Raw genomic sequence first — 134,366 nt, 5'->3', positions numbered from 1 at the left:
GGCAAATCAAATGCAGCAATTTTTTGTTTTCTTTTTGAGACGGAGTCTCGCTCTGACGCCCAGGCTGGAGTGCAGTGGCATGATCTCAGCTCACTACAAGCTCGGTTTCCCAGGTTCATGCCATTCTCTTGCCTCAGCCTCCCGAGTAGCTGGGAGTACAGGAGCCCACCACCACACCCAGCCAATTTTTTTTTATTTTTAGTAGAGACAGGGTTTCACCATGTTAGCCACGATGGTCTCCATCTCCTGACCTTGTGATCAGCCCGCCTTCGTCTCCCAAAGTGCTGGGATTACAGGTGTGAGCCACTGCACCCAGCCTGCAGCAATATTTTTTAAAGGTAATCCTAGTGACCAGGGTATCTGCTAATATTAGAACATTGATTGAGAAGAAATTGAACCCTGAAGATTGAAATGGGGAAACACAGGCAAGGCCCCAGTGAAAAAGTGGCCCTCAAACTAAATTTACCAAGTTCTCCCCTCTCCACCCCCTAGTCAAAGCAGCCCTTCAGCACTCAGCTGAGGAGGCTACCTCCCTTTGCCTGAAGAACGTGTAATGCCCCCCTGTGAGGTAGTTAACTTGAAAGACACTGCTGAGTCTCACAAGAACCTATTTTAATAACATTATCCCAATTTATATAGACATTAAGTGGGATCAAGGCAGAAGCAATATAAAGTTAGATCAGGCTGTGATATAAGTTAAATATAAAGTTAGATCGCTGCTGTGAGAACAGCACCAAACCATCTATGACCCAACACCTGCCACTAGGCCCCACCTCCCAACACCTCACCTTGAAGATCAAATTTCAACATGTATTTTGGTGGCGGCAAACAAACCATATCCAAACCACAGCAGCCAGTCTACTAAATTCTCATTAGCCTGTGCAGTCAGAAAGATCTAGGTCCAGTGAACAGAAGTCTGACTTAAATCATCAAAAGAGAGTTACGGCTCCACAATCAATTCACAAACTAGAATCAGTTTATAGAATTCTTTCCTTTGAATTAAGAGGAAAGGTTCCCTTGAGGAAGGAATACAATACAATGTCAGAAACTTGTAATGCTGATTTTCCTCCCAGCCATCCCCAAAGGCACCCACAGCCCTTTGTCACAAGGAGTGCCTTGAGGAAAGGGAAGTAATAAGACTTTTAAGGGATTGCTGGCTCTAAACTGACACTAATTCCTGAAGATGAATACTACCCGTGGCCCATCAGTCAGAATAGGTCTTTATGCAGGTCAGGTGATTGATGGACTTTTAGCTCAGACCTGTCTCATAGTTGACGGACTGTCTCCGTGAACCCAACCTGCACTCATTTCCTTAATTCTGGAATTCATAATTGGAAGAGACAGTCTCAGCAACTGGCAGAATCCCCAAATCCACAGGTTTCCAACCCGTGGAGTAAGGGCTATTATGGTAGGCAAGGTCAAGGAGAAGCCCCTAGAAGTGCTGCTCTTTCTACAAAAATAATTAGCCACAAGCAATACTGCATTCTGGAAGGACTGCAGAAATCAGTGCTACGATCAGGATACAGGGGTGATGATTGCACCACATTCCTGTTCAATGCACCAATTTGGTCCATGGAGAAGACAGACCGATATTGGAGAATGATAGTGGATTATCATAAATTATTCAGATGGTGACTCCAGTTGCAGCTGCTCTTTTCCAGATGTGGTTTTGTTGCTTTAGCCAATCAACCATCCCCTGGTACTTGATTTGCAGCTACTGATCTGAAGAACGCCTTTTTTATTTTCTTTATACCTATTAGTGAAGACCACTAGAGGCACTTTGATTTCAGCTGGCTAAGCTAGAAATACATTTTTGCTATCCAACCACAGGTGTTTATCAACACTCCAGCCTATACTTGATCACCTTTCCTTTCCACAGCACCTCACACCGTTTTATTACTTTTTTTTTTTTTTTTTTTTTTGCAACAGAGCCTCGCTCTGTTGCCCAGGCTGGAGTGCAGTGGTGAGATCTCTACTCACTGCAAGCTCCGCCTCCCGGGTTCATGCCATTTCTTGCCTCAGCCTCCCTAGTTGTTGGGACTACAGGGCCAGCCACTACGCCCAGCTAATTTTTTTGTATTTTTGTTTTTTTTAGTACAGACGAGATTTCACCGTGTTAGCCAGGATGGTCTCAATCTCCTGACCTCGTGATCCGCATGTCTCACTCCGTCCTCACGTGGCCTTGTCTCTCAGCACTGCATCCCTGGTGCCTCTCTCTTCTCATAAAGACACCTGTCCTATTGGATGAGGGCCCCACCTACATGAGCTCATTTACCTTTAGGAGCACCCTAAAGTCCCCGTTTCCAACTACAGTCACATTGGGGGTTAGGACTTTAACATATGAATTTTAGGGGGACACATTCAGCCTGTAGCAGACATTTCAATTGTTTCTCGTGTCTTAATCTAATTCAAACTTAGCAGTGAGAGCTTCAGTAATCTCAGCCTCTGCCATCTCTCATAGCTGGGTAACTAGCCTTTCACAGGGTGTCACCTTGCTTGCTGAGGGTAAGGGTTAAATCACCGTTGTGACTGGCAGCTTTAAGCAAATGCCTCATGAGGTAATAATCTACATTGGTCACATTGATTTTTTATTTCCTTTTTTATTTTTAAATTGAGGCAGAGTCTCACTCTGCCACCCAGGCTGGAGTGCAGTGGTGCGATCTGGGCTGACTGCAACCTCCACTTTCCAAGTTCAAGGGATTCTCCCGCCTCTGCCTCCTGAGTAGCTGGGATTACAGGTGCCTGCCACCATGCCCAGCTAATTTTTTTTTTTTTTTTTTTTGCATTATTAGTAGAGATGAGGGTGTCACCATGTTGACCAGGCTGGTCTCGAACTCCTGCACTCAGGTGATCCGCTGCCTCAGCCTCCCAAACTTCTGGGATTACAGGTATGAGCCACCATGCCGACCTTATTTCTTTATTGAAAAATAAATAGAAAAAAAATTTTAAGATGTAAAATGATATGAAATGAAATTTTAAAAAAATTTTTTTCCCAATGCATTAAATTGTATTTTGGGGACATTTTTCTCACTTCGGCATGATCTCAGATCATAGATGATCAAACTAACATTAAAATATTTACAGTTAACTTGTCGCTCTAAAAATAAAACTTCTTAACTGTTTGCCTTAATTTATTTTTAAAATTCACTTACGTACATGGAATGTGCTTTTACTCTTCTTAAAAAAGCAGCTTCGTATCACACCCTTGTTTACAGAAAAGCTACATGTGCTGCATGCTGGCTTTGACACTTAAGTAGCTTCTTGGATCAAAATGGCTTCTAGATACTAAATGCCACTTAATTCAGCACTATTCTTTGTTGGTCTGTATAGGTAACACTTTAAAACTTGCAGCTCTGGAAAGAGAGAGAACTTTACTAACAAAGTAGAAAGTGATTTCAAATTATCTTCCACAAAAGATTGTACTGGTAGGCGGTTGAAAACATTCTATTCGATCCACTTTCAAATTTCTAGAGAAAATCATTTTGGAATACTACTGTACTGATTCTTGGCCTTCGTTGTCTCTAAAAGTGCTGATTTTAACATTATCTTAAAACTGTCCAGTTTGAATTGAGCTTGTTTTCATCAATATACATATTGAAAATTCCTGGTGTAGAAAACTCAACATGTGCTGAATACGGGGTGTACTTCCCTTCAACTACCTAAAAGGCTGAACTTTTGTTAAATCTTAAAGAAATGGTCCCAACAGCTTAACTTCATTTTTTTAATGATAGTTGAATGTGTTTTCCTTAAAAATTTCTTTTAAAACGAGGCAACTGATTAAAACAACAACATGGCCATCACCATTATACAAGTAATGTTATTGAGTTTACAACTGAAGTTCCGTAAAATTGTTTCTAGATCGATACCCCGAGGAGCAACCCTGCATTATTATATCAACCTTTTCCCCTCCCCTAAACCGTCTCAAAAAAACCTCTGGATTAGCACACTGAGCTAAGCCTCTGTCTCAAAAAAAAAAAAAAAAAAAAAAAAGAAGGGGGCGGTGAAGTAAGAAGATACCAGCAAGATGCAGGAACAATATGCCTGGTGTACTAATACTTGTGTGAAAATATATTTTTAAATACTATTTAAACCTAGATGCTGAGTGTGCAGACACTCTCAGAAAAGATACACAAGAATGCAGTCACACTGGTTGTCTCTTGGGAGGGGAGCTGGGGCTGGGAGGAGGAAGGGGTAAGACAGAGATTTACTCTTCACTCTAGGTCCTTTGCATCTTTGAATGTTGTACTCTGTGCATGTACTATCTATTCAGAAACAAACACAGATAGTCCCCAGCTTACGATGGTTTGACTTAATATTTTTTGACTTCACAATGGTGCAAAAGTGATACCCATTCAGTAGGAACTGTACTTCAAGTACCCGTACAACCATACTGATTTCTACTTTCAGTATTCTGTAAGTTACGTGAAATATTCAACACTTGATTATAAAAGAAGCTTTGTGTTGGATGATTTTGCCCAGCTGTAGGCTAATCTAAGTGTTCTGAGATGTTTAAGGTAGGTTAGGCTAAGCTATGATGTTCAGTAGGTTGGGTGTATTAAATGCATTTGCAACACGATATTTTCCATCTACGGTGGGTTTATTGAGATGTAACTCCATCATAAATCGAGAGCATCTGTACAATACACACAATGGGACGTGATTCTGCCTTAAGAGGAATAAAATTCTGATACAGCCGACAACATGGATGAACCTTGAAAACATTATGCTAAGTGGAATAAGGCAGACACAGAAAGACAAAACTGTATGATACCGCTTTCACGAGGTACCTAGAATAAGCAAATTCACAGAGACAAAAGGCGGAATAATGGTTACTAGGGGCGGGGGAGTCACTGTTTAATGGGTACAGAGTTTGTCTGGGATGATGGAAAAGTTCTGGAAATGGATAATGGTGATGGTTGTACAGCATTGTGAATGCACTTTAGTGGCACTGAACTGTACACTTAAAAGTGATTAAATGGTATGTTTTATGTTACAAACATTTTACCACAACAAAAAAACAAGTATAGGCTGGGCACAGTGGCTCACGCCTGTAATCCCAGCACTTTGGGAAGCCAAGGTGGGCGGACCACTTGGGGCCAGGAGTTTGAGACCAGCCTGGGCAATATGGTGAAACCCCATCTCTACTAAAAACACAAAAATAAGCCGGGCGCCAGTTAAAAAAAAAGAAAAGAAAAAAAGAAATATATGCATTATATTTTAAATTGTCATTAAATGTGAATATCTGTAATATTGACTTACCTATCGCCTGTTTCCTTTTCTGTTAACAGTATCTTGTGTTCTTTCTTTCTTTCCTTCTTTCTTTCTCTCTCTCTCTTTCTTTTTTCTTTCTTTCTTTTCTTTTCTTTTTCTTTTTTTTTCCAGAAAACACATTATCCATCCCAGTCCACACGATAAAATTAGTCACATAACTCAGGCCTGGTAAATCACTGTGCTTCATCCCATGTAAGAGATAAATGGTAAAAGACAGTAAAGTGCTGGGCACACTGGCTTACGCCTGTAACCCAGCACTTTGGGAGGCTGAGGTGGGTGGATCGCTTGAGCTCAGTTTGAGACGAGCCTGGGCAACATGGAAAATCTCATCTCTACAAAAATAATGAAAATTAGCCAGGCGTGGTGGTGCATGCCTGTAGTTCCAGCTATTTGGGAGGCTAAGGTGGGGGGATTGCTTGAGCCCAGGAGACTGAGGCTGCAGTGAGCCAAGATTGTGTCACTGTACTCCAGCCTGGGTGACAGAGCAAGACCTTGTCTCAAAAAAAAAAAGAAAAAAGAAAAGAGAAAAGAAAAAAAATTGAAACCCAATCCAGACAAACCTGAAAATGTTCATTTTTCAGGGGTCATTCATCTTCACTTTTTTACAAGCCAGTTTGAATTGCTTTCAGTAATTCATAAAAGAAACAGCCCTTATTTATGAAAATAATGGAAATTATGAAAATTAACAGATATGTGATAGATAGTGGGATAGGAAGGGAAGACAAGATGCTTTTCATTTAATATCATTTTACATCTTAAAATTTTTATTGTTATCTATTTATTTTTCAATAAAGAAATAAGGTCAGCATGGTGGCTCATGCCTGTAATCCCAGAAGTTTGGGAGGCCAAGGCGGGTGGATCACTTGAGGTCAGGAGTTCGAGACCAGCCTGGCCAACATGAGGAAACCCTGTCTCTACTAATAATACAAAAAAAAAAAAAAATTAGCTGGGCATGGTGGCAGGCACCTGTAATCTCAGCTACTCAGGAGGCAGAGGTGGGAGAATCCCTTGAACTTGGGAAGTGGAGGTTGCAGTGAGCCCAGATCGCACCACTGCACTCCAGCCTGGGTGTCAGAGTGAGACTCTGTCTCAATTTAAAAAAAAAAAAGGAAATAAAAAATCAATGTGACCAATGTAGGTTATTACCTCATGAGGCATTTGCTTAAAGCTGCCAGTCACAAGGGTGATTTAACACTTACCCTCAGCAAGCAAGGTGAGACACTGTAAAAGGCTAGTTACCCAGCTATGAGAGATGGCAGAGGCTGAGATTACTGCAGTTCTCACTGCTAAGTTTGAATTATTAAGACACAAGAAACAATTGAAATGTCTGCTACAGGCTGAATGTGTCCCCCTAAAATTCATATGTTAAAGTCCTAACCCCCAGTGTGACTGTAGTTGGAAACAGGGACTTTAGGGGGCTCCTAAAGGTAAATGAGCTCATGTAGGTGGGGCCCTCATCCAATAGGACAGATGTCCTTATGAGAAGAGAGAGAGGCACCAGGGATGCAGTGCCCAGAGACAAGGCCACGTGAGGACATAGTGAGGTGGCGTCCACAAGCCAAGCGGGGAGGCCTCAGGAGAAACCGAACCTGCTCACCCTTTGATCTTGGACATCCAGCCTCATGAACTGTGAGAAATACATTTATGCTGTTTAAGCCACCCAGTCTGTGGTATTACCTTATGACAGTCCTAGCAGACTCATACAATGTCCATCTCTGTGAAATTACATAATTATACTTCATTGTGAATAATTCCCAAGAGGATTTATAGATTCAGTGAAATCCCATCAAAATTCTCATGGGGAACTCCTTCGCATGCTGACCCTAACAATGTAAGATGTGAGTAAAGGACAAGCAGAGGCAAAAGCATCTGAAGGGGAAGCTCGAGGGCCTATCCCAGCAGACGGGAAGGACGGCTTACCATCTCATAGGAAGATCTGACCATCTAACTGGAAACCCGGATCCATACAAATCAGAAAAATTCCATTTATCAAAAGTCATATCTTCTCTCTTTTTTTTTTTACAAGCCAGTTTGAAATATTTTCAGTAATTCACTATAATCTACTATAAAAGTGTGATTAAGACATACTAGTGTTGATTCAAGGATAAATAAATGAAGCATTGGAGTGGAATGAAGAGCCATATAACAGAGCTAAACATTGAGGACGATTTTTACATATGATGAAGTTATCACAGCAGAAGGCTAAGGAGGAAGGACAGCAGAGGTGCTGGGACAGTTGGTTATCCACATGAGAACTATGGCTAGATGTGGTGGCTCATGCCTATAATCCCAACACTTCGAGAGGCTGAGGCAGGAGGATTGCTTGAGTCCAAGAGTTCTAGAGCAGTCTGGGAAACAGCGAGACTCCATCTCTACAAAAAATGAAAAATTAGCCAGGCATGGTGGCACGTGCCTGTAGTCCCATCTACTCAGGAGGCTGAGGTGGGAGGATTGCTTGAACTCAGGAGGTCGATGCTGTGGTGATACAAGATCGCACCACTGCACTCAGCCTGGGTAACAGTGAGACTCTATTTCAAAAAAAAAGAAAAAATAGTCTCTTACTTCATATTATTTATTATCTACAAAATACTTCAGAAGGGTTAAGGTCATAATAGCAAAGACATACCCTAAATTTGTTATAAAAAATAAAGAAGACTTTGTGATAAAGATTTCTTAAAATTGTTATAAAACACGAATCAAAAAGTAGAAATAATGATAAATACTCTATGAACGTTTTCAAAATCAAAATGGAGTCATTAATGTTAAAAAAAAAAAAAAAAAAAAGAAAGCTTGACAAATAGAGCCAGAGAAGGCCAAGAAAAGAGATTTCTAATTCTTGTATGCCTGATAACAAAAAGTATCATAAAAGACTGCAAAAAACACAACTTCGCACAAAGGTCATTGTAACCTTGTACAAAAAATGCTTCTGTGACATCTGCCTAGCAACTGCCTGTCCAACCTTGGACTGGAATCACCTTTATTGAGAACTATAATGTAATCCTCTTCATTATTACCTTTAAAAACCATTGTCTTCCATTTCCTCCCTGAATGTGCTCATAGTTTACCATGGCACACATATTCTCATCACAATCCTTTGTTCTTAAATATCTTTTATTTTAGAGAATCCTTCAGTGTATTATTTAGGTTGACAACTGCTAAAATAATAATAAGAACTTCAGTTATAAAAAAGAAAATAGGCCGGGCGCAGTGGCTCATGCCTGTAATCCCAGCACTTTGGGAGGCCGAGGTGGGTGGATCACCTGAGGTCGGGAGTTTGAGACCAGCCTGACCAACATGTAGAAACCCATCTTTACTAAAAATACAAAATTAGCCGGGTGTGGTGGCGCATGCCTGTAATCCCAGCTACTCGGGAGGGCTGAGGCAGGAGAATCGCTTGAACCTGGGAGGCAGAGGTTGTGGTGAGCCGAGATTGTGCCATTGCACTTCTGCCTGGGCAACAAGAGTGAAACTCTGTCTCAAAAAAAAACCGAAAAGAAAATAAAGAAATTTAAAACACAAGCAATTATCTGTATTTTTTTTTTTTTTTTGCTTTCTTTTGGTTTTGGTTTATTTTCTGGTAACATATAAGAAAGAATGAATATCTAAAGAATATAAAAATGTTCTATAAAATAATGAGGAAAAGACAACTCAATACAAAAAATGGGGTGGCAACAGACTCAAACATACAATTCACAGAAGAGTAAGCACAAATGGCCAACATGCCATTTAATAACCAATTAAATGAAAAGCAGGAATACAGCAAGGTATTTTATTACATCCATGTAAATTGGCAAAAATTACTTTATTGGAAAAATCTCATTGCTGATGGTAATACAAATGTAGCAGCCTGGACCTGTTACAGAGCCTTCTCTTGTCCCTCGTTGTGGGCTATACTCAAAACTATCAGCTTTTCAGGTCATAGTTAATGAGTTGGCATAGCACACCCAAATGAGATACATGTTGCCTACAAAGAGACCGAATAGGGATTATACATCTTTTGTGGTCATAGGAGGGCCAGATGTAACAAATTTTCCTTCACTTTAGGAGGGATTCTCCTACCATGGGACCCCTAGAAACTTCAGTGAGACAGAAGATTCGTGAATATTTATGAGATATATTTCCTGAGACACTTACATTGCAGAGTAATTGCTACTTTCTGCTCACCAAGTTCAAGCAATATAATATCACAAAAGTAATAGACCAGTGTGAGGTGCTGTGGAAAGGAAAGGTGATCAAGTATAGGCTGGAGTGTTGATAAACACCTGTGGTTGGATAGCAAAAATGTATTTCTAGCTTAGCCAGCTGAAATCAAAGTGCCTCTAGTGGTCTTCACTAATAGGTATAAAGAAAATAAAAAAGGCGTTCTTCAGATCAGTAGCTGCAAATCAAGTACCAGGGGATGGTTGATTGGCTAAAGCAACAAAACCACATCTGGAAAAGAGCAGCTGCAACTGGAGTCACCATCTGAATAATTTATGATAATCCACTATCATTCTCCAATATCGGTCTGTCTTCTCCATGGACCAAATTGGTGCATTGAACAGGAATGTGGTGCAATCATCACCCCTGTATCCTGATCGTAGCACTGATTTCTGCAATCCTTCCAGAATGCAGTATTGCTTGTGGCTAATTATTTTTGTAGAAAGAGCAGCACTTCTAGGGGCTTCTCCTTGACCTTGCCTACCATAATAGCCCTTACTCCACGGGTTGGAAACCTGTGGATTTGGGGATTCTGCCAGTTGCTGAGACTGTCTCTTCCAATTATGAATTCCAGAATTAAGGAAATGAGTGCAGGTTGGGTTCAGGGAGACAGTCGGTCAACTATGAGACAGGTCTGAGCTAAAAGTCCATCAATCACCTGACCTGCATAAAGACCTATTCTGACTGATGGGCCACGGGTAGTATTCATCTTCAGGAATTAGTGTCAGTTTAGAGCCAGCAATCCCTTAAAAGTCTTATTACTTCCCTTTCCTCAAGGCACTCCTTGTGACAAAGGGCTGTGGGTGCCTTTGGGGATGGCTGGGAGGAAAATCAGCATTACAAGTTTCTGACATTGTATTGTATTCCTTCCTCAAGGGAACCTTTCCTCTTAATTCAAAGGAAAGAATTCTATAAACTGATTCTAGTTTGTGAATTGATTGTGGAGCCGTAACTCTCTTTTGATGATTTAAGTCAGACTTCTGTTCACTGGACCTAGATCTTTCTGACTGCACAGGCTAATGAGAATTTAGTAGACTGGCTGCTGTGGTTTGGATATGGTTTGTTTGCCGCCACCAAAATACATGTTGAAATTTGATCTTCAAGGTGAGGTGTTGGGAGGTGGGGCCTAGTGGCAGGTGTTGGGTCATAGATGGTTTGATGCTGTTCTCACAGCAGTGAGTGAGTCCTTGCTCTGGTGAGGTGGGATTAATTCTTTCAGGAATGCATTAGTTCCTTCAAGAGTAGGTTGTTATGAAACCAGGATGCCCCTTGGTTTTTCTCTCTTCCCTTTTGACCTTCTCTTCCATGTTCTAACATAGCATGTGGCCCCCACCAGAAGATGAACAGATGCCATTGCCCTGTCCCACTTCCCAACCTGCAGAACAACTAGCTAAATAAACTTCTTTTCTTTACAAATGATCCAGTCTCAGGTATTCTATCATAACTACACAAAAAAGGTACTAAAACTCCGGCCATCTATTTCTTTCCTAGAACCATCCTGATAACCAGTCAACTCCAGAGATCTCTCTGAGTCAGTCTATTCTGATCACTTCTTTCGTTCCACTGTCCATTGTGGTGACCACACCCACCTTGTCTTTGACAATCAAGTGTTGCCACTTGGCACCTCATTGCATTTAGGGATCTTAAGTTTGGTGGTTGCTGTTCCCACTGTCATTTCTGACCTACAGAGAAGAATGACCACAGAGATCTTAAGGATGCTAGGGTTCCCCTCACAAATCCATTTCTAACAGCTGTGGTGAAACGTGTGTCCTCTGGATTCCCTGATCATGGGTGAGCAGGCCTTACATGATAAATCCACTCTGTCTTCCCATACCTCTAAGTCTTTAACAATCTTTCTCCATAGTACACCAAGACAGTCTGGCATTTCAACTTCACTCAGTATAGGCTACCTTTGGGCTCACATTTTAGCCAACCAAACAAACAAAGCCCTTCCTAACTCCTGGAGCTAGGAATGCTGCATCCAGGATCTCTGCTTAGTTGACCTATGTCAATACATTTAGCCTGATCCAAATTTATATTGCTTCTGCCTTGATCCCACTTAATGTCTACATAAATTGGGATAATGGTTTTTTGTTTGTTTTTTTTTTGTGTGTTTTTTTTGAGATGGAGTCTCGCTTTGTCGCCCAGGCTGGAGTGCAGTGGCGCGATCTCGGCTCACGGCAAGCTCTGCCTCGCGGGTTCATGCCACTCTCCCGCCTCAGCCTCCCAAGTAGGTGGAACTACAGGTGCCCGCCACCACGCTCGGCTAATTTTTTGTATTTTTTAGTAGAGACGGGGGTTTCACCATGTTAGCCAGGATGGTCTCGATCTCCTGACCTCGTGATCCACCCGCGTCGGCCTCCCAAAGTGCTGGGATTACAGGCGTGAGCCACCGCCCCTGGCCGGGATAATGTTATTAAAATAGGTTCTGGTGAGACTCAGCAGTGTCTTTCAAGTTAACTACCTCACAGCGGGGCATTACATGTTCTTCAGGCAAAGGGAGGTACCCTCCTCAGCTGAGTGCTGAAGGGCTGCTTTGACCAGGGGGTGGAGAGGAGAGAACTCGGTAAATTTAGTTTGAGGTCCACTCTTTCACTGGGGGCTTGCCTGTGTTTCCCCATTTCAATCTTCAGGGTTCAATTTCTTCTCAATCAATGTTCTAATATTTGCAGATACCCTGGTCACTAGGATTACCTTTAAAAAATATTGCTGCAGGCCGTGCGCCGTGGCTCACGCCTGTAATCTCAGCACTTTGTGGGAGGCCGAGGCGGGCTGATCACGAGGTCAGGAAGGGGAGACCATCGTGGCTAACATGGTGAAACCCCGTCTCTACCAAAAATACAAAAAATTAGCTGGGCGTGGTGGCGGGCGCCTGCAGTCCCAGCTACTCAGGAGGCTGAGGCAGGAGAATGGCATGAAACCGGGAAACGGAGCTTGCAGTGAGCTGAGATCGTGCCACTGCACTCCAGCTCGGGCGTCAGAGCGAGACTCCGTCTCAAAAAAAAAAAAAATCTGTTAAGAAATTTAGCATCTATGTTCGTAGGGATATTGTTTGTTTCTGGAGTTATGCTGGTCACTTAAAATACGTTAGGAATTGTCCCCTCCTTTGTTGGAATTGTAATAGTAGCTTCCCTTTCATTCTAGATATTAGTAACTTACTAAAGTGTTACCGATTTTATAGCTCGTTACCAAAAAAAACCCTTTTGTTTTCATCGTTTCTCTCTATTGCTCATTAGCTTTCATTTTCATCAATTCCTTCTGTCACCTATGTTTTTTTCTACCTACTTATTGTCATCTAAATTTGCTCTTTTTGCTTTGCTTAGCTTCCTAAGATTTAAATGTAGCATTGATATAGAGCTTTTGCTTTATTTCCTAACATATACATAAATCTATACATCTGCACTGTTTTCCATACCTCTCAGAAATATCGATACGCTGTGTTTTAATTTTCATCCATTTCGAAATATTTTCTGTTTTTAGTTGTGATGTGTTCTTTGAGCAATCTGTTGTTTAAAAGTGAGTTGTTTAGCTTCCAGATATTGGGGAATATCTAGATGTTTTATTTCTGTTAATTTGTAATTTAGTATAATTTTGGTCAGAGAACATATTCTGTAAAATTTAAAATTTTAAAGCTTATTGAGCCTTGTTTTATGACCCAGTATGTGCAAAATCTTGGTAAATATATTGCATTTGGACCTGAAAGGATATTTATTCTCAACTTTTAGGATTTTTATAAATACATTTTACTTTGATTAAAGTAGTTGATGGCTTTCATCAGATCATTTATTTTGAAATGGTTTTTTTTTTGTCACCTCTTCTATTAATTGCTGGAAGATTAGTGTTAAAATCTCCATCTACGATTTTGGAGTTTCTTTTCTCCCATTAGTTGTTAAATATTTTATATTCTACTTCTGTTTTTGGGCACATGTATAACGATAATTTTTATGTATTACTGATAAATTGACACTTTTAACATTATTAACTGTCCTTCTTTGTCCCTTTTGTCTTGATGTTTGATATTTACATATAATTTTTTGCTTATAATGTGCATGGTATTTCATTTCCCATTTGGTCAATTTCGTCTATCTGTGTCATCATATCTAAATGTTGTACCTAATAGACAAGAATTCAGTTGTTTCTTGCTTTTATATTCTGTCTGGTCTTCTGTGCTTTTTGGTTGTGGTGATATACCTATTTACATTTAATGCACTATTAATATGGTTCTATTGAGGCCTGCATTTCACTCTTGTTTTTCTATTCCCTATCTCATTTACGTCTCCTTTCATATTTATTATATTTTTCTTGTGTTTTTTGTTTGTTTCGTATTACTTTTTTATTGTATTACTTTTCTAAATTTTCCATCTGTGAAATTAAATCATATATTGAATTCTTTCATTTCTAATAAATGTGCTTGACATGGTTTGGCTGTGTCCCCATTCAAATCTCAACTTGAATTGTATCTACCAGAATTCCCAGGTGGTGTTGGAGCCGCCTAAGGGGAGGTAATTGAATCATAGGGGCCGATCTTTCCTGTGCTCGTCTCCGTCTCCGGATAGTGAGTAAGTCTCACGAGATCTGACGGGTTTATCAGGGGTTTCCGCTTTTGCTTCCTCCTCATTTTTTCTTGCCCTCACCATGTAAGAAGTGTCTTTCACCTCCCGCCATGATTCTGAGACCTCCCCAGCCACATGGAAATATAAGTCCACCTAAACCTCTTTTTCTTCCCAGTCTCGGGTATGTCTTTATCAGCAATGTGAAAATGGTCTAATACAGTGCTCGATGCTAAGAATTTTCCTCTGATTTCTACATTAAATGGACCCGTAGATGCTAATCTGTAATCATTTAATTATCATTGTTTTAGAATTTTTCCATCTCCCCTTTTACTCCATAGTTAACAATTTTTAATAATTTCCATGGGAAAGTCTTTGTGTTTATGACTTTGCTAATAATTTCTAGTGTCATTGCATTGTAACTAGCAAGTGTTGTTTATAATATTTGTACTTACGGAACTTGCAGATATGTCTTTGTGATCTATTATATGATAATTTCTTGTGACTATTCTATGTATTCTTGACAAAGTATATACTCTAGGCTGGGCGTGGTGGCTCATGCCTGTAATCCCAGTACTTTGGGAGGCCAATGTGGGCAGATCACGAGGTCAGGAGTTCATGACCAGCCTGGCCAACGTGGTGAAACCCCATCTCTACTAAATCTACAAAAATTAGCCGGGCGCAGTGGCACACGACTGTTGTCCCAGCTACTTTGGAGGCTGAGGCAGGAGAGCTGCTTGAACCAGGGGGTTGGAGGTTGCAGTGAGCTGAGATCGTTCCACTGCACTCCAGCCTGAGCAACAGAGTGAGACTGTGTCTCCAAAAAAAGTATATTCTCCAAGGGTGTAATGTTTGTATTTATTCTTAAGATTTTCCTTATTGATTGTATGATGTTTAGGTCTTCTATATCCATAGTTTTTTTGTCCACTTGATGTGTGTTGTATTGAGAGTAGTGTTTTAAATTTCCCAGTGATGAGAGCCTTCCTAACTACTCATTACTGCCTCTCTGGTTTCTATTTACGCAGAATGTGATTTTTGTGCACAGACATTCATAAGTATTGTATCTTCATCGTGAATTGGATTTTAGCATTAAAAGTTTGCTTTCTTTGTCATGCTTAATGTTTTGTGGCCTGAATACTACTTACATAAGGATTGCTATACCTTGTTTTTTTAATGTTTTCATCTGCCTAGTATGCCTTTGTGCATAATTTTTTTTTTTTTTTGAGACAGAGTCTTGCACTTGTCACACAGGCTGGAGTGCAATGGCATGATCTCAGGTCACTGAAACCTCTGCCTTGTTCAAGCGATTCTCCTGCCTTAGCCTCCTGAGTAGCTGGAATTACAGGCACCTGCCACCACGCCTAGCTAATTTTTATATTTTTAAGTAGAAACGGGGTTTCACCATGTTGGCCAGGCTGGTCTTGAACTGCTGACCTCAGGTGATTTGCCCACCTCACCCTCCCAAAGTGCTAGGATTACAGGCATGAGCCACTGCGCCCGGCCTTGTGTGTAAATTTTTATCCTTTCTTAATCACTTTGGTTTTGGTGTGTCTCTTATATTCTGCAAATATTTGGGTTGTGTTTTGTGATTCAAAGTGATGTCTTGTTTTGGTAGTTAAGCCATTCATATGGATAACTATGACTTTTGATAGATTTGGCCTCAACTGTGTCACAATGTTTTATAACTATTTTTATTATAATTGCTGTGTTTCCTTTTCTACAAGTCCTGTATTAATTGCTTCTGTATTTTAAAAAATTTAACTTATTCTACTTTCTTCTTTCCCTCTCTCTTCTCCTCCCATTTTTAGTTTCATTATTTTTAACTTACACAATATATAAGATTTCCATATTAGTAACTCACCCTTGTCCTATTTTCATTTTAGCCTTAGAGCTACAATATGTGTAAATACTCACACCCATCATTTTAATGAGGATTTCCCAGTAATATTTGTTTGGATGAAACTCATCCTGTAGTTTCTTCAAGAAAGGCTTGTAGGTAAATGATTTTATATGTTCTTATGTCTTTAACACTTTCTTGTGTAGTCCTGGTACACAAGGTTAGTTGGCTGGATATAAAGCCCTCTGTATATTATAGAGTATTTTGAATTTGCTACCCACCTTATGATTGTTTTGCTTTGTATGTTGTTTTTGAAAGGTCTGATAGGCCAGGCGTGGTGGCTGACGCCTGTAATCCCAGCACTTTGGGAGGCCAAGGCGGGTAGATCACCTGAGGTCAGGAGTATTCATAAATTATTTAAATCAGTCTAAGAGTATTCATAAATTATTTAAGTCAGTCTAAGAAATTTTCAAGTTCATGTAGCTTACGTAAATCATTAATAAATAAATAGAAACTCAGATCCAATATACTTTGAATAATTCAAATCTCCCCAAATAAAATAACTATGACTCAGAATAAAATTCTAAGCCAACACTTCAAATACAATAAAATTTATTCAAATAAGCATTTGTGGATATGAAAAGCCCCTGGAGTCACATATCTAAAAACTACAAACAAAAATGGGCAAAAACATAAGGAAATGAAAATATAGTTAATTAAAACCGTAAGATAAATGAAAGAAAGAAAGACAAATTTATTTCCTAAAGAAAAAGGGAAACACAAGGTCACAAAAGAGAATAGACTCAAATGAAAATGTAATGACTAGCATTGAAGAAAGGTAGAAAAACACCTGGAGAATGAAAATGAAATAAGGAAAAAAGAGGTCACAGAAAAGTGGTAGAAATCAAAGTTAAGCAAAGGCACTATTCACAAAGTTGGAGTCCCAGCAAAAAAAGGTAATAAAACAATTGAATAAACTAATAAGAGATAATATTTAAAAGTATGTTGCAAGAAATTTTTGCTGAAATAAACTTGAGTCAACTGAGTATTTGGGAAAATTCTCCTGAAACAGTAGACTTTAAGTCATAAGCTAGAAAAATTATTAGCCTTTGTAGATTTTGAAGCAAACAATATTGTCAAGAATGCGCATCAAAACTTGTTATGGCTAAAAACAAATATATCAATGTAACTATGCATGTATTCGGATAAAAAACGTGAAGAATAATTTACAATTGTGAAGGGCACATGAAGTAAAATGGGACATTTAAAGATGAACGCTTCCTGGTCTTCAAGAGAAAAGATCACACAAAACACCTTCTTTTTTGTTTTTTGAGATGGAGTCTTGCTCTGTTGCCTATGCTGTAGTAGTGCAGTGGCACGGTCTCGGCTCACTGAAACCTCCACCTCCTGGATCAAGTGATTCTCCTGCCTCAGCCTCCCAAGAAGCTGGGACCACAGGCGCGTGCCACCACACGCATCTAATTTTTATATTTTTAGGAGAGACAGGGTTTCACCATGTTGGCCAGGCTGGTCTCGAACTCCAGAAATCAATAACAACTAGATAACTAGAAAATCATATGTACTTGGAGATTTAAAAACATTTCACGGCTGGGCGTGGTGGCTCACGCCTGTAACCCCAGCACTTTGGGAGGCCAAGGTGGGTGGATCACAAAGTCAGGAGATCAAGACCATCCTGGCAAACACGGTGAAACCCCGTCTCTACTAAAAATACAAAAAATTAGCTGGGCGTGGTGGCAGGTTCCTGTAGTCCCTGCCATACCTGCGCCAGGGCCTGTGTTCTCCAAAACTTTGAATAACAACCCTACGCCATGAATCAGTCAGTGGCCAAATACCATGAATTAGATCCCTGTAATTGTTCTTCATCCTCACTGACACTAACTTAGTAGCACATTAATTCCCTTTTGGCCGGGGCTATCAAAGTAACTTCCTAAGCCGTTACTGTGCCTTGAATCTGTTCCCTGACATCCCCCTTCGCATGGCTGTCAGATTTTGCTTACAAACCAGATATCAGATCAGGGCCCTACCACCCTCCTTTCCCCACTTCCTCCTGCCCCCGCGATTTCCTACAGATTTAGATCGTGGCTGTGCCTGCCTTGTTTATTTCCCAGTTTTTCTCATGCCTTCTGTAGCCCAGTCAACCCGAACTGCCATTATTGTGCCTTCATGCATGCCTTTTTCTTGTAATGCTTTTCTTATCTCCATCTATAGAAAATATGTTGCTTTCTATATGTGAAGCTTTCTCTGATTGCATGCGCACTCTTCACCTCAGGATTAATTGATCCCTCTTTATAGCAATGACCATGGATAAGCCCCATAGGCTGCTAGCTCAATCCACTGTTGATGCCCAGTGAACACGACCGTTTTAGATCAAGTTTCCTAATTCATATGGTCATTAACCAACCCTGTAAAGCTCTGAGATGTGCTAGATATAGGCCCCCAGAAAGTAGTATCTTATGCCATATGTTTTTCCTTCCTTGCCAGAAAAGGACAGCATACATGTATGCTTCAATGTAATTGTCTCCCTACTTCCAGTTATTTATGTATTCTTTTGAAAGGTTGAATACATTCTTGTTTCTTTCATGACCTAAAATATTTCCTTTCTTTCTCCTAGAATATATCAGAGTCTTGATTACATAGAAGATAATGCTACAGGTTTTCATGCCTACTATCTCTCTGCAGTAGCTAATGCCGAAATAAAAAACTCGGTGGCTTTGGGTCATTTCATTCTTCCTCCTGCGTGCCTGCAAAAAGGTTAGCAAAGATCATTCAGCCAATCCCTGTCAGACAGCCAAATCTGGCTAATCTCTGTTAAACAGCCAAATTCAACTGTACTTATTTTACTCTCAGTCACATATTTTTGAATTTTGTATCTATTTAACATAAGTGGAAAAAGCATGGACTTTGGATCAGATTGCCTTGGGTGTATATCCTGACTTTGTTTATGTATTGTTTATTCATACATTCATTGAGCTCTTCCTGTGTGCCAGGTTTCAACCTGGGTAGGTGCTGGGGATTCAGTGGAGAATAAGACAGATGCAGATCTTAACTTCACAGGCTATGATCTGATGCTTACTAGTTTTGTGATCTTGTAGCAAGTTACTTCTCTGAAGTTGTTTTGAGGATAAAATGAGATAATAGGCTGGGCGCAGTAGGGCGTGCCTGTAATCCCAGCACTTTGGGAAACTGAGGTGAGCGGATCACTTGAGCCCAGGAATTCAAGACTAGCCTGGGCAACAGGGTAACATGGTGAGACCCTGTCTGTATTTATTTTAATAATTTCAAATTATTTTTTAAAATAAGATAATGTATTAAGGTATCTGATGTGGTGAGCATTTAATAAATGTATTCTTTGCTAGTTTTGAATCCCTTCATTATTTTTCTAATTTTTTCTTCTGATATTTAAAGATTGGTTATGATAATAAATCCATTTATTCGCATTTTTAAAATGTGAATTTTAAAATTCCTTGAGCCCAGGAATTTGAAGCTGCAGTGCACCATGATCTCCCCTGTGAATAGCCACTGCATTCCAGCCTGGGCAACATGCTGAGACCCCCTTCTCTAAAAAAATTAATTGAATAATTAAGTGAGTAGAATTAATTTTAGGAATATATTTTATTTAACCTAATATATCTAAAATATTATCATGTCAATATATAATCTATAAAAACTGAGATACCCTACATTTTTTTGATACTAAGTCTTCAAAATCCTGTATTTATTTTATACTTACAGCACCTCTCACTTTGGATTAACCACATATTTCCAGTGCTCAGTACCTACATGTAGCTAGTGGCTGCCATACTGGACAGCAAAAGTCTAGAGTAATATTACCTTTTTTGTCCTTTTGACTACTGTGAAAACTTTTGAGATCATTGAGTTTGGATGACGACATTGTTGTTTGACATACTGACCATTGTAGAATTCCTGTACTACCATGTTTACTAGACATATTGTTAACGCATCCTTCATTTATATCTATATCTATATATGTGTATCTGTATCAATATCTACAGCTATATAGACATTAGATATACATCTAATATATATCTAATGCATTATATAGATACATATGCATTATTATATAGAGATATATCTATATATGTAGATGTATAGCTACATATGTGTATACATATACATCTAATGTATATCTAATGATACAGATATAGATATTGATGTATATCTAATGTATATGTAGATACAAATATAGATATAAAAGAATAGTGGATGAACATATCTCAATTATATATATACATCTAATGTATATAGAGATACAAATATAGATATAGATATATTCTAGCAGGAAACGTCTACAACAATGATTAGCAAAGTGTATTAGAATTATCTGGAGAGTTTGTTAGAAATGCAAATTCCAGAGCTCCTCCTCAATGATCTGATTCAATAGGAATCTGCATTTTAACAAGTGTGTTATGTGATTTTGTTGCAAATAGAATAACACTGGCCTAGAAATTTCAGACTTTAAGCAAAATTCAGAAGATTCCAAAAAAAAAATATATTGGATTTGTTTTTCTCACCACAGAAATAAGAAGAAAAATTGGTAGTTTTATTTGGGAACAAGACCAACATTTTCTGATAGAAAAGGTAAGAGTAAATTAAGGTACTTGGTTAGAATCTACAGTTTCAACATTTTCTGAAAGCAAAGTTATCTTTAAAATGTTTACTTGTGACATGTTAGCACCAATGAGTCAGTTTAAGAGATTTATTTATTTATTTTGAGACGGAGTCTCACTCTGTCTCCCGGGCTGGAGTGTAGCAACGCTATCTCGGCTCACTGCAACCTTTGCCTTCTGGGTTCAAGCGATTCTCCTGCCTCAACCTCCCAAGTAGCTGGGATTATGGGCGTGTGCCACCACGCCCGGCTCATTTTTGTAGTTTTAGTAGAGATGGGGTTTCACCATGTTGGCCAGGCTGGTCTCGAACTCCGGGTCTCAAGTGATCCCCCCACCTTGACCTCCCAAAGTGCTGGGATTACAGGCGTGAGCCACTGTGCCCGGCACAGATTCAGAAATTTAAAGGGCATGCTGTTATTTAATATTATATGGTTCGACTTTGTTTCATAGCAGTACATTAGTAAAATTGAGGTTATTTTGTATAAATAAAATTATTCCTATAAGAAACTTGAAAATTTGCTTCTGTTAGTAATAGGAAGAGAATAACAGGTGCATAGTATTTACCAGTTCTTTACTGCCAGTGTAGATTCTGATTGGTTAATTTCTGTGACATGCTGTTTGTTCAATGTTTTGAATAACACCCCTCAATAAATGTGTACAAGAGTCTGTCTGAACCTATTCTGGTTCAGGGGCTGCCTGATTAACGAAGAAAAAGAAAAAAATAGTGTACAATACTGGAAAAATAGCTGTTTTGTAGCTTTTGCCATCCTGCCTCAGATTTTCTTATGCTTTTGACTTACTTCAGAATCTTTAAGTAATAGCCAAATTTGGGAACAATTGAGCATTAAAACTAATAATGACAATAATGGATTATAATATGTTAGGTAAAAAGAATCCATGTGCTTGCTTCGGCAGCACACATAGTAAAATTGGAACAATACAGAGATTAGCATGGCCCCTGCATGAGGATGACACGCAAATTCGTGAAGCATTCCATACATGTATATGATACTCCAAAAGCAGACATAAAGAAAAAAGGAAGGACAGAAGGAAGAAAGGAAAGAAGGAAGAAAATAAGGAAGATAAAGGTGGGATAAGGAAAATTTTCCTTTACAAAAATAGCAGCTAGTAAATATAGAAAGAAAGATAAAATAGAAAAATCACCATTTTTATAACCCTCAATTTAATAATTGATTTAGATAAGGTCATTAATGGATTCTAAACCTATGATCTCAAATTATCACCCACAGATTGATTATTAGTTACAAAGTTAAACAGTGTACCTTTACAATGGAGCGATCTGGCAGGCACCATTTAACTAACTTAGCAAACAGCATCACCAATATTGGAGCAACCTTTCATTATGTTCAGTCAGATATGGTATAATAAATACACAATATTATCTGTGTAGTATTCTTGTTCAAAACATTTAACCCGAATTTAATTATGAGTTAACATTCAGACAAATCCAGAATATGGACCATACCACAAGACAATTAACTGACCTGGACTCTAACATCAGTTAATGTCATAAAATACAAAAAAAGCAATAGGAGCATAGTAGATGAAGAGACATAAAAAAGAGGTATAAAAGACATTTGGAGAGCAATTGGGAAAATTTAACAATGAACTGTATAATGGGTGATACTGTATTACATTTTATTTTCTTAAGTGTGATAGTGGTGTTGTAAAGATAAAACAATGTATATTTTTAGAAAACACATGCCAGGTATTAGAGAGTGGAAATGTCATATCTGCAAATGTTTTCAAGTGGTTCCACAAAAATAAAAAGAGAGAGGAGGCACTCAAGGTGTCGGAAATGTTAACACTTTGTGAATCTAGGTGAAAGGTATATGGTATTTATTATACTATTCTTTTTTTTTTTTTTTTGAGACAGAGTCTCATTCTGTCGCCAGGGTGGAGTGAAGTGGCGGGATCTCAGCTTACTGCGACCTCCACCTCCTGGGTTGGAGCGATTCTCGTGCCTCAGTCTCCCGAGTAGCTGGGATTACAGGCACCCGCCACCACACCCAGCTACTTTTTGTGTTTTTAGTAGAGACAGGGTTTCACCATGTTGGCCAGGATGGTCTCAATCTCCTGACCTCGTGATCCACCCACCTTGGCCTCCCAAAGTGCTGGGATTACAGGCGTGAGTCACTGCGCCTGGTCTATTGTACTATTCTTTAACTTTTTGGTAAGTTTGAAATTTTTCACAATAAAGAGTTAGGGAGAAAATCTTTCATTTTTGTTTTTTTAAACTTTAAACCCACAGCCATATCATATAGAAAACCTTTACATTATGTCCAAAATCAAGCTATCAACTTATATATTTTATATTTCTGTCATTAATTTGTTTTTTCTTCCCAAGGCATCATCATCTGAAAATAATAGTTCTTTCAGTCTTTTTGCCTAGGAGGTAATAGTATGTTGTACTAAGGACTGAAATATCTAATCCTTGACTTTTCACAGTGTTTCCAGGAACGTGAGCAGTAATGCAATGGTTATTATTTGGTGGTAATTATTGACTCTAGCAGAACTTTAGAGTTTAAAGATCATTAATTTCATCATTTAGCTTTATACATGAGAAAACTAAGGTAAAGAAAATATAATGACCCATTTTAGTACACATTGGCAAAGTGGAGCCAAATTTTCTCAGCTCTAACCCAATCCAATGTTTTTTCTACTAAAAAATTACTAAAACATGCTTGTATGGACGTTGACTCTAGAAGTTATATTATTACATGATAAAAGAGTTTGTCAATTCTTTCAAAATATTGGTTGATATGAGTATTAGCCAATTATAATAATGTAACCATAGCATATATAAGTGGAAGGTATTCATTGAATGGCAATAACTAGGGTAAATCTGGGGAGCATTACAATTGTTTGGAGTGGGTTTAAGTTTTTATTTAAATATAGAAACTTCTTAATGGTGGCTGGGCACGGTGACTTGCGCCTGTAATCCTGGCATTTTGGGAGGCTGGGGCGGGCCGATTGCCTGAGCTTGGGAGTTCGAAACCAGCCTGGGCAACATGGCAAAACCCCGTCTCTACTAAAAATACAAAAACTTAGCCAGATGTGGTGGCTGGCGCCTGTAATCTCAACTACTCGAGAGGCTGAGGCAGGAGAATTGCTTGAACTTGGGAGGCGGAGGTTGCAGTGAGCCGAGATTGTGCCACTGTACTCCAGCCTGGGTGACAGAGCAAGACTCTCTCTCAAAAAAATAAATAAATAAATAAAAATTTAAAAAAAGAAACTTCTTACTGGTATATAAAATAAATAGATTATGTGATAGGTACCAGTATCTAAGTTGCTTTCACAGAATATTTAGAAAAAGCTTAACATACATTTAGTCATTTTTTATCTTTACAGCTAAATACTTCAATGTCATTTTGAAGGAGAAACATAATTTGTTCAGCTTACTTTATAGTTTTGATTTGTAGCTCACAGGAATCCTTAAATCCTTAAGGATTTTAAGAAAGTTTAAATTAGTAGCAAGATTTTTTGTTTCCTTATTTTTGTGACTAAAAGGTAATATAACCACATTAGAGGAAATTTCAATAATTGAAAGGAGAATAAAATCAGTCAAAGTTTTACTTATCTGACATAACCACAGCTGGTATATTTAAAATTCTGGTCTTCTTTATGTGTCTCTAAAAATATATAGTATAATTATATGTGTGTGTGGACAAAATTTTGTAAATTTTCTTCACTCAGCTAGATTGAGTGGACTTAAATGTGTAAATATTTTTATGGCTTTTGAGATATATATTTCCAGTTTATTTTTCCTTTTTAAAAACATTACTGATTGTATCACTGGTATGACGGTTTTTTAAAATGTGATTTATTTTTCTATCGACAGCATGATGAAGTAACACCAAATGAAATAAAGACCCTTAGGGAAAACAGTGAACTAGCAACATAGCACAAAAAAGAATTATCCGAAAGGTATTGAATTCATAAACTTCATTGATATTCAATTTAATGTAGAAATCTGTGAGCACTGATTGTGTGCTTATCTCATTTAATTTTCAGTTTTCCTATGAGATAGATAGCGTTATAATCATTCCCATTATACAAAAAAAGAGATCTATGATTAGAAAGATAAGCAATTTCCCCAAAGTCATATAAACTTTGTTAAGTAGGGGAGAAGCAGGATTTCAATGAGTCAGAGCCCATTCATTTAAATGGTAGTCATTAAATACTATACCAGGTATTTACTATGTAGAATACTATACTATCTCATAGTATAGCACACTATACTGTCTCTTCAGAAAGGAGACAAGGATTTTATGTATGTTATGATAACTGTTAATACATTATTTAAAAATTATATGTATCTGTATGTGAAAACCCAATCATCATGCTTATGAACTACAAAATAATCTTAAAATATATTTTTTACTTGGAAGGAAGTACACTACATATTAGCAGTAATTTTATTAGGATGAAAAGTGGTGAGTGATTTCCCCTCTTCTTTCCAAATTGCTTGTAATATATTACATTGGTTTAAGAAATTAAATTTAGCCTGGGCATTGTGGCGCATCCTTGTAATCTCAGCACTTAGGGAGGCTGAAGCCGGATGACCGCTTGAGCCCAGGAATTTGAGACCAGTCTGGGCAGCATAGGGATACCCCATCTCTATAAAAAATTTAAAATACTAGCTGGGCATAGTGGCACATACCTATAGTCCCAGCTATTTGGAGGCTGAGGTGGGAGGACCGCTTGAGCCCAGGAGGTTGAGACCACAGTGAGCCGTGATCACGCCACTGCACTCTAGCCTGGGTGACAGAACAATACTCTGTCTCAAAGAAAAACAAGAAATTAACTTAAAAAGACAAACAAACATGGCCTTGCCATTATATTAGGACCAGTTTATGAGAGGCCTTCTCATTGCAGGTCCTAGTTATACATGATCTAGTCCTAGTTCCATATTTTCCAATTCAGTTGGTTTTCAAATATTCATAGGGAACATTGGTTCTTCAGAAGTCTATTTTATCGCTCCAAACCTGTGGCCGGAGTCAACCTAAAAGTGGAGGCAGGGGAATCCCCACAATGGAGTGCCCCAAACTGTCCCAAGTTGGGGCCAGTTGGGATTCTAAAGAAAGAACCACTAGCTAGAGTAATCAGTCTAAAGCATTTATTGAGGGAACTTGTACAGTATTGCACCAATCCTTGCAATGGACAAGATATAAGGGGTGTTCTACCTAGGTATATCCACAGTGAGGCGGTCTGGGTATGGAGTTTATATGAGGGTTTAAGGAATCTGGCTCAGGGCTGAGGCCAGTTTCTTTCAGTGTTTTGAGCAGCAACCTAGATACCTTTATCAGTGCCTGGAAATGTTTAAGGTCCTGGTTTGAGTTCAAGCCTGATGGGAAAACCCTGCACTGGGCTGTCTCACAGAGCAGTCAAAGCCCTCTGTGATTTTTGGTCAGGACACAGAAAGAAAGCCAGGAGTGGAATCGGGGGAGGGGAGGATGGGACTGGGGTACCCTACAGTCTGGTATTTAGCTGCTGTAATATAAATGATCAAATAGTAGTTATCTTTCTTCAAAATAAAAAGTAATGATGTAATTTATATAATTTTTTCAAGTTTTTCTCCCATAAGGGCTAATTTCCTTAATATACAAAGAAGTATTAGAAATCTGGGAAAAATATGTCCAATCCAAAAACAACAGAAATGGACAAAGGATATGAATAAACCCTAGGTAGGTGTCTACTTAGAGCCTTTTCTCTGTGGAAACACCAGAGGGTGCAGTGTGAACATAGATAAAATATACCCTCAATTTACCTGCTGAAGCATTTGTTAGCATAGTACTAGGGACATTGATTTTTTTTACACCATACAAACTTGATGTATGAAAAATCAGGCAGTACAGAATTAGTATAAAATCCTAGTTTCTCCCAAATCTTCTCCCAGTGATAACCTTCGTTTTTTGTTTTTAATTGAGACAGAATCTTACTCTGTTGCCCAGGCTGGAGTGCAGTGGTGTGATCTCGGCTCACTGCAACCTCTGCCTCCTGGGTTCAAGCAATTCTCATGCCTCGGCCTCTCGAGCAGCTGGGACTACAGGTACATGCCACCCCACCACACCAGCTAATTGTTTGTATTTTTAGTAGAGACGGGGTTTGGCCATGTTGCCCAGGCTGGTCTAAAATTCCTGGCCTCAAGTGATCCACCTGCTTCAGCCTCCCAAAGTGCTGGGATTACAGGCATAAACCACCTGTGCCTGGCTGAAAAATCTTATTTGATATTATGATGTGTAATGGCATCATATGGCGTTTCATTTTGTTTAACCTTTTTTTTTTTTCGAGACAAAAGCTCACTCTCACCCCCAGGGCTGGAGTGCAGTGACGTGATTTCAGTTCACTGCAGCCTCAACCTCCCAGGTTGAAGCGAGAGATCCTCCCTCCTCAGCCTCCCAAAATGCCGCTAGGATTACAGGCATGAGCCACCACACCTGGCCTAGAATTTGTTACTTTTATGACACTTCCATGAACATCTTTTTAAAAGTAAATCTTGCTCTACATTTTTTATAGATTTCTTCATGTAAATTCTCAGATGTGGAAATTATGGTACAAAGAGGAGTTTTTCTTCTTTCTTAAACACCTTATGTTTATTTATTTACTTAATTTGTGTGTGTCTGTGTGTGTGTGAGAGAGAGAGAGAGAGAGAGATAGGATCTTGCTGTGTCACCCAAGCTGCAGTGAGGTAGCATGATCATATGCTCACTGCAACCTGGAACTCCCAGGCTCAAGCAATCCTCCCACCTCAGCCTCCTGAGTAGCTAGGACCGCAGATGTGGGCCACCACGCCTGGCTAATTAACAAAAAAAAAAAAATTTTTTTTTGATACAGGTTCTCGCTCTGTCACCCAGGCTGGGGTACAGTGGCACAATCTTGGCTCACCGTAACCTCTCAACTTCCACCTCCTGGGTTCAAACGATTTTTGTGCCTCAGCCTCCTGAGTAGCTGGGACTACAGGTGTGTACCACCACGCCTGGACAACTTTTTTTGGTATTTTTAATAGAAACATGTTTTTGCCATGTTGGCCAGGCTGGTCTCAAACTCCTGGCCTCAAGCAATCCACCCTCCTAGGCCTCCCAAAGTGCTAGGATTACAGGTGTGCCCCAATTCACCCAGCCTAATTAAATTTTTTTTGTCAAGATGGCATCTCACTATGTTGCTGAGGCTGGTCTTGAACTTCTGGGCCCAAGGTATTTATTAATTAGTATAGTAGCCAGCCAGGCATGGTGGCTCACACCTGTAATCCCAGCACTTTGGAAGACTGAGGCATGAGGATAGCTTGGGGCCAGGAGTTCGAGACCAGTTGGAGCAATATAGAGAGACCCAGTCTACACAAAAGATTTTTTTAAAAAAATTCACTGGATGTAATGGTGTACTCCTATAGTCCTAGCTACTTGGGAGGCTGGGGCAGGAGGATTGCTTAAGCCCAGGAGTTGAGGTTTGCAGTGAGCTATCTATGGTCATTCCACTGTGCTTCAACCAAGGTGAAAGAGTGAGGCCATGTATCAAAAAAAAAAAATTAGTAGCATATATCTGTTTCTTAGAATATGGAGCTGGAGGGTATTCTTTCATACTGGAAATAAACTACATAATATCATACAATATGCTCAAATGCATATACTAAAGAACTCTACAAAATTTTAATCAAAATCTAGGTTTAGTTTGTTAAGAATTTCTTGAGAGAACCACTGAGAGACAGTGTCCTTTTGATCAAATGATGAATCTCTTCAGAGTTAAGTCTTATAAAGGAAATTTTGACTATGTTGATCCAAGTAATGCAGTAGTGGCACATTGGTTAAAAGGCAAAATTTTACTTTTAATTTTCCTAAATGCTGTCTCACTTGAGTCAGGAGGGATTGGGAATACTCAAAATGATCTTCCAGAGAATTTCTGCCGTAAGAGTGTGTGCCCTCATTAGGAATGGCTCTCTCATTATCTGTCCATGATTGGAGGACTGCTTTCTCTGATAAAACCTTTATATCTCCTGGTAAAGGGGAAGATGTAGTATGAAAAAGAACTTTGCCATTTGGTGAGAGAAGGGGATGTCTTGTGTATGTTGCAGTAAAATTCATCATGTGCAGTTTTGTGCTGTCTTTCCAAGGGTCTTCAATGCATCCTACCGAGGTGCAGGCTTTCTTGATTGCAGTTGGGGTTTCCAGTTTTCTTAATAGTTCAGCTAGCACTTGAGTCACCAGATATAAATTAGACATTTATCTCTTCAGTTGCCAGTATACATTCTGTGTATTATCACTTGAAGTTCTTACTCTTCAGAGATCTCTGCTCTTCAAGATTGTCTTCCTCATACAGATAGGTTTGTCTGGTTTTTGAGTAGTTCTATTTTGAGATCGTTACATTCTTTCCTCATCAACTCTTGTTCCAAACCGTGGATCTTCAGGTCACAGCTTAACTTTTCCACCTCCCAGTTTGATGAAGGTGGATTGAAATTCCTCATCACCAGCTGAGTTTCGACCTCTGTCCTTAGCTAGAGTTCTACTTCTTTAGATTGCATCTGTTTATTCAATACTTTTAAAGATTCAGAGTTGTGTTTACTCGTTTTATCCAATTTGCTCTTTAAATCATCTCTATCAATGCAAATCTTTCTTTTTTTTTTTTTTTTTTTTTTTTTTTTTTGAGACAGAGTCTCACTCTGTTGCCCAGGCTGGAGTGCAGTGGGCAATCTCGGCTCACTACAAGCTCCGCCTTCTGGGTTCACGCCATCTTCCTGCCTCAGCCTCCCGAGTAGCTGGGACTATAGGCGCCTACCACCATGCCCGGCTAATTTTTTGTGTTTTTAGTAGAGATGGGGTATCACCGTGTTAGCCAGGATGGTCTCGATCTCCTGACCTTGTGATCCGCCTGCCTCAGCCTCATAAGTGCTGGGATTACAGGTGTGAGCCACCGCGCCGGGCCACAAATCTTTCAATATACATAATAGGCCTTACTTACTTGTTGCTATTCCACAAAACTTGTTTCTTCATCTAATTGAGCTCCTATAAGCTTTTCTTCCAAAAATCTAATTCTTTTCTTTAACATAAGATTTCTCTTTCTCTGAATCCTTAAGTCCTTTTATGATGTCTTCATATGGGCAAATTGGGAAGCAACAGAAGCATCTCCTCAATATGTTGAAACTGGAGTTGCTGGGGTTTTCTCATAATTTAGCATACAGGTATCACCTTTTATCAGTGCATCCAAGAGAGCCTGAAACCAGGCTACTTAGGGCCGCCACGGAGTTTCCATTCCCTAATGTTTAGAAACAGCCAAAAACAGATCGGGTTGCCAGGGATCACCACGGGTTCAGATTTCCTTGAAGATACCTCCACTTTGCCAGCAAAAGCAGCCACTCTGAGTTATTGAATTGAGAGTATTGGTCTTATATCTATCCATTTGGAATTCCTTAAGATTCTAAGAATATTTTAATCAATTCTCTTGGCTCTTCAGGGTGCCTAGTCATATCATTTGTTAATAAATGAAAGTATTCCGGCCGGGCGTGGTGGCTCACGCCTGTAATCCCAGCACTTTGGGAGGCCAAGGTGGGCGGATCACGAGGTCAGGAGATTGAGACTATCCTGGCTAACACGGTGAAACCCCGCCTCTACTAAAAATACAAAAAATTAGCCGGGCGTGGTGGCGGGTGCCTGTAGTCCCAGCTACTCGGGAGGCTGAGGCAGGAGAAGGCATGATCCCAGGAGGTGGAGGTTGCAGTGAGCGGAGATCGCGCCACTGCACTCCAACCTGGGCAACAGAGCGAGACTCCATCTCAAAAAAAAAAAAAAAAAAAGAATATTTACCCTGGCCTCTGCCCACTAGATACCAATAGCATTACCCATCTCTCCCCGAGTTGTGACAACCAAAAATGTTCCTAAACATTGCCAGATATCCCCTAAAACATCAAAAGATTTTTTGTTTTGTTTTCAGCTTATGACTGGAATTAAATTCCCTCAGACTAATATCACTTATTATCACCAATGATAAGAAGTTCTGATTGACATTTACATATGTGATTAATAAGAGTAAGAAAGCAATTACTAATAATTGTAAATACTTTGCTGGCAACAATTTTCAAATCAAAATATTCTGATAATTAAAAGTTTGGAAATCTATAATAGATGCTGTACTAGTTATTTATTGATATAAATCAAAGTGCTCTGAAACTTAGCAGCTTAAAACAATGAATATTTATTTATTTATTTATTTATTTATTTATTTATTTATTATAGAGATGAGGTCTCACTGTGTTGCCCAAGTGGGCTCAAACTCCTGGGCTCAAGCAATGCTCCTGCCTTGGCCTCCCAAGGTGCTGGGATTCCAGGCACGAGCCACCGCACCTGACCCAGTGAACATTTATTATTTCAGTTTCTAAGGTCAGAAATCCAGGAGTATCCTAGCTGGATACTTCTGTCTCACAGCTTTTTGTAAGGTTGCAGTCAAGTTGTCAGCTGGAGTGCAGTCATTCCAAGGCACAACTGGGACTGGAAAATCCACTTCAAACCTCATTCAAGTGGTTACTGGCAGATGTTGGGTCCTTGCTGGATTTTGGCCAAAGGCTTCAACTCTTCACCAAATGGGCCTCTCCATAGGGACCATCCACAGCATGGTAGGTAGTTTGCTTCCCTCAGAGTGAAAAATCCAAGAATAAGAAAGAGCATGCCCAAGAAAAAAAGCCATAGTCTTTTTCACATCCGACTCTCAGAAGTGACATTGCATCACTTCTGTCATATGCCAATGGTTATACAGATCAAACCAAGTACAAAATCGTAGTGGACTGTGAATATCAGGAGGTGGGGATCAGTTGGGGCCACTGGGTGGCTGGCTATCACAGATGCATGTGGGATTGTCCACCAGGAGTGCCTTTCTTAGGAATTCCCTTCTCCCTCCCAATTTATCTGGATAACACAGGAACAGACATTTTTTAAAACATGAGCTTGCTCCCCACCCTCAACATTTGCTTTGAGAGTGAATGCTGATTTGAACCGGGCTAATTGCAGATCTTCTTCTGGGTTTTTAGATGTGGAACATAGCAAATCAAGTCATTCTCATTTAGGTGATCAAAACTCTAAGATGTAAAACTTAGGAGCTGTCATTGGCCGTATTTTCTACCATGAAAAGAAAGCCAACTTGCCTCCAAAAAGGAAAATGAGGCTAATACATAGAGAAAAACTTGAGACCAAGGCTGCAGTGAGGTGTGATAGTGCCACTGCACTCCAGCATGGGCAACAAAATAAGACCCTGTCAAAACACACACACACACACACGAAAAAAGAACCCTAAAAACTTCAGACTGGTGAGAGCGATCATAGCTGGTTCTAATTAACTCTGAGTCCCAGCAATATGCCTGCCTTCCTCACAGCTCGGATGATATGGCAGTGTCCTTCCAGTAAACTCCCCTTTTGTTTAAGTTAGTTTAAATTAGGTTTCTGTCCATTTCATCCTAAAGTCCTTAACTATTCAAAAATACTACAATAATCTATTTCTGATGCCATAAATGTCCTATCCTTCTTATACTTATAGGAATATTTTTTACTAATGTAGTAATTTTTAAATTCCTATCCTCACACATCTTCAGAGGTTTCACACAGTGTATATGTGCAATTAACTAAACACTAATAGTGATATTTTTCTGCACTAGTTTATTTTACACAGATACATAGCCATTAGGCAAAGATTATGAACTCATAGAGTATAGTGCTTCAAGAGCTCCTGAAGTAAATGACCATGATTAAAATATCTTTAAAGATACTAGTCAATTTTATATGGTTGGATTCATAGTTAATTTATTAACTGTGAATTTATTTTTTATTAGAAATGATTAAACAATATGCATGGATATCCTGTTGATCTTGATGGTATGGTGTTCTAAATTCAGTCATCCTTGAGCTTTATCAGAATTTTTTTCACACAATATTTACTTTTAAATTAGATTTCAATTTTAGTAAAAGCCACAAACACTTGTGTTACACATAAAATGTAATCATTTAAATAGTAAGCAACTGATATCAAGTTAATATTGCTTAGTCATAGAGTCCTTAAGCTGTCTCCATTCTAGGCAGCATTTTTTTATATGACTCATATCTGTTTTGGATAACTAATTGACATCAAAATTACTCTCACCCATTATCTTTGTTGACTGAGCAGTAACATCAATTTTTCATTAATTTTTTTGTTAAAAGAATCCTATTCCAGTGTTAGCAGTGCAGGAAAGTGTTGCCTGCTGAAACAGGGAAGATGAACTGTTTATACTGTTAGTAGCTAGTTGGATGGATAGTTCTAAGTGATTACCCTCTAAGCTAGATACACTTCCCAGTTATTTTGGTCTCTTTTACGTTCTAGCCCCAACCTAGACTTCACAATCTCAATAGTTAAAGCGACTTTAATCCACATTTTAATCTTTTAAAAGGTGGCAGAAAGTTGTGGGAGGGGAAGAGGAGGTGTTCCCTGATAATTATAAGGTTTCATGGAGAATCTTCTTACTAGTATTATTTCTTCTTTTTACTTCTTTTCTAAAAACATTCTTTAGAAGTCTTAACTCTAATAAATCAAAGACACTGAAAAGCAAATAGTATGAGAGGGTTTCAAGTATATATCTGTATATATTTATTTTATTTTATTTTGTAGATTATATATCAATTGATGCCATGAAGAAATTCCTTGGGGAGTTACATGACTTCATTGCTGGAAACTCAGGATATTTGGCATATCATGTTCAAAATGAAATTAATATGTCTGCTATAAAAAACAAATTGAAGAGGAAATATTAAATTAAATTGTAAATACCTTGGCATTTATTTTCTATAAAATATTATCAAGATGTGCATAATGTAAAATGCTCCCTTTTGGTACTGGGGGATAGAGAAATGGGAAATAATTTTTCTGTTTCTCAAAATATGTCTTTAGGAAATTCAGAATCATTTTGGTTCTGTGTTTTGACATTTGGGCTGGATTTTTTCCCCTAGCTTATAACAATATGTTCAAATATTCTCAATGCACAGTTGTTAAGGAGTAATTGTCATTAAAATACATTTCATGAGAAGTCTCAATCACAAACTCTCCATCTCTCAATCCTCCTCCTCCTCCTCTCTCTCTCTCTTTCTCTTTCTCACTTTCTCTTTTCTCTCTCTCTTTCTCTACTCCCCTTCTCTCTCCCCTGTCTCTTTCTGTCTGTCGAATGCTCTTTTGGCTTTAACATTCTATTAATTATATTTTTTCTAGATTGAATACTGTGAATGCTAAGTGTTATTATTCTGGTCATCGTATTTTGATTTTAAAAATTAGGATGCGGCCGGGCGCAGTGGCTTACGCCTGTAATCCCAGCACTTTGGGAGGCCGAGGCGGGCGGATCACGAGGTCAGGAGATCAAGACTATCCTGGGTAACACGGTGAAACCCCGTCTCTACTAAACAAAAATATGTGGTGGCGGGCGCCTGTAGTCCCAGCTACTCAGGAGGCCGAGGCAGGAGAATGGCATGAACCTGGGAGGCAGAGCTTGCAATGAGCCGAGATCGCACCACTGTACTCCAGCCTGGGCGACAGAGCGAGACTCCATTTCAAAAAAAAAAAAAATAGGATGCTAGTGGAGTTCTGAATTACTGTCTCTGACTTGAAACATAATGGAGAAAAACATTTTAATAATTCATATATCATGTTGGATGGTTTCTGATAATATTTCTTTTTTTTTTTCTTTTTTATTTTTATTATACTTTAAGTTTTAGGGTACCTGTGCACAACGTGCAGGATTCAAAAGTGACTTAACATAAACAGACTATGAGTGTTATGTCTTGTTAGATGAACCTGCAAGTCACCTTAGAATCACAGTTTTAGAAAGGAACTTAAAGAACGAGTCCCGTTCACTTATTGTTTTTAATGAGGAAATAAGGACCTTGAGAAGATGTCTTACTTAGGGGGACTAACTGGGGGCCAAAACAAAATTGGAACACAACCATCTTGATTTTCTAGGCAAGTACTTCCCCACTCTCCCAAATAGCATATGCTGTAGCTTATGTGCCAGGCACAATACAACTGCAGATCCGCAAAGCAGACCCAGAAACAAGCCAACATGCTTGTCTTTTAAATAAGCTGAAATAGTGAGGGAGAAGAAAAGGAAAAATCAGTTAGGCAGACCACTAAGGCTAGTCCTCTGAGAAAGAGCCTGAAAAAATCACAGCTACAGGCATAAATAGAGCAGCCTGGGGAAAAACCAAATGGCAGCTGCACTGATAAGAAAGCAAGGCCCAGCATAGAGCCTTTGTTCTTTGTGTGATTAGCAGGCTCTCAGGAAAAAATTTCCTCCCCTTTTCAGGCATTTATGTGGTGAGCTCCGTGGGAACTTGCACAGGGAGGTGGGGGGCTTGCCTAAAACAGACCCACAGTTACACAAACAAGAGAAGCTGCACTTTGTGTTTACCCAAGACATACACAGATAAGGAGAGTTACATACACAGCTTCATAGATAAGGGAAGTTACACAAACAGCTACAGAGTTGAGGGGAGTTTCACATAAAAGCTTTTGGATTCAACTGTAAAAACAGCAGCCCACTCGGGTCCCTTCTCCACTGTGGAGAGCTTTCTTTCTTTTGCTTATAAAAGTTTTGCTCCAACCTCACCCTTGTGTCCAGGCTCCTTAATTTTCTTGGTTGTGAGACAATGAGCTCAGATAACACCTCAGACTACAAGACCATTGACCCTAGACAGTTTCATTAGTATTGAGTTGTAGTGATTTCAAGAAGGCAGTTTGTTATCTTTATTCATATGGCCATGCTATATAGAGTCTGACTGGTTTATTACATTTTTGTGACTTATAAATGACAGTGTTATTTGTGAAGCTATCATCTTAGAACTGTACTTCTTCCAAGCAAGTGAATACCAGCTGTAGAATTATCTAAAGAAAATGCACACTTTTTTAGTGCTTGGACCATTTAGGTATATGTGGGCCCTGGCCCTGGCCCTTCTCGCATGACATAAATTTCATAAGACAAAATTTTAACACTACTTTTGGCATCAGCATTTGAGAATTTATATTTTTTCCATATGATAACTTTTCCTTATTTATATTCACATCTGTGGTTAAGCCCTTCAGATCTTGTAAATTACACAAAAAAACAGAAAAGACAAAAACCTTAAATCTTAATTATCTTTCCCTGAAACGCATTTCTCCTGAATACTTTATCGTAGTTACATACCATTGACTGTTTCTTGTATAGAAACCAAGCCTGTCTGTAGATCTTAAATTAATGACTAAGAGGATTAAGTAAATTTACACCAAGTTGTGTATGTTGGAATTTCTTGAAAGAGAGTATCCAGTATTTTTCTGATATATTATGCATGTGTAAATTTAAAATTATAATGAAACGCTTTTTTTGGTTTGTTTCCCAAAGTCATTGTATCTTTCAATGTATATAGTAAAGCAAAATGTAACCTATATCTTTGAAATATTGTCAGACACAATAAAATCAGTGATAACATAAGCCTTCCAGGAATTAGAAGCATATGAAAAAATAAAATAAGCAAAGTTGAACTATTTTAAGTTTATTGTTTTAATGGGAAGTGAAAAGCAATGTGATCTTAATTATTGCTCATGTAACCGTTTTTTAAAACTTGCTTTAATGTAGCTGATGGATAATGCCTCTGAATATCCTTATAAAAAGTGTTCTCTGGCCAGGCATGGTGGCTCATACCTGTAATCCCAGCACTTTGGGAGGCCAAGGTGAGTGGATCACGAAGTCAGGAGATTGAGACCATCCTGGCCAACAAGGTGAAACCCAGTCTCTACTAAAAATACAAAAATTAGCTGGTCGTGGCGGCAAATGCCTATAATCCCAGCTACTCGGGAGGCTGAGGCCAGAGAATCCTTTGAACCTGGGAGGCAGAGGTTGCAGTGAGCCGAGATCATGCCACTGAACTCCAGCCTGGAGACAGAGGGAAACTCCGTCTCAAAAAAAGAAAAAAATGTTCTCCTCACTTTAGAACTTTTGACCTTATTTCTCCATCCTTTTGAAAGCATGTCTTCTCTGATGCTTTCAAGTATTAAGCATAGTCATTTCCTAAACTGTTTAATTTAGTGTGTAGTTCATCTTAGTTATTTCATCCTTTGTGACTAGATTTTTTTTCTAGCTTTTGGTAGTGTTTTCTGTAATTAGATACATTATGAGTCATTGGCCAAGTCTGCCAGTTAATTTCTGAATGTCTGTTTCTCTTTTTTCCATAATGATATAGAACCCCTAATTTCCTTCCTTCCTTCCTTCCTTCCTTCCTTCCTTCCTTCCTTCCTTCCTTCCTTCCTTCCTTCCTTCCTTCCTCTCTCTTCTTTTCCTTTTCTTTTCTTTCTTGTTTCACCAGGCTGGAGTGCAGTGGTGCAATCACCTTGAACTCCTGGATTCAAGCAGTCCTCCCACCTCAGCCTCTCAAGTAGCTAGGACTATAGGCATATACCACTACACCTGGCTAATTTTTAAATATTTTTCTAGAAACAGGGTCTCACTATATTGCCTATAGGCTGGTCTCAAACACCTGGGCTCAGGCAATCCTCCTGTCTTAGCCTCCTAAAGTGCTGGGATTATGGGCATGAGCTACCACACCTGGCCCCAGAACCCCTAATTTCTATCTAAGCACATGCTACCAAGAATAAAGAATATATGCTCAGTTCCACTTGAAATTAAGTATGGCTGTCACAGTGGTTTAGCCAATGGATATACAGCAGAAATGGCATCCGGGAACTTTTCTTAAAGGCCTTGGCACATACTCTTTGTCTCCCTTTCCTTCCACTCCCATTCTTTCTGTGTTCTTTCAGCCTGTTACTTAGAGGATGTGGTAGTTACCATTTCAGTCCATAAGAGCAAGAACCATACCATAGGGTTGGCAAAGCAGTGGACTGAAAAGAGCCTGAGATCCTGAGGATATTGTGTAGAAATCTGCCATCCCAGCCTTGGGCTGCCTACCTCTAGACTTATGTGACAGACAAACTTCTGTTTTGTTTAAGTCACTATATTTTTGTCTATTATTGCCAAACCAATTATAATTGAGGTTTAAGGGCAAGCTGTTGACCTTGGTCTATGGATGAGAATTGTGTGGAAGATACCATTTATTTACATCTGTAAAGTATTGACAGATTTGTAACCTTAAAGTGAGATAGGTGACTTTAGTGACATCACATGTTTATTAGATTTATAGCAGCTTTAGTAAAAAGTTCTTTGTAATGGCGTGCTTGGTTACACTATTATTTAGCAGAGTGAAAAACTGAAAATAACCTCAATGTTTAATAATGAATAGATAGAATGGCATCTTAAATCATATTGCTATTCCAGTTTAATGGAATAGCCATTTTTCCTTTAACTGCTTTATTAAGATATAATTCACAGACCTTACAATTCACTCATATAAAGTGTACAATTCAATGGTTTTTAGAGCATTTACAGAGTTGTACAATCATCGCCACAGTCTGATTTTAGAACATTCTCATCATTCCCAAAAGAACATTTTAGAACATTTCCATCATCCCCTTGACTATTAGCAGTTACTCCCCATGCCCCCAACACACACCCCAGCCCTAGGCAACCATGAATCTACTTTCTATTTATATATATTTTCCTATTCTGGACATTTTATATGAATGGAATCATACAATATATGCTGTTTTGTGACTAGTTTCTTTCACTTAGCATAATGTATTCCAGGTTCATTTATGTTAAAGCATGTATCAGTACTTCATTACTTTTTATTGCTAAGTATAATAATATTCCATTGTATGGATATACTACATTGTATTTACCTATTCATCAACTGATGGACATTTAAGTCTTTCCACTTTTTATCTACTAGGAATAATGCTGCTATGAACATTTCATTTTTATGTGGATATATGTTTTTTTTCTATTGCGTATATATCTAGGAGTGGAATTGCTGGGTCATCTAATAACTATGTTTAACATTTTGAGGAAGTGCCAACTGTTTTTCAAAGTATCTACACCATTTTCATACCCACCAGCAATGAATAAGGGTTCTAATTTCTTCACATCCTCAACAACATTTATCTGTCTTTTTAAATATAGCCATCCTAGTGGGTGTTAAGTGGTCTCTTGTGATTTGCATTTCTCTAATGGCTAATAATATGGAACATCTTTTCATGTGCTTATTGGCTATCTCTCCCCCCCTTTTTTTTTTTTTGAGATGGGTTCTCACTCTATCACCCAGGCTGGAATGCAGTGACATGATCTTGGCTCATGGAAACCTCCACCTCCTGGGCTCAACCAATCCTCCTGGCTCAGCCTCCTGAGTAGCTGGGACTGACTACAGGCAAGGCCACCATGCTTGGCTAATTTTTTTTTTTGTAGAGACAGGGTTTTGCCATGTCACCCAGGCTGGTCTTGAACTCCTGGACTCAAGTGATCCACCCATCTCAGCTGCCCAAAGTGTTGGGATTGCGGGCTTAGCCACAGTGCCCAGCCTGGCTATTTTTTGTATCTTCTTTGGAGATAAAAAAGAAGCCAATAAAAGAAGATATTGAATATACTTCAATATCTTCTGAAGAATATTGAATAGAAAGAATAGAATATCTTTCTATTCACCTCCTTTGCCATTTTTAATCTGGGTTAATTGTCTTTTTGTTAATGAATTATAAGAGTTCTTTATATATTCTGGATACAAGTACTTTATCATATATATGATTTGCAAATATTTTCTCCTACTCATGGATTGGTGTTTTTTTTTTTGTTTTTTTTTTTTTGCTTTCTTGATGACATTGTTTGCAACACACAGTTTTTAATTTTGATGAAGTCCAATTTATCTATACTTTCTTTTGTTGATTGTGCCTTTGGTTTGTACCTAAGAAACCATTGCCCAACCTAAGATCATGAAGATTTACTCCTACATTCTCTTCTAAGAGTTTTACAGTTTTAATTTTTACATTTAGGTCTATGATTTGAGTTAGTATAGTTTGAGGTAGGAGTCCAGATTCATTCTTTGGCATGTGGATATTCAGTTGTTCCAGCACCATTTGTTGAAATGACTATTTTTTCCTTCATTGACTTGTCTTAGCAGAAATAACCATCTTTAAGTTTATTTTTCTGACTATGTGTGATGTGTTCTTATAAAAAATTAAACATCATATAAATAAAAAAAAGAAAAAGGCGTTTAAAATACCACCTCCAGGCCAGGTGTGGTGGCTCATGCCTGTAATCCTAGCACTTTGAGAAGCCATGGCAGAATAGCTTGAGTCCAGGAGTTTGAGACCAGCCCGGACAACATGGCAAAACCTTGTCTGTACAAAAAATACAAAACATTAGCTGAATGTGCCTGTTGTAGTCTCAGCTACCCAGGAGGCTGAAGTAGGGGGATCACCTGAGCCCAGGAGTTCAAGGCTGCAGTGAGCTGTGATCACACCACTGTACGCCTGGATGACAGAGTAAGACACTGTCTCAAAAAACAAACAAACAAACAAAACCACCTTCAAAGATAATTGTTAATATTATAAATGAGTGGTCTGGAATAATAGATCTCTAAGGGACCTTCCAGATCTGTGAGTCTATAAAATTTTACTAGGCACAAATAATTCCCAGAAACAACTATTTAGCAGAAAATTCTATTTGCATGAGTGATTCCCTGAAGTACTTAAATGAAAGGCCTAGTAGCCCAGTGATACAGCTATCATCCTGTTACTACTGGATAGGAGAACCCACCTAAAGCTATTAATAATTTTATTAAAATCTACAGACCTTCCGTAGAGTACCTTTTTTTTTCTGTTTACTTTGCATTCTACATTATGACACAGCAAACATACTCGTAAATGATACTTGAACTCATACCCTTTGTATTGGAGAGGGCATTGCATCTCAGTAGCAGTATAAGGGAGTGGCTAAGAGCCCAGAGTCAGACTATCTTGGTTTAAATTCCAGCTGTAACTCTTATCTAGTTTGTGATCTTGGACCAGTTACTTAAGCTGTCTGTGCCTCAGTTTCCTGGTAAATGGGGATCTTAATGCCAAAATTATAGGGAAATTGTGAGGATTAAGCAAAGTAATACATGTAAAGTGCCTAGGACCGTACCTGATACTTAGTAAGTGCTCAATAAAAAAGCTATGTAGCTTCATTATTATTAGCATATTCTGGTTCCTGTCACAAAGTAAGTGATAAATGATCATCAAACTAGTACTTTGAAAACTCAAATTGGGGCCAGGCATGGTGGTCTCAGCACTTTAGAGGCCAAGGCAGGAGGATCTCTGGAGGCTAGGAGCTCAAGATCAGCCTGGGCAACATAGCAAGAACTCAGTCTTTACTTAAAAAATTAAGTTCATTAAAACACTCAAAGCTGGGCACAGTGGCTCACACCTGAAATCCCAGCACTTTGGGAGGCCAAGGTGGGTGGATTACTTGAGGTCAGGAGTTTGACAGCAGCCTGGCCAACATGGTGAAACCCCGTCTCTGCAAAAAATACAAAAATTAGCTGGGCATGGTGGCGTGTGCCTGTAGTCCCAGCTACTTGGGAGGCTGAGGCAGGAGAATCGCTTGAACCCAGGAGGCAGAGGTTGCAGTGAGCCAAGATCGCACCACTGCACTCCGGCCTGGGCAATAGAGGGAGACTCTGTCTAAAAAAAAAAAAAAAAAAGAAAATCACTCAAATTGGGGCTATCTAGTGTGGGCAAACTAGATAGAGTTGGGGAGCTTTTTACCTCCTAAGACACAAAGAGTTCATGACAGCTCCATTTTTACCCTAACAGGTTGGAAAAGATAGAAATCTATGAATAGCTGAAGGCAGAATGTGTTTATCCAATACAATAACATAGTTGAAACCTTGAACAAAAGCTTTTTAAAAGTTTGCTTAACGGAAACAATGTTACTTGGAGTAGTTTTTTAGTTTTTTAATTTTTTCAGTAGATGGCATCAATATAATATCCTTCATTTCTTCCCAAGGAAAATTTTTCTCTCTTTACGGGAGATACATGGTAGAAATGTTTATTATTTACCCTAGTATATCAACAATTATCTTAAAGGTAAGTGGACTAAATGCTTCAATTAAATCACCACTTTGGGCAGCTAGGGTTTTAAAATAATTATATGCCATTTATAAAAGACATTTAAAATTTAAGGATGTTAAAATGTTGAAAGTAAAAGAATGGAAAATAGGGGCTGGACGTGGTGGTTCACGCCTATAATCTTGGCATTTTGGGAAGCCGAGGCGGGAGGATTGCTTGATCCCAGGAGTTTGAGACAGGCCTGGGCAACATAGGGAGACCCCATTTCTACAAATTTTTTTTTAAAGTAGCTATGTGTGGTGGCGTGTACCTGTAGTCCCAGCTACCCAGGAAGTTGAAGTGGGAGGATTGCTTTGAGCTGGGATGTTGAGGCTGCAGGGAGCCATGTTTGTGCCACTGCACTCCAGCCTGGGCAACAGAGCGAGACCATCTAAAAAAAAAGAAAAAAGGAAGAAAGAAATTGAAAAAGAAAAAAATCACCAAAAAACCCCAAAGAAAATAGAAGTTAGGAAATAATATGGAATTGTAGTAGAGATAGAAGAAATTAATAAAATAGGAAACAAACTTACAATAGAAATGATCAACAATCAAGAAGTTGAGTTTTGAAGACTAAAAGAAATTTATAAATTTCTGATAGGACTGGCAAAGAAAAAGAAAGAAGGCACAGATAATATCAAAAATGAAAAGAGGAATACATCTCAGATTCTAGAGACATTTAAAAAAATTAGAGGAAATTATGACCAAATTAATGTCAATAAATTTGAACATTTACATGAACATTTACATGAATTAAATAGTTCATGATTTAATCATGAACTATTTAAATTTCTAGGAAATATATCTTACTAAAACTGCCATGAAAAAGAGGAAATCTGAGCAGTCCTATAACTGTGAAAAATAGTGATTTTATAATATTAAAAATCTTCCTACAGCCCCACTAATTACTAGATTTTGTCATCTTAGTGAGCTATGTAACTTGTTTCCGCATCTGAGAAATGAAGGTAGTAACAATGCCATAGTAATATTGGAGGATTAAATGAGAAAATGCCTGTAAAAGTGCATTGCACAGGGCCTAGCATTTGCCACATGATCAATGCATGCTTGCCTTTATTAGTTTCCTTTACAGCTACGGTGTATCACTGAGTGCAGAACGTGTGTGTTCTTCAGGCTCCCTTGTGTGCAGGCTCTGAAAGGTAAAGGGGCCTGCTCTTTGTTCTGAAGTAAAACTGCTCAGGGCATTAGGTGGATCTGAAATTTAAAAATAAAATTGAAAGTAAATCAATCTTTTCCTTAAATCAGATTGTCTCTGCTTTTGTTTTGCACACCTGCCTCAATATCAGTCTTGGAATTTTTTTCCCGCTGTTGTGGGTGCAATTTTTGTGATATGTACAGAACCACCTACCCTACTCCAGGCCTTGGATCCTGACCTTAGTGGCTTGGAAATGGCTGTCACTTAGAATTTACACTCCAGTCCTCACTATCACTGTCTCCATTCTTCTTCCATCTCCCCACCCTGGGGTGATTTCCCAGCCTGCTATTTGTTTTCCCGTTCATATGGTTCCCCTAATCTCCAGACCATGTAGTACTCACTAGCCAGAGTATTGCCCATGTCTTCCGTGTTACATAAAGTTATTTCCAGCATATCTGATCTCTTCTCATCCTTGCTCTGTCACTCGGGGGCTTTGCTCAACCTGGTTGTGTCACAGTCTTTAGGAGATTCCCTCTTTCTTGATCAGAGAGCCCTTCCTTCCTCCATTCCTTGCCTCTGCAATCATGAGGGTGTGACACAGATGACGGTGTGGCACAGATCTCATCTCTTCCTGGAATTCCCAATCTCAAGAGCTTTTTTCATGGTGTTGCTGACTTAAACGAGGGTGCCTGCCAACTGTGGGACCCTCACCCCTCTTAAAGAGGTTCGTTTCCTTGTCACAGTGTTGTGATTTATTTCACTTTGCTCTTATCTTTAAAATCGGGTTCATTTCCTTGTCCTAGTTAGGCTCCTCACCATACCTACTCTGTATTGTGTTTCTTCTTCATTTGTCAGATTTTTTTTTTTTTTTTTTTTTTTTGAGATGGAGTCTTGCTCTGTCGCCAGGCTGAAGTGCAGTGGTGCGATCTTGGCTCACCACAACCTCCACCTCCTGGGTTCAAGCGATTCTCCTGCCTCAGGCTCCTGAGTAGCTGGGACTACAGGTGTGCGCCATCATGCCTGGATAATTTTGGTATTTTTAGTAGAGACAGGTTTCACCATGTTGGCCAGGATCGTCTCGGTCTCTTGACTTCGTGATCCACCCGCCTCAGCCTCCCAAAGTGCTGGGATTACAGGTGCGAGCCACCACACGCAGCCCATTTGTTAGGTTTTTAAAAGCTGTTTCTTTCCCTCTCCCCATTCCCATCTGTCCAAATCCTGTCCTTCTTTCAGGCATCATCTCAAAGGATATCTCTGAATGAAATTTCTTTGGCAACCTCCTCTTCTTGCCCCCTCTCCCCACAGGACTCTAGTCCACTTAGAGCACTTAGGTTACTCCACCTAAAGTTATAATTACTTGTGTACACCTGCCAAAGGCCCCTACTACATTGTTAGGTACTTGAAGGCAAGGATTATTTCTTACTAATCTTTGCAGCTCCCACAGCACCCAGCACAGTGCCTGGAATATGGGAGTTACTCAGGAACTATTTGATGAATTGAATTCATACATGTAAGGATCCAGAAGATAAAGGAAATTATTTCCTTCAGTTTCCAGACTGGGACCCAACAGTGCCCTGTTTCACTGTTTATTAGGAAGCAGGTTGTATGGACCTGGAGGTGCCAGATAAAACGAAGGCTTCCATAATACACATTCATCAACCTTGCTAGGGTTGTCTCATTCATTCATTTATGCATTCATTCAACAAACATTTGTTGATGACAGAGTGCTAAACTCACAGCTTTTTTTTCTTTTCCTGTAAAGTGAGATAACAGGGAGTGGGACCCTTCCATTAAGGCATTTATAATCTGGTTGGAGAGTTGGAAATATAAACAACTGACTGTAAGGCAAAGTGAAGTAGGTGCTAGAATAACATATAGGTCAAATTGTCTGAGAGCACTAGTCCTTGGTTTCTGCAGGGCAGAAAAGAGGGATATTGGAAAAAATCAGGATGATTCAGAAGAAGGGTAACTTTGTTTTCCCTGGTGGACTCATAGCATCACTATGATAACAACAACTAGGCCCCAAAATGGGGAAATCCTGTCATTTCCAGCAACAACATGGATGAGTCTGGAGGTCATTATGCTAAGTGAAATAAGCCAGGCACAGAAATATAAATACCACATGATCTCACTTATATGTGGATTCTAATAAAGTTGAACTCATAGAAGTAGAAAGTAGAGCAATGGTTAACAGAAGCTTGGGGGAAGGTGGGGAGGGAGAGAATGGGGAATTGTTGATTAAAGGGTACAAAATTTCAGATAGACAGGAGGAACAGGTTTTGAGATCTACTGCACATCAGGGTGACTATAGTCAATGGTAACATATATTTCAAAATAGCTAAGAGTAAATTTCAAATGTCTCACTATAAAAAATAATAGGTAAGTGAAATGATGGATATGTTAATCAGCTTGATTTAATCATGCCAATTGTATACATATATGAAAACATCACATTGTAGCCCATAAATACATGCAACAATGATATGTTAAAAAAAGAAAAAAGTGGCCAGGCATGGTGGCTCACACCTTTACAGGTTCCCAGCACTTTGGGTGGCCCAGGCAGGAGGATTGCTTGAGGCCAGCCTGGGCAACATATTTTATTGCCTTATATAAAAAAAAAAAGTCCCCCTGAGCTTTTCTGGCCCACCTCTCATGAAATCCCTGGCACCGTCTCTGCATTTGATGAGACTGCGAGGTAGAGTGGGTAGGAGCAGGCAAGTCAAGTTGCTGTAGACCTGTGCTGTCTAATATAGCAAGATGTAGCTAGTGGGCACTTGAAATGTGGCTAGTCTGAACTGAGATGTATTAAGTGTGAAATACACCTTGGATTGTGAAGACTTAGCGCAAAAACAGAACAATTTTTATTTTTATTTTTTGAGACAGAGTCTCCCTCTGTCACCCAGGCTGGAGTGCAGTGGCACCATCTCTGCTCACTGCAACCTTATGCCTCTCAGGTTCAAGTGATTCTCGTGCCTCAGCCTCCCGAGCAGCTGAGATTATAGGCGTCTGCCACCATGCCTAATTTTTGAATTGTATGTGTGTTTATTTAATTTATTTTTATTTTTTGTTTTAATTTTTGTATTTTTAGTAGAGGTGGTATTTCACCATGTTGGCCAGGCTGGTCTCAAACTCCTGATCCCAAGTGATCTGCCCGCCTCGGCCTCCCAAAGTGCTGGGATTACAGGCGTGAGCCACCGTGCCCAGGCAAAAACAGAATAACTTTCATGTTGATTACATGTTAAAATCATGTTTAGGATATATTGGTTTAAATAAAATATATTGTTGAAATTAATTTCAACTGTTTCTTTTTTTTTTACTTTTTTAATGTGGCTACTTGACCATTTAAAGTTAGATACACCATGGGCAATATAGGGTGTAGACCCTCATCTCTACAAAAAAAATAAATAGTTGAGCATGGTGATGCATCCTTGTTGTCTCAGCTGCATGGGAAGCTGAGAGAAGAGGATCACTTGAGCCCATGGGTTCAAAGTTGCAATGAGCTATGATTGTGCCACTGCATTCCAGCTTGGGTGACAGAGCGAGACTCTGTCTCTAAAAAAATAAATAAATAAAACTGTACATGGCCCACATTATACAGTTGGCCCTTCATATCTGTGGGTTCTGCATCTGTGGATTCAACCAACTGTGGATCAAAAATATCTGGGAAAAAATAACGATACAACAATAAAAATAACAAATTTTAGAAATATGACAACTATTTACATAGCATTTACATTGTCTTAGGTATTATAAGTAACCTAGAGATGATTTAAAGTATACAGTAAGATGTGTGTAGGTTATAAGCACAAACTATACCATTTCATATAAGGGACTTGAGCATCGCGGATTTTGGTAGCTGTGTTGGAGGTGTCCTGAAACCAATCCTCTGTATATCCCAAGAGACCACTGTACTTCTCTTGGACAGTGCTGTCCTAAAGGCTGTTCCCCAGACTCAGGTACCCTAGGAAATTTGGAAAACCTTGGGGGAAACAGATAGATCTTGATACTGAGCCGGCACCCAGTCCCACTGGTAACCAGTCCTGGCCTGGATCCAAACTCCCAGGGACTTTGGAAGTGCTATAGGCATCACTTGGGTCTAGGCTATGGTGGAGTCAGGTCACAGATAGGAAACTTGGTTCTCTCCGTTCTGTGTTTCCCTGTGACTCAGGCCACAAGGACAAATGTTGGTTTCTTTTTTGTGTTTCTTTCAAGCAGCTTCCTTGAAGACACAAATAGCTTCTGAATGGCAATGATAAGGAGCCAGTCTGGTAGAGTCTTCCATAATGGCAACTAAGCTTTTGGTCATTAATCATTTAGCATACTGCTTGCCTAGGTGACTTCTTATATACAGAAAAAGGCGGCAAGGTGATGACTGAAACAAGATGCTATGCTGCCAGCTTTCAAGATGGAGGAAGGTGCCCAAGAATGCAGCTCTAGATGCTGGAAAAGAGAAATAAACAGAATCTCCCCTAGAGCCTCTGGAGGGAGCTCGACTTTGCAGACACTTGGATTTTGGCTCAGTGACACTGATTTCAGACTTCTGACCTCCAGAACTGTGAGAGAATAATGTGTATTGTTTTTAGCCACCAAGTTTGTGGTAATTTATAACAGCAGCCATAGGAAATGAATACAGCCAGGCACTATTCTAAAGAACTCCCTTGTATTGGCTCATCCAACTCTCACCTCTTCCCATCTCCTCATTGATGGTGGGGAGGTGTATCCAGGGATCATACTTACTAATCTACCATCCTCACTAGGCTTCACCACACACCTGTACTCACATGCGCAGGACCTTCCTGACCCACTTTATTCTAGGCCAGGGAGAGACCTGAAGAGCCTCAAGCCACAGCTTTCTCCCAAACCACTCCTCACCAATCCCATAACCCCATAACCCAGGGTCCAGAGTGAAAGAAGTTGCAACAAGGAAAAAATAATTATCTTTTCACTGACTTGTTTTGTAAATCTGGATTTTTATATTAGGTTAGGATGAAGTTGGCACCTTCCTCCATCTCAAGGGCCAGCAGCATAGCATCTGGTTTCCATCATCACATTGCTGCCTTCCTCAGTAAAACCCTTCCTAGATTTTACTCCCTCTATCTCCCTCTTACAAGGACACTTTGTGATTACATTTAGGGTCCACCCAGGTAACCCAAGATAATTTCCCCATCGCAAGATACTTAATAACATCTGCAAAGACCCCTTTTCCATTAAGGTAACATTCACAGATTCCAGGGATTAGCACCTAGATATCTTTCATGGCCATTATTTAGCTGCCACGCTGGTATAAAGTAAATGCTTAAGAAACTAGCTATTATTATTACTGTGCTAAGCACTTTTTATGTGCTAATTAATCCTCACTACAACACTATGAAGCAGAGACTATGGGTATCCCATCTTACAGAGAAGAAAGAGGCTTAGAGAGCTTAAGCAGTTGCCTAAAATCAGATGGCAAGTGTCAGAGCCCAAGCTCTTAGCCTCCATACAGGCTGATTTGGGGAGCACATCTATGACTGCACTTGTGGTAAGGATGACACTCACCCTACTTTTCCATTTGAATCATTTGAGTGGTTGTATGTGTTCTTGGAGTAGGGGTGGTCTTTCCCCATAGAGTGTCATCTCTTTCAGGACAAGGAGTCTGTCTGTCATGGACTTTCTCTTGTGGTTTGGTGCTCTGCACATACTGAAAACAAAATTAATATTGTTGATTTAACTGCCAAAGCTGGAGCACATAAGGATCATTAAGTGCAAAGAATACTGATCAAACAGAACAAGCTCTACCTCCTTATTTGCCAACCCCTAGAGGTTGACATGGTGACAGGGGTGAGTTGAAAAGGAAGAAGTTTAGTTTTACCTTCTAAAGGTCAGCCTGTCTGTTATCTGGTACAGGTAGAGATTACAACAATAACCCTTCAGGAAAACATTACATTTTGTCCCATGAAAAATAAACAGTGTTTTGTCCATGCGTCACATACTAGTCTTTCTGGCATGATGGACTGTGGTTAAACTCAGCATATCCTGGGAATGGGTAGGAGATGGACATCATTGAGTAGGAGAAAGTGAAACTGGGAAATGAACTGTGGAGAAAGAGATCTCCACATGGTCAGTGACAAGTATTCAGAATGATCATGGGAAAAAGCGTAGTGTGGAGGAAAAGGGGGGCAGTGGAAGTGACTGAAGTTCAGACTGCATTCTGGGAGATGAAAGAAGCAAACAAAGGCACAGCACTAAGGAAGGAGAGGAGAAGGAGTTTGAGTTATACAAGATTTTCTCTGAAAAATGAAAGATACCAGAAGTGGCCATATTAAAAACCATCTCATAATGGACCTGCTTTACTTCAGAAGGGATACGTGCTAGTATTTGGTAAGTCTGAGAAATCATCATTGCAGTCTTGTCATGATGAATCATGTAGTGGCCACCCCAGAAACCGGAATCACCAAAGCTTCCTTTCCTCACCTCATTGCCATATAAACTGACTAGACTGGGATGGGAGAAAAAGATGGAGGCTTACAAATATCCTCTCCAGCATCACCCAGGCACTAAGGGCAGTGAGGTGGCCAAGGTCCGAGTCCTAGGGCTTTTAGATTTCCACTGATACTGCTCTAGAGGATTTGATGGATGTGCTTGTTGGCTCATCATGTCATCCCCTTTCCGTAGGCACATCTGTAAAAATGTCACCAGAAGGTGGCCCAGTGAGCAGGAAACCCCAGGGGTGGGGTACGGGAGGCTCCATGGTTCTAATGGCTGATGCCACCCTGCTTCAGTGGCCTGATGCCTCCATGTCTGTTATTAGGGTGTTCCTACTGTGGGGATTGGCACATTGTTTTCATTCTATGTTATTATGCAACTGATTAGGTTGAGACTTAACCTAATCCGGTGCAGTCCAGTTCCTATTTTCCAGAGATGACAGTATACCCAGGCCACTTAAATTTGATCTGGGTGTTGGTGAGACTATTACACACCCACAAATAATCCAATAATCTCTTTGGCTGTGTCATTTCTACTGGTGTCTAACCTCATCCTTTTTATTTGGCTCTCATTGATTTTATATTATTTGGGGTGTCATCCCAACATATTGCCTGTATAAATAGTGTCTCCTTAATTCCACAAATGAACATTACTGAGGGTTAGTGTTATTCTTATTTTACGGCTGAAAAAAACTGACACTAACAGGTTTGGTAACTTGTCCAAAATCACATAGCTGGTAAATTCTAAGAATAGTGGTTCTGGCTGGGCGTGGTGATCTCACACCTGTAATCCCAGCACTTTGGGAGGCTGAGGCGGGCAGAACCTAAGGTCAGGAGATCTAGACCATCCTAGCTAACATGGTGAAACCCTGTCTCTACTAAAAATACAAAAAATTAGCCAGGCATGGTGGCAGGCACCTGTAGTCCCAGCTACTCAGGAGGCTGAAGCAGGAGAATGGCATGAACCCGGGAGGCAGAGCTTGCAGTGAGCCGAGATTGCGTCACTGCACTCCAACCTAGGCGACAGAAGGAGACTCCGTCTCAAAAAAGAAAAAATAAATAAAGAATTATGATTCCATCCCTGATCAGTCTGATTTTAAGGTTCAGTCTTTTCCAACATAATGCTGAAGTGACTGGGAAAAGTCAAGCTTCTAAATTGGCAATTCAATTGGGAATTTACTATTATGGTCTGTGATGATGACATCTTATATCATGTACAACAGTGGATCAAACCTGACTGCATATCAGATCATGTTGTTGAGCTTTTAAAAACTATACATGCTTGGCTGGGTGTAGTGGCTCACACCTGTAATCCCAGCACTTTGGGAGGCCAGGGCAGATCACCTCACGTCGGGAGTTCAAGACCAGCCTGACCAACATGGAGAAACCCCGTCTCTACTAAAAAATACAAAATATTAGCTGGGTATGGTGGCACATACCTGCAATCCCAGCTACTCAGGAGGCTGAGGCAGGAGAATTGCTTGAACCTGGGAGGCAGAGGTTGTGGTGAGCCAAGATCATGCCATTACACTCCAGCCTGGGCAACAAGAGTGAAACTCCATCTCAAAAAAAAAAAAAAAAAAACTATACATGCTTTGAATGTATTAATACAATTAGATTTGCTAATATTTTGTTCAGAATTTTGCATCTATGTTGATGAGAGAGATCAGCATGTAATTTTCCTTTCTTATAATGTCCTTGTCTGTTTTGGATATCAAGGTTATGCTGGCCTCATAAAACAAGTTATAAAGTGTTCTCTTCTCTTTGGTGTGTGTTTTGTTTTTTTTTTTTTCTTGGTAGTGACAAAGTTTCACCTTGTTGCCCAGACTGGTCTCGAACTCCTGGGCTCAAGGGATCCACCAGCTTTGGCCTCCCAAAGTGCTGGGATTATAGGCATGAGCTACTGTACCTGGCTCTTCTCTTCTTTTTTATTGCCTTGTATTTAGACAATGTTATCTGTACTTTTTCTATAGTTTATACCTCACAAATTTTTCATTTTGGCCTAATATATGGTCAATTTTTGTGAATTATCCACAGATACTTTAAAAAAAAGGTGTATTCTCTTTCTTGAGTACCAAGTTTTATCTGTTATTAATTATGCTATTTAGCCCTTCTCTGTTGTTTTGGCTTCTACTACAGTGTTTCCATTTTTTCTTGTACATCCTGTGATTTTATGTTTTAATTAATATTCATGTCGGTGCTAGGTTATTTGGTGCCTAGGTATTCATAACATTGTAACTTGTGAACTGCAATTTTTTATCATTATAGATTATTTATTTGTACCCCTTAATACTTGTTTGTCCTGATGTTAGCCTTGCCTGATGTTAAAATTATAACCATTGCAGTCACTTCCAAGATGGCTGAATTGGAACAGCTCTGGTCTGCAGCTCCCAGCGAGACTGACACAGAAGGTGGGTGATCTCTGCATTTCCAACTGAAGTACTTGGTTCATCTCATTGGGATTGATTGGACAGTGGGTGCAGCCCACAGAGGGCTAGCTGAAGCAGGACGGAACATTGCCTCACACAGTAAGCACAAGGGGTTGGGGCATTTCCCTTTGCTAGCTAAGGGAAGCCATGACAGACTCTACCTGGAGGAAAGGGTACACTCCCACCCCAAATATTGCACTTTTCCCACAGCCTTAGCAACCAACTGACCAGCAAATTCTCTTCCGTGCCTGGCTCGGCAGGTCCCACACCGATGGAGCCTTGCTCACTGTTAGCACAGCAGTCTGAGATTGACCTGCAAGGCTGCAGCCTGGTGGGGAGAGGGACATCCGCCATTGCTGAGGCTTGAGTAGGTAAACAAAGCAGCCAGGAAGCTCGAACTGGGTGGAGCCCACCGCAGCTCAGCAAGGTCTACTGCCTCTCTAGACTCTACCTCTGTGGGCAGGGCATAGCTGAACAAAAGGCAGCAGACAACTTCTGCAGACTTAAATGTCCCTGTCTGACAGCTCTGAAGAGAGCAGTGGTTCTCCCAGCACAGTGTTCGAGCTCTGAGAATAGACAGACTGCCTCCTCAAGTGGGTCCCTGATCCCTGTGAAGCCGGACTGGGAGGCACCTCCAGTAGGGGCCAACTAACACCTCATACAGGTGGGTACCCCTCTGGGACAAAGCTTCCAGAGGAAGGATCAGGCAGCAATAGCTGTTCTGCAATATTCACTGTTCTGCAGCCTCCACTGGTGATACCCAGGCAAACAGTGTCTGGAGTGGACCTCCAGCAAACTCCAACAGACCTGCAGCTGAGAGGCCTGTGAGAAGCAAAACTAACAAACAGAAAGGAATAGCACCAACATCAACAAAAAGGACATCCACACCAAATCCCCATCTGTAGGTCACCAACATCAAAGACCAAAGTTAGATAAAACCACAAAGATGGGGAGAAACCAGAGCAGAAAAGTGGGATATTCCAAAAACCAGAGTGCCTCTTCTCCAAAGTACTGCAGCTCCTCGCCAGCAATGGAACAAAACTGGACAGAGAATAAGTTTGATGAGTTGACAGAAGTAGGCTTCAGAAGGTCAGTAATAACAGACTTCTCCAGCTAAAGGAGTATGTTCTAACCCATTGCAAGGAAGCTAAAAACCTTGAAAAAAGGTTAGACGAATGGCTAACTAGAATAAACAGTGTAGAGAAGACCTGAAATGACCTGATGGAGCTGAAAACCATAGCACGAGAACTTTGTGATGCATGCACAAGATTCAATAGCTGATTCGATCAAGTGGAAGAAAGGATATCAGTGATTGAGGATCAAATTAATGAAATAAAGCGAGAAGACAAAATTAGAGAAAAAACAGTGAAAAGAAATGAACAAAGCCTCCAAGAAATATGGGACTACGTGAAAAGACCAAATCTACATTTGATTGGTGTACCTGAAAGTGACAGAGAGAACGGAACCAAGTTAGGGAACACTTTTCAGGATATTATCTGGGAGAACTTCCCCAACCTAGCAAGGCAGGCCAACATTCAAATTCAGGAAATACATAGAACACCACAAAGATACTCCTTGAGAAGAGCAATCCCAAGACACACAATTGTCAGACGCTCCAAGGTTGAAATGAAGGAAAAAATGTTAAGGGCAGTCAGAGAGAAAGGTTGGGTAACCCACAAAGGGAAGCCCATCAGACTAACAGCAGATCTCTTGGCAGAAACTCTACAAGCCAGAAGAGAGTGGGGGACAATATTCAACATTCTTTAAGGAAAGAATTTTCAACCCAGAATTTCATATCCAGCCAAACTAAGCTTCCTAAGTGAAGGAGAAATAAAATCCTTTACAGACAAGCAAATGCTTTTGTCACCCCCAGGCCTGCCTTACAAGAGCTCCTGAAGGAAACACTAAACATGGAAAGCAGCAACCACTACCAGCCACTGCAAAATATGCCAAATTTTAAAGACCATCAATGCTAGGAAGAAACTGCGTCAATTAATGGGCAAAATAACCAGCTAACATCATAATGACAGGATCAAATTCACACATAACAATATTAACCTTAAATGTAAATGGGATAAATACCCCAATTAAAAGACAGAGACTGACAAATCGGATAATGAGTCAAGACCCATCAGTGTACTGTATTCAGGAGACCCATCTCATGTGCAGAGACACACATTGGCTCAAAATAAAGGGATGGAGGAAGATCTACCAAGCAAATGGAAAGCAAAAAGAAAAGCAGGGGTTGTATTCCTAGTCTCTGATAAAACAGACTTTGAACCAACAAAGAACAAAAGAGACAAAGAAGGCCATTACATAATGGTAAAGGGATCAATTCAACAAGAAAAGCTAACTATCCTAAATATACATGCACCCAATACAGGGGCACCCAGATTCATAAAGCAAGTCCTTAGAGACCTAAAAAGAGACTTAGACTCTCACACAATAATGGGAGATTATAACACCGCACTGTCAATATTAGACAGATCAATGAGACAGAAGGCTAACAAGGATATCCAGGACTTGAACTCACCTCTGCACCTAGTGGACCTAATAGACATCTACAGAACTCTCCACCCCAAATCAACAGAATACACATTCTTCTCAGCACCACATCGCACTTCCTCCAAAATTGACCACAAGTTGGAAGTAAAACACTCCTCAGCAAATGTAAAAGACCACAAATCACAACAAACTGTCTCTCAGACCACAGTGCAAACAAACTAGAAATCAGGATTAAGAAACTCACTCAAAACCGCACAAATACATGGAAACTGAACAACCTGTTCCTGAATGAATACTGGGTAAATAACGAAATGAAGGCAGAAATAAAGATGTTCTTTGAAACCAATGAGAACAAAGACACAACGTACCAGAATCTCCGGGACACATTTAAAGCAGTGTGTAGAGGGAAATTTATAGCACTAAATGCCCACAAGAGAAAGCAGGAAAGATCTAAAATCAACACCTTATCATCACAATTGAAAGAACTAGAGAAGCAACAGAAAACACATTCAAAAGCTAGCAGAAGGCAAGAAATAACTAAGATCAGAGCAGAACTGAAGGAGATAGAGACACAACAAACCCTTCAAAAAAACAGTGAATCTAGGAGCTGGTTTTTTGAAAAGATCAACAAAATTGATAGATGGCTAGCAAGACTAATAAAAAAAAGAGAGAAAAATCAAATAAATGCAATAAAAAACGATAAAGGGGATATCACCACAGATCCCACAGAAATACAAACTACCACCAGAGAATACTATAAACACTTCTATGGAAATAAACTAGAAAATCTAGAAGAAATGGATAAGTCCCTGGACACACACACCCTCCCAAGACTAAACCAGGAAGAAGATGAATCTCTGAATAGAACAATAATATGTTCTGAAATTGAGGCAATAATTAATAGCCTATCAACCAAAAAAAAGTCCAGGACCAGACAAATTCACAGCCAAATTGTACCAGAGGTATAAAGAGGAGCTGGTACCATTCCTTCTGAAACTATTTCAAACAATAGAAAAAGAGAGAATCCTCCCTAATTTTATGAGGCCAGCATCATCCTGATACCAAAGCCTGGCAGAGACACAACAAAAAAAGAGAAATTTAGACCAATATCCCTGATGAAGATTGATGCAAAATTAGTACAGTCAAACCGAATCCAGCAGCACCTCAAAAAGCTTATACACCACAATCAACTCGGCTTCATCCCTGCAATGAAAGGCTGGTTCAACTTATGCAAATCAATAAACATAATCCATCACATAAACAGAACTGATGACAAAAACCACATGATTATCTCAATCGATGCAGAAAAGGCTTTTGACAAAATTCAACAGCCCTTCATGCTGAAAACTCTCAATAAACTAGGTATTGATGGAAGGTATCTCAAAATAATAAGAACTAGTTATGACAAAACCATAGCCAATATCATACTGAATGGGCAAACACTGGAAGCATTCCCTTTGAAAACCGGCACAAGACAAGGATGCCCTCTTTCACCACTCCTATTCAACATAGTGTTGGAAGATGGGCCAGGGCAATCGGGCAAGAGAAAGAAATAAAGGGTATTCAATTAGGAAAAGAGGAAGTTAAATTGTCCCTGTTTGCAGATGACATGATTGTATATTTAGAAAATCCCATCATCTCAGCCCAAAATCTCCTTAAGCTGATAAGCAACTTCAGCAAAGTCTCAGGATACAAAATCCATGTGCAAAAATTACAAGCATTCCTATACGGCAATAACAGACAAACAGAGAGCCAAATCATGAGTGAACTCCCATTCACAATTGCTTCAAAGAGAATAAAATACCTAGGAATCCAACTTCACAGGGGATGTGAAGGACCTCTTCAAGGAGAACTACAAACCACTGCTCAATGAAATAAAAGAGGACACAAACAAATGGAAGAACATTCCATGCTCATGGATAGGAAGAATCAATATAGTGAAAATGGCCATACTGCCCAGGGTAATTTATAGATTCAATGCCATCCCCATCAAGTTACCAATGACTTTCTTCACAGAATTGGAGAAAACTACTTTAAAGTTCATATGGAACCAAAAAAGAGCCCGCATAGCCAAGATAATCCTAAGCCAAAAGAACAAAGCTGGAGGCATCACACTACCTGACTTCAAACTATACTACAAGGCTACAGCAACCAAAACAGCATGGTACTGGTACCAAAACAGATATATAGATAAATGGAACAGAACAGTGGCCTCAGAAATAACACCACACATCTACAACCATCTGATCTTTGACAAACCTGACAAAAACAAACAATGGGGAAAGGATTCCCTATTTAATAAACGTGCTGGGAAAACTGGCTAGCCATATGTAGGAAGCTGAAATGGGATCCCTTCCTTACACCTTATACAAAAATTAATTCAAGATGGACTAAAGACTTAAATGTTAGATCTAAAACCATAAAAACCCTAAAAGAAAACCTAGGCAATACCATTCATGATATAGGCATGGGCAAGGACTTCATGACTAAAACACCAAAAGCAATGTTAAGAAAAGCCAAAACAGACAAATGGGATCTAATTAAACTAAAGAGCTTCTGCACAGCAAAAGAAATTATCATCAGAGTGAACAGGCAACCTACAGAATGGGAGAAAATTTTTGCAATCTACCCATCTGACAAAGGGCTAATATCCAGAATCTACAAAGAACTTAAACAAATGTACAAGACAAAAACAACCCCATCAAAAAGTGGCCAAAGGATATGAACAAACACTTCAGAAGACATTTATGCAGCCAACAGACACACAAAAAAATGCTCATCATCACTGGTCATGAGAGAAATGCAAATCAAAACCACAGTGAGATACCATCTCTGACCAGTTAGAATGGCGATTATTAAAAAGTCAGGAAACAACAGATGCTGGAGAGGATGTGGAAAAATAGGAACACTTTTACGCTGTTGGTGGGAGTGTAAATTAGTTCAACCATTGTGGAAGACAGTGTGGCGATTCCTCAAGGATCTAGAACTAGAAATACAATTTGACCCAGTGATCCCATTACTGGGTATATACCCAAAGGATTATAAATCATGCTACTATAAAGACACATGTGCACTTATGTTTACTGTGGCACTATTCACAATAGCAAAGACTTGGAACCAACCCAAATGTCCATCAATGATAGACTGGATTAAGAAAATGTGGCACATATACACCATGGGATACTATGCAGCCATAAAAAAGGATGAGTTTGTGTCCTTTGCAGGGACATGGATGAAGCTGGAAACCATCATTCTCAGCAAACTATCACAAGGACAGAAAACCAAACACCGCATGTTCTCACTCATAGGTGGGAGTTGAACAATGAGAACACATGGACACAGGGCGGGAAACATCACACACCAGGGCCTGTCAGGGGGTGGGGGCCTGGGGGAGGGATAGCATTAGGAAAAATACCTAATGTAAATGACGAGTTGATGGGTGCAGCAAACAAACATGGCACATGTATACCTATGTAACAAACCTGCACGTTGTGCACATGTACCCTAGAATTTAAACTGTAATAGAAAATAAAAAGGAAGAAAGAGAAAAAACAAAACAAAACAAAACAAAAAAATTATAACCATTGCTTTCTTCTAATTTACATTTGTAAAGATTTTGTATTTACTTTTTTTTGGATCCCTTCTATACAGCATAGAGTTGGATTTTCCTTTATGATTTAATCCAAATTTATTTTATTTTATTTGACTTTCAATTTTTATTATTTTTTAAATAAAAAATAGTGATGGGATCTCACTATGTTGCCCAGGCTGTTCATGAACTCCTGGGCTCAAACGATCCTCCTGCCTAAGCCTCCCAAAGTGCTAGGATTACAGGTGTGAGTCACCACACGTGACTGAAATTTCTTTTATTTTAATACATTAGCTTAGCACATTTATATTTATTAAATTGACATACTTGGTCTTAATTATTTATATAATTTTATATGATGCCTTCTATATTTCATAGATCCTTTAAAAACTCTGATGTTGTGGTATTTGGTTTTATTTTTTCTGAAAATCTGGAAAGGTTATATTTTTGTTTTAGTGATTGTCTTTATAATTTATATACTTAATCTTCCTCTTTTAGGCATTATCTATCAATCCCCTAATATGACTAAATAATGAAATTAGAATATTTTCTCATCTTCTCCCTATCCTGCTCTTGATGACCTCTCTTTTTGCCATAGTTTTCCCATTTATTTATTGGTTGGTGTAAGTTCATCTTCTAGTACTTTCTTCAAGGAAGGCTCATGGAAACAATATTTCTTGAGATCCTCCCATGTTCAGAAATGTCTCACTGTGCCTTTTTATATAAACAGACAGAGATAAACACAACAGAATATCTCGAGAATTGACTCAGAAGTATGCCATGTGATGCTACCTCGAAGTCAGAATAACCTGCATTATAGCTGAAATAAACTTTAAATTGCTATTCCTTTTTACCTTCCTCCCTTCCTCTCGCTCTCTCTCTCTATCCCTCTCTCTCTCTCTCTCCCTCTCTCTCTCTCTCCACTTACTGCAGCCTCTGCCCCCCTGGATTCAAGCAATTCTCCTGCATCAGCCACCCAAGTAGCTGGGATTACAGGCGTGTGCCACCACACCTGACTAATTTTTGTATTTTTTTTTTAAATTTTTTGTGGAGACAGGGTTTCACCATGTTGCCCAGGCTGGTCTTGAACTCCTGAGCTCAAGCGATCTGCCTGTCTTGGCCTCCCAAAGTGCTGGGATTCTAGGTGTGAGCCACTGTGCCTAGCCCCTTTTTAGTTTCTTATCCAGCTGCTCCCATATCAGACCTCATCTTTTTAAATTTTATTTTTGTTTACTTCCCTCCATTCATTCACATGCTCATTTGAGAAGACTTAAGTTCTCCAAGCTTTGGACAATAACTGCTTTTAAAAACTGTAAGATTTCAAGAGTACATTTGCCCAAGACTCAGAATTGTTTTACAAATGGAGCATGTGTATTATGTGGCCAGTGTCTTCACTCTAACTTGGTTATAAGACTGAAACCATTCTTCACTGCTCTAACATGCTGAATAAATCAACTGAGGGGGAGGGGGTGTTTATCTCTGTCTGATTATATATGTTATATGCGTTGTCATGAGGCTGTGTGACTTATCTAAGTGGAATATTGAATATCCATTGAAATGGATTTGTTAAGTCATTTATATTATTAATGAGCATTTAAATGCAACGGATATCAGGTGACTTCACATGAATGAATAAAAGTCAGTGCTATTGGATTATTTTTGGCTTGAAAAAAAATAGACTTTGTACATCAGAGAGAAATCCTAACCCTAGAGAAGTATAATTTTCCAGCTTTTCCCCTAAGGTCTTCAGCCATAGGCCTTCTCACTACCTTTCTTCTTGCACCCTGGCATTTCCTACAATGTAAAACACTGGAGGATCTATGTGAACCCCTGGGTTGGGTCACTTGCTAGGCTCTAGTTGCTGTTGTTGTTTTTGTTGTTTTGTGCCACTCTCTCCTTGTTCACTGTGATTCTGCCACACTGCTGACTTTTCATGATGGTCTCGCCCTCTTGGACTCCACGTTTGTGGTTCCTTCTGCCTGGAACACACAATCTCCCTCCCTAGCCTCACTGCTGTCACAACTCAAGTCTCTCAAGTACAGCTTTATCTATCACTCCCTCAGGGCAAACTTCCCTTGCTTTCAAGCTAAACTAGGTTCCTCTGTTACACACTTTCATGGTTTTCTTTTCTTTTCCTTCATAGCCCTTACCATAATTGTGTTTGAGTCATTACTTCTATGATTATCTGCTTAATGGCTTGTCCTCCCCTAAGTGGGGATTGTGTCTGTCTTATTCATTGTATCCCCAGCACCTTGTACCAGCATGTCATAGACAATTATTACATAGTTGCTGAATAAATGGATGAATGATCCCGTCCCAGTATGGCTCCCACTCCCATCTTTCCACCAAAACTCCGTTTGCATGATTACCAATTACCTCCTTGTTGCTGAATCCACTAGATATTCTTTGGTTTCCCTCTTGACTTCTTATCAGTCTTAAACACTTGAGCACTTTTTTCTTAAAACACTACTTTTTGGCTGGGCACGGTAGCTCACACCTGTAATCCCAACATTTTGGGAGGCCGAGGCGGGTGGATCACGAGGTCAGGAGATCGAGACCATCCTGGCCAACATGGTGAAACCCCGTCTCTACTAAAAAAAAATACAAAAAATTAGCCGGGTTTGGTGGTGGGTGCCTATAGTCCCAGGTACTCGGGAGGCTGAGGCAGGAGGATGGCGTGAACCTGGGAGATGGAGCTTGCAGTGAGCCGAGATCACACCAGTGCACTCCAGCCTGGGCAACAGAGTGAGACTCTGTGTCAAAAAAAAAAAAAATACTTAAAAATGTGGAAATGGCTTTGGACTAGTTAATGGGCAGAGGTTGGAAGAGTTTGGAGGGCTGAGAAGAAGACAAAAAGACTAGAAAAATTTAGGAACTTCTTACATATTGGTTAAATGGTTGTGACCAAAATGCTTATAGACATATAGACAGTAAAGGCCATGCTGACAAAGTCTCAGATGGAAATGAGGAACTTATTGGGAACTGGAGCAAATGTCACCCATATTATGCCGTAGCAAAGAACTTGGCTGCATTGTGTTCATGGCCTAGGGCTTTGTGGAAGGCCAAACTTAAGAGTGATGACCTGGGGTATCTGGTGGAAGAAATTTCTAAACAGCAACGCATTCAAGAAGTGGCATGGCTACTTTTAACAGCTTATGATCAGATACAGCAGCAAAATAATGATCTAAAGGTGGAATTTCTAAATAGAAGAGAAAGAGCAAAACAATTTGCAATATTTATAACTTGGTCCTGTGGTAGAGAAGGAAAGAATGTTTTCAGGTGAGGAATCCAAGGGTGATGTGGAGCAACCACTTGCTAGAGAGATTACCATGGAAAAAAGGGAACCAGGTGCTAATAGAACAATGGGGAAAAGACCTCAAAGACATTTCAGAAATCTTTGAGGTCATCCCTCCCATCACAGGCTCAGAGGCCTATGAGGACAGAATGGTTTCAGGGGACAGGCCTGGGGTGCTTTTGTGCTATGCCACCACAGGATGTGGGGAGCATCCCAATTGCTCTAGCTCTAACCTGAGCCCAAACAGCCCCAGGTACCACTCAGGCTGCTGTTCCAGAGAGCGTAAGCCTTAAGTTGTGGCAGCTTCCACATGGTGTTGTCTACAGGCTCCCAGAATGTAAGAGTGGTAGAGGCTGGGCAGCTTCCACCTAGATTTCAGAGGATGTATTGGAAAGCCTGAGTGCCCAGGCAGAAGCCTGCCACAGGGGCAAGCCACTGCAGAGAAACTGTACTAGGGCAGTGCCTAGTAGCTGTGGAAGAAGGGCTGCTGCCCTCCGCCCTAGCATTATGGAGTCACCAGCAGCATGCACCTCAGTCTGTGAAAGCCTCAGGCACTCCACTCCAAACCATAAGAGCAGCCATGTAGGCAGTGCTCAGCAAAGCCATAGGGGTAGGGCTGTCTGAGGCACTGGGAGCCATCCCTCAAACCAGTGTCCCCAGAATGCAGGACATGGAGTCAAAGTTTATTTTGGAGCTTTAAGATTTAATGTCTGCCTGTCTGCCCTACTGGGTTTCAGACTTGCATGGGCCTGTTATCTTTCTTTTGGCCAGTTTTTCCTTTGGGGAATGAAAATCTTTACCTAATGCCTGTACAACCATTGCATCTGGGAACTAAATAACTTGTTTTTGATTTTACAGGCTCATAGCTGGAAGGAATTTGCCCTGAGTCTCAGATGAGACTCTGGACTTCATATTTTTAAGTTGATGTTGGAACAAGTTAATGCTTTTGGGACTACTGGGGTAGACTGTATTTTGCATGTGAGAAGGACATGAGTTTGGGGGGAAGGGGCAGAATGTTATAGTTTGGATGTTTGTCTCCCCAAGCCTCATGTTGAAATTTGATCCCAATGTTGGAAGTGGGGCCTAATGGGAAATGTTTGGGTCATAGAGGATGACCTCTCATGAATAGATTAATGCCCTCCCTTTGTGGGTTGGTGGGTGCAGGTAAAGTGAGTGAGTTCTCACTCTATTATGCTGGTTGTTACTTCCCATGAAAGCTGGTTGGTAAAAAGAGCCTAGCACCTCCCTGCTCTCTCTTGCTTCCTCTCTCACCATGTGATCTCAGCGCATGCTCGCTCTCCTTCCCTCTTCCCTTCTGCCAATAGTGGAGGCAACCTGCAGCCCCTCACCAGAAGCTGAGCAGATGCTGTCACCATGCTTATTGTGCAGCCTGCAGAAACACGAGCCCTATAAACCCTTCCTTTATAAATCACCCAGCCTCAGATATTCCTTTATAGCAACACAAAGTAGACAAAGACACCATCTCAAACTTGGCCTACCCAAAATTATACGTTTGATATTTTCCCCAAATCGGGTCCTCCCCAAATCTCAGCTGAGAGTATCTTCATCCATCCAGTTAGTCATGCCAGAAATCTGGGAGTCAGCCTTTCTGCTATCTTCTCCTCAACTCCCGCAAGCTAACACCTTACCAAGTTCCATGGATCCTACCTCCAAAATAAATCTTGGATCTGTCTACTTCACTCCACCTCCACTTCCATCATTTATCCAAGTCCAAATCACAATTCTTGGCTGGCATATAGCAGGAACCTCAACTGGTCTCCTTGCTTCCATTCTTCCTGTGCCACCAGCACTGCCACCACTACCAAAGTGCCTCTCTCCTTGGGTAGTTCTAGACTAAAATTCCTGCTCTCTGACTCTCTTTTCCTAACTCTTCTTAGTGCTTTCTTCAGGTTTGTTAATGGAAAGTATGTTAATGGTTCCTCAGGGTGACCTCTATTAATCTCTTTTATTGCATATGGATTTTACTAGTTTAATGTTCGTTGTCAACCTTATTTCCAAGTTCTTCAAGAAACTTTATGGTTTTTGGTTTTTTGTTGCTTCTTTCTTTTGTTGTGAATAGCTAGGTGTGAGTAACTGAATAGCTGATGAAGCAATGGAGAAAGCCATAGTCAGGATTTTATAACTGTTCTGACTTTTGGAACACCAAGGACCTATGGCACACTGATTTTTCTTGTTAGTACACTATGTAATCCAGACCTGCAATAACCCAGTATCTGTGATAAGTTAAGGGGAGACTAACCCATCACAGACACTGGGTTATTGCAGGTTATCCAGATCCAGTATCTGATGGGTTAAAGTCTCCCTTAGATACGTGACCCCACAGGATTAATTTTTAATTAATTATATTTTAAACTCCAAATGAGTTTTTTTCTTTTCCTTTTTTTTTTCCCAGAGGAAAGCACGAATGCAGTTCCTCACTACCACAAATTATGCAGTTGAGTTTCCCGCATTTGGGGAAATCACAGGGGTAAGCACACCTATGGAGTGCAATGGATGAGCCTCACCCTGGGAAAACCACCTTCATGATCATGGCATCTCCCCTGCCAGGTAAGAATCCAAATAAGTTTTGATAGTAGAGATTTATCAAGAACTTGTTAGTTGTATTCAGTGGGGAGAGTGTTTTGAAGTGCTGTGCTGTCTGGGAAAGTTAAGCAGAGACCTAGAGAAGCTATGCCAAGCAGGCCACCAGCAAAGTCAAAGGCAGCATTTTACAGCTTATTCAGTAAAATGCCTGGAAAAGTCTGTTCCTCAGCACTATGAATGCTGGTCTTCATTAGGAAATTATGCAGAATGTCACAATACTATAATAACAACTTTATTTTTTGTTTTTAAAATGTCAGCTTCTTAAGACTCCTTATCAAGTTCTTCTGCTCTGAAAAAACAGAATCCTTATCAATTCTTCCTTTTACTTTCTCTATAAAGAGCCCTAGTCATAGAATATATTTCTAAATTTGCCTTCCCCTCCTCCAAATCTCTGCTACCAGGAAACAACCTTCAAGACAGCTTTAAAGTGTTATTGCTCAGGAGAAAACAAATACAACTCCAGTGTGGCCATTATGTCATTATTCCAGTGGCTTTTGCTTTGGTTCTCTGTGTTTTGTTTTCATAATTTAAAGTACAAGTAGTGTCTCCTTAAAGTGGCCCTCAGCTCTTAAGCCATTCCTGGGGTCTTCTCCTTCAGCTTCACCCATTGGAAGGACATGCTTAGAAGACTGTGAGCAAACCCCACAAAGCAAGGGGGGTTAAACTGGGTTTTAAATTCAGTGGGTAAGTGAAGGCAAGTACCTCATCTCTCCAAGCAAGACCTTCTTAGCTGCTAAGAGCAGGAGCTACTGAAGGAACCAGTCATGCACAGCTAAGAGCTGTGGGAGGTATCTAAAAGCAAAGGACCTGACTGATTCTATAAGTCATTCCACTGCAAAAATCCATTCCACTGCCTTGTACATCTTGTAATGCTCCCCCACCCTGCACCTACACATGCACGCGTGCGCACACATACACACTTCCCTTTTTGTCATTACTGGGGCTCCAGAGATTGATCCGTCTTAATCACCAAATTTTTGGGGGGCTTTTATACTGTATAGAACACTTTACCACATCCTGGTTAAGAAATGAGGCCTTGTCATCAGTGGGATTCCAGTGCATTTGGGGAAGGGGTGATTACTGGTGAAAGTACAGGCTGTGCCCTGTGTGTTGGGCGGGCCAGGGGGAGACAGCTTCAAGGGCTGGGGCAAAGTCTAATGGATTAGGTAAGGGGATTAGCAGTGTGTCTGTGAAACCACCACTGCAAAATCATAACTGAGACAGTGAAAGAAATCTGACCTAAAATCTTGCTTCTAACCTCCAAGTTGTCCTTCTTCATTCCTGGGCATGGTCTGAACCAACTTCAGGGGGATCTTAGTTTTTAATTTATAGATTAAAACAAAGATAACAGCCCTTCTCCAAAACAAACCTCCTTCTTGCCTGGGGACTAGACTGCCTTTGTAGGAGTAATGAATTAGCCACAAGAGTAGAAATTATGGTTTAGGAGTCACGCAGCTGGAGACTACAGGATTCTGACCCTCCCCAAATTGCTCCTGGGGATAACATCACTATTGTAAAATGAAATGTTAGTGCTTTAGATATTTTGCAGACCCTGCACTTGATGGATCAGCTGGCACCACCCAGATTGATAAACTGGCTCATCTGATTTTGGGGCCCCTACCCAGGAACTGACTCAGCCCAAGAAGACAGCTTTGACCACTTATGATCTCACCTCCAACCCAACTAATCAGCACTCCTGACTCACTGGTTTTCCCCCACCCTCCAAATTATCGTTAAAAACGCTGATCTCTGTATGCTTGAATGCTTGGGGAGACTGATTTGAGTAATAATAAAACTCCAGTCTCCCGCAAAGCTGGCTCTGCATGAGTTACTTTCTTTATTGCAGTTTCCCTGTCTGGATAAATTAACTTTGTCTAGGCAGCAGGCAAGGTGAACTCATTGGGCAGTTACAAATTTGGGGCTTGCTGGGGCTTGCCCTTGTGGCTGCCTGCCCATGGTTTGGTAGACTCCCTCCAGCAACAGATCCAGAGGCCAGCCCAAGTGGCCACCTAGTTCTCTTGGACTCTAGGTTCTACTGGTGGGGTGCTGCTGATCCAATGGGCATGGATTTAATTGCAATACAGAAATAGTCCTGGGAGATATCCCATAACTGTAGCTCCATGGTGGAATGTTTGTCTGTAGCCCCATGGTGGGGTGTCTGTCTCCAGCTCCACCACTGGATGTCTGAGACTCTAGCCCTATCACTGGGTGTCTGTCTGTAGCCCATCATGTAGTGTCTGTAGCTGTAGCCCCATTATGGGGTGTCTGATTTGGTGAGTATTCTAGGTGCTGCCAACAGCCCCTTCCTTCTCCTATTTGTCAGCCTCTCTGGACGTGCTGCTGTCTCTTGGTTGCCTTGCAGGATGTCTGTCTGTAGCCCCATCATGGTGTGTCTGTTTTTAGCCCCATCACGAGATGTCTACTGGTGGGGTATCTAATTGGATGGAGAATAGGGGACTTGTTTGGAGGAATACTCTTGGTTTGTGACTGGGTCTGGAATCTGTGTCTCAAAGGCCTTCTGTCTGTCTTGTCTTTGTTGTGTGTGTGTTTGTATATGTTGAGGGGATCTCTGAGGGAATTGCTGATGGAAGTCCAGCAGGCCTAACTCAGAGAACCCTCCGTAAGTCAGGTTACATCTGGTGAGCCCTGAAGAAAGCTCAACAGGCCTGACATGGGGTGACTGTCCACTCTTCATCTTGCCCAGAGACCACCCATTTAATTACCGGTTGGAGGTCATCCCTCTCCACTTGGAGTGGATCAAAGACTATAGGAACCAACATGAGAAAATTTGAGCCTTGCCAGGTCAATATTGGGTGCTGAACGAGGTGACTAGTGTCTGTTTTGTTATGTGTATTTTGCTTCGGCTGGGATGGAAAATATTAATTCAGTTCCCCATGCAACCCATCAGGCAGCATCTTGCAAAAGTGAGAAGCTTTTGCCTACGGTTCCATAAAACAGAAATGGATGATTTTCTTTTGTAACAGGGCTTGGCCCCCACAGCTATGGCACAGTAAGCAGAGTCATCAAAAGCTGCTCCATTCTTCTGGAAGCTTCAGAGAAAGGGAACACAGAAATCTGGTATGCTGGCAAAAAGGGTAAGAATTTCTTACCAGCCGAGTTTCTGGTCTCTGTCTCTCTCTCTCCTCTCTCTCTCTCTCTCTCTCTGTGTATGTGTGTGTGTGTATTTGTATAAATGATAAACATCACTGTTTGTCTCCTCTGCAAGGGTTTGATTAGTAGAAGAAAGCATTTGTGAGACTAGTCTTAGGTGGTAGCAAATCTGGTGTACTTTGTGCTAAGAATTTGTCTTTCTGTGTTCTTCTGTAATGGAGAGAAGGGAATCACAGAATAGAATGTGGGTTTAAGACTCCTGTAAGCCCACTTTTCAAGCCATCCTGGCAGGCTGCTCAGTTACAAACTTTGCTGTGTGTCCCTGAAACCAATACTAGATGAAATTTATCTGTTTGTTTTGTGTCCTTAAGAGCCCAATCTTGTGACCATGTGGGGATACTTTCTCTTGGTCTCTGCCACCCAGAGGACAGGAATTTGGGGATTCATGTCATAGTTAACCCTAAAAGTTATCTTGAGCAGTTAAAAGCCTTTGCAAGCTCAAAATTGGCTGCTCTAGGCTTCTTCTAGGAAGAGCAATAGAAATTGCTCAATGCTGTAACTCAGTAGCTAAGGCCTTGTCTTTTGACAATGGCAGCCCAGGTTCAATTCTTGGCTTAAGGAATGAGTCTTTTCTGGTTTATTTGTGTAACTTTTTGACCCTTATTGATTCTTTTTCCCCCGTGGACCACTTTTGATTTCTCCTCTTGAGTTTTCCTTTGAACTACCTTGGGAAGATTCTAAATCTTGTTAAAAAAAGAAAGAAACTGATTACTATCTCTTTGAATCACCATGTGTATCCATTATAACCTTATTTAAAACATTAATTTCACATGGGAAGTTACCTGTGGTGAAGTTCAAAAGCAAGGAACATTGACTGTCTGTGCTGGCTAGAGTCTAGTAATTAGATATTTAAAAAATAATTTTTTAAAGAGCTGTATGGTTAAAATCAGCTTGATTAAAAGCAGATATCCAAACTGTACATATATTTAAAATACCTTTACTTTTTTTTCTCTTCTTGGATCTTATTTTTCTAAAGAAAAAAAGAGGTTTTTTCTTCTCAGTTGACTGAATTGTTTTTCTCCACTTTTGTCTTCTCAACACTCTTGATGCCCACATGAAAGAACCTAAGATAAATTCTAACAGCCTGGGACTCTTAGGGAAAAACAGAGGAGGTGCCACAGACCCCATTCTGGGAAAAAGCTCTGTTTTTCTCATGGAACCCTAGGAATTGAAAGAGAATAGATCCCTCTCAAAATCTAAGGCTGTGTTCTGTTTTATATTACATTACCTGACATTTTTTACTTTGGCAGGTATCAAAAATTACTTTGCATTATTTGAGAGCTTTTAGTCTTGGTGTGTAATAACCAGGTAGGAAATATACTTTAAGGGATAACTAATAGCAGTTAAGAGAGATACTTGGCTCTTGGATTTTTGGATTAGAGAAGCATGCTCTTGGCCACCTGGAAGGTATGGAAATATCCCCACCCCGAACTGAGAGGAGACTCCCATGGAGGATGGGCTGATTTCAAAATGGGCTGATTGGCTTTGGGTTGCTTTGCAATGATATGCATGGTAGAAGTATTACACTATCTTCTCCCATAGTATTTCCCTCTTTTGGGGGGATCCAGGATGCAGTATACAAATGGCACCCTTAATTTTGGGGATATGTTTTTGCCTTCTAGCTATGCCTTCTTATTGGGCCCTAGAAATGCCTTGCTTTCCTGGTGCTGTTCCTCCAAGGGTGTCACCTTGAAGCCAGTAATCCAATTAAGAAACTAGCAAATGAAAAATCTTACAAGTACCAGACCTTCTGTCTGTCTGTCTATGTATATGTGTTGTATGCATGATGTTTGTATAAAAGAGCTCTAATTGGCTTAGAAAAATAAGCACTTAAATCAAATATTTTGTCAGAAAAATAGAAACTTTTTAATGCCTGTTTGTTCACATAATTTCAGTGATCTTTTGGAAATAAAAACAGTTTTAAAGATCATTGGTAAATAAAAAATGTCTTCACAATTTAGATGTTTGGTCTAAATAAGGTCAGATGTTAGGTTTGCTAAATGCTTTAAAGTCATAAACTGTTTCTTTGACTTTCAAAAATTGTTAGACTTACCTACTTTGGAGCCATTAGAAATTCTAGCTAAGGTCTGGGGACATGTGGAATTAGCCATGCCCCCTAGCTATGCTGGAGTCAGACCTTATCTGCATTTCTGTCTGATGTCCTAGGCTCCACACTTAGTACATAATTAAAACCACTTATTTATCAGGGTTTTCATCAAAAACAAAAGTTGCTAAGTGTTAACGTTGTAACATGTAATTGAGACTACTGGAGAAATCGTTTTATATGCAAGATGTGTAAGGAAAGTAGAATGTGCTTTAGCTAAAGGATTAAATAAAGTATGGGAATATGGCTTTTGTCAAAGGGAATGTAATTTTGTCTAGTTCAGAGGGCTTTAAAGATTGTCTTAACCTAAAAGAGTAACAGGACAAAACTGAAGGTTTAAGCAAGTTGAAAAGTGTTTGTGAAGGGTTGGTCTTAAGTTTTGAAGGGGATTATTTAATTTTTTTCTGTATGTTGAACATAAAAGCACACTAATGCTGGGCCAGAATCTGGGCCCCTGTGTCTAAACAACAGGGTTTTCTTAGAAAATTAATCTGCTGTTTAATGGAAAATTGTAAAGTGTTCTAAAAAAGTTTATAAAAACCTTACCTTATGGTCAAACTAATTAAAACTGGATAATTTATAACATTTTATTTAAAAACTAGCTTTAGCATTAAAGAGGCATTAATGCAAACATGAAATTTGGTTTTCTCTTTTGAAAAAGATTTTTGTGTTATTGATATATGTTCCAAAATTATGTGAAACTCCTGTAATTCTGATATGACTTTGTATATGTTATCATTAATAAATATAATTGCTATGTTAAATTATTGTGTTCCCCAGAAGTAACAAATTTCCTTGTCAATTGTGTCTTTAACTGTGGCTGGCCTAAAACTTTTTGTCATCCACAGACAATTATTGTCTTTTGATCCTCTTTAAATGGTTTTATAATCAGCTATAACACTCTGACAGGTGCTCTTAAATGCAGGTTTCTGAAAACTTTGGAGACTGTGACATTAGAATAGAGGAAAAACTTTCAGGACTCTCATTGAGAGCTGAAATGTTCATGAATACTAAGCAGAACGGAAGTTAACTGCATGGGCTGAACTAATAGAAGACTGAGGCAACTTTTTTTGACTTTTTGTTTAAAACATTGCTGATCGTTTTTTGTTTTTTGGAGCCAAGAAAACCTTTCTTTTGAGCTATTTACAGCTTTTAATATTGAGTAAAGTACACATCTGTAAACAAAATTTGGAGCATATTTGTTTCTCTCTTCCTGATTTTGCCAGGATTTGGTAACTATTTGTGAGTATTCTTATGGCAATATAGTTACTTCCATAAGTGCAATAAGAATGTTTTCATTTGCAACAGGACAAAATTGAAGAAACTGGTTATTTTACCAAGGCTTTGACTGGAATCGTATGCTTGCCTTTAAGGAATAAAAGCCTCTTGAGGCCAGGCATGGTGGCTCATGCCTGCAATCCCAGCACTTTAGGAGACTGGGGCAGGCAGATAGCTTGAGCTCAGGAGCTCAAGACCAACCTGGGCAACTTGGTGAAACCCCGTCTCTACTTAAAATACAAAAATTATCTGGGTGTGGTGGCACATGCCTGTAGTTCCAGCTACTTGGGAGGCTGAGGTGGGAGGATTGCTTGAGCCTGGGGGATGGAGTTGCAGTGAGCAGAGATTGCATCACTGCACTCCAGTCTGGGTGACAGAGCAAGATCCTGTCTCAAAAACAAAACAAAACAGAGAAAACAAAGCCCCTTGGGAAAACTGGCCTCATGCCTTGTCTACACAGTCCCTGTACAGGGTTCCTGATCTGTGGTAAGTAAAGAATGTCACTTTCTAACAGGCCCAGGAGCCCCAAGTTATCTTGGGACCTCAAGAGGAGAGGAATTTACCCAACTCATGGTTATTTGAGGGTACAAACCCATGGGCTTGGCCTGGCTTTAAAAAAGTCTTGTTTGAGATTCCTTATGGAACAGAGTTCCATCAAAGCCAATTTAAAAAGCCTATGTGAACAATAATTATTGTTGCTGCAATTATGCAAGTAATCAGGCAGAGCATAATAAGACTAAAACTTATTTTGCAAGTAAAGTTGACCTACTGTGATTTATTTTGAATTATAAAATGGGGACTAGAGACAGAAAAATTATGCTCCAAAAATAAAAAACAATCATTGTTAGTTGTTCTTGAGTTTTTTCTGCAGTTTGGACTAAATCCTAAATTATTCATGGACTACAAGTCTCCAAATTAATGTTTTCAAATCTTTACTTTTAAAAGTTGGAATTGCATTCCTTATGCTAGAACTCATTATTTACTTTGTAGTGTGCTGTTAAATGCAATACTAAATGCAATATTAAATGCAATACTAAAATTATAGATGACAATACTAACACATTTTTCAGCCATCCTGTGTGAGTATGTTCAGACAGTAGCAAAATGATTCCAGTCCTCTCACCTTGGGGTCAACACCTACCCCGACTATGCCCCTGGTCAGCAGGAAGAAGTTAGAGTGGTCTTTGCCCTTTCTCCATCTTCATTAGCCAACACCTTAAGATTAAGGTATTATAAAACCCAAAGGAAGGGATTGAAAACGCCATTGCAAAAATATAACTGAGACAGTAAAAGAGATCCAACCTAACCAAGTCCATCTTGCTTCTAACCTCCAAGCTGTCCTTGTTCATTCCTGGGCAAAGTCTGAAATAACTTTGTGGGGAACTTAGTTTTTTTGTTTTCTGTTTTTTTGAGACAGAGTCTCACTCTGTTACCCAGGCTGGAGTGCGGTGGCATGATATTGGCTTACTGCAACCTCTGCCTTCTGGGTTCAAGAGATTCTCATGCCTCAGCCTCCCAAGTAGCTGGGATTACAGGTGCCCACGACCATGCCTGGCTAATTTTTGTATTTTTAGTAGAGACAGGGCTTTGCCACGTTGGCAAGGCTGGTCTCAAAATCCTGACCTCAGGTGATATGCCTGCCTTGGCCTCCCAAAGTGCTGGTGAGAGGTGGAGCCAGCTGGACTTCCTAGGCCAAATGGGGACTTGAAGAACTTTTCTATCTTACAAGAGGATTGTAAAATGCACCAATCAGTGCTCTGTAAAAAAAACCAATCAGCATTCTGTAGCTAGCAAGGGGATTGTAAAATGCCCCAATCAGTGCTTTGTAAAATGCACCAATCAGCAGGATCCTCAAAGTAGCCAACCACAGGGAGGATTGAAAAAAGGGCTTCTGATAGGATAGAAATGGAACATGGGAGGGGACAAATAAGGGAATAAAAGCTGGCCACACCCAGCCAGCAGCAGCAAGCCGCTCGGATCCCCTTCCATGCTGTGGAGGCTTTGTTCTTTTGCTCTTCAAAATAAACCTTGCTAGTGCTCACTCTTTGGGTTGGTGTCACCTTTAAGAGCTGTAACACTCACCGCAAAGGTCTGCAGCTTCATTCTTGAAGTCAGCGAGGCCATGAACCCACAGTAAACCAACTCTGGACACACTTTGGGGGCTCATCCAGGATAGTATCATGCAGTGAGTACCATTTCACTTGCCATTCTGTCCTATTTTTCCTTAGAATTCGGGGGCTAAACACCGAGCACTTGTCAGCCAGTTAGAAGGAACTAGTGTGGCCCCCAGAATAAGACACGGGTGTCAGGCTTTCTAGGAAAGGGCTCTCTAAAAACCCCCCAACTCTTTGGAGTTAGGAGCGTTGGTTTCCCTGGGAACAGCTTCTGCTTTTCCTGTACTTCCGGGCTGAGCTAAGGGTCGACAGAGAGGAAAGCCATTCACTCTGGGGTCCTGACAAAAGTTGGTTGACCTTGCAGCCATGAGCAGACTCTCAAAGTTACGTCACCCAAGTGAGACTTGTCCATCATCCTATCTATCCTGATCCTTGCCTCCTGGGTCCTAATGCCTGTCAGACAAACTTCCTCCTGCCTCTGTTCTCCAAGGGTAATCCTGCTTCTAAAAACCACTCCCTGTCCCTGGTGCTTTTCAAGTTTCTCCTATAAGAATGATTTCTAGTATAAATTTCGGGACTCTGTTCCCTTTTTGAGGCACCCAGGCTCACCAATCAGAAAGACATAATTATTGCCCGAAGCCCTATCTCAGGGGGACTATCTGGAATTTTAGGATCCCTCTACAGACTAGTAGGCCTAACAAAGGCTATTCTCGAAGCTAAGATATGCGGAGCCTCAGAAATTATAGATTCCAAAATTGGGAAGGGGGATATCCTTCCTATTCATATGATGAGAAGTGAGGACAAAAGGCATCACTCTTACAACCCTGGAGATCCCTTCCCTCCTTCAAGTATAGCCCTCCACTCCATTTTGAGGCATATCATCTCTATAGGACAAGGGTAAGGTCACAATACCAACAGAAGAAAATGCTTAGGACGCTTAACTAACAGGTTTTCGAGAATGTGTCAGTAAGGGCCACTGAATCCGATTTTTCTCGGTCCTCTTTGTGGTCTAAGAGGAAAGGCAAGGGTGCAGGTTTTCGAGAATGCATTGGTAAGGGCCACTAAATCTGACCTTCCTCAGTCCTCTTTGTCGTCTAGGAGGAAAACTAGTGTTTCTGCTGCTGCTTCAGTGAGCACAACTATTCTGAACAGCAGGGTCCAGGGACCGTTGCAAGTTTTTGGGCAGGGATAAAAAAAAAACCAAAACCATGGGCAGTTTTTTCTTTTAGATGGGAAACACTCAGGCATCAAACAGGCTCACACTTGAAATGCATCCTAAGCCATTGGGATGAATTTGACCTGCAAGCCCTGAAAAAGAAGAGGCTTATTTTTTTCTGCACTATGGCCTGGTCCCAATATTCTCTCTCTGATGGGGAAAAATGGCCACCTGAGGAAAGTATAAATTACAATATTATCCTGCAGCTTGACCTTTTCTGTAAGATGGAAGGCAAATGGAGTGAAATACCTTATGTCCAAGCTTTCTTTTCATTGAAGGACAATCCACAACTATGCAAAGCTTGCCACCTACATTCCACAGGAGGACCTCTCAGCTTACCCCCATATCCTAGCCTCCCTACAGCTCCTCTTCCTATTAATGATGAGCCTCCTCTAATCTCCCCCCACCCAGAAGGAAACAAGCAAAATCTCCAAGGGGCCACAAAAACCTCTGGGCTATTGGTTATGTTCTTTTCAAGCTGTAGCGGGAAGGGAATTTGGCCCAACCTGGGTACATGTCCCCTTCTCCCTCTCTGATTTAAAGCAGATCAAGGTAGATCTGGGGAAGTTTTCAGATGATCCTGATAGGTATATAGATGTCCTACAGGGTCTAGGGCAAAACTTCGACCTCACTTGGAGAGATGTCGTGCTATTGTTAGATCAAACCCTGGCCTTTAATGAAAAGAATGCAGGTTTAGCTGCAGCCTGAGAGTTTGGAGATACTTGGTATCTTAGTCAAGTAAATGATAGAATGACAGCCGAAGAAAGGGACAAATTCCCTACCAGTCAGCAAGCCATCGCCAGTATGGATCCCCACTGGGACCTTGACTCAGATCATGGGAACTGGAGTCACAAACATCTGTTAACCTGTGTTCTAGAATGACGAAGAGAATTAGGAAAAAGCCCATGAATTATTCAATGATGTCCACCATAACTCAGGGAAAGGAAGAAAATCCATCCACCTTCCTCGAGTGGCTATGGGAGGCCTTAAGAAAATATACTCCCCTGTCCTCTGACTCCCTTGAGGGTCAATTGATCCAAAAGGATAACTTTATTATGCAACCAGCTGCAGATATCACGAGAAAGCTCCAAAAGTGAGCCCTGGGCCCTGAACAAAATCTGGAGGCATTATTAAAGCTGGCAACCTTGGTGTTCTATCACAGGGGCCAAGAGGAACAGGCTGAGAAGGAAAAGCAAGATCAGAGAAAGGCCACAGCCTAACTCATGGCTCTCACATGAACAAACCTTGGTGGTTCAGAGAGGAGAGAAAATGGAGAAGGCCAATAACCTGGTAGGGCTTGTTATCAGTGTGGTTTGCAAGAACACTTCAAAAAAGATTGTCCAATGAGAAACAAGCCACCCTCTCGCCCATGTCCACTATGCCAAGGCAATCACTGGAAGACGCACTGCCCTGGAGGACAAAGGTTCTCTAGGCCAGAACCCCCAACCAGATGATCCAACAACAGGACTGAGGATGCCCAAGGCAAGTGCCAGCTCATGTCATCACCTTCTCTGAGACTCGGGTAAGTTTAACCATTGAGGGCCAGTGAATTGATTTCCTCCTGGACACTGACACTGCCTTCTCAGTGTTAATCTCCTGCCCCGGACCACTGTCCTCAAAGTCCATTACCATCCAAGGAATCCTGGGACAGCCTGTAACCAGGTATTTCTCCCACCTCCTCAGTTGTAATTCAGAGACTTTGCTCTTTTCACATGCCTTTCTTGTTATGCCTGAAAGTCCCACACCCTTATTAGGGAAGGACGTGTTAGCCAAAGCTGGAGCTATTACTGATATGATATGAATATGGGGGACAAGTTACCCATTTGTTGTCTCCTACTTGAGGAGGGAATCAACTCTGAAGTCTGGGCATTGGAAAGACAATTCAGAAGGGCAAAAAATGCCCAGCCAGTTCGAATCAGGCTAAAAGACCCCACCACTTTTCCTTGTCAAAGGCAATATCCCTTAAGGCCCAAAGCTCATAAAGGATTACAGTATATTGTTAGACATTTAAAAGCTCAAGGCTTAGTAAGAAAATGCAATAGGCCCTGCAACACTCCAATTCTAGGAGTACAAAAAGCAAATGATCAGTGGAGACTAGTGCAAGATCTTAATCTCATCAATGAGGCAGTAATTTCTCTATATCCAGTTGTACCCAACTCCTATACCCTGCTCTCTCAAATACCAGAGGAAGCAGAATGGTTCACTGTTCTGGACCTCAAGGATACCTTCTTCTGCATTCTCCTGCACTCTGACTCCCAGTTTCTCTTTGCCTTTGAGGATCCCACAGACCACACATCCCAATTTACGTGGACAGTCTTGCCTCAAGGGTTTAGGGATAGCCCTCATCTGTTTGGTCAGGCACTGGCCCAAGATGTAGGCCACTTCCCAAGTCCAGGAACTCTGGTCCTTCAGTATGTGGATGATTTATATTTTTTATTATTACTATACTTTAAGTTCTAGGGTACATGTGCACAACATGCAGGTTTGTTACATAGGTTACATGTGCCATGTTGGTTTGCTGCAACCATCAACTCGTCATTTACATTAGGTATTTCTCCTAATGCTATCCCTCCCCCTGCCCCCCACCCCATGACAGGCCCCCGTGTGTGATGTTCCCCACCCTGTGTCCAAGTGTTCTCATTGTTCAATTCCCAACCATGAGTAAGAACATGCAGTGTTTGGTTTTCTGTCCTTGTGATAGTTTGCTGAGAATGATGGTTTCCAGCTTCATCCATGTCCCTGCAAAGGACATGGACTCATCCTTTTTTATAGCTGCATAGTATTCCCTGGTGTATATGTGTCACATTTTCTTAATCCATTCTATCATTGGTGGACATTAGGGTTGGTTCCAAGTTTTTGCTGTTGTGAATAGTGCCACAATAAACATACGTGTGCATGTGTCTTTATAGTAGCATGACTTTTAATCCTTTGGGTATATACCCAGTAATGGGATGGCTGGGTCAAATGGTATTTCTAGTTCTAGATCCTTGAAGAATCACCACCACACTGTCTTCCACAATGGATGAACTAGTTTACACTCCCACCAACAGTGTAAAAGCATTCCTATTTCTTCACATCCTCTCCAGCATCTGTTGTTTCCTGACTTTTTCATGATCACCATTCTAACTGGTGTGAAATGGTATCTCATTGTGGTTTTCATTTGCATTTCTCTGATGACCAGTGATGATGAGCATTTTTCCATGTGTCTGTTGGCTACATAAATGTCTTCTTTTGAAAAGTGACTGTTAATATCCTTTGCCCACTTTTTGATGGGGTTGTTTGTTTTTGTCTTGTACATTTGTTTAAGTTCTTTGTAGATTCTGGATATTAGCCCTTTGTCAGATGGGTAGATTGCAAAAATTTTCTCCCATTCTGTAGGTTGCCTGTTCACTCTGATGATAATTTCTTTTGCTGTGCAGAAGCTCTTTAGTTTAATTAGATCCCATTTGTCTGTTTTGGCTTTTCTTAACATTGCTTTTGGTGTTTTAGTCATGAAGTCCTTGCCCATGCCTATATCATGAATGGTATTGCCTAGGTTTTCTTTTAGGGTTTTTATGGTTTTAGATCTAACATTTAAGTCTTTAGTCCATCTTGAATTAATTTTTGTATAAGGTGTAAGGAAGGGATCCCATTTCAGCTTCCTACATATGGCTAGCCAGTTTTCCCAGCACGTTTATTAAATAGAGAATCCTTTCCCCATTGCTTGTTTTTGTCAGGTTTGTCAAAGATCAGGTGGTTGTAGATGTGTGGTGTTATTTCTGAGGCCACTGTTCTGTTCCATTGGTCTATATATCTGTTTTGGTACCAGTACCATGCTGTTTTGGTTGCTGTAGCCTTGTAGTATAGTTTGAAGTCAGGTAGCATGATGCCTCCAACTTCATTCTTTTTGGTTAGGATTTTCTTGGCAATACAGGCTACAGGCTCTTTTTTTGTTTCCATATGAACTTTAGAGTAGTTTTTTCCAATTCTGTGAAGAAAGTCATTGGTAGCTTGATGGGGATGGCATTGAATCTATAAACTACCTTGGGCAGTATGGCCATTTTCATGATATTGATTCTTCCTATCCATGAGCATGGAATGTTCTTCCATTTGTTTGTGTCCCCTTTTATTTCATTGAGCAGTGGTTTGTGGTCCTCCTTGAAGAGGTCCCTCACATCCCTTGTAAGTTGGATTCCTAGGTATTTTTTTCTCTTTGTAGCAATTGTTATTGAGAATTCACGCATGATTTGGCTCTGTTTGTCTGTCATTGCCGTATAGGAATGCTTGTGATTTTTGCACATGGATTTTGTATCCTGAGACTTTGCTGAAGTTGCTTATCAGCTTAAGGAGATTTTGGGCTGAGACGATGGGGTTTTCTAAATATACAACCATGTCATCTGCAAACAGGGACAATTTGACTTCCTCTTTTCCTAATTGAATGGCATGAACCCAGGAGGCGGAGCTTTCTCTTGCCTGATTGCCCTGGCCCATCTTCCAACACTATGTTGAATAGGAGTGGTGAAAGAGGGCATCCTTCTCTTGTACCACTTTTCAAAGGGAATGCTTCCAGTTTTTGCCCATTAAGTATGATATTGGCTGTGGGTTAGTCATAAATAGCTCTTATCATTTTGAGATATGTTCCATCAATACCTAGTTTATTAGAGTTTTTAGCATGAAGGGCTGTTGGATTTTGTAAAAGCCTTTTCTACGTCTATTGAGATAGTCATGTGGTTTTTGTCGTCGGTTCTGTTTATGTGATGGATTATGTTTATTGATTTGCGTATGTTGAACCAGCCTTGCATCCCAGGGATGAAGCCAACTTGATCATGGTGGATAAGCTTTTTGATGTGCTGCTGGATTTGGTTTGCCTGTTTTTTATTGAGGATTTTTGCATCGATGTTCATCAGGGATATTGGTCTGCAATTCTCTTTTTTTGTTGTGTCTCTGCCAGGCTTTGGTATCAGGATGATGCTGGCCTCATAAAATGAGTTAGGGAGGATTCCTTCTTTTTCTATTGTTTGGAATAGTTTCAGAAGGAATGGTATCAGCTACTCTTTGTACCTGTGGTAGAATTTGGCTGTGAATCCATCTGGTCCTGGACTCTTTTTGATTCATAGGTTATTAATTATTGTCTTAATTTCAGAAACTGTTATTGTTCTATTCAGAGATTCAACTTCTTCCTGGTTTAGTCTTGGGACAGTGTGTGTGTCCAGGAATTTATCCATTTATTCTAGATTTTCTAGTTTATTTGCATAGAGGTTTTTATAGTATTCTGTGATGGTAGTTTGTATCTGTGGGATCAGTGGTGATATCCCCTTTATCATTTTTTATTGTGTCTATTTCATTTTTCTCTCATTTCTTCTTTATTAGTCTTGCTAGCAGCCTATCAATTTTGTTGATCTTTTCAAAAAACCAGCTCCTGGATTCATTAATTTTTTAAGGGTTTTTTGTGTCTCTATCTCCTTCACTTCTGCTCTGATCTTAGTTATTTCTTGCCTTCTGCTAGCTTTTGAATGTGTTTGCTCTTGCTTCTCTAGTTCTTTCAATTGTGATGATAGGGTGTTGATTTTAGATCTTTCCTGCTTTCTCTTGTGGGCATTTAGTGCTATAAATTTCCCTCTACACAATGCTTTAAGTGTGTCCCAGAGATTCTGGTACATTGTGTCTTTGTTCTCATTGGTTTCAAAGAACATCTTTATTTCTGCCTTAATTTCTTTGTTTACCCAGTAGTCATTCAGGAACAGGTTGTTCAGTTTTCATGTAGTTTTGCAGTTTTGAGTGAGTTCCTTCATCCTGAGTTCTACTTTGTTTGCACTGTGGTCTGAGAGACAGTTTGTTGTGATTTCTGTTCTTTTACATTGGCTGAGGAGTGCTTTGCTTCCAACTATGTGGTCAATTTTGGAGGAAGTGCGATGTGGTGCTGAGAAGAATGTGTATTCTGTTGATTTGGGGTGGAGAGTTCTGTAAATGTCTATTAGGTCTTCTAGGTGCAGAGCTGAGTTCAAGTCCTGGATATCCTTGTTAACCTTCTGTCTTGTTGATCTGTCTAATATTGACAGTGGGGTGTTAAAATCTCCCATTATTATTGTGTGGGAGTCTAAGTCTCTTTGTAGGTCTCTAAGGAGTTGCTTTATGAATCTGCGTGCTCCTGTATTGGGTGCATATATATTTAGGGTAGTTAGCTCTTCTTGTTGAATTGATCCCTTTACCATTATGTAATGGCCTTCTTTGTCTCTTTTGTTCTTTGTTGGTTCAAAGTCTGTTTTATCAGAGACTAGGATTGCAACCCCTGCTTTTTCTTTGCTTTCCATTTTCTTGGTAGATCTTCCTCCATCCCTTTATTTTGAGCCAATGTGTGTCTGCATGTGAGATGGGTCTCCTGAATACAGCACACATATGGGTCTTGTCTCTTTATCCTATTTGTCAGTCTGTGTCTTTTAATTGGGGAATTTAGCCCACTTACATTTAAGGTTAATATTGCTATGTGTGAATTTGATCCTGTCATTATGATGTTAGCTGGTTATTTTGCCCATTATTTGATGCAGTTTCTTCCTAGCATCAATGATCTTTAAAATTTGGCATGTTTTTTTGTTCGTTTGTTTTTTGTGTTTTTTTTTTTTTTTTTTTTTTTGAGACAGAGTCTCACTCTTTTGCCCAGGCTGGAGTGGAGTGGCATGATCTTGGCTCACTGCAAGCTCTGCCTCCTGGGTTCATGCCATTCTCCTGCCTCAGCCTCCTGAGTAGCTGGGACTACAGGTGCCCACCACCATGCCTGGCTAATTTTTTGTATTTTTAGTAGAGACAGGGTTTCACCATCTTAGCAAGGATGGTCTCGATTTCCTCACCTTGTGATTCACCCACCTTGGCCTCCCAAAATGCTGGGATTACAGGTGTGAGCCGCTGTGCCCAGCCAAAACTTGGTATGTTTTTGCAGTGGCTGGTACCGGTTGCTCCATTCTATGTTTAGTGCTTCCTTCAGGAGATCTTGTAAGGCAGGCCTGGTGGTGACAAAATCTCTGAGCACTTGCTTGTCTGTAAAGGGTTTTATTTCTCCTTCACTTATGAAGATTAGTTTGGCTGGATATGAAATTCTGGATTGAAAATTCAGAATTTTTTTCTTGAAGAATTCTTTTCTTGAAGAATGTTGAATATTGGCCCCTACTCTCTTCTGGCTTGTAGAGTTTCTGCCGAGAGATCTGCTGTTAGTCTGATGGGCTTCCCTTTGTGGGTAACCAGACCTTTATCTCTGGCTGCCCTTAACTTTTTTCCTTCATTTCAACCTTGGAGCATCTGACAAGTATGTGTATTGAGGTTGCTGTTCTCGAGTATTATCTTTGTGTTGTTCTCTGTATTTCTTGAATTTAAATGTTGGCCTGCCTTGCTGGGTTGGGGAAGTTCTCCTGGATAATATCCTGAAGAGTGTTTTCCTACTTGGTTCCATTCTCCCTGTCACTTTCAGGTATACCAATCAAACATAGATTTTGGTCTTTTCACATAGTCCCTATTTTTTGGAGACTTCGTTCATTTCTTTTCACTCTTTTTTCTCTAAACTTCTCCTCTCACTTTATTTCATTAATGTGATCTTCAATCACTGATATCCTTTCTTCCACTTGATCAAATCAGCTATTGAAGCTTGTGCATGTGTCATGTAGTTCTCGTGCCATGGTTTTCAGCTCCATCAGGTTGTTTATCGTCTTCTTTACACTGTTTGTTCTAGTTTTCCTTTCATGTAATCTTTTTTCAAGGTTTTTAGCTTCTTTACGAAGGGTTCGAACATCCTCCTTTAGCTCAGAGAAGTTTGTTATTACCAACCTTCTGAAGCCTACTTCTGTCAGCTCATCAAAGTCATTCTCCGTCCAGCTTTGTTCCATTGCTGGTGAGAAGCTGCTATCCTCTGGAAGGGAAGAGGTGCACTGGTTTCCAGTAAATTCCACTATTCTGCTCTGGTTTCTCCCCATCTTCGTGGTTTTATCTACCTTTGGTCTTTGAGGCTGGTGACCTACAGATGAGGTTTTGGTGTGGATGTCCTTTTTGTTGATGTTGATGTTATTCCTTTCTGTTTGTTAGTTTTCCTTCTAAGAGTCAGGTCCCTCAGCTGAAGGTCTGTTGGAGTTTGCTGGAGGTCATCTCCAGACCCTGTTTACCTGGGTATCACCAGCGGAGGCTGCAGAACAGCAAATATTGCAGAAGAGCAAATGTTGCTGTCTGATCCTTCCTCTGGAAGCTTCGTCCCAGAGGGGCACCCACCTGTATGAGGTGTCTGTCAGCCCCTACTGGGAGGTGTCTCCCAGTTAGGCTACACGGGGGCTAGGGACCCACTTGAGGAGGCAGTCTGTCCATTCTCAGAGCTCAGAAACCATGCCGGGAGAGCCATTGCTCTCTTCAGAGCTGTCAGACAGGAACATTTATGTCTGCAGAAGTTTCTGCTGTCTTTTGTTCAGCTATGCCTGCCCCCAGAGGTGGGGTCTACAGAGGCAGCAGGACTTGCAGAGCTGCAGTGGGCTCTGCCCAGTTCAAACTTCCCCAGCCACTTTGTTTACCTACTCAAGCCTCAGCAATGGTGGACGCCCCTCCCCTGCCAGGCTGCTGCCTCAGACTGCTGTGCTAGCAGTGAGCAAAGCCGTGTGGGCTTGGGATCCACCAAGCCATGTGCAGGATATAATCTCCTGGTGTGCCGTTTGCTAAGATTGTTGGAAAAGCACAGTATTTGGGTGACAGTGTCCCGATTTTCCAGGTACAGTCTGTCACAGCTTTCTTTGGCTAGGAAAGGGAAATTCCCTGACCTCTTGTGCTTCCTGGGTGAGGCGATGCTCTGCCCCACTTCGGCTTGCCCTCCATGGGCTGCACCCACTGTCCAACCATTCCCAATGAGATGAACTAGGTACCACAGTTGGAAATGCAGAAATCACCATCTTCTGCATCAATCACCCTGGGAACTGCAGATCGGAGCTGTTCCTATTCAGCCATCTTGGAATGGAATCGGGATGATTTACTTTTGGCTACCAGTTTGGAAGCCTCATGCCAGCAGGCTACTCTAGATCTCTTGAACTTTCTAGCTAATCAAAGGTGCAAGGCATCTAAACTGAAAGCCCAGCTCTGCCTACAAAAAGTCAAATATCTAGGCCTAATCTTAGCCAGAGGAACCAGGGCCCTCAGCAAGGAACAAACACAGCCTATACTGCCTTATCCTTGCCCTAAGACATTAAAACAGTTGCGGGGGTTCCTTGGAATCACTGGCTGTTGCTGACTATGGATCCCCGGATACAGTGAGATGGCCAGGCCACTCTATATGCTAATCAAGGAGACTCAGAGGGCAAATACTCATCTAGTAGAATGGAAACAAGAGGCAGAAACAGCCTTCAAAATCTTAAAGCAGGCCCTAGTACAAGCTCCAGCCTTAAGCCTTCCCACAGGACAAAACTTCTCTTTATACATCACAGAGAGAGCAGGAATAGCTCTTGGAGTCCTTATTCAGACTCGTGGGACAACCCCACAACCAGTGGCATACCTAAGTAAGGAAATTGAGGTAGTAGCAAAAGGCTGGCCTCACTGTTTACAGGTAGTTGTGATGGTTGCTATCTTGGTATCAGAGGCTATCAAAATAATTCAAGGAAAGGATCTCACTGTCCGGACTACTCATGATGTAAACAGCATACTAGGTGCCAAAGGAAATTTGTGGCTATCAGACAACCGCCTGCTTAGATACCAGGTGCTACTCCTTGAGGGACCAGTGCTTCAAATATGCAGGTGTGCGTCCCTCAACCCTGCCACTTTTCTCCCACGGGATGGGGAACCAATCAAGCATGACTGCCAATAAATTGTAGCCCAGACTTATGCACCCAAGAGGATCTTTTAGAAGTCCCCTTAGCTAATCCTGACTTTAACCTATATACCAATGGAAGTTCATTTGTGGAGAATGGGATACAAAGGACAGGTTATGCCATAGTTAGTGATGTAACAGTACTTGAAAGTAAGCGTCTTCCCCCAGGGACCAGCACCCAGTTAGCAGAACTAGTGGCACTTATCTGAGCCTTAGAACTGGGAAAGAGAAAAAGAATAAATGTGTATACAGATAGAAAGTATGCTTATCTATTCTACATGCCCATGCTGCAATATGGAAAGAAAGGGAGTTCCTAACCTCTGGGGGAACCCCTATTAAATACTCCAAGGAAATCATGAAGTTATTGCACCCAGTGCAAAAACCCAAGGAGGTGGCAGTCTTCCACTGCCAAAGCCGTCAAAAAGGTGAAGGAGAAAAGGCAGAAGGAAACCATCAGGCAGACACTGAGGCCAAAATTGCTGCCAGGTGGAAACTCCCATTAGAAATACCTATGGAAGGACCCTTGGTATGGAACAACCGTCTCCAAGAGATTAAGCCCCAGTGTTCCCCAACCAAAACAGAATGGGGACTTTCATGGTGGTATAGTTTTCTCCCCTAGGGTGGTTAATGACAGAAGAGGGAAAGGTACTCATGCCCAAAGCCAGCCAGTGGAAAATACTTAAGAACCTTCACCAAACTTTTCATATGGGTATTGAGAACACTCATCAAATGGCCAAATCCCTATTTATGGGGCCAAATCTCCTCCAGACCATCCAACAAGTAGTCAAAGCCTGTGAGGTGTGCCAAAGGAATAATCCCTTGGTCCATCATAAGGCCCCTCTGGGGGAACAAAGAATAGGGCATGATCCTGGAGAGGACTGGCAGTTAGATTTCACCCATATGCCTAAGTCAAGGGGATTTCAATACTTGGTCTGTGTTGATATCTTTACAAATTGGACAGAAGCCTTCCCCTCCAAGACAGAGAAGGCTTGGGAAGTGGTTAAAGTCCTAATTCATGAAATAATTCCTAGATTTGGGTTTCCCCAAAGCTTACCAAGAATACCCTAACAGGATGTGCAATCCAGCTTTTACATTTCCAACCTCACCTATTACATGAGCAATGAAAAGTCCATACATGGCCCTGTAACCATGAATACTGTCTTAACTTTCAAAGCCCCTTTATGCCTCCAGCACAACCTGTTATCAGGCCTGCCCCTGGGGCACCTACTATCCCATCAGTGTAATTACACCCTACAACTTCAAGCCCCAACTGATCATAGTAACTTCTGAGTCACCCAAACAGCTCCATTCAGATGGCTTGTCCACTTCTCAGGGCCTCCAAAAATCATTACCTCCTCCATGCTTAACAAACAGTCCGGGTTTTGTAATGGCAAACATACTCCCTGCATGACCATTCACCCCTGGTCCCCCTGCAGCAATGCCCCCACCATTAATTATTGCCTTCTCATCCCCTCTTTCAATCACTCCCTTGAATGGTTCGTAGTTGATACAAAATGATTTTTTCTCCAGTGGGAAAATGGAACACAGGGAGCCACTCAATTTGCTCCTAACACCCCTTTCCAGCCACTCACAAGAGCTACCTTGGCAAGTACTCTAGGAGTATGGGAAAATGGAACACATGGAGCCACTCAATTTGCTCCTAACACCCCTTTCCAGCCACTCACAAGAGCTACCTTGGCAAGTACTCTAGGAGTATGGGAAAATGAAAACAACAAACTCACACACCTTTTTAACATACACAACCAGTTCTGTCTACAGCCAAGGCATATTCTTCTTATGCGGAACTTCAACCTATATCTGCCTCTCCACCAACTGGACAGGCACCTGCACCTTAGTCTTCCTAAGTCCCAACATTGACATTGCCCCAGGAAATCAAATCCAATCAATGCCCCTCAAAGCTCAAGTCCATCAGTGCAGGGCCATACAACTAATACCCTTCCTTATAGGGTTAGGAATGGCCACTGCTACAGGAACTGGAATAGCAGGTTTGTCCACTTCACTATCCTACTACCACACACTCTCAAAGGATTTCTCAGACAGTTTGTGAGAAATAACAAAATCTATCCTTACTCTACAATCCCAAATAGACTCTTTGGCAGCAGTGATTCTCCAAAACCGCTGAAGCCTAGACCTCCTTGCTGCTGAGAAAGGAGGACTTTGCACCTTCTTAGGGGAAGAGTGTTGCTTTTACACTAACCAGTCAGGGATAGTATGAGCATTTACAGGAAAAGGCTTCTGAAATCACACAATGCCTCTCAAACTCTTAGACCAACCTCTGGAGTTGGGCGACATGGCTTCTCCCCTTTCTAGGTCCTGTGACAGCCATCTTGCTATTACTCACCTTCGGGCCCTGTATTTTATTTTATTTATTAATTTTTTTGAGATGGAATCTCACTCTGTCACCCAGGCTGGAGTGCAGTGGTGTGATCTTGGCTCACTGCAAGCTCCACCTCCCAGGTTCATGCCATTCTCCTGCCTCAGCCTCCCAAGTAGCTGGTACTACAGGCACCTGCCACCACACCCGGCTAATTTTTTGTATTTTTAGTAGAGATGGGGTTTCACTGTGTTAGCCAGGATGGTCTTGATCTCCTGACCTCGTGATCCACCCGCCTTGGCCTCCCAAAGTGCCGGGATTCAGGCATGAGACACTGCGCCCAGCCCAGTCCCTGTATTTTTAACCTCCTTGTCAAATTTTTTCCTCCAGGATCGAGGCCATCAAGCTACAGATGGTCTTACAAATGGAACCCCAAATGAGCTCAATTCACAACTTCTACCAAGGACCCCTGGATCAACCTACTGGCCCTTTGACTGGCCTAAAAAGTTCCCCTCTGGAGGACACTACAACTGCAGGGCCCCTTCTTTGCCCCTATCCAGCAGGAAGTAGCTAGATCAGTCATCGCCCAATTCCCAACAGCAGTTGGTGTGTCCTGTTTAGAGGGAGGATTGAGAAGTGAAGCCAGCTGAACTTCCTGGGTTGAGTGGAGACTTGGAGAACTCTTCTGTCTTGCAAGAGGATTGTAAAAAGCCTTGTCCCACCCCTGCATGCGCTGCCTCTCCCAGGCCCTGCCTTCCACCCAGTGTCCTGGACCCTCAGCTGGGCAGCACCACCAGAGCAACCATACATCTTGCGTGTTCCAGGCCTCACTCGAGAGGCAAAAAAGCTCCATGGCGGCGGCGGCCAAGCCCGAGAACCTCTCCCTGGTGGTGCACGGACCAGGTGACTTGCGCCTGGTAAGCCAGGAAGGAGGGTGGGAAGCCTACCGACCCTGACTCACTCTCCTCTGAGCCCAGCCACAGTCCTGGCTTCCCACTTACAGCCCGGCGCCGGCCCCGCACCTTAAGCGCCCTGGCTGCCCAGATCCCAGTTCCCCTCGGGATGTAGGGGTGGCGGGTAGTGGCTGTTGCGAAGAGCAGGGATCTAGTTGTGTACCTCCGAGAACCTAGCCCCATGGCTGGCACGTGGCCGGTGCCCAGGATGGTTGCAAACTGATTGAATGAAGCTTTCTCTCTCCTTTGCCAGCTGCAGATTCATAGTCCAGCCTCTCGTCATTGACCTTTTCAAAGAAAATGCTAAGGCTGTCTGAATTATCCGGGCAGACAGTGCAAAGCAGAAACGGGGGCCAGAAGACACTTAAAAACTGCAGAACTTATATTTAACTCCCCTTTCTTGGAACTGATAAACCTCCCTTGCAGGATTATTATGATCACAAGAGTACTCAGCACTTAGTACGTGCTCAGGAAGTGCCAGCTCCTTCTCCTTTCCTTCCAGTATAGGCCACCATCTCCAGAACTCCTGGTGTTCCCCTTGCCTGTGCCAGACTTCTGAACCTTGGTAGTCCCCTTGTCTGTAAGGCTCCTTCTCTCCCTAAGTCCCTATCTGGTTTACTTTCCAGCAGTTTTTCTTTCTAATCCCGTGCCTCTGTCCCTTTAGGAGGATTCTGTATGTGTGTCCTCTGCTTTAGACCCTGCCTTTTGCTTCCTGTTTTGTGGCACCAAAGTTTAGGAAGTGGCGGAGTCAGCACCCTGGTCATGCCAAGGCTCCCTTGACAAAGTTCTTCTCAGATGGGCCTGGGATGGCAGTGGGTATGTGGGATGAGTGCCAGCCATCTCTGCTGCTCCCCTGTACCTCCTCTCCCTCAAAGTACATGCATCAGTATGTAAATTGCAGTAATTCAGAAGCTTATCCAGATTGGCAGTTCTTGACTATTTAAGAATCAGTAGTGTCCCCTCGACAGAATGCAAAGAGACTGAGTTTGGCAACAATTTCAGATTGTTCAAGGACTCCCTTTAAGCCACTCTAAGCCCCTCTATAGAACCCTTGTCCCAGCTGACTCTCCATCTCCTCAGTTGAAGAAAGTGCCATACCCAAGGTGATAGGTTTTGTTAGTTAACAGAGCCACGACAAGGACTCAGATGTTCAGACTCCCCATTCTAGTGCTCATTCCACTCTTTGGAGCCTCCATCCAAGGTCCTGAATTAAAGTGAGGCTGTTAGTGTTTATTGTTGCAAATGCCAGATGGTATTATGAGTAAGGGAAAGTGGTCCAGCTCTACCCAGCTTGCAGAGTGATTTCCAACTCAGTACTTCATTCCACAAACATTCACTCATGAAAGGGTGCCTGCCATGTGCCAGGCACTGGGCTTAGGGCCCAGAGAGGACACAGCCCCTGCTCCCAAGTTTACTGAGGGAGGCAGACAGATAAAGTCAACAATTATGACAGAGCCCGAGGGCTTTGATGGAGGCCTCAGAGAGAAAAGACCCCACAGAGAAAAGACCCCAAGAGAAAAGAACCTTGGCCCTCTATCTGCTCAGAGCCTGCTTAAAAGTCATGCACCTAAGGTGCAGAAACACCATTAAGTTCTCCTTCATCTTACCTCAAACTCATGGTCTTCCACTGCTCAGGCAGACTACCTCTACTATGGTTCCGTAGACAAAGCTTTGAAGATTAGAGCAGCAGCGAACTAACCTTGATCTCATCAGCTTTGCATTAGAACCCACTCTCTGACTGGATTAGGGGCTAGGTTGGGGTGGCTGTAACCTAAAAGATCTAGAAAATATGATGGGCTATTTCACCTGTGCTTGTGTGCTGGTACACTAACTGGGTAAAAGAGTTCAGAGGAGGATTTAGGAAATGACACCTAGGCTCAGTTTGAGAATGGGAAGTGGGAGGGTCATTTACTGGTCAGAGTAGATTAAAATGAGATCAGGTTTGAAAAGTTGAGTTTAAGATGTCTCTGGAGGCCAGCTGTGGTGGTTCATGCCTGTAATCCCAGCACTTTTAGAGGCCAAGGTGCGCAGATCACTTGAGGTCAGGAGTTTGAGACCAACCTGGCCAACTTGGTGAAACTCTGTCTCTACTATAAATACAAAAATTAGCTGGGTGTGGTGCCACATGCCTGTAATCCCAGCTACTTGGGAGGCTGAGAATCGCTTGAGTCTGGGAGTCAGAGATTGCAATGAACTGAGATCATACCACTGCACTCCAGCCTGGATGACAGCAAAACTCTGTCAAAAAAAAAAAAAAAAAGATGTCTCTGGGACAGGACACAAGGTGCCTTTGAGAAATTTCCTTGGGTGCAAGGATCTGGAGTGCAGGGATACTAACTATCTTGGGTGGAAATGTAAACTCAGGAGTCCTTTGCTCCTCTACTGAGCAGTACTACACTGCCCCCCTGACCCAGAGGGCATTTGTAAATGTGTCAGGGAGGTTTGGTTGTCACAATGACTGAGGAGCAATACTGCGGACTTTATTCAGTTCATAGCACTGTCCTGCACAACAAAGAGTTGTCCTGTCCCAAATAGTGCCCTATGGGGAATTATGGATGGCTGAGCTTGCCTGGGCTGAGTGAACCATGTAGAGTGAGAAGGAAAGAAGAGGAGGACATTACCCTGGAGAGAGCCCCAACACTGGAGGGGAAAGGGCAGAAAGAATTTTCAGCAGAGGAGACCCACTGTGCAGGTGCACCTGCAGCTCAACACAGACCTTCTGGGCCCTCACCACTCCTTCTCAGGCATGGTCTTCCCCCAGCACCTCCACAGTGCCCAACCCGGACCCCGAGTGTGGCATCACTGCTCCTCCATCTTTTCCTTAAGACAAATAGGCTCAGTGGCTTGGGTTTGGGGTCAGTAGTGAACCAGAGATAGCAACTAGGAGGAACAATCCTGGGGAAGCTTTGAGGGGAACCACCCATTTTCCTCTCTGCAAGAGGACCAAAATGAAACCCAGGATTTCCTGGACTTAATAAATTGTCAGCGGTTGCATTTTGGGGGAGGAAAAAACCCTTGGTTGGATATGAACTGGAGAATTTGACTGTTTTCTTCTTTTGATGTAAGACCACCAGCCACAGATTAAAAACCCTTCCATTTCTGGCTGGCTGGGGAAATGCAGCCCAGCAAACTGTGGCCGATTTAGGTATACCGGGGGCAGGGTCTACTGATAAAATGGTTCAGTGCCTCAGGAACTCCTATGAAGGGAGTCATTTGAGGAAACTCTCATTCCTAAAATCTTTTATTATTATTATTATTATTATTATTATACTTTAAGTTTTAGGGTACATGTGCACAATGTGCAGGTTAGTTACATATGTATACATGTGCCATGCTGGTGTGCTGCACCCATTAACTCGTCATTTAGCATTAGGTATATCTCCTAATGCTATCCCTCCCCCCTCCCCCCAACCCCACAACAGTCCCCAGAGTGTGATGTTCCCCTTCCTGTGTCCATGTGTTCTCATTGTTCAATTCCCATCTATGAGTGAGAACATGCGGTGTTTGGCTTTTTGTCCTTGCGATAGTTTACTGAGAATGATGATTTCCAATTTCATCCATGTCCCTACAAAGGACATGAACTCATCATTTTTTATGGCTGCATAGTATTCCATGGTGTATATCTGCCACATTTTCGTAATCCAGTCTATCGTTGTTGGACATTTGGGTTGGTTCCAAGTCTTTGCTATTGTGAATAGTGCCACAATAAACATACGTGTGCATGTGTCTTTATAGCAGCATGATTTATAGTCCTTTTGGTATATACCCAGTAATTGGATTGCTGGGCCAAATGGTATTTCTAGTTCTAGATCCCTGGGGAATCGCCACACTGACTTCCACAATGGTTGAACTAGTTTACAGTCCCACCAACAGTGTAAAAGTGTTCCTATTTCTCCACATCCTCTCCAGCGCCTGTTGTTTCCTGACTTTTTAATGATTGCCATTCTAACTGGTGTGAGATGTTATCTCATTGTGGTTTTGATTTGCATTTCTCTGATGGCCAGTGATGGTGAGCATTTTTTTCATGTGTCTTTTGGCTGCATAAATGTCTTCTTTTGAGAAGTGTCTGTTCATATCCTTTGCCCACTTTTTGATGGGGTTGTTTGTTTTTTTCTTGTAAATTTGCTTGAGTTCATTGTAGATTCTGGATATTAGCCCTTTGTCAGATGAGTGGGTTGCAAAAATTTTCTCCCATTTTGTGGGTTGCCTGTTCACTCTGATGGTAGTTTCTTTTGCTGTGCAGAAGCTCTTGAGTTTAATTAGATCGCATTTGTCAATTTTGGCTTTTGTTGCCATTGCTTTTGGTGTTTTAGACATGAAGTCCTTGCCCATGCCTATGTCCTGAATGGTAACGCCTAGGTTTTCTTCTAGGGTTTTTATGGTTTTAGGTCTAACATTTAAGTCTTTAATCCATCTTGAATTAATTTTTGTATAAGGTGTAAGGAAGGGATCCAGTTTCAGCTTTCTACATACGGCTAGCCAGTTTTCCCAGCATCATTTATTAAATAGGGAATCCTTTCCCCATTGTTTGTTTTTCTCAGGTTTGTCAAAGATCAGATAGTTGTAGATATGCGGCATTATTTCTGAGGGCTCTGTTCTGTTCCATTGATCTCTATCTCTGTTTTGGTACCAGTACCATGCTGTTTTGGTTACTGTAGCCTTGTAGTATAGTTTGAAGTCAGGTAGCATGATGCCTCCAGCTTTGTTCTTTTGGCTTAGGATTGACTTGGCAATGCGGGCTCTTTGTTGGTTCCATATGAACTTTAAAGTAGTTTTTTCCAATTCTGTGAAGAAAGTCATTGGTAGCTTGATGGGGATGGCATTGAATCTATAAATTACCTTGGGCAGTATGGCCATTTTCACGATACTGATTCTTCCTACCCATGAGCATGGAATGTTCTTCCATTTCTTTGTATCCTGTTTTATTTCATTGAGCAGTGGTTTGTAGTTCTCCTTGAAGAGGTCCTTCACGTCCCTTGTAAGTTGGATTCCTAGGTATTTTATTCTCTTTGAAGCAATTGTGAATGGGAGTTCACTCATGATTTGGCTCTCTGTTTGTCTGTTATTGGTGTATAAGAATGCTTGTGATTTTTGTGCATTGATTTTGTATCCTGAGACTGCTGAAGTAGCTTATCAGCTTAAGGAGATTTTGGGCTGAGACAATGGGGTTTTCTAGATATACAATCATGTCATCTGCAAACAGGGACAATTTGACTTCCTCTTTTCCTAATTGAATACCCTTTATTTCCTTCTCCTGCCTAATTGCCCTGGCCAGAACTTCCAACACTATGTTGAATAGGAGTGGTGAGAGAGGGCATCCCTGTCTTGTGCCAGTTTTCAAAGGGAATGCTTCCAGTTTTTGCCCATTCAGTATGATATTGGCTGTGGGTTTGTCATAGATAGCTCTTATTATTTTGAGATACATCCCATCAATACCCAATTTATTGAGAGTTTTTAGCATGAAGAGTTGTTGAATTTTGTCAAAGGTCTTTTCTGCATCTATTGAGATAATCATGTGGTTTTTGTCTTTGGTTCTGTTTATATGCTGGATTACATTTATTGATTTGCGTATATTGAACCAGGCTTGCATCCCCAGGATGAAGCCCACTTGATCATGGTGGATAAGCTTTTTGATGTGCTGCTGGGTTCAGTTTGCCAGTATTTTATTGAGGATTTTTGCATCAATGTTCATCAAGGATATTGGTCTAAAATTCTCTCTTTTGGTTGTGTCTCTGCCCGGCTTTGGTATCAGGATGATGTTGGCCTCATAAAATGAGTTAGGGAGGATTCCCTCTTTTTCTATTGATTGGAATAGTTTCAGAAGGAATAGTACCAGTTCCTCCTTGTACCTCTGGTAGAATTCAGCTGTGAATCCATCTGGTCCTGGACTCTTTTTGGTTGGTAAGCTATTGATTATTGCCACAATTTCAGATCCTGTTATTGGTCTATTCAGAGATTCAACTTCTTCCTGGTTTAGTCTTGGGAGAGTGTATGTGTCGAGGAATTTATCCATTTCTTCTAGATTTTCTAGTTTTTTTGCATAGAGGTGTTTGCAGTATTCTCTAATCGTATTTGTATTTCTGTGGGATCGGTGGTGATATCCCCTTTATCATTTTTTATTGCATCTATTTGATTCTTCTCTCTTTTTTTCTTTATTAGTCTTGTTAGCAGTCTATCAATTTTGTTGATCCTTTCAAAAAACCAGCTCCTGGATTCATTAATTTTTTGAAGGGTTTTTCCACCTATTCCAAAATTGACCACATAGTTGGAAGTAAAGCTCTCCTCAGCAAATGTAAAAGAACAGAAATTATAACAAACTGTCTTTCAGACCACAGTGCAATCAAACTAGAACTCAGGATTAAGAAACTCACTCAAAACCGCTCAACTACATGGAAACTGAACAACCTGCTCCTGAGTGACTACTGGGTACATAACGAAATGAAGGCAGAAATAAAGATGTTCTTTGAAACCAACGAGAACAAAGACACAACATACCAGAATCTCTGGGACACATTCAAAGCAGTGTGTAGAGGGAAATTTATAGCACTAAATGCCCACAAGAGAAAGCAGGAAACTTCCAAAATTGACACCCTAACGTCACAATTAAAAGAACTAGAAAAGCAAGAGCAAACACATTCAAAAGCTAGCAGAAGGCAAGAAATAACTAAAATCAGAGCAGAACTGAAGGAAATAGAGACTCATTCCTAAAATCTTTTCAAAAAATGTATAAATTTTCAAGGGAAAAGTGTATCATTTAAATTACATCATTATTTGCTTTCCAAAAAGTGTATAAATCATTCCTAAAATCTGAAGCAGGATCCCAAAGCATTCTGAAGCAGGAAGCAATATCTCAACCGCTGCCATCCTACTTCAGGTAAGGCCAGGAACCAGCCAGCATCCAGGGCAGTGGTTCTGTGGGGGAATGCGACCTGATCCACTTTACTTGTCCCTTAACTGGCAGGAAGGAAGCCTACCGCACAGCCTCCCTACTGCCTAGGAGAAGGCACCATTCTCTTCTTTCTTGATGTATGGCTGCAGGGAACAAAAAAATAAACTCCTTGCCTACTAATTAGTTAATGATCACCTTGACCACAGCAAAGAGAAGTATTTATAAATTGGGTGGTAAGTCAGACACACACTAAGACCAGTGGTTTTCTTTTATAATTAGGAGAACAAAATGAAACATCAATCTGAGACTTAAGGACTTTCGCTTTTCCCCTCATTTTAAATAGAGATAGTTTGAGAATTGGCAGGAGGAAAAGTAACTGTTGACCAAATTGATGTATAAAGAAGCAAACAGTGTCAGCTTGCTGGAGTTCTTTCTAAATGGAAATAGTACGAAGTTCCCAAACCAGGCTGGGGAGCCAGAGTGGGGTTTAGTCCCCGTTCTACTGCTGCTAGTTGTATGACTCAACAAATTATTTTCCACTTCAACTTCCCAGTGAAATGGGGATAATGGTAGTATTCATCTTTGGTTGTATGAGGATTCAGTGGAACCAATTGTGTGTGTGAAAGGCCTAGCACAGCATCCAGCACACTGTTAATGGTATGTGCTAACTGTGGAGATAAGCAGGAAGCCAGAGCCCCTGAGGATGGACACTTAAACCATATTAGCTTAAAAAGAGGTGGACGGAGACCAGGGCCTTCAAACACATGAACAGTTTTCCTAACCAAATTATTATAATGTGGGCCCAGGCAATAGTCTTGCTTTCCACTGTATTTACCAGTTTAATTACTGTATGTCCCTTTGATCAGTCTGTAGAAACCCAGAAGCTTTTAATTAGGAAATGAATTACAGATTCATGAAGTTAGAATGTAAAACAGTCAAATTACTTTTTCCCCCACAGAAGCTATGTTTGGTGGTGGGGGTGGTGGGTAGCTTGTTTTTATAATGTAGGGTTCACTCGAATGGTAAGGAAATGCGGGGAATTAATATATTGACTGCCTACTGCATTCCAGGCATGTGCTGGGAACTTTAATACAGGGCTTTACAAACTGTCCACAATGAAGGACCAATTTTACTTTTTCCAGTCGGCCATGGACTGATATGTTTGCATCAATATATTTGAATGCTGTGTCACGTCAAAATGCTATAAACAGCCAGGCACGGTGGCTCATGCCTGTAACCCCAGCACTTTGGGAGGCCAAGGTGGGCAGATCACTTGAGGCCAGGAGTTTGAGACCAGCCTGGCCAACATGGCAAAATCCTGTCTCTACTAAAAATACAAAAATTAACTGGGTGTGGTGGTGCATGCCTGTAATCCCAGCTACTCAGGAGGCTGAGGCATGAGAATCACTTGAACAGGGAGGCAGAGGTTGCAGTGAGCTGAGATCACACCACTGCACTCCAGCCTGGGTGACAGAACAAGACTCTATCTCAAAACAAAAACAAACAAAAAAATTCTATAAACATTTCTAAATGCTCCTCTCAATTTCTGTGCATTGTATTACAAATCAGTTCTTCAATCACCCTCTGAGTGCCCTTTATCTCCCTTCTTCCTGAAAGCTGGCTCTTCCTTCAGGCAGGAGCATCTGAACAGGGAGAAGTATAGGAAGAAAACAGGCTCCACTTCCAGGAAACAACACCGTGGAGGGGATGTAGTCAGATTTTTGTTATGATCAACTATATGAGGAGACAATAAATTAAAGGACAAAATAACAATTTCAGAATGATGGGTTAATGTTGTTTAATTATAAAGGTCAGAAAAAAATAATACATTGGCATCAAGTTTAAACATTACTTGGAGATATTACATGAAGATATTTCTTGAGTTTTTGTCCATTGAGGCAAGGTATTATACCTTAGGTCAAAAGGATTGCTTTGATCTACTTTTATTTATTTTTAAAAATAAGATAAATCTATATCTGTAATACAGCACATTCAAAATGTCCCCTCCTTGCCGTCTGTACTTTACTGTTAAGATTTTGGGGTGATAAGCGGATTTTATAATGAGAGGGCATGAACATAGGCAACTCAGATGGTCCTGGGCATCATGTCTGTTTCTCTGAGCCAGCTGCTTCTACGTGATGAGATTAAAGGCACTGATAGTCATGAAGGAGCAGCTGGATTAAACCAGATTACCCTGATAGTGACGAGATGCAGGCTACTTAACCCTTACCAGTCAGAGACACTCGAGAGTGAAAAGAGAATCTAAAACTCCTCCAGAAAAAGAGAAATTTGGTAGCAGCTAGTAAGCCAAAGAAGCATCTTTCTTGCTTTTATCTTAATTATGTTTTAACAATAAAACACAACCCAAACGGGACAAACCATTTCAAATTCAAAACAGGAAATTAAATCCAGCAAACACTCCCACCTCCACCAACAGCTCTGGAAAGACAGTGCCTTTGTCTGTGAAAGACCACGAAACACAAAGTTAGCATTTTCCTCTCAAAGTGATGCAAGCTTTTTCTTGGCCCCTTCGCCGGACTTACGGAAGGGGTGCATTATCTACTGGGCCTACCGTGCTCAACCCCTTGTGGGAGGGAGCACATGAATGAGCGAGTGCGGGATCCAGCTGGCCAGCTGCTCCAGGCACTGACACAGGAGCAAGCTCCTTGAGGGGAATGCAGCAGCACCCAGGTAAGGGTGTCCATGACCCTGAAGCCCCAGAGGGGCTGTTACAGTGCTCCTTTAGTTCCACCATCTGCAGATGGTGTCAGGTTAGCAGCTCAGTTGGCCCCTTGCCTCGCTGCATGGGGCATGCCACTGGTGAGGGGCAAAGGGCCAGTGTGACAGCCTTTTCTGGATACCTGTACTTGGTGGGCCCTGAGCTCTTGTCCAGTGTCCAAGAAGAATGAGGTCACGCAGATGATTGAAGGATGGTGAAGGTGGAGAATTTTACTGAGCAATGAAAATGGCTTTCAGCAGAGAAGGGAACTGGAGAGGGGATGGGAAGGGCAGGTCATCTTCCCAGAAGTCAGGTTGTCTCTTCCCCGAAGTTAGGCCATTTCCTCCTCTACCAACTGAGTCTAGGATCTTTATAGGCACAGGATGGGAAGTGTGTGTTGATTGGTTTGTGAGTATGCAAAAAAAGTTAAAGTGAAGACGCCACTCAAAGGTGGGCAAAACAGTGTAGAAAACCACTTAGGAAAGGTTAGGTGTATGTAAAATTGGTGAAGGGTGGGGATCAATCAGAGGAAGGTGTCCAAACAGGAAGACAAGTTCTTGATCCAGTCCCAGGATTTAACTTGTAGCTTGGCTTTCAGGCTTTAAACTGTCTTCTACTTGGAGGTGGAATTTCACTGGGTATCCGCCCCTATCTGCCTAGGCATTTGGCCACCTCCTTTCACTATCAAAAGCAGGAGAAGAAGCAAGCAATATCACAAATAGGATTTTACCATTCTGTAAAAGCAGCCCTATTTTAAGGGGAGACACTAGAATTATGGACGTAGGGGAAATTTCTCTTTAAAACTTGCATGGCAGAAATTAAGAAGGAGGAGAAATATGTACACGTAGATACTCAATATTAGCATCTAACTTAGAAGTCTTTTAGTGTGGCTGTTGAAGCTGGCAGTTTTCCCCAAATCAGGTTTACACTAAGAACATTAGTTACCAGGGAAAATATATTCAAATTTTGCAAAGTACTATTCAACTCAACAATTTTAAAAAACACAGAAATATTCAGTTACATACACCTGAACACAGTGAGCACTTATCAAGATCACGAACAGACTAGAGCATCTGACAAAGCTCAGAGACTTAGAATTTTTGCTCCATATATAGAACCATTTAATAAGATCATGTATGGTTATGTTCATACACTTTGAATTAGGAGGAAATTTTAATATATTTATCCCTAATGAAAATTAAATAGTCCTTAACTATCCTGTGTGGATTCAATGCTAGGTGCTGGAGAAGTGCAAATGAGAGAAAGGAGTCACCTCTCCAGCCTGGTGAGGACAGGGGAGGCTTCTTGCAGGAGGTGATGCCTGAGCACCAGTCCCAGTAACCAACTGCCTGTTGAACAGCTGTCATGTCAGGTTCCAGCCTACTTGTGCTGACTCTGACCAGGAGCCCAGAGGTTTCACAATAACTCAATGGCCAATTAAATGTGAGGCTTTCACATACCAACAATCATGCAAATATATTCAACACACACAGGCAGTGATAGGGGAGGTCGGGGCGGGCATGGTGGTTCACACTTGTAATCTCAGCACTTTGGGAAGCTGAGGTGGGAGGATCACTTGAGGCCAGGAGTTTGAGATCAGCTGGGGCAAGACCTCATCTCTACAAACAATGTAAAAAGTAGCCAGGTGTGATAGCACCCTCCTGTAGTCACAGCTACTCAGCAGGCTGAAGTGGGAGGATCATTTGAGCCCAGGAGTTCGAGATTGTGGTGAGCTATTAATGTGCCAGCCTGGGCTACAGAATGAGAACCCATCTCTTAAAAAAAAAAAAAAAAAACAGGGAATGAACCATGGCAAGTAGCTCCAGAGACCAGCACGCCGACTGATGAACAGATTTGGATTGCCCTTGAAACAACAAAGTGGGAGGAGTGTTGTTGCTGTTCTTCTCCCAGCAGAACTTATGGCAGCCTCTGTTCGTGAGGAGGCCTCAGAGTTCTCACAGCAGAGCTTCTACAGGCTCTCGGCCATGGTCACTTTCTTTGCTGTTTTTATACCCCGCATAGGAATGTCCATTGTCATAACTTAGCCACCTTTTGGCTTCACTTTCTTATTTTATTTTTTAAAATTAATTTTGGTGACAGGGTTTCACTGTGTTGCCCAGTCTGGTCTGGAACTTCTGAGTTTAAACAATCCACCTTGCCTCAGCCTCCCAAAGTCCTGGGATTACCGGTGTGAGCCATCCCGCCTGGCCTTGGCTTCACTTTCTTATCAAGTTTTGGGGTTGCCTGGCCACAGCAGGTGTTGTCATCTCAGTCCCACAAACATATGCTTATCACTTTGAGCAGTCATCAGTTTCATTGTGAGCTGAGTCACTTATCATTGTGACTCCACTTTGTTGGTGGAAACAACCCAGATGTTATTCAAGTAATGAACACTTTTTAAAAATGTGGGATATAGATATATAATGGAATATTATTCAGCCCTGAAAAAAGTTTTGTCACATGCTGTGTTAAAAATAAACCTTGAGAATATTATGTTAATAAAAACAAGCCAGTGACAAAGTGACAGATAATGTATGATTCCACTTATATGAAATAAGTAGCCAAACTCACAAAAAGTAGAATGGTGTTTGTTAAGGGCTGCTGAGGGGGTAAAATGGGCAGTTGTTACTTAACAGGTATTCAGTTTCAGATTTACAAGATGTGAAATTCTAGAGATCTGTTGTATAACAATGTGAATATAGACAACAATATTGAATTATACACTTAAAAAGATTTAAGATGGTAAATTTTATTTTATGTATTTTACCACAATATATTTTTATAAAACAATAACTAGAAGAAAAAGAAGACTCCATTTTGAGACATTTAGAATCACAAAACATTATTATATATCAATAGCCCTACCTGGATGTCCCAAGACACCTCAGTCCCAGCATGTCCAAACCTAAGTGTCTCGTAATTCTCGTAGGAATTTAGAAGTCATCCCAGATGCCTCAGTTCCCACCTCCTGCGGGATCTGAAAGAAGGAGAGGGATTAGGCAATGGGAAATGGGTGTAGTTGGAGGTGAGATGGGGGTGTGGTGACCACCAGGTGAGGGGTTTAGGAGTCTCCAGGGTCACTGGCGACTTGACACAGATTTGCATTTCAGCAAGATTGTTATCAGCAGAACAAAGTTGAATGGAGCCAGGAGAGCTTGGGCTGGAGACCAGCTCATTGGACCTTGTGAGGACATTCTACCTCCTACTTTGACCTCAAGTTTGCCAGGACCAACACGGCTAGAACAAAGCCTCTCATGACAAAATAGCCAATTGGGAAACCTTTGAATTTTCCTCCCACCCTTAAAACACCCTTCAGGCACTCAAGGGAAAGGGAAAATGGAAGAGGAAAGGAAGAAAAACAGGGTCTCTTGCGCTCTGCAGGTGTGCAGGGCAGCCCTCCACAGGCCCACAGAAGGCTTGGCAGCAGGGAGCAGGTGACTGCTGTGCATCTGGGATGAGACCAGCACTTTCCCCACACACTGCTAGCCGTCCCCAACCCTAAGACAGTGGGAGCACATTGCACTCTTTCCACAACTGGCAGAGTCAAGCCTAAAAACTGCTAGAATCCCTTCACTTTCTTCCAAATGCCAGCCTTGTAGAGTGGTCAGATTTTCTTAATGTTGATATGAAAACCATGAGAATACAGTTGTCCTCGGTATCCTGGAGTAGGGGAAGGATTGGCTCCAGGAACCCTTTGTGGATGCCAGAATCCAAGGATTCTCAAGTCCCTTGTATGTGATAAAATGGTGTAGTATTTGCATATAACCTACATGCATCCTCCCATCTACTTTAAATCCCCCTAGATTACCTCTAATACCTAACACAATGTAAATGCTCTGTAAATAATTGTTATACAATATTATTCATTTGCATTATTTTTTATTGTTGTATTGCTGTTTTTTATTTTTTGAATATTTTTGGCCTGAGGTTTGGTTGAATCCAGGATGCAGAACACAACTTTTCCACAAAATGATTTAAAACACTTGTCAAAAGATAAAATGACTGAAATTTAATTTAAAAGATTTTCTTTGGCTTTATTTGCAATTCTAGAATTGGGAAACACTTCATTCCATAAAATAGCCTGTGTTCCAGTGAGGTAAACAGAGGAGGTTGGTTTTACAAACAGAAAAGAGCTAAAGAAAGCAGAAACACAAGAAAAAGCAGATTGGTCATTTCAGTTATTTTCCTTGTAAGGTGGGAACAGGGAAACAGAACAACAGAAAAATAACTGATTGGTTAAGATCAGGTTTCTTCAGGTCATTATTTTTTATTTTTTGGTAAGGATTAAAGTAGAGGGAACTTTATTATCATGCTGACTGAAACTGGCCTGTTTGGGACATTTGGCTATTATCTCTCCTGATTTCTCTGAAGGTCATATAAGAACTTAGTTTTGCTTTGATGATGTGGAACTTTAGTATGAGTGGCTCCATTTTGGGTTTTTAATTCTGTTCTCTTGGGGCGCTGTGCAGGAGCAAAACAGTGGCCTCCTGTAATTTCTATTTAACATGCTTTACTCTCGTCAGAAGGACAAGATTGTCCAGCGTTGTTTCAACCATAGTGTGAGCTAATTATGGAAAAAGAACTTTGATTTTACTTCTTTTGTAATAAGCGTGAACGTATTTACTGAGTCGGCATTCCCTTTCATGATTATCATTATATGAAGGAGGAAATTGGGGCACACAGGGGTTACATAACTACCCTGAGGTCACGCAGCTGGTGGGGGAAGCCTGGGTTGCATGTAGACAGGCAGTTCTAGAGTCTGAGTTCACTGTGCCACTCAGGTTGGCTGGAGGAGGGAAAAGGCATCTTCCTTCCATTTCTGCTTGTGTTGAGGCCGTTGCTACAACCCAAGCAAGACGTGTTGAGGGAATCAACTCAGTTATGCAGGTGGAAGTAGAGGAAAAGGGACCAAGGACGACATAGCTAGGAAATATATATTTAGGCTAATGTAAAAAAATGTATTTAGGAAAAGCAAGATAACATTTAGTATGTGAGAGGTACCTGAGATGATTCCATGTCCCCGCAGAGAGTACTTCCTGAAGTATTTCCATGAGTTACTTCAGGAGTGGGCTGGTAGGGCAGCGGGAGCAGCTGAAGGGGATAGAAGGTGAGAGGTGAGAGCGTGCTGGCAGTCCTCATAGCCCTCTTCGCTCTCCGCGCCTCCTCTGCCTGGGCTCCCACTTTGGCGGCACTTGAGAAGCCCTTCAGCCCACCAGTGCACCGTGGGAGCCCCTTTCTGGGCTGGCCAAGGCCGGAGCCGGCTCCCTCAGCTTGCAGGGAGGTGTGGAGAGAGAGGCGCGAGCGGAAACCGGGGCTTCCGCCGCGCTTGCGGGCCAGCTGGAGTTCCGGGTAGGCGTGGGCTTGGCGGGCCCCGCACTCGGAGCAGCCGGCCGGCCCTGCGGTTCCCGGGCAATGAGGGGCTTAGCACCCGGGCCAGCGGCTGCGGAGGGTGTGCTGGGTCCCCCAGCAGTGCCGGCCCGCCGGCGCTGCGCTCGATTTCTCGCTGGGCCTTAGCTGCCTTCCCGCGGGGCAGGGCTCGGGACCTGCAGCCCGCCATGCCTGACCCTCCCCCCGACTCCGTGGGCTCCTGTGCAGCCTGAGCCTCCCCGACAAGTGCCGCCCCCTGCTGCACGGCGCCCAGTCCCATCGACCACCCAAGGGCTGAGGAGTGTGGGCGCACGGTGCGGGACTGGCAAGCAGCTCCACCTGCAGCCCCAGTGCGAGATCCACTGGGTGAAGCCAGCTGGGCTCCTGAGTCTGGTGGGAACTTGGAGGACCTTTATGTCTAGCTCAGGGCTTGTAAATATACCAATGGGCACTCGGTATTTAGCTCAAGGTTTGTAAACACACCAATCAGCACCCTGTGTCGAGCTCAGGGTTTATGAATGCACCAATCCACACTCTGTATCTAGCTAATCTGGTGGGGAGGTGGAAAACCTTTGTGTCTAGCTCAGGGATTGTAAATGCACCAATCAGCACCCTGTCAAAACAGACCACTGGGCTCTAGCAATCAGCAGGATGTGAGTGGGGCCAGATAAGAGAATAAAAGCAGGCTGCCTGAGCCAGCAGTGGCAACTCGCTGGGGTCCCCTTCCACACTGTGGAAGCTTTGTTCTTTCGCTCTTTGCAATACATTTTGCTACTGCTCACTCTTTGGGTACACACTGCCTTTATGAGCTGTAACACTCACCGCGAAGGTCTGCAGCTTCACTGCTGAAGCCAGCGAGACCACGAACCCACCAGAAGGAAGAAACTCCGAACACATCTGAACATCAGAAGGAACAAACTCCGGACACGTCGCCTTTAAGAACTGTAACACTCACGGCGAAGGTCTACAGCTTCACTCCTGAAGCCAGGGAGACCATGAACCCGCCGGGAGGAACAAACAACTGCAGAAACGCTGGCTTAAGAGCTGTAACACTCACCGCGAAGGTCCGCAGCTTCACTGCTGAGCCAGCAAGACCACGAACCCACCAGAAGGAAGAAACTCCGAACACATCCGAACATCAGAATGAACAAACTCCGGACACGCCCCCTTTAAGAACTGTAACACTCAATGCGAGGGTCCGCAGCTTCATTCTTGAAGTCAGTGAGACCAAGAACCCACCAATTCCGGACACAAAGGGAGAGTATATATGTGATTAAGATATGTATTTCTGACTTGAAGTGAAATATTCTGGAAAACTCACACAACTATGGTAAAGAAGAATTACTCAATTCCTTTTAGTCCTCTTGTAGTCACTCATTAAAAGATAAGAAATTCGGCCAGGCACAGTGGCTCACGCCTGTAATCCCAGCACTTTGGGAGGCAGAGGCAGGCAGATCAATTGAGGCCAGGAGTTCGAGATCAGCCTGGCCAACATGGTGAAACCCCGTCTCTACCAAAAATAAAAAAAAATTAGCCACGCAGCGTGGCATGCACCTGTAATCCCAGCTACTTGGGAGGCTGAGGTGGGAGGATGGGAGGATCACTTGAGTTCAGGAGGTTGAGGCTGCAGTGAGCCGAGATCGTGCCACTGCACTGTAGCCTGAGTGCAGTGACATCTGACATCAGGGACTGCTGATGAGTTACAAAAAATAAACAAATGAAAGAAATTCGTTTAGGAAACCTTTAATATGATTGAGATGACAAAACCTTTGGGAATGAGAAAAAAAAAGAGCTGTGGAGATAAAAGTGAAAGTTCAGGATCTCAGAGAAACTAAGAAACTTTGGTAGATGAGAAATAGGATAAATGGAAGAGTATCTGAGACAGAAAAAGATTAAGCAAACAGAGGATTGTGGCCAACATCATGGCAAGGAAACATGAAAAGCAAGGTTTTGAGCAACCATGCTGTAATAACTTTCTAAAACATTGTAGTCCCCACAGTGTGCTTGGGCAATATTTACAAACCTACGGGCTGATGTTAAAATGGTTTTGTGCTCAGGTAGCATGTCCCCTACAGAGACAGGAGGCAGGAGACAAACCTGAGTTGTAAGGGTAATTAGAATCAGCCAGAAAAAGAATGGGAAAAGAAAGTTGGTGTGCAAGGAGAGGAATTTATTTGAACTTCTCCATCAAGCGTGTTCTGCTACAGGCACAGCACAGGCTGTGGGCACAGCACCCTCTAGTGTCTGGGAGAGTCACTGCAGCTTTGCTGTGTGGTAGGAGCACAGCTGTTCAGCTCCGTTAACTTGAACAAATATTTACAGTAGTGTTCTCTCTAGTGACCCAGGGCCTATTTGGTGTGCCTGACTGTTGTTCTAAGCTTTAGTCTTACCACCTCTCCACCTCGAAATGGGGCGTTCAGGTCTGGCCTGGCTGGAGGCAAGGCTGTGAATTGTATGCTGTGGAACTGTCTTTCAGTGTCTGTGAATTTGCCTACTAGTGCCTTTAGCAGGGAGGGTGGGGTGCTCTCCCATGTTTGAAATAAAGGCCTTAGTCTTTAGTTTCAATTTAACCTGCAGTTTAACATTTCACGCAGTATAATGCAGCCATAAAAAAGAATGAGATCATGTCTTTTTCAGGGACATGGATGAAGCTGGAAGCCATCCTTCTCAGCAAACTAACACAGGAACAGAAAACCAAATACCACATGTTCTCACTCATAAGTGGGAGTTGAACAATGAGAATACATGGACACAGGGAGGGGACCATCACACACCAGGGCCTGTCAGGGGGTGGGGGACAAGGGGAGGGACGGCATTAGGACAAATACCTAATGCATGTGGGGCTTCAAACCTAGGTGACGGGTTGATAGGTGCAGCAAACCAGCATGGCACATGTATACTTATGTAACAAACCTCAGGTTCTGTACATGTATCCCAGAACTTAAAGTAAAAAAAAAAAAATCCACGTGGTATAACAGAAGCATCACTTTACACAGCGGTCCCTGATGTCTGATGTGGGACCAGCAACAACTTTGAGGAAGGTTTTGGTGACAATCAGCTATCTTGAGGTGGCTATTTCTAGACTGATTACTTCCCTCCCTCCCATCCTCCCTTCCTTCCTTCCTTCCTTCCTTCCTTCCTTCCTTCCTTCCGATGTAGCCAGTCTAAATTATTAAAAGATAAAAAGACTCCCTTAAGCCCTTTTGCCCCCATCAGGCTGCTTTGGATGCAGCTCCACCGTTTACTGCCTTAGTGTTACCATGGGTGGGTTCCTCAGTCTCATCACATGAAAAAGAGACAATAGTAGGATGTACCATGTAGGGTTTTTCCGAGTATTAAATGAGGTAATGCCTATAAAGCACACAGTACCTGACACAAAGAAGCCATTGAGCAATGTCAGCTAGGCAGCAATAGCATTAAAGTTTTGAGCTTTGTTTCACGGGAGAAGAGGTTCAAATTAGCACTGAGCCTCTTGAACAGAAAGGGCTGGTAACTTGACATAAGTGAAAACCTCTGACCTTCCTTGGAAACACTAGTTTGGATAGTGGTTATTTAACAAGTACAAACACTTGAGTTCAGGGACAAGCAGTGTACCTGATGCTAAAGAGATGGAAGGCATGGTCTTTGGCTTCAAGGTATTTATTATCTTGTTAGGAAAAGTAAAAAGCCACTGATCACTAAGCACAGTGATAGTACTGAGCAGCATTTGTCTAGTGCCCTTTGGTGTTGTTTAGTGTGGTGGGGCTGCCTATGAAAGTAGCTAGATAGGCCCTATTGGAAGGAGGTAAGCTTTGACAGTGCCTCCTCCCAGAGCTTTCTTCATGGGGCCCAGCTCTGACATTCTCATCACTTGTTTGGCATCTCTTTGCACCACCCCTGAAGGAGAAAAGACATATTCCACCTTGGGGCTACAGTAGGGTACAGTGGAAGCAGGCTTCATCCACTCTCTGGTAGCATGACCTTGACCAAGTTATTTAACTTCGCAGCTTCGAATTTCTCATTTCCAAACTAAGTGCTATGGTGAGGATAGAGTCCAGCCCACTGTCTGGCACATGGCAGGTTCTGTGAACATTTCCATCTCTCTCTCTTCCTTTTTTTTTTTGAGACAGAATCTCACCCTGTCACGCAGGCTGAAGTGCAGTGGCACAATCTGGGCTCACTGCTACCTCCATCTCCTGGGTTCAAGCAATTCTCCTGCCTCAGCCTCCTGAGTAGCTGAGACTACAGGCGCGTGCCACCATGCCCGGCTAATTTTTGTACTTTTGGTAGAGATGGGTGTCACCATGTTGGCCAGGCTGGTCTCAAACTCCTTACCTCAAGTGATCCGCCCGCATCAGCCTCCCAAAGTGCTGGGATTACAGGCATGAGACACTGTGCCCGGGTACATCTCTTTTCTTGATTACCTTCAAAGAATAAAATGAACACTTGGATTTGGCCACTCAGTGGCCTTCCTTGTCACTAGGACTTTCCTAGCCCATTGACAATGAGGAAAGAAGGCTTAGTAAACCAACACTACTACAACTACTGCTGCTACTGCTACTACTACTAGCTGTGAACACCAGAATAGCTCAGATTGCTTTTGAACTTGTGAGGGGGGCCAAAATGCAGGTCTTATGTGTTCCCAAGAGGCCCCTCAAATGCCACATGGGAAGTTTGGGAAAAGAGGACCAGGTATCAGTCTTTGTGCTGATGTAAAGGAAAGAGGTTGGCAGCACAGACACTTTCTCCTACCTGTCTAGCGGGAAACATCCTCACGTGCAACTGTCAGAAACGCCTGCATCCTTTCCCTGGAGGAGTTTGTCAGACCAAACAAATCTGTATCTAAGAACATGTTTTTCCAGGAAGGCAGGATCTGATATGGACGGCAGATCTAGAAACCCAAAGATCCCTTCTGCCTAGAGTTACATGGACTGTGCTTTTTCCTTAGTCCTGGCGAAGTTGCACCAGTGGGTGGGATGAGGTCAGCAATTAGAGTCAGCTCTTCCTCAGTTAGGATTGGCCTTCAGCTTGTAGGCTGTTTCCCAGGGAGGGAACCCAGCGTCAGAACTTCATCTCACCCTGTGACATGTCACTACTGACAACAAGTGTGGTCCTCTGTATGCTCTGTGAGTATGCTGGGCATGCTGCTGTTGGGTCCGTCACTGTGTTATGCAGAAAAGTGACGAAGGGCTAGGCAGGTGTGTGCAGCGTGCCATTTAGCGCATCCCCTCAGGCATGCACCCAGGAGCAGTGTGGTCTGAGCTTGTGTTAATTCTAAGAAGAAATAAACTAATGATGAAACTCTAATTGTTTTTAATGGAAAATGTTCATAAGGTGAAGTTATTATGCATGCTAAATGATTTTTTCAATTTTGTTTCTTTTAGGAGAACTATCCTATCCCTGAACCAGGCCCAAATGGTAAGTTCTTGGGAAACATGACTTATATTTTATTATTTCCTGTTGTTTCCTTTGGAGTCACATGTATATTGTTCCCTTACCTCTCTTTTCCAACTGTTTATTACTTTTGCGTCCATTAAAAAACTATGCTTTTGTTACGCTGAGAACAGAGTCTACTGCCCACAGCATGACCTGGTGGGAAGTTTATCTTGGCTGCTACATGAAATAAAAGAACAGGGATAGAATCAGAAAAATTACCGTACCAGACTGCTGACTTGTCCCAAAGAGTTTTTGATGTGAAGTATATGGACCAATGACAGAATTCTTCCTCTTTTGACCTAATGACAGTGTACCCTATCTACCAGAAGCTGCTGTTGGAGTGGCCAAGTGTCCTAACCCTAAAGCAAACTTTGAAAAGGAGTGAGTCTACAGAACTTAATCTTTAGCAAAGGGAGCATCATGCCAGCTTTCCCCACTCCCCAGGAAGGCCAGTCACCAAAGTGTGGGGCAGCCCAGGACCTACTGTCCAGTGGGGGTGGGAGGTGCTGCATGGGGCCCTGTCCCCTGCCCTAATCAACCAAGCACAGAAAGTGAGTGAGCACACTGGGGCACGGTTTCCAACACCTTTACTCCACTCCTTCTAGGCCTCTCACTTGCTAAGCCTGTGGGGCTTAGCTGACATGCTGACGCCCAAGGTGGCATCTGCAACTTCCCAGCTTTGGGTTTCTCATGTACAAACTGAGTGCTATGGTGAGGATAAAGTCCAGCCCACCGTCTGCACATGGCAGGTGCTGTGAACATTTCCATCTCTTTTTGTCTATTGGCTCGGGGAGATCCCTGCTGACAGCTTTCTAATCCCTCCCATGCCTGGAATTCCACTTTGTCATAATCGTGCAGGACCCTGAAGTGAGGCTGGGGGCAAGGGGCAGAGTGTCTGTAGATACTCACCCTCCCCCTCTCACACCTAGACAGTCAGGTCCCCTTTCTGCCCTTGAGGAGTTGGGGGTGTCCTTTCCCACTTTGTCCTACCTCACACCAGAACCGCAGCTTCTGGGTGAACGTCAGATCAAAGACAGCTTTCCTGGTAGATCCACAGCTTTGCTACTGAAAGGTCAGTTGTGTTATCGACTTGTAAGTGGTAAGAATACAGACTAGATAGAATATAGCCATTCTGTGGGTGCTGAGTAAGTATTGTATAGTTAGGGTTCAAGGATTTTCACCAAGATACCATGTTCAGAGAAGTGAAAGAGTTACCTCACTGTGTCCTGAAAAGTTGACCGTTGATTCCAGAAGTGGCCAAACGAGGGCTGTCTTGGACACAGAGTACAAGCTTGGCTCCTGGTACAGTTTTTCTCCCTGAAGCAGCATTCTGCTTGCACTCTCGTCTCTTGCTACACTTGCATTGGAAGGGAAAAGAGTGCATTTCAGCGAGTGTTCTAGCAAGTCAAATCTAATCTCTCGCTACCAATTGCTACTTCAAGAGAGGAAATTCTGAGATGATTTTCCTAACTCAAATGCCTTTTCCCTGCATTTGACCTGAGAATTCACCCTGCCATTCCTTACTCTTCACTAAAACTAAGGAGGAAGAAAGTTCTGAAGAGCCACCCCTGGCAGTCTGTGGCAAGTGCAGTGCATAGCAGATATTTGGGTCTCTGTCTTTCTAAGGCAGAGTGTTTTTTTCAGGGAGGTATTCATAACCATCATCTCAGTCAGAGATGATGGTACTTATTGGTATTTATTTCACCAAAGGGGCTCAGTACCATCATTATTTTAAACTTAGAAAACTGGCCAGGCGCGGTGGCTTAGGCCTGTAATCCCAGCACTTTGGGAGGCTGAGGCAGGCGGATCTCCTGAGGTCATGAGTTCAAGACCAGCCTGGCCAACATGGCGAAACCCCGTCTCTACTGAAAATGCAAAAATTAGCCGGGCGTGGTGGCGCATACCTGTAATCCCAGCTACTTGGGAGGCTGAGGCAGGAGAATTGGTTGAACCGGGGAGGTGGAGATTGCAGTAAGCCAAGATCCTGCCATTGCACTCCAGTCTGGGCGACAGAGGGAGACTCTGTCTAAAAATAAAAAATAAATAAATAAGTAAATAAAGGAAAGAAAACAATAGGCATGAAGAACTCAACTTGATAGTTCACAAAATGTTGCCAAGCTGAGATTCTACCAGACCTTTTCTCATAAATAGATACGAATCTACGAATCACGCGTAGCATATTAATTGTCTGGAAAGTTATCTTTTGGAAAATAGTTTGTTCTCTTAAGTGGTTGGTACATTTCATCCTACTAATGATATCTTGTTTACCCAGTGTATTGGTCAGTGTTGTCCAGAGAAACAAAACCACTAAGATATATGTGTATGTACGTATGTGTGTATGTGTACAAAGGGCAGGCTGGAAATTCAGGTAAGAGTTGATGTTGCAGTCTTGAGGAGAATTCCTTGTCCTTCAGAAAACCTCAGTCTTTGCTTTTAAGACCTTCAAACTGATTGGATGAGGCTCACCCACATTATGGAGGGTAATCTACTTTACTCAAAGTCTATTGGTTTAAAAGTTAACCATGCCCAACACGTATCTTCAAACAACCAGGCACTATAGCCTAGCCAAGTGGACACATAAAATTAGCCACCACATGTGGAAGCTTGTTTGCCTTGCGAGACTTAATCAGGGTTGCTATGGAGCTTGACTTCCTCTGTGGCCTAAATTGTGTACCTGGCCCGGTAACCCAGCCCTCTCCCCTGGGCAAAGGGAAATCACTAGGTCACCTCAGAGTGATAGGGGTTGTTCCCTCTCTCACTGTTTTTTTCTTCCTTTCTTTTATCAGAGGTCTTGCTGAGGATGCATTCTGTTGGAATCTGTGGCTCAGATGTCCACTACTGGGAGTATGGTCGAATTGGGAATTTTATTGTGAAAAAGCCCATGGTGCTGGGACATGAAGCTTCGGGAACAGTCGAAAAAGTGGGATCATCGGTAAAGCACCTAAAACCAGGTCAGCAAGGTCCTTCGACTTATGTGTTCATTCAACATAAATATGTGTGCATGCTTTCTTTGGGCCAGGCCCTCTGTTAAGCTCTGGGTACAGCAGGGAACAAGACAATCTTGGTCCATACTCACATGGATCTTACTTACACAAGAAAAGAGGGACCTGGAGCAGACAGATAGTTACTTAGTCATCACGTGTTAACGGCAGTAGAGGAGAATGCAGGGTGTGATTAGTGTATTTTACCCAGACCCTTGGTTCATTTGAGGAAGGGACAATTAATCCAACATCTGGAGCCAAGTAAGAAATAAGCCAGGTAAAGGGCTGGAGAAAACATTTGAGGCACAGGAAACCAAACTACCTTTACATGCTGTGAACCACGGCCTTGGATATCATGTTTGATTTTTATTAGATGGCTGGGAAACCACCATTATTTTTCCTCGATTTACTTAATTCATTTTTCCAGAGGGAGGAATTCTCAGCTGTGGCAGGCTGTGTTGTTCCCTGATACCGTGAATTAAATCCAAGTTGTCTTGGCATAGTTAGTTGTTGGCTTTAACCTTCCTTCACCGGTGAGGCTGCTGTGCAGCCCGGAAATAAGGTCACATTATTTGGGGGAAGGTGGAGGTTGACAGGAGGCACCATCCTGTGTTAGTTATAAAGTTCTCTGAGCCCAACCACATGGAGAGGGATTGACCAGCTGTGAAGCAGTCAGGCACGTGTCTTGTTTAGGGATGTTAAGTCATTCATCATTAGTGGAAGTCAAGAAGGCTCCTGTGGTGTTATGAGGTTATTTCATAGTGGAATGTTTATAGCTTCCAACAGCCACTGATGATTGGTTCTCACCTGTGGGACAAAGTCTCTGACTATAAATTATAACAAAGAGTGGGGTTCTCTAAATGTAAATTATAACAAGGGTTTAATCAGTTGTCCACAATGAGCTCAGTCTTATGCCATGAGCCTTGAGGGATATAGAAAAATGAGCAGATATGATCCCTGGATGCTTAGATCTATATGGAAACACTAGATGTCAGGCCCTTCATAAATACCAGCAATTAGACAGCAAGCCCATAGGGTACAATTAGGTGTGGGAAAGAATAGGCTTTAGGAGTTCAAAGGGCATTTGTTGTGGGCAGAGGTGGTTAAAGAGTTCATGGAGGAGATAGGTCTTTGAGCTAGACATCTAACAGTAGTAACATTAATAAGAAGGTGGCTAATATTTATTGATTTGCTACATTAGTCTCCATGTTAAACACTTAGATGTACAATTCTTTCTTTCTTTCTTTCTTTTTTTTTTTTTTTTTTTGACGGAGTTTCGCTCTGTCACCCAGGCTGGAGTGCAGTGGTGCGATCTCGCCTTGCTGCAACCTCCACCTCCTGGTTCAAGTGATTCCCGTGCCTCAGCCTCCCGAGTAGCTGGGATTACAGACATGCAGCACCATGCCTGGCTAATTTTTGTATTTTTGGTAGGGGCTGGGCTTCACCATATTGGCCAGGCTGGTCTTGAACTCCTGACCTCAAGTTAATTGCCTACCTTGGCCTTCCAAAGTTCTGTAATTACGGGCCTGAGCCACTGCACCTGGGCTATTTATTTCATTCTTGAAACAACTCTGTGAGATAGGCATTATTATCTTCATTAATTGAAGAAGAAATTGAAGCCTGGTTATTGCCCAGGGTCACTCACTAGTTGGTCTCAGAACTGGGATACCCACCCTGGTCTTTTGGACTCTAGAGCAAGTGCTCAGAACCACTGGGCTACCCAGCATCTTCATACTTGAGAACGGTTTTATATTTGAGTTATTGAAGAGGTCAGAGCTAATATTCTAGTTAAGAGGAAGCGAATAGGCTGGGTGCGGTGGCTCATGCCTGTAATCCCAGTACTTTGGGAAGCTGCAGTGGGCAGGTCACTTGAGGTCAGGGGTTTGAGACCAGCCTGGCCAATATGATGAAACTCTGTCTAAAAATAGAAAAATTAGCCAGACATGGTGGCACGCGCCTGTAGTCCTAGCTACTTGGGAGGCTAAGGCAGGAGAATTGCCTGAACTCAGGAGGCAGAGGTTGCAGTGAGCTGGGATCGTGCCACTGCATGCCAGCTTTCCAGCCTTGGTGAGAGACAGAGTGAGACTCCATCTCAAAAAAAAAAAAAAAAAAAAAAAAGAGGAAGTGAACAACAAAATTACAGATGTGAGAGTAACACATCTGGGTGCAGATAAGTCTGTGCTGCTCAGAGCAGAGGTTTTGTGTTGGGGAGTTATTGGAGATGATAAACATGCATAATCTTCATAAAAGTCCCCCTTTAAAAAGCACTTGGCTGGGCATGGTGGCTTACACCTGTAATCTTAGCACTTTGGGAGGCCGAGGCAGAAGAATTGCTTGAGCTCAGGAGTTTGAGACCAGCATGAGCAACAGAGGGAGACCCTGTCTCTACAAAAAATAAAATTAGCCGGGTGTAGTAGTGTGCACCTGCATTTCCAGCTACTCAGGAGGCTGAGACAGAAGGATCACTTAAGCCCAGGAGGTTGAGGTTGCAGTGAGCCATGATTGCACCACTGTACTCCAGCTTGGGTGACAAAGCAAGACTCTATCTCAAAAAAATAAAATAAAATTTAAAAAGCACTGTAAAACTGCGAAATGTCATGTTATCATAATATAATCATAATTAGAAGGTAAAACTGAATAATATGAAAACTCCACCTGATTATGGAGGATCTTGAAGGCTAGGTGGAAGAATTCATCCTTAATGACATAGGCATAATTTGCAGAAAGTTCACTGGACAGGAGAGAAAGCAGAGGAAGTCAGAGGAGATAGAAGGAAGAGACAAATATAGACATTTTATTTTTTTGAGATGAACTCTCACTCTGTTGTCCAGGCTGGAGTGTAGTGGTGCCATCTCAGCTCACTGCAACCTCAGCCTCCCAGGTTCAAGTGATTCTTGTGCCTCAGCCTCCTGAGTAGCTGGGATTACAGGCATGCACCATCACACCTGGCTAATTTTTGTATTTTTTAATAGATACTGGGTTTCACTATGTTTGCCAAGCTGGTCTCAAACTCCTGACCTCAGGTGATCAGCCCTCCTCGGCCTCCCAGAGTGCTGGGATTACATAGGCATAAACCACCATGCCCAGCTAAATACAGACATATTTTGGTGGTCATAAGGATTTCTGTGGGTCCTTTTCTTTCCTTAGGATACAAAATTTGGATTTAAAGTCTTTCATATGTTAACTTTGACTTAAAATTCTAATCAACTAATCTAGAAAGAAGACCACAACTCATCAAATATTTCCTAATGTTCATTTACAGAATTTAAACATATAAGTCAGTCAGGCACAGTAGCTCACGCCTGTAATCCTAGCACTTTGGGAGGCCTATGTGGGCAGATCACTTGAGGTCAGAAGTTCGAGATCAGCCTGGCCAACATGGTGAAACCCCATCTCTACTAAAAATACAAAAATTAGCCAGACGTGGTGGCATGCATCTGTAATCCCAGCTATTCAGGAGGCTGAGGCAGGAGAATTTCTTGAACCTGGGAGGTGGAGGTTGCAGTGAGCTGAGATCATGCCACTGCACTCCAGCATGGGTGACAGAGCAAGACTCTGTCTCAAATAAATAAATAAACAAACAAACAAATGAACAAACATACGTATAACTCAATAACTCTAAGGCATGGAAGCATTCCTATTTTTTTTAAGACTAGTCAAGTGCAGTAGTGAGAAGCGGGGAAAGAGTAGAACAAGGAGTATTATCTGTAACTGAGTATGAACAACCAATTAAGATGATGCACTACCTTCAGACCAGCCTTCACCACTTATTTTAATGAGCACTAACTATGTACCAGGACTCTACACTATTCTGTGAGTACTTTCAACACAAAAAGACAGGAAAAATTGTTTATTATTTCCCTGTTGAATAAAGGCCAGACCTTCCATGGCCTCAGCAGGCCTCACCAGGTTCCTAACATCCTCTTCAGGCTCCAGAGGGCCTGAACACTAGTACAGAGGTGAGCGGACAGTCAAATCTCCACAGCTTATCACTGCGTGACCACCTGAGCTTCTGTTTCCTCATTGCTAAAGCAGAGATAACACCATCTTTTTGGTTTATGGTGAGGGAAGGGAGATTTTGTGATGTGCCTTTCCTGGTACCTGGCACACAATGGGCATTTGGTAAATGGCAGGACTTGATCCCACCATTATTGGTAAACTCTATTCTGTGTAGTAGGTTTAAGCACCTCTTCCCAGTGGAGTCTGTCCGTCAGACTTTTCCTGAATAACCAGGTACTGAGGCAGGATAAGGCCTGTGGGTCCTTTCCTGGGCTCCTGCCACATGGCTTCCTGCCTCACTGGCATTTGTCCGTGTTGGTCTCCAGCTTGTTCCTGGCTGCTAGAAGGGGAGATTTCTGCTGTTCTCTGTGGAGTTAATGCCTGGGTTCAGGCAGAAGGGTCTGCCAGGGTTTCTAGTTCAGTCTCTGATTCGCTGGTATGGGTCACTCCCCAAATTCAGACGGAGTTTAAATCCAATTGTAACTTTGATGTGTAGCAATACCTGTGATATTAAAATCCCCTGTAAGTCTGCTTTCTGTTTTCTGCAAACATGGAGGCCATTGCTGTATTGACAGTGTATTTGGAGTTCCCCTACACAGGGCTGGGTATCTGCATGAAGATGAACCATCTAAACCATCCCAAAACCTCAGGATAACTATTTGTCCTCAATTATTCCTACCTGTCTCCCTTTCCTTTACAACAGAAAAGTGCTACTGTCTTTAACCAACAGGTTTTACTTGTCACATTCCAGGGGAAATTTTTGCCAATAAGTAATGCCCTTCTAGATACTAATGACATTTGTGTCCCATGGTTTGTTTTCCCCCAATCCACAAATTCTATGTTTAGCAATAAAAATTTGTCTAGCAATAATAATTTCATAGACACTATGAAAAAATAAATGTGAAGCGGAAGACTGACTAATCCTGAGGCATTCCCATCCTTGATGAGGAGGCAAGATAGTCATGAAAAACAACCAGGGATGGACGTGGTGGCTTACACCTGTAATCCCAGCACTTTGGGAGGCCAAGGCAGGAGGATTGCTTGGTGCCAGGTGCCAGTCACAGGAGCAGTTGAGCTCAGGAGTTTGAGACCAACCTGGGCAACATGGAAAAACCCTGTCTCTGCAAAAACAAAAACAAAAGTCACCCAGGCATGGTGGCATGCACCTATAGTCGCAGCTACTTGTAAAGCAGTCTAGGGTCAATATAGCAATCTCACTGTCTGAGGCGTTATCCAGAGTTCTTTGTCTCATGACCAGGAAAATTAAGGAGTGTGGACACCAAGGGTGAGGTTGGAGTGAAAGTTTAATAAGTGAAAGAGGAAAGCTCTCAGCAGCAGAGCGGGGGACCTGAAAGAGGGTTGTTGTTTTACAGTTAAATATGAAGGTTTTTATAAGAAACTTCCCTTATCTGTGTAGGTGCTGTGTAACTTACCTTATCTGTGTAGCTACCTGTGTAGCTTCCCTTATCTGTGCAGCTGTGAGCATGTCTTAGGCAAGCACAGGGTGCAGCTTCTCTTGCCTGAGCAACTACGGGCATGTTTTAGGCAAGCCCCCACCCCACCCCATGCAAGTTCTCATGGAGCCCACTGTGTACATGCCCAAAAAGGGGAGGAAACTATTTCCTGGGAGTGCACTGATTACACAGAGAACCAAGGCATTTCTATGTTGGGCCTCACTCCCTTATCTGTGCCTGTAGCTTGATTTTTCCAAGCTGCTCTTTATGTGCCTGCAGCTTGATTTTTTCCAGACTGCTCTTTTGTTTGAAAGAATTCCACCGAGGACCTGCCCTAACTGTCTGCCTGCTTTTTTTCTTTCTCCTTCCTCACTTGGGAGGCTGAGGCAGGAGGATCACCTGAACTTGGGGAGGTCGAGGCTACAGTGAGCTGTGATTGCACCACTGGACTCCAGCCTGGGTGACAGAGTGAGATCCTGTCTCAAAAAACAAACAAACAAAAAAAAAAAAACAAAGAAACATACAGAAAAAAACCCCAGAAAACCAGCAATGAGAAAACTGGAAACAACCAGGTTTTTCCCATCAATAAGAGAATGGTGATACTGACTGTGGTATACTCTTACATTAGGCAAGCACGGGGTGCATCTTCTCTTGCCTGAGCAACTATGGGAACACTATTCAGCCATGAAAAGGAACAAACTGTCATTTGTTTTTGAGACAGTCTTGCTCTGTCACCCAGGTGGGAATGTAGTGGTGTGATCATGTCTCTCTGCAGCCTCAACCTCCTGGGCTCAAGTGATTCTCCCAACTCAGCCTCCCAAGTAGCTGGGACCACAGGTACACACCACCATGCTCAGCTAATTAAAAAAAATTTTTTTTGTAAAGATGAGGTCTTTCTATGTTGCCCAGGTTGGTCTCGAACTCCTGGGCTCAAGCTATCCTCCTGCCTTGACCTCCCAAAGTGCTGGGATTATGAGATTATAGGCATGAGCCACCACACCTGGCCAGACAGTTAATACCACAACAACATAGATCAATCTGAAAAGCATTATGCTAACTGAAAGAAGTAAGATTCAAAAGAGTATCTGCTGTATGATCCCATTTTTGTGATGTGCTAGAACAGGCAATACTAATCTGTGGTACAAAAAAATAAAAAATAAAAACATTGGTGTCCTCTGGGGATGGGGGTGGGGATTGACTGGGAACAGATACAGAGGAATAAGATTTCTGAGGTAGTGGTAGTGTTCTGTATCATAAAAGGGGTTTGCATTCCTAGGTGATACCTTTAAAAAAGAACCATAAACAAATACTGAACTCTAGTTAATGATATGCAGGCTGAAGCATTTAAGGGTGAAGTATACTGATGTCTGCAGCCTGCTTTGAATGCATCAGAAAAGAAGATAGACTGATGGAAGGAGACAGAGATGAGATGGAGGGGTAGATGGATAGATATGTGATAAAGTGAACATAGCTAGATGTTCCTTGAAGAATGTAGGAGGAGGGTATCCAGGTGTTGACTATACAATTCTTTGAATTTTGCTGTGTGTTTGAAATTCTTCATAATAAAAAGATAGAAAAAGAAGACAATTAGAGAGCAGTTCTCAGGCTGGGTTTCCAAGCAGTCGTTGTGAGGCATAGAGTAGAAATATAATAGAGCTGGCTGTTCAGAAGCCTCAAGTATTACTCTCCACTGTATGAGGCCTCTGCAGGTCATTGGCCTTTGCAGTTCTACTACCAGGAATCAGTTGACTCCTAATTATTGTCTAAAAACGACCAAACTGGACATAAAACATGCTGTAATTATAGCTGTTGTCTTTGTAAAGGCTTTGCTTTCTATCTTCTAAACAGATGAAGAAAAAATGCCTGCAAACTCCATGTATTAGCTACCCCTTTTCCAGCAGTGTGAGATGGGAACTATACTTGGCTTGCCTTAGCTGGGAAGTGGCTATGGAGATAGAGGGTGGCTTGGCTTGTTGCAGGAGCTGGAAAAAGGGCAGGCCACACTGGGCTGTGGAGGAGGGGGCTGGTCCTTTTCCCCCAGAGTGACTCTGTGCTTCATCCCGAGTTTCCTCACTTGCCTAGGACACCCTGGGTCCCCAGGGAGGAGGGTGGCTCGTTAAGCTAGATTCTCTCATCTGGCATCTGCCCATGAGCATGCAAGCCTTCATAACATCTCTGCTTCTGCTGTTTTCAAAGGTTGGAAAACAAAGAACCGGACCAAAGAGGAGGCAGACTCTGCTCCCACCTTCAGACATGGTGCCATCTTTGTTTTCCTCTCCAGGTGATCGTGTTGCCATCGAGCCTGGTGCTCCCCGAGAAAATGATGAATTCTGCAAGATGGGCCGATACAATCTGTCACCTTCCATCTTCTTCTGTGCCACACCCCCTGATGACGGGAACCTCTGCCGGTTCTATAAGCACAATGCAGCCTTTTGTTACAAGTTAGTGTCCACAGCCCCACTGGGTCACGTGGGACCTCTTTCCCTTCATTAACTTGGTGCTGTTTCCTGTGGTTATTTCTTTATTCTTTCAGCTCCTAATTCCAAACATGAGGCATCGCCTGGGCAGGCTACTCTTCTTGGTGGCATTGAGAGAGGGTAGCCTCCCTAGGAATAAGACTGACTCACAGTGGTTGGTTTTAGTCTTTCAGTTTCAGTTTCCCTTACTTAGAGCAACAATAGAAAGTTCTTGCTGAAATCACTCACCCTCTGCAGACATCCTGGAGGGAATTCCTGTGGTTCATCCTCTGTTATTAGTTTCCACTGCAACCACCAGGAAGGTCATAACAACAATGACCTCGACAATAACAACAACACACCATGACAGCAACGGCTGACATTTCCTGAGGTGCCGTGGTGTGCTGCCAGGGCTTGAGCTCTGGGATCCTGGATCTACTCCCTCCTGACAAGTGAATTTGGAGAAATGATTTAACTTTTCTCTGCTTCAGTTTCATTTAATCGCCAAAATATTAAATAAGGTGATGCATGGAGAGTCATAATTATTATTACTATGTGCCTGCCCTTGTGCTAATAAGTGCTTTGAATGCCTTAATTTATTTAATCTCCACAAGAATAATGGTGAGGTGGGCACCGTTATTGGGTCAACCAAGGCAGAAGGAAGCTCATTGACTTGGGCACAGAGCACAACCAAGAGTCAAACTGGGGTCTCTGTGAGTCTCAAGCTCCTGCCCTGTGCCCACTCCCCTACCCTACTCCAATTCTCACCCCTGAAATTGTGAAGTTGAGTCTGGAGGAAGCAAAGTGCTTCCCTTTCTGCATGGCCCCCCCATGGCCCCAGCCATGGAGCTCTAGGGTGCCGAAGTGCCGCTTTCCCCCTGACCCAACCCAGATGCATTCTTCTCCCACCGCAGCCTGGCCCCAGTGGTGGTTTTCAACCAGGATGGGGCTTGTCTGATGGAGGCCAGGTGCCAGTCACAGGAGCAGTCTGACAGATCTGAGTTTTTCTAGGGCCCGCTGGGAGCCTTGAGAGGAGTCACAGGCCAGAGACCTTGTGATGGGTTTAAGTCAACACTTGAACCTGCTCTAGAAGTAAGCAGGTTACATGTGCAGAGTACACCTTTCAGCAAGTGGTTCCTGAATGGGCCCATCTTCCTGGGGCCCTTTCCAAGTCAAGACACCAAACAAAAGTTTCATGGAAGGCAGAAGAGCATAGTAGTGAAGCCCACTGGTCTCTGCCAATTACAACTGTGTGACCTTGGGCAAGTCAGTTAAATTTTGTAACCTCAATATCCTCGCCTGTAAAATAGAAATAGTAATGGTACCTCCCTCACAGAATTACTGATGAGATCCAATGAGAAAAGCATATCAAGTCTCCAGCATGAGGTCTGGCACATAGTAGGTGCTCAGTAAATGGTACTAAGCTATGCCATAGTCATGGCCTAGTGGTCTGGGGATGGAGGTGCAGGAGTAGGCCTGAAAGAGAGCCTTGTGCTGGTGGTTTATAGGGAATGATGGGGCTCTGGTTGGCAGTGGCAGTGGCAGTGGGGGTGCTGAGGAAGGTCTCTGGGGAGTCCTACAGCCCTGCCTTTCTTCTCCTCCCAGGGGGCTTTCTGCCTGTGTCCCCAGTTCTTCCCTAGACCCAAGCCCTCCTCTCTGATGTCTTTTTAGGATTCCCATACTACACAGCCTCTTTATTTTTGTACCTATTTTCTTTCTATTTTCCTGCTTCCTCCTTGGCTTCTTGATCATCCGTTACCCAATTAGGACTGTTCCCTGAACCCCATTGTAAAAACTACCAAGTTGCCTCATCACTCTCTGGTATTTATAAAGCATGAAAGGTTGGGGCTGGGAAGAAACTTGGAGTCTTCTCATCCTTGTTCTCCATCAACCCCCACTGGACAAGACTGGGGAGGGTGGAGTCAGTGGTTTTCCCAAGGTCAGTGGCAGCGGGGCTGGCCTCCAGGACTCCTTGTGCATGCTTCTGCCTCCACACCAGGTGGCTTTCCAACATGGTTGGCTGTGTTGGGTGCAGGCGGATGAGGCAGCATCTGCTTAATCAGTAGAGTATTCTTCCTGATAACAATCTTCCCTCATCACCCCAAGAGACTTGGCAATTTGTAGAACCCTTAAGGAACTTTGCCTTCTGAGTGATTTGAAAGCATTTGTCACATTGCTGTTTCATTCTGTGGGCACATATGTGTATGTAACGCTGTGCTTATATAGCTTAACAATACTGTGTAGATTTTCGAGTGCTCTTGCATATTTGCACTATCTGCTTTCAGGAATACCAAAGGGAATCATATCTCTTGCCACCCATCATGTGAGATAGGATAGGGCTGCCAGCGCTGACAGTATTAAGGTTTGATGATTCTCAAGAACTTCTGGAAAAACTGTTATCAGTAAGAAGGAGTCCAACACATGATCTGTGAGAAAGTGAATTCAGAAAAAGCTGGGAGGCAAGGAACTAGGCATCTAGAGCAGACTGAAGAAAGTGACTCAGCTCTGGCCTTTGGGGACTGGGGCTGCTTGTTCTTGGGAACAGCTGGGCTTTCAGCATAGCACAGGGACAGACAGGCTCTAGCCAGAGCTCTCCAACCCCTACCTGCCTTCCCCTATACCACACACTAAATCCCCACACCTCGCTGAATGCCCAACAAAACTAGGACCTGAGGAAGGCCCTTGCTCCTGCCATGCTGCCTTCCTCCGGAATGGGGTTCCAGAGGGAACGATGCTTCCGAAGGGAAGACAGACATTGCCAAGGTGGTTGGCTGGGAAAGTTTCTGTCATCCAGTCTGTGTCTGGCCATGGGCCTGTGGCTGACTGGAGGGACACCTCTCCTGCATTTGGAAGAGGCACTTGTAAAGGAAGAGACCAGTGGGTTGTGTAGATGTCTTGGGCTCCCTATAGTAAGGAAGAGGTGAGTACACGTTAGGCTACTCTGCTTCCTGATGACCTCGAGCAACTCACTTGACTCCTTCAAGCTTCAGGTTCCTCATCCTTCAAGTGGGAAAAATAAAACAAGCCTCAGGCTTGTCATAGGGACAGAATAAAGAAGTTTGATGTTCTTCCCCTGGTGAATGGCACTCTGATTATGCTTATTAAGTGCTTGTGCCCCTGCCCTTGTCTCACCAAATTTTCTCTCTTGACCTGTTAAATGAGTAGGATGAATGACCCTCAAGACTTTTCCAGCTCTGAGCCCTGAGTCTGCAAATGTGCTTGAAGGTACGTGAAGAGTTCCCAGGGTGGCAGAAAAGGCCTCAGCCTGGCCTTGACCCAGCATTCTCAGCAATTCCACAAACCTGCCAGGGAAAGAGAGATGGCAGCAGGCCCAGAGGCCAGGCAGGGAGGAGGAGAGGAACCAGGTGTCAGCACTTAGGAGCTGCCTCTTACCAGCCTGCTCTGCTCTGCTCCCCTGATGCCCCTCTGAAGAGCCGCTGGATCCAGGAGCTCTGGGCGGTTGGTTCACATGGACGGGGACCCCCAGAAGCTATGACCAAGTCTCACACCTACATTATGGAGGTGTCCCTAACTGGCTGGCACAGTGCCTGGCATGTAGAAGGAGCTCTGGAAATGTCTGTAGCCTGATAAGCAACCAGACCTCACTCCCCGCTCCCAGCTGTTTCCATCCTGCCCATTAGCCTGAGCTAAACCCAGAGCAGCCAGGAATCCTCAGGCCGGCAGTCTCAACATGTAGTGACTCACTGTGTGGAAGGGGAAGCCAAACCTCGAGGACCAGGAGGGGCACGTGCAGAGACTGCAGCAAGAGGAGGGCTCACCTGGCCTAGAGCCCCCTGCCCCAGAAACCCACCAGAGACACCCTAGGGTGCAAATAAGACAACGGAGCTGGACGTCGCTGAGGGACAAGGAGTAGGACCAGCTGCTCCATCCAGACAGTTTCGGCTTTTAAGGGGGAATTGTGGGGGACCCTGTGGTGTGGTGAAAACAATACCGGACCAGAGGCAGAGTTCTGAGTTCTGGGCCAGGGTTCCCAACCCATTAATTTCAGGAGAGCTAATAGTGAGTATGTTCTTTTTTTTTTTTTTTTTTTGAGACAGAATAGAGTCTTGCTCTGTTGTCCAGGCTGGAGTGCAGTGGTGTGATCTCAGCTCACTGCAACCTCCTCCTCCCAGGTTCAAGCAATCCTCCTGCCTCAGTCTCCCAAGTAGCTGGGATTGTAGGCATGAGCCACCACACCCGGCCGTGTGTATGTTCTTAACTATCCAGGTAGGAGTCAGTGAAACCTCTCAGAATCGTTATCATCTCTACAATAGAATGCTAAGCTTCTGTGAACGAGAAATAAGGAATGAATCACAACAGCTGAAACTGGGTGCCCACTATAGACCAGACACTATTCTGAGAATACCAAATATCTTAACTCATATAACCCTCACAATAACCCTAGGAGAGTAATATCATTGCCCCCATTTTAAGGCTAAGAAAACTGACATACAGAGGGATTAAATGATTTGCCCCACATCCCGCCTACTTCCTACATACATATGTTTGAATATGTGTAGAAAATAATGTCCAGGCTGATGGACATCAAACTATTAATAGTAGTTAGCTCTGGAAGAAAGGACTTTGGGGTTTTGTGTTGTTTGCCCAGCGGGGTGGTTGGGGACAGGAGGACTTTCATTTTTTACTGTATAAATTCCTCTATAATTTGAAAAATTTTTAAAAAGCATGTTCATGTGTCATTTTTGTAAGTTAAGAAAAACTAATAAGAATGTCACACCTTGCTGTGGCTTTCAGGCTCACCTGCAACATTTTCATTCCAGAAAGCCCTTGACTGCAGCAATTTCCTAGGAGCAGTGGAAGGGAGGGAAGAACCCACTCACCACTACAACCCTAGCAGACCCCTGGGCAGCCTGGGCAGGGCGATCTGTGATACCAGAGACCGCATAGGTTTGTTATGAGGCCTCAAGGACCATGGGAGGACAGTTAAACAGATCCCGAAAGCGCTGGTTCCGAAAAGCCAGCTGCTTCCTTTCACTGGCACTCGGTCTTTTAACTAACCACCTACTTTATCTGATGGTCAGCAGAGTAACAGTAGGGCAGTCCTTGACACCTCCTTTTAGGTTGTGTGCCTGTATTTTTGGTTTTAGCCGTGTTTTGTGGACGCTGAGTCATTGAGTTTTGTTTTTGAATCAAGATTACGAGCTTTCCACTTTTCTGAGGAGTTCATCTGGTTTATGGCTGTGACTATGATGCCTACACGTCCATCCTGCCTTGGATGTACCTTTATTACTTCCTTCATTTGCTTTCTTTCCCTCTGTATCACCCCCTGTGATTTCTGTAGAGGACTTTGTTTCCTGGGTCCTTTTAAATTAGGTCAGAAGGAAACATTATTTTATCTTTCTAGTTTTTAAACTGGATTTACCTTAAGAAGCTTTAACAGACGATTTTATGGCCGGGTGCGGTAGCTCACACCTGTAATCCTACACTTTGGGAGGCCAAAGTGGGAGGATCACTTGAGGTCAGGAGTTCAAGACCAGCCTGGCCAACACGGTGAAACCCCGTCTCTACTAAATATACAAAAAAATTAGCCGGGCGTGGTGGCGGGCACCTGTAGTCCCAGCTACTTGGGAGGCTGAGGCAGGAGAATGGCGTGAACCCGGTAGGCGGAGCTTGCAGTGAGCCGAGATTGCACTCCAGCCTGGGGGACAGAGCGAGACTCTGTCTCAAAAAAAAAAAAAAAAAAAAAAAAAAAAAAAGAAAGAAAATCAACTGACTGAGGGAATTTAGAGGACAGGTCAATAGGTGCAGCAAACCACATGGCACACGTATACCTATGTAACAAACCCGCACATTCTGCACACGTATCCCGGAACTTAAAGTAAAAAAATAAAAATAAAAATAAATCCTTTTCTGCTTAAAATATATATAGAAAAGAAAATCAATTGACTGTTAACCAAAGGGTTTATGTCTAGACTCTAAATCTTATCTGATTGAACTGTATGACATCTTCGTGGCAGTACCAGGCTATACTGATGACTATAGCTTTGTAGAAACTTTTGAAACTGGCTCCACCTAATTTGTTCTTTTTAAAGGTTGTTTTGGCTACTCTAAGTCCCTTGACTTTTAGGATCAGTTAGTCAATTTCTGCAAAGAAGTCATCTGGGACTTTAATGAAGATTACATTGAATCTTGTAGATCAATTTTGGGAATATTTATTACCATCTTAGACAAATAGTCTTCTAATCTGTGAACATGGCATGTCTTTCCATTTATTTATGACTTTTTCAGTTTCTTTCAACAGTACTTTTTAGCTTTCAGAGTATAAGATTTACACTTTTTGTTAAATGTATTAAGTATTTTTCTTTTTGATGCTATTGTAAATGAAATTGCTTCTTTATTTCATTTTTGATTGCTCATTGTAAGTGTATAGAGATAGAATTGATCATTGTGTATTGATTTTTTTGTCCTGCCTACTTAAATCTAGTAGTTTCTTAGTGAATTATTTAGGATTTTTCGTATATAAATCATGCCATCTGCAAGTAGAGACAATTTTAATTTTCCCGTCCCAATATGGACGTCTTTTATTTAATTTTTCATCTAATTACACTGGCTCTGACTTTCAGTACAATGTTAGACAGATGTTGTAGCAGATTTTTTTTTTTTTTTTTTTTTTTTTTGAGACGGAGTCTGGCTCTCGCCCAGGCTGGAGTGCAGTGGCGTGATCTCGGCTCACTGCAAGCTCCACATCCCGGGTTCACGCCATTCTCCTGCCTCAGCCTCCCGAGTAGCTGGGACTACAGGTGCCCGCCATCACGCCCAGCTAATTTTTTTGTATTTTTAGTAGAGACGGGGTTTCACCGTGTTAGCCAGGATGGTTTTCATCTCCTGACCTCGTGATCCGCCCGCCTCGGCCTCCCAAAGTGCTGGGATTACAGGCGTGAGCCACCGCGCCCGGCCAACTAGCAGTCCCAGTGTTGGCTGCCGCCCCTCCCGCAAGAAGCTCAGATGGCTTAGACAGCAGGCAGCCACAGCTGTGGTGATGGCTGCCCCTCTGCCCGGGAATGCAACAGGCCTAGATAGATTCTAGCTGTTGAGAATTTGTGCGGCTCCGTGGTTGGGATCCTAGGCCATGGTAGTATGGGGTCACAAGTGGGATATTCTGATCTGTGGGTTGCACAGTTCCATGGAAAAAGCATGGCTTCCCAGGTTGCGTAGCACGCTCACTCACGGTCTCTCTTGGCTGGGGGCTCACCTCCCCCATGTAGCTTTCAGGTGGGCCACCTCACCACACTGCTATTCCTTCCTCTCCATGGGTCACACCGGCCGCCTAGTCAATCCTGATGATAGAACTTGGATACCTCGGTTCTAAGATTTGGATGCTGTTTTGGTTCTTTTAGATGGGAGCCTTTGATTGCCACTGCTTCTAGTCAGTCATCTTGGCCACACCCCCGCTATTTTATTTATACCTTATAACAACTCTATTGCATGGACATTATTAGCTGACTGGTAAGGATACCTGGGTAACAGAGCTCCTTTTGATTTGACAATCTTTACTTCAGAGAGTCACTGGACCAGGCTATATTAGCTTGGGAAGGCTGAGAATGATAAATAAGGCTATGTTTATGTCCAGGTATATTGTACTGAGCTGGCCACCAACTTTAGTTTTATCATAAATCGTATAGTCCCAAAAGTAATGGTGTGCAACTGACCCAAATGAGGCCATCCCAATATTTATTCAGGCTACCTAACATACAGGGCAAGTCCACCCTTATTAACGGAGGGGGATAGTTGGGTGTCTAGAAAGTCTAATGTGATCTTCCTCTCTCAAATTTATCATTTGCAACTGTGGGTCTATTGTTGGGAATTTTTGTGACTTGGAAGCTTATAACTCCTTTGGAGAGTAGCATTGACCTCTCTGCTGTATATTTTTACCACTCTGACTTCCTTCTGTACTTTTTCAATTAGTAAACCTTGTTTGATTTGCCCAAACCAAAGTCAATGTTTGTTCCTTGAATCAATCTGCATTCTCCAGAGAAACAGACCAATAGAACGTATATGCATGTATATATCCCTATATGTCTCTATGTATCTATGTATCTATCTGTCTATCTATCTATCTATCTAGATTTATTATAAAGAATTGGCTCAGCTGGGTGCAGTGGCTCACACCTATAATCCCAGCACTTTGGGAGGCCAAGGCAGGTGGATCACGAGGTCAGGAGATTGAGACCATCCTGGCTGACACAGTGAAACCCCGTCTCTACTAAAAATACAAAAAAAATTAGCCGGGCGTGGTGGTAGGTGCCTGTAGTCCCAGCTACTCGGGAGGCTGAGACAGGAGAATGGCATGAACCCGGGAGGTGGAGCTTTCAATGAGCCGAGATTGCGCCACTGCACTCCAGCCTGGGAGACAAAGCGAGACTCTGTCTCAAAAAAAAAAAAAAAAAAAAAAAGAATTGGTTCATAATATGATTATGGAGGCTGAGAAGTCCAGACGCAAGAGGCTGATGGTATAGTTAAATTTTGAGACTAAAGGCCTGAGAACCAGGAAAGCTGATGCTGTAAGTTCCATTTCAAGTCTAACTCTGAAAACCAGGAGAGTCAATGGTGTAAGTTCCAGTCTGAGTCCATGTCTGAAGGCAGGAGAAGACCAATGTCCCAGCTTGAAGACAGTCAGAGACACAAAAAAATTCTTTCTTACTCATCCTTTTATTTTATTTAAGTTTTCATCAGGTTGGATGAGAGCTCAGTCTCCTGATTCAAATGTTACTATCATCCAGAAATGACATATTCAGAAAAAACATTTAACCAAATACCTGGGCATCTTTGTTGCCCAGTCAACTTGACTTACAAAATTAACTGTCATATAGTTACCCTACTATTGACATTTACCAATTCAGTGGTTACCTATAGCTAACTGCTTTAGACCAGTCCTGGACCACCTTGAAGCTGGAGCTGGCGTCAGTCCCTGCCTAAACCACATAGCAGTTCTACAGTGGACCAGGGCTGAAATTGATGCTGAGGGAGGAGATCACAATGTCTACTCATTTTCATTATCTTTTCAACTTCTAATGGATATTTCCTTTGCTGTGGCAGAGATCATTATTGTCTTCCTTTAGCAAATGAGAGAACTGAGATCACACTTTTACATTTGGAATTATTTATCAGTCTAAAAGAGATTATTTGTTCACATAAAGAGCATTTGGAGGTGTGAGAAAGGTAACTGAAGCCAGCATGCCATAAGAAAGTGGTTTGATCTATGCCTCATGGAGACTCAGGGCTTCCCCAAGGCATCTGAGAGCTGAGATGGACAAGGAGTGGATGAGGCTATGGATTCCCACCCTGCTTCAATCATGGTGCTTCTTTCTGAGATGTTTCATATATATTGCAGTTATGCATGCAGAATTCCATTTAGATCTAAGCTGTCACCACACAGGTTGAAAACCACTACTCCATCCTAGCTCTATGATCTTAAAAACAAAAATCCCTTCCTTTTTTTAGTGCTCATTTCCCTTTACTTGTAAAATGAAGGTGTTGAACTACGAGTTCTTGAAGGTTCCTTCCATCTTTGACAGTTCAGGATTTTGTGACTTTTACCATTGCCAAGGTGGAACTTATTAATTTCATGAAAACTGACTAAATGACTATCTCAGAAGTTATTAATTCAGCACAGCTTCCTCATCTTAGTGAGTTTTCAGCTGGCTAATGCCACCTGACAGTCAGAAAATGCCAACATTGCGGGTGTGGGGTGGAGTTAACAGTGTGAGATTTGCTAAGTGTTTCTACGCAATCATTGTGAAAGCAATCACATTTCCAGAGTGAGAAAGGTCAGTGCCCTGTAGCTGCCAAACTTCACCACACTAAGGGGACATGAAGGGGACTGCCACCCGCAGAACACAAATCAGGCTAAAAAATGAATACCTTTTGCAGTTGCAGTCAAATAGCAACAAATGTCAAATGATATTACTTTGGGAGATTGTTAAGCCCCCTTCTCAGTGCACAGCAGTGTATAAATCCCCTCATCTCATTTGATTAATCTGAGAGACTATAGAGTATGTTACTAGGACAGAAAACATGACTGCAATGTGATAGTGTAGTATTACTGAGCATGAAAATTCCTTTAAGTCCTGATCTTTTTTTCTAGTTCCACACTGTTTGAAAGTGGGGGAACATTGATCTTAGTGAATGAGTGTCCTATATAAATCAATGTTAGTGAGTACATATATAAGTGAAAAATATGATTTGTTTATACAGTGAACCAGAACCCCCCCTTCTACAGCATCAGAACTCTTTCTTTTACTCTCTCTTTTACAACCTGTAACTTAGCAGGAAGGACTATAATACTAGCCGTGTTTATCTCTAGCTGGTAAGATTACAGGTGATTTTTAACATTCTTTCTGTTATATCTTATACTTTTTTATAGTGGGCACATATTATAACAAGAATTACCTTTATTCATTTAAAAGTGATCCCTTTCCCCAGAAAGGTCCCTGAGAATACTTTTTCTCCCATCCTAAAATGGAGGAATGAACCTGAAATGCCGTGTGAAATAGATTAACTGAGCCCTGCCTAGGAAACATGCCGCTTCTTCTTTTTCAAGACCTGCAGTCACTGTGGCCTGACAAGCAGTAAGAAATGTGATAATAAAGAGGATGAGCCACTGCAGGGCTGGATTTCATTTCTAGCTTAATTAAATCCTAGAAACACACCTGAACTCTAGCTTTGACGAGCTGCTGCCAAAGCCAGGTGCCCTCATCAACTCGGGTTCACCCTGCAGTGATTGTGGGAAGCCAGCCTGAAAGGAGAGGGTAGAGGGAGGCAGAAGCCAATGGAGATGAAACAGTGGAGTCAGGAAGCAATATTTCAGAGAGAGCGATTTTATCTGGTAGACTGTTTACCTTTCTGCTTAAAAGGTAAACAGCAACGCTAACCTACAAATATACTGAATTGAAACTCCTCCAACGGCACCCCACTGCCCTGCCACCTGTCCCCTTCCACCACCTCCTCTCCAGCTCCCTGCCCCCACCAGTTGTGGTAAATTGGGTACAAAGTGCACTTGGTTGGCACAAGTCCTGACTGGCCCATCAGTACGCGTGGGCTGATTGGCGCCTCCTGCATTTACAAACTCCTAGTTGCTCTAGTCGTCAGCTGCTGCTGACACCTGATGGTGCTACCTGGGGTCTCTTTGTTTCATATCCCAGAGACCAGAAATTCTCTTGAAATGTAAAGAAGAAAAAAAATCCTTGCCATGATTTATTGAACCCAGAATTATACAAGGAACTTAAAACTACATCACCTTGTTTTCACAGCCACTTGTGATGTATTATCAGGGTTTTACAGGTGAGGAAATGCAGCTCCAGAAGAGCTTCTTAGGTAACTGGCTTATATCCAAGAGCTTGACACAAGGATCTGGGTTTATGGGATTTTTTGAGGGGGTGCTATCAAAAGAAACCTCCAGGGAGGCATGGGGTGGGAGAGAAAAGGGGAAGGGTGAGCAGGGGTTTGGTCTCTGATATGGTTTGACTGTGTCCCCATCCAAATCTCATCTTGAATTGTAATTCCCATCATCCCCACGTGTCAGGGGCAGGACCAGGTGGAGGTCATCGGATCATGGGCGTGGTTTCTCCCATCCTGTTCTCGTGATAGTGAGTAAGTCTCATGAGATCTGTTGGTTTTATAAGCACTTGGCAGTTCTGCTGCTTGCACTTACTCTGTCCTGCCACCCTGTGAGGAAGGTGCCTGCTTCTTCTTCACCTTCTGCCATGACTGGAGGTTTTCTGAGGCTTCCCCAGCAATGTGGAACTGTGAGCCAATTAAGCCTCTTTTATTTATAAATTACCCAGTCTCAGGTATTTCTTCATAGCAGTGTGAGAACAAACTAATACAGTCTCAGTATGCGATGGAGTGCCCAGATTTGGGGGTCCAGGGAAGGTTTCCATCTGAGAAGGGGTCAACCAGTATTGAGAGTGTATCACTGAGCAGAAAGTACCATCCTTTCCCCCACTACCGTCTGTCAACAACTTCCTTGTCTTTCAAGAACCATCTCTTTTTTTTCTTTTTTGAGACGGAGTCTCGCTCTGTGGCCCAGGCTGGAGTGCAGTGGCGTGATCTCTGCTCACTGCAACCTCTGCCTCCCGGGTTCATGCCATTCTCCTGCCTTAGCCTCCTGAGTAGTGGGGACTACAGCTGCCCGCCACCACACCCAGCTAATTTTTTACATTTTTAGTAGAGACGGGGTTTCACCGTGTTAGCCAGGATGGTCTCGATCTGCTGACCTCGTGATCCACCCGCCTCGGCCTCCCAAAGTGCTGGGATTACAGGCGTGAACCATGCGCCCGGCCTCATATTTTATCTCCTATGAAGTCTCGTGACCCCAACCTGTGATGATGTCCTTTTCTCGTTTGGTTTTCAAGCACTTTATACGTTCAAAATGGTTGCTTAATTTTTAGAAAATAAGAGCATATCTATCTTCTTGACTCAAATGTGAGCTTCTTGAGGGAAAAAATCTTGCCTTCTTTCATGTATAACACCCCTGCATTGTACACAATGCTTTGTCCATAGTAGGCTACGAACTAACATCTGTTGAGTTTAGTACTCCTTGAATTTGGGGAGCCTTTCCTGGTGCTATATCTTTGGTCAATCAGTCATTCAACATTAATACAATGTCTATTTGTGAATAGCTCAGGGGGCCCTGTGTTGGTGGCTGCCAGTTTCACCTCCTGACCACCTGTCCAAGAGTCTCAGAGTCCATGAAACAGCAACAGGAAGGTGAACGTCGAGGTAATTCCAGCAGAGGTTTAGTTACTGGACCAGGAAGAAAGGCAGCTACACGGGGTGGGGGGAGGGGACATAGAAGAAACAGGTTTATTAGAATCAGGCGGCTTGAAGCACCACTCATTAGTCAGTTTGTGCAGCTATAAAATGGCACAAAGGTGCTGCCTGGCTGAACTTACGGAGCTATTGTTGAGAGTCAAAGGAGACAAGATAGGTTAACTCTACAGATTGTGCAGAGAAAATTAATACATGTTTATAACCAATGTTGGCTAAGAGGCAAGTATGGCAGTAAAAACGGCTTGGAATCCCTCCCTGATACTCAGGTGGCGTAATTTACCTTCACCTGTGTGTGGACTCAGACTTCAGTGCCTCAGGGGAAAAAAAGAGAAAAAGGAAAATCAGTGTTCCTTTCTCTTTGCCTCCTGACTTTAGGTATCTATGTATGCTATAATTAGGGCCCCAGATTACATCTCCAATTTCAGAAAGTTTCCTGTTTAATTTTACAAGGACATACACACTTTACAATGCCTGACACCTGCTTAAGGAGGCAAATGATTGTTTTGACACTGTGACAGTGGTAGAAAGTATATTAAAATATCGGAAACCTGCCAATGGGATAATTAGGATCTAATTCTCATTTGTCAGTGCAATGAGCGCTCCAGGCCGAATGACTCCCTGATGCTGTGCCAGACAGCTTTCCTGGTCCCCGTGTGCTGGTGGAGGTTTAGTTCCAAATAATTGTTGCATTCCTCATTGATGACTGATTTTCAACCTTTAATGATAATACCAATTATGTATTGAGTGTTTCACTTGTGGATTTCTTTGGATGGGGATTTTACTACAACTCATTGCTTGAAAAATCACTTTAATTTAATTTAATAGTAGGGTTATTCAGAACTTCACTATCCAGAGTGACCCTGTGGCTGACCCAAGGCTGTGGGGCATAGGGCACAGAACTGGTACTCCTCTTCTGGGAAAAGGTGGCCAGGGAAGGAGGGATGGCCTAAGACACTGAATCCAATGAAGCAGATAAAGAGCAAATCCAGGACATGAGGCAAAGGATCAGTAAGAGAAGTGGCCAGAAGCACCATCTTGTTTCTTTGGGTCAGATTTAGCAGAGATCTTGGAAATGCTGGGGGCAGAGAAGGTGGTGTTGTTTCTTTCTTGGACTGCTGGGGCTGCACTGCTGAACCATAAACTTGGGCGCTGTTAAGATGCTCAAGCCAGGCAGCCTTCCGCAGCCTTCCACATCCCTAGACTTGCTCAGGGTCTCCAAAGAACATCTGTTATGTTTCTATCATCTTGTGGATGAGGAAACTGAGAATCAGATTAGTGAAGTGGCCTGTTCCAGCTCACACAGCTCAAATATATTCAGTCCAGGCAAAATTTACTCTGCTGGATCTTCCAGGTGACACAGAAAAATGCTCCAGTGTCTAGCCAGCTGCTAAAAACCTTTTTTCACATCCTACTCAGACTTGTGATTAGATGAATATTGAAATGTCTTTAAGATCTATAATTTCTTTTTCAAGGGGTATGTCTTAAATCTTGTCTGCCCACGTGGACTAAATTGATCATTGACGCAGAAGGTTGGATTTTATTCTTGTTCATTTTACAGATGAGGAAACAGATCCCAAGAGGTGAAAGTGGCCTGCTTAACGTCACATGACTGGTAACTGATTCAGTGCAGTCGAGAACTATGAATTGGTCCATGTGTGTATGATTATACTGGACTTTCTAGGTACACAGAGGGAGTTAATCAAGGCATTTGTAAGCCACTTAGGGAGGCAAGGTTTTCTTAGCTACTCCTCTCCTATCAGGCAGAGGCTGGTGCCTAGGAGAGGGGGTAATGGAGGGCTGAGCTATCTCTTTTCTGGGTCCTGGGATTGCACTATGTGGAACAGGTAGACGCAAGGGGAAACTGCTCTGAAGGTGACAGAAACATCAGAGTTAAGACAGTAATAAATGAGAGGTTGTCCAAGGGGCAGAGGAAGAACAGAAGCCAGGTGAAATGTTTATACACACAGAAATTTAAATGCAAACAGTGCAGAAGCACATACAATGAAAATCAACTGTTCCTTGTCCCATCCCTTTTCTCCTCTGATCCACTTCCCACAGATGAGCCCTTTCTGCTTTTAATTCTTCCAGTGGTTACCTATATAATTCTAAATAGTATGTGAAATCTTTGTTTCTCCAATTATTAATTTTAAACATCAGTTATAGACTCCCTGTTATGAGTGATAAAGAACTGTCTTCTCCCATTTTCTCTTCCCTCATCCTATTTTTTATAGTTATATTATTAGTTCGGGTTCTTCTATTGGTATGTTAATAGTTTTAAAAAGTATACATCAAATGCTACATCTTGATCCATTAACTTGAAACAAATTTGATTTGCTGCTATGAGAAATGTAAGATGAAATTAGACGCCCTGAATTTTCACTTTTCCTCTTACCAATTCTCGAAGTCTTCCAACAACATCATTAAACATCATCAAGGTTTATTACTTTTTCATTCTATTTTATAAATATGCTTTGCCTGTAGCTTGAATTCAAAAATCAAGCACCAATGCAAGTCATTAGCAATATAATGATTATATATTATTCACCCCAAGACCAAATAGAGTGACTTGCCCTTCTGAGATGAGAAATAGCACAGAGCATGTGCAGCTTACAGCCACTGCTTTCTCAACACCCAAACTTATTTCAATTTGCTTCAGCATCTCAAAATCATGACATATGAATTTGCTTCATATTTGTAGCTTTTTGTATAGATTTTGTTTTTGTCCAAAGTTTCTAATTTTCTTTCATTTTTCTTATGGAAAAGAAACAAATTCTTCACCATTTTACAAAGATGTTCCTGCTTCATCACATTACCTATCAAATTGGAATCTACTTTTTTTTTTTTTTTTTTTTGAGATGTAGTCTCGCTCTGTCGCCCAGGCTGGAGTACAATGGCATGATCTCAGCTCACTGCAACCTCTGCCTCCTGGGTTCAAATGATTCTCCTGCCTCAGCCTCCCCAGTAGCTGTGATTACAAGTGCCTGCCACCATGCCCAGCTAGTTTTTGTATTTTTAGTAGAGGCGGGGTTTCACCATGTTGGCCAGACAGATCTCGAACTCCTGACCTCATGATCTGCCCACCTCGGCCTCCCAAAGTGCTGGGATTACAGGCGTGAACCACCGCGCCTGGCCCTGGAATCTACTTTTTAATGGAGACTTTTTTCTTGGAACTCGATCTAAATGTTGTTGGGGCTTTTTATTTGTCACAGCCAATTGCATAGTTCTGTCTCTGGTTTTTATTTTCAAAACTAGTCACTTTGGCCTACTGTTTTCATGGTTTCTGTTTTATTTGTTTTTTTTTTTTCTTTTGGTCTCAAGTTTATCCTCAAGTATTTTTTTTCCCCTCAGGGTGTATAAGGAGACATCTCTGAGTCTCACATGATTTAATATTTAGCCTTCACATTTGAGTAACAAGTTTTTGTCTAAGACTAGAGATTCACGGTTACTTTTCCTCCAGAGCATTGAAGCCATTTGCTGCAGGTTGAGTTCTCCAGAAGCAGAGATGGAGTTTAGGGAACAAAATATTTATTAAGGATCAACACCTGTGAAAGGAAGGCGGCAACAGCAAGATTGGGCTGACTGAGCAGTTGAACTGAAACACAGGCTTGAAAATGCCTCAGCCAACATGGCAGGTGCTCTGGGTCATGGGTATGCATAATACCCATGGATATTATTTGCTGGGCAGAAATGGTTGAACCTTTATGCCCTCCTTCTCTCTGACACCAGATACAGGCTGCTCTGGGAAGGGAATGACCTTGGG

General features: G+C 42.0%; 1 protein-coding gene, 2 non-coding genes and 1 pseudogene across 3 annotated transcripts; 2 read left to right on the top strand and 2 right to left on the bottom strand.

Moving 5' to 3' along the window:
• The first annotated feature begins 21,406 nt into the window (after positions 1 to 21,406).
• On the top strand, positions 21,407 to 21,510 carry LOC112437390 (U6 spliceosomal RNA). The gene has a single exon (XR_003026009.1). It is a non-coding gene; the product is annotated as a U6 spliceosomal RNA (small nuclear RNA).
• A 7,024-nt stretch (positions 21,511 to 28,534) lies between these two features.
• On the bottom strand, positions 28,535 to 75,073 carry LOC103784656 (5-azacytidine-induced protein 2-like; annotated as a pseudogene).
• Positions 63,372 to 63,536, bottom strand: LOC112437229 (U1 spliceosomal RNA). The gene has a single exon (XR_003025866.1). It is a non-coding gene; the product is annotated as a U1 spliceosomal RNA (small nuclear RNA).
• An 11,359-nt stretch (positions 75,074 to 86,432) lies between the features above and the next one.
• On the top strand, positions 86,433 to 117,851 carry LOC134729049 (sorbitol dehydrogenase-like). The gene is made up of 4 exons (XM_063596496.1): positions 86,433 to 86,498; positions 106,873 to 106,906; positions 109,711 to 109,875; positions 117,640 to 117,851. The coding sequence occupies exons 1-4, from the start codon at positions 86,433 to 86,435 to the stop codon at positions 117,849 to 117,851; spliced, it is 477 nt and encodes a 158-aa protein (XP_063452566.1).
• Positions 117,852 to 134,366: the final 16,515 nt, after the last annotated feature.

The sequence above is a fragment of the Pan paniscus genome, chromosome 16, assembly GCF_029289425.2.
Source record: "Pan paniscus chromosome 16, NHGRI_mPanPan1-v2.0_pri, whole genome shotgun sequence".
NCBI classification, from domain to species: domain Eukaryota; kingdom Metazoa; phylum Chordata; class Mammalia; order Primates; family Hominidae; genus Pan; species Pan paniscus.
Note: the sequence above shows the minus strand (reverse complement) of the source record. Positions and strands in the feature narration are given on the sequence as shown.

Coding starts and splice junctions, on each gene's coding strand:
- LOC134729049 (XM_063596496.1), top strand. CDS start 86,433: ATGGCGGCGGCGGCCAAGCCCGAGAACCTCTCCCTGGTGGTGCACGGA. Junction 106,907..109,710: donor CCCTGAACCAGGCCCAAATG/GTAAGTTCTTGG, acceptor TTCTTTTATCAG/AGGTCTTGCTGAGGATGCAT. Junction 109,876..117,639: donor GGTAAAGCACCTAAAACCAG/GTCAGCAAGGTC, acceptor TTTCCTCTCCAG/GTGATCGTGTTGCCATCGAG.